General features: G+C 36.0%; 7 protein-coding genes, 2 long non-coding RNA genes and 1 other non-coding gene across 17 annotated transcripts; 5 read left to right on the plus strand and 5 right to left on the minus strand.

The window, feature by feature from the left end:
• The first annotated feature begins 4,634 nt into the window (after window positions 1-4,634).
• On the plus strand, window positions 4,635-7,923 carry LOC126733127 (uncharacterized). Its single transcript, XR_007659634.1, has 2 exons — window positions 4,635-6,690; window positions 7,596-7,923. It is a non-coding gene; the product is annotated as an uncharacterized LOC126733127 (long non-coding RNA).
• A 9,223-nt stretch (window positions 7,924-17,146) lies between these two features.
• LOC126733143 (NEDD8-specific protease 1-like) lies at window positions 17,147-20,553 on the plus strand. Of its 2 annotated transcripts, none has more exons than XM_050436337.1 (2): window positions 17,147-17,667; window positions 19,486-20,553. In XM_050436337.1, the coding sequence occupies exon 2, from the start codon at window positions 19,488-19,490 to the stop codon at window positions 20,232-20,234; it is 747 nt and encodes a 248-aa protein (XP_050292294.1). In that variant the 5' UTR covers window positions 17,147-17,667; window positions 19,486-19,487; the 3' UTR covers window positions 20,235-20,553. The 2 variants fall into 2 exon arrangements, with proteins under 2 accessions (XP_050292294.1, XP_050292302.1); XM_050436345.1 differs by having other exon boundaries at window positions 17,611-17,776.
• Window positions 20,554-20,981: 428 nt separating this feature from the next.
• LOC126733132 (arogenate dehydratase 2-like) lies at window positions 20,982-26,577 on the minus strand. Of its 2 annotated transcripts, XR_007659636.1 has the most exons (13): window positions 26,151-26,577; window positions 26,014-26,072; window positions 25,274-25,366; window positions 24,603-24,803; window positions 24,438-24,518; window positions 23,898-23,993; window positions 23,724-23,801; window positions 23,492-23,581; window positions 23,321-23,388; window positions 23,069-23,150; window positions 22,901-22,976; window positions 22,229-22,354; window positions 20,982-21,478 (listed from the first exon to the last, which is right to left on the minus strand). XR_007659636.1 is itself a non-coding variant. In XM_050436323.1 (12 exons), exons 1-11 carry the CDS (start codon window positions 26,455-26,457, stop codon window positions 22,917-22,919), a joined length of 1,215 nt encoding a protein of 404 aa, XP_050292280.1. In that variant the 5' UTR covers window positions 26,458-26,576; the 3' UTR covers window positions 20,982-21,478; window positions 22,901-22,916. The 2 variants fall into 2 exon arrangements, 1 of the variants encoding a protein (XP_050292280.1); XM_050436323.1 differs by lacking the exon at window positions 22,229-22,354 and having other exon boundaries at window positions 26,151-26,576.
• A 9,966-nt stretch (window positions 26,578-36,543) lies between these two features.
• On the minus strand, window positions 36,544-36,994 carry LOC126705037 (uncharacterized). The gene is made up of 2 exons (XM_050404019.1): window positions 36,854-36,994; window positions 36,544-36,741 (listed from the first exon to the last, which is right to left on the minus strand). The coding sequence occupies exons 1-2, from the start codon at window positions 36,992-36,994 to the stop codon at window positions 36,544-36,546; spliced, it is 339 nt and encodes a 112-aa protein (XP_050259976.1).
• A 10,535-nt stretch (window positions 36,995-47,529) lies between these two features.
• Window positions 47,530-48,621, minus strand: LOC126705115 (uncharacterized). Its single transcript, XM_050404082.1, has one exon. It carries the CDS (start codon window positions 48,619-48,621, stop codon window positions 47,530-47,532), a length of 1,092 nt encoding a protein of 363 aa, XP_050260039.1.
• Window positions 48,622-74,074: 25,453 nt separating this feature from the next.
• Window positions 74,075-76,856, plus strand: LOC126733194 (dof zinc finger protein DOF2.1). The gene is made up of 2 exons (XM_050436408.1): window positions 74,075-74,520; window positions 75,569-76,856. Exons 1-2 carry the CDS (start codon window positions 74,494-74,496, stop codon window positions 76,424-76,426), a joined length of 885 nt encoding a protein of 294 aa, XP_050292365.1. The 5' UTR covers window positions 74,075-74,493; the 3' UTR covers window positions 76,427-76,856.
• Window positions 76,857-84,221: 7,365 nt separating this feature from the next.
• On the minus strand, window positions 84,222-86,999 carry LOC126733204 (40S ribosomal protein S23). Its single transcript, XM_050436419.1, has 4 exons — window positions 86,831-86,999; window positions 84,915-85,070; window positions 84,682-84,808; window positions 84,222-84,589 (listed from the first exon to the last, which is right to left on the minus strand). The coding sequence occupies exons 1-4, from the start codon at window positions 86,833-86,835 to the stop codon at window positions 84,449-84,451; spliced, it is 429 nt and encodes a 142-aa protein (XP_050292376.1). The 5' UTR covers window positions 86,836-86,999; the 3' UTR covers window positions 84,222-84,448.
• Window positions 87,000-88,727: 1,728 nt separating this feature from the next.
• LOC126733214 (uncharacterized) lies at window positions 88,728-91,629 on the plus strand. The gene is made up of 2 exons (XR_007659644.1): window positions 88,728-90,747; window positions 90,843-91,629. It is a non-coding gene; the product is annotated as an uncharacterized LOC126733214 (long non-coding RNA).
• Window positions 91,630-92,470: 841 nt separating this feature from the next.
• Window positions 92,471-98,613, minus strand: LOC126733161 (interactor of constitutive active ROPs 3). 6 transcript variants are annotated; one of them, XM_050436397.1, is made up of 5 exons: window positions 98,313-98,613; window positions 96,787-96,892; window positions 94,984-95,155; window positions 92,918-94,613; window positions 92,471-92,818 (listed from the first exon to the last, which is right to left on the minus strand). In XM_050436397.1, exons 2-4 carry the CDS (start codon window positions 96,804-96,806, stop codon window positions 92,934-92,936), a joined length of 1,872 nt encoding a protein of 623 aa, XP_050292354.1. In that variant the 5' UTR covers window positions 96,807-96,892; window positions 98,313-98,613; the 3' UTR covers window positions 92,471-92,818; window positions 92,918-92,933. The 6 variants fall into 6 exon arrangements, with proteins under 6 accessions (XP_050292354.1, XP_050292312.1, XP_050292338.1 ...); XM_050436355.1 differs by having other exon boundaries at window positions 92,471-92,822; window positions 98,313-98,612; XM_050436381.1 differs by lacking the exon at window positions 98,313-98,613 and adding an exon at window positions 98,123-98,144 and having other exon boundaries at window positions 92,471-92,822.
• A 42,081-nt stretch (window positions 98,614-140,694) lies between these two features.
• Window positions 140,695-140,855, plus strand: LOC126693184 (U1 spliceosomal RNA). Its single transcript, XR_007645228.1, has one exon. It is a non-coding gene; the product is annotated as a U1 spliceosomal RNA (small nuclear RNA).
• The last annotated feature ends 3,324 nt before the right edge of the window (window positions 140,856-144,179 follow it).

Below are 144,179 nucleotides of genomic sequence, written 5' to 3' on the forward strand. Positions count from 1 at the left end.
TAAGCTGCTCTATTTGTAGGAAGTGCCAAGTGTACTAACCTGTCGTCATCGAGAGAAAGGTCTGCTTGAAGGTGGGTTAGATGGGTTAGATCCACGAATTGCCACTTATATCACAGATGCGGTGTTAGATGGGCTACTTCGGGTCCCACATATGGACCTTGACCATGCATTGATCACAGCGTTGGTGGAGAGATGGAGGCCGGAGACACACTCATTCCACTTGCCCCATGATAAGATGACCACCACACTACAAGATATGGAAGTTTTAATGGGGGTACCTGTAGATGGCTTGCTGGTGGTGGGATATACCCAGATGGATGATTGGGGCAAACTCTGCAACGACTTGCTAGGGCATAGGCCGCTGAATAAAGAAGTCGGTGGTAATAAGAACACTGCAGTGATGGAAGGGTCGAGGGTAAAAGCCAAATGGCTTGAGGAGTAGTTTAGCAACCCTCTCCCGGCTGACACCACTAAGGTGCTTGTGTAGCAGTATGCTCGATTTTACATATTGGGGATGTTGGGTGGTATGCTGTTTATGGACAAGTCTGGCGAATAGGTCTCAATTATGTATCTACAATTTTTCAATCCAATTAGCAACGGAAAGAATTATAGTTGGGGTAGTGCAGCACTAAGTTGGATATATAGACACCTCTGTAAGGCATCAGAGAAGACAGCCAAGCAAATTGGTGGTGCACTGCTATTGGTGCAGTTGTGGGCGTGGGCGAGGTTTCCACACATATGTCCTGTGATGAGGCATCCACACTAGGCACTGCTCCCAGGTCTACTTGCTATCAGATATGTAGGATTTAAGATAGTTACCGTTTTACATTTCCGCATTAACTTTTTTTACATGGGAATTATGTAAGTAACTAATATGAAGGTTATGTCTGTGTTGTTTGCTAGATGGAAAAGGGCTAAGATAACAACTAAACATGCAATGCACGTCCTACGCGCCTATCGTGTGTCGCTTGCTTCGCTACGGCCAAATCAGGTATCGTGCCTTACAAGTGGGAACCGCTTTGGCATGTAGTTGTTGTACTTACAATTCGCTTTGGAATGAATAAACATTTTTTATTTCAGAGTTACATGTATTGTTCACATTCATTACACATTTTTTCTAATTATATTGTTAATATGGTTGTTTGCATCTGTTGGATCATTGCAAATTGTCTGGGAGCCATACAGAAATTATTTGGGTTCCCTGCCCGCATATTGTACTACAGGCCAACACATAGAGGTCTATCGTGCCGCTCATACATTTTTGGGTGGTTGAAAGCCATCACCCCGAACGTGTTCTCCGACAGTTTGGGATGAAGCAAGTCATACCAGTCGATGTTGATACTTCAACTGAACTTCACAAGATAACACTCTAGGGTAAGCAGCATAAAAACTGGGTTGGAGAACATGCCCCGCATATTGCTAAATAGGCTGTGCACACCACAATTGCCGATGCACCACCCTTTCATGGGGAGATGAGCTACAATGACAAGTATATGGTGTGGTTTCGTCCCCGCAATGTTCGCCATATTACAAAAGAGACCTCATACTGGGACACTTTGGTAAGTTTTCAAAGACTTTTTTGTTATAAATGTATATTTGTGACAAGTTGAATCACAGTTGAGGATTATGGCGAAGTGCGAACCATGGTCTGAGATCTACAACCGACTGTATTAATGCCTTGCAATCCGTTGAAGAGATCGGTCAGTTGACCTTAGACGATGCACGCAATGTGGGCAATACAAGTGAACCAGTTGTAGGGCGTGGTCGGCAAGCAGGTGGTCGTCAAGGGCATGGAGGCCGTCAATCTAGTTAGCGTCATACATCTAGTCGGCCTCTCGCATCTGGTTAGCATCCCACATCTGGTCAACGTCACACACCCGTGCCCACATCTAGTTGGTGTACCATATCTGGTCAGCGTCTTACATCTGGTCCACATCACACACCCGTGCCCATATCTAGTCGGCGTCACACACCTGTGCCTACATCTAGTCAGCGCCACACACCCATGCATGACCACACCATGGAGGAAGCAAGTCAGACAGCAGATGAGATGTGTTTGGACTCTGGTTATGACATGGGCTCCATGGCACACGATGATGCGAGTCCATCCCATACGTTTGATCATGGGGACACATCTCGGTCCCCATCCATAAGGAGCGATGGTACCTGCCAACCCACATCCCCTACTACATCTCCGTTGCCCACCACTCATACGTCTCCCCTACTAACTACTGGCACTGGCCCTCGCAGATGTACATGGTAGAGATAAGATGAGATTCATGCTCACTCCTGGTGCTGTCCCCCCTGAGTTTGTGTATACCGAGTTCATCCAGACACAGATACCCACCCCCCCCCCCCCCCCACCAGAGGCTTCACACATTGAGGATCGGCTGCGAAGGCCGCAACGAACACGGACACATCCTCCTGACTATGGGACTGGACATGGTACCATAGTTTGATTCAATGCCGATTACATATACATCTCTTTATAGTTAAGTGATTTGCATATTAGTATTTGTTTGTGTTCTTTTCAAGCAAGGTGAGACTAGTGAAGGAACCAGTGAGAAGAAGAAAACGGGGATGATTCAAGAATGGTCAAGAATCAGTGTTGCTTTGGGTTTGTAATGGTATAGGATCTTTTTGTCCTTTGGTGATATATTTTTGGTAGCACATATATTTTGGCAATGAACTTGAAGATTTGGGCTTACAAACTAATATATTTTTTGTTCGTAACTTGCAAAATTCTGGCAATGAACTTCAAAAATGTCCATTTCAGTTGCACAACTGTATTACACTCTCCTTTATTTTTTCAGCAAAACTTTTGTCTACTATATTAATTTGTTTCTAAGCATGGTCAATTTTATCTAGTACAACCGAAACTGCCATGGGGAGGAGACACAGCTGGTAATTAATGATGACCTGAAACTTGTATGAACTATTCATTTATGAAGACACATGAACTTGCTGGGATGCTGATGGCTATTTGCTACAGGTCTTCTTACTGTTACTCTTGCATGGCTCATTGCCCCTCGTGTTGGGAAGGTATGTCAGATTAAGTGTTTTTTTAAGTTTATTAAGATACAGTGCAAACACAATTCAGTTTATAGGGTTATTAGCTCATCTTATGTGTAGAAGTAATTTACTCTATGCTCAGGATTAAAGTACATGCACACTTGTTTACCATTCAAAATAAACATGGCAGGTGATGGAAATGATAAGAAATGGATGAAATCACCTTTAAAAAAATAAAAATAAAAACTAAAAGAAGAATTATTTGTCTATATTATCATGTCAATTCCTAATTGTGCTGGTTGGTGTTGCCACGTACTTTTGGCTCATAGAAAATCTTCTTAGTTTGAAATAAGCTAAAGGTGCCAAATATTGTTGCTTCTTTCATTACCTTATATTTTTACTCATAAATTGAGAAGCTTGATCACTTCTCCTGCTTCCTTCTTGCATCAAGCATGCATTCGTCACCTTCAACACCTGCTTCTTTGCAAATGAAACCCTTGTGAATTTACCATAATAGAAGTTGCCATAATAGAAATGAACCTTTTCCTTTCTTTTGATAACCCTTTTATTAAGGGTATAGGATAAAAAGGCAAAAATAGCTTACTGTTTTAGTCAAGCTGAGCTGAATTGCTCTTTTAGCTTTTGTATTAATTTGTGAACAATTTTGATAAAGCTATCTTGACCAAAAAGGAAAAATGAAAGATTTCTCTTTTGCTCAATAAAAAGGAAAATGAAAGATGTCCATAAGGTGACTTGGCAAAATTTACTGGTCCAGGATCCCTTGGTCCCGAAAAGATTGGTCTAATCAATCTTTGTTGTCCTTGCCAGCTTAGATTATCTCATGCCTAATTATAAAGTTACTTTCTTTTACTGTATATTAACCACCCAAAAAAAAAATGATAAATTTCACAACTTTCTTAATAATTTGTTGACATCGTAAATTATGATTTCTCATCACTTAGTATGGAATCAACTATAAATTTGTTCATTTCTGCTCTCTTTTCATTAGTGAAGATTGGTAATTGTATTCCTTGGGAATATTTTGTATTAGGTCTGTGTGCATAAAGTATCTTCTTCCTTTCAATAAAACTATTGTCACTTATAAAACAAGTAAAATAAAATTGAAAAGAAGAAGAAGAAGAAGAATATTTTCTTCTGGTTTGGGAGTTCTAGTTGCTTTATTTTCCTTAATGGCATATATTGATATCTGCTCGAAAGCTCAGCCTGTTACACGTTTATCCTATTAAGCTGCATATGTGTTTTTTCTTTTTATATACAGAAACCAGCTCGAGCATGTTGACATATCTACAAATGAAATTAGAACCTTAATGGCCTATTTGGAAGTTTAAAAAAGGAGGGGAGTAGAGTAGAGGAAAGGAGAGTAATTCAATTATTTTGTTTGGAAGTTTTTTAAGGAATGAGGAGGAAGGGTTTGGAGGGGTTTCAAATTCCTCTAACCCCTCATTTTTAATTCCCCAAATTGGAGAGATTTGGAAGGAGAGTAGAGTAGATAAATTATTAACCAAATGAATTCCCTAATTTACCCTTTTTAAACTAACAAAATTACAAACTTATTCTATAAATAATCTTTCCTGAGAAAATTTAAGGTAAATGAAAAAAAAAAAAAAAAACGAAACAATTTTCCATTTAGTTTTTTTTTTTTTTTTTTTTAATTTTCCTTGAGCTTTCTCGGCAAACAAACATGATTTAGAAACGAACCTGGTTTGGTTTAAGAGGAGTTTTGTTGCGGCGGAGGATCTCGACGAGTGGGACCACGAAAAACGAAACAATTTTCCATTTTGTTTTTTGTTTTTTTTTTTTTTAAATTTTCCTTGAGCTTTCTCGGCAAACAAACAAGATTTAGAAACGAACCTGGTTTGGTTTAGGAGGAGTTTTATTGTGGCAGAGGATCTTGACGAGTGGGACCACGAAGGCTAGGGTTTTACCAGAGCCGATGGCGACATCGACGACGACGTCTTTGTAGCTACAGAGTAAAGGGATTGTGGCAGCTTGGACCAGATGCAGAACTCGAAGCCGACTTGGGTTAGGGCTTCGAGAACCGGTTCGGAGAGTGAGGTTGAGATCGGAGAAGCGTGTTTTGGTTAGCGTGCTACTCTGGTTGGGGGAGACAGAATCCATGGATTCCGAGAGCTAATGTCGTTTCTGTGAAATTCTTTTTTTTTTTTTTTTTCCCCTCTACTTGTGCCTGTGTTTGGTTGCTCAGAAAATGTGGAAAAGAAATAAGAATTTGGATTTCGATTGGAGTTTGAAAAAACCTACTAAATTAGGCACTGTTTAGTTTTTGTTAATACTGTTATGAACACTTTGTTTTCAAACATTCAGAGAACAGTTGGATTTTGACTGATAATGATTTGATTTTAGGAGATTAGGAAGCTAATTTGTATCAAGCTTTTTTTTTTTTTTTTTTTTTTTTTGGGTATGATATGTAACAATAGAATTTTTAGATACGCGTTTGTATGTATGAACTGTACTAATTGTTGAAAATCGTGGTTTCGTGTTTATATTCTAAGATTTGGATGAATTATAATCAGGTTCAAGATTCTTAGATTTGGATGAATTATTTCGTCTCTCTCTCTCTCTCTCTCTCTCTCTCTCTGAATTCTGTGTTTGTTTCCTGGGAAAAAAGGTAAAAGAGATTTGAATTGACTTCATGTTTATTATTGATTAGTTAATTAGCTTTTTAAGGATTACTTTTCTAATTAATTTGTGGTGATTTTTGCTCTTGTTGGTTAGCGTAGGAGATTTCCCTTGCTGGAGGCAGTTCCAAAGCTGTCTGAAGGAACAATGCAGATGCAGTCGTGCTTGTGATGTTGACGATGAGGAAAAGGGTATCAAATTTGCAAAGAAAGATTGGGAAAGTTTTTTTCTTGTCAGTTATTATTTTCTTGCAGTATGTTAGTAGGTCAGGTTCCATTAATTTGAGCAATCAGCTTGCTTATTCCTGCAATATGAATAATGATTGAGTTGGTTTTCACTTTTTAAAAAATTAGTAACATCAGATGGTTTTGGTGTTGAGCTACTTTATTGTTATATTGATAAAAAAAAAAAAAAAAAAAAGAATCAGAAGGACAATATGGGTTTATTCCTTAAGTCTAGCCTCATTAAAAATTATTATAATTATTATTATTACTTATTTCTTTTTAAAATGAAAGAGTACAGTCTACTTGAATGGAGTCAGAATGTGGTTATGACTTATGACATCACCATTACGTCACTGATTTTTGCACCATAGTTCCCTCGAAAGAAATATGTCAAGTGGAAGTTCAAAACTAGTACCACATTGATGCAGTTTCTTGAATTTTTAATAAATTAGTATTTTTTTTAAAGATGATTTGTGAAAATATCTGTAGCTTTTAGAAACCTTAATATCAACGGCATCAAACTTACTAGTTACTATATTAAACTTTATAGATCACTCTGAAGGATGAGAAGTTGCTAATTAAGAAAATAAAAGGAGGAGATGCTTCTCCCCTCAAAGAAGTAAAGGGAGGGTGGAGAGGAGATGTTGCTTCATCTTTCATTTGCCTTCTTTCACATAGTTATTCGGGCAGTACTATAACTGTTTATGTGGATTTACTCAAGATAACCTGTCACATGAGCTTCGGCAGGTGTAACCCCACCACTATACTATTAATGTTTTGGAGGGAGAGGAAAAAGGTGAGGATGCTGAGCTAGATGGAAACTCACTCAAAACCATTTTCCTAGCCCGTTGTATGATTGGCTGTGTGCACTAGGCAATATTGCATGGATTCTTTCTTGGATTTTATTGAATTTTCAATTATATTCTGTTTAGAGGATCTAGTTTATACATCAAATGTAGATTTTCTCTAATAAATTTCTTACTTATCAAAGAGAGGGAGAAAATTCTTAACATTCCCATTGTTTGCCCAATCAGGCAGACTTGGAAATATGTTTCATTTATCCTGCCATGCTGAAATTATTCATTTAAAGTGAAATTGGTTTGGAATTTTCTGTGCCCTGTTAAGCATACTAAATTATATTTCCATTGGGCCATACTGCCATAGACAGTAACCCAGAGTGAACAATTAAGTATAAGCTATGCTAAATAGAGTTAGTGGGCCACTATGTATGTACCGTGCTAGAACTGACCCTGATTTAGCTTACCTTTCAGTAGGCATATTTTGACATAGGCTGCCAGTGGATGCATTACTTTTTTATGTGCTCCTATGTCCTACTTGCTTTGGAGTGCTTGCTAATGTTTACGGTGACCATGGAAGTGAGATCTAGTTTACATTTTATCAATTCTTGTGGATCTAGTTGTTCACATAGACCTGATTTGTTGCAGAGGGAAATCATATTCTTCTTTATGTAAAAGCAACTTCCTTTGGCCTTCTTATGTTTATCACGTGTTATAAAATTTAGACGGACTAGTTTATATATGGTGTATATGAACAAGATTTTCTATTTTTGTACACACTTTCTGGTTCTGTTCATTAGGACTTCCTCGTGCTGTCCTTTATCAATTTGGCGCTGTTATTGCTTTCTGTTTATTATTTGTTATTATAGGAAATATGTTCATCATCTAATTCTTTGTTTCATAGCTTGAAGGATATTTGATCACTGGGGAACTAAAGCTGTTCAGCAGAACTCTGAGTTGCCTTGGAGATAAGAGGACTTCAAACTTCAAACTTCAAACCAATGTTGTGGATGATAATGTTATGGTTGAAATTGCTGAAGTCTGAAATGTACTCGAGTTCTTGTACAACTTAAATGTATGAATGGTAATGTAATAGGATTTAGTTGTCTAGTTGGTAATGTTCCTTTTCTGATTGTCTAGTTGTATCCTTTCACCCCTATTTATTTATTTATTTTTTTTTTTTTTTTTTTTGTTTCTAGAATACCATGTTAGCCATGCAAATTTTTTGTGAAGATGTAGAAGTAGAATACTAACCATTTCATTTATGCAATTCTTTCAACCCTGGAATTGTATATACTACATTGTATATATCGATATATTGAAGTTCAGCAAATTTTCATAATGTGCATACCTCTCCCCTCATTTTCCTCCATCCAAATATAGGGTTAAATCATCCAATAATAGTGTTAAATTGAGAAGGTCAAATGCACCTTGGGTGGAGTGGCTAAAATTTGTTGTTTTGGAACAATAGCAACAACCCCCCATGGATGTGATGGTGTGCAAGTTAAAGAGCACACCTGTTGAGGAACAATAAGAAACTATCTAATTAGATCTGTACAACCATCACCTGCACAGCCATTCCTACCATCCAAAGTTACTAGTAAAAAAATAATATTCAAAATTCTATTACTTTAATTCCTACCATTCAAAGTTACACAAATATTCAAAACTAACATTGCTGGACATAGCCAAGCCATACTCAAGTTTGCTGGACTCGGATACTGCTCAGTACTCGAGTCCAACAAGCATGAGTATCAATCTGCATGTGTATTGTGGATAGCCCAAGCCATACTCGAGTTTGGTGCACTCGAGTACCTCTACAGTACTCGAGTTCTTAAAACTTGAGTATGAATTTGCATCATTTTCTCTTTTGCATATTATATACTCGAGCCATACTCAAGTTTATTGGACTCGGGTACTTCTAACACAGTACTCGAGTCCTGTAAACTCAAGTACCATGTACCACACTTATTGCACACCTACTTACTAGCACCAACCATCGTAGTAAATGTATAATGAATGGTACTTGAGTTCTTTGAGCTCGAGTACCTTTTAACAAAAAACATAACATCAGCTTTAAGCTATTTTTAGTAGCTCTCTCTTTCCAAGTCCATGTGTGAGTCGAAAACTCTCTCATTCCAAGTCCATGTGTGAGTCAGAAACTAGAAGTAGAAACTTTACTGTTGGGTCACCATGTCAGTGTCTCCATACATCAACGTGCTGTCCATTTAACCTTTAGGCCAACCCTGTTGTGACCAGTACATAGAGGTAATAGTTAAATTCTTAGTTTTTAGATTGTGGTTACAATATGAGATTTTTATGCATGAGTTTCATGTAATGAGATTTGCAATATTAACTATGTACAACTGCTGATATATATATATATATATATATATAACTATTTTGTCAAAACAAATGGAACACAAATATAAAAGAAACAAGCTTGACCATATGATAGCAAATAGAGAGCATGCATAGTAAGATTATTTTGTAAGTTACACACATACACATAGTGGTGTAAACACAATAAAATTAAGCAAATCCTTTGAAAATATTCAATCCAACAATGCCTTCAGAATAAGCAAATTTAAAATTTTGAATTTATGGTAGAAACTCAAATTTTGAAACTATGAAGATGCAAGAGATGAAGGAGAAAAAAGTAATGGACATTTTAATGCTTTAGTACCATACAAGACATTATTATTATGTGTAATTAGAACTCCACGGGCATAACTTCAATGAGAAAAGAAGTAAATTTAGGTAAGTGCAAAAAGAAAAAGATAAAAAGAGTTAATATTGGTCAAAAGTGTAATCAGCTTTAACAATTTCAGTTTGGTGGCATTTATTGTGTCAGATTGTTTAAAGTGGAAGGAGTTGTTTTCGTAACACCACAAAATCTCACAATATTTTTACAATAAATTAAGGTGTTAGTACATCATTGGTCAGAATAAAATAAAATAAATTATTTTAAGATTCATCTCAACAAAAAATAAGAGTATTGTGAAAATATTGTGAGATTTTGTTGTGTCTCTAAACTTTCTCAATTGGAAGATTTGTTATTTTATTATTTATTTCATGTGATGTTTGTACAATTTGTTTAGGAAAACTATTTCCTTGTTTTTCTATTTTATGCCAGAAGGAAACTCACTTTACATAAGCATATATATAATAGACTTTTTAGGAGGAGTTAGGGGGGGCAGGTGCCCCACTCGCCCCCTTCTGGCTCCGCCCCTGCATGTGGCTTAGTTGTATAAAACTCATCGGTTGATAGATAGAGATAATAATATATTTTGTTGACTTTTACAGTAATAAGGGTGTTCATAATAATATGAATTCATTACTCAAGAAAGAAATTAGCTTAATAAAATAAAGTCGAAATGGTTGACCTTTTATTATTTTATATGTGTATAAAATATATATATGGTTAAGTGCACATTATGATCGAGATTCAATTATTTATATGTCTATACACAAAGTCGAGGAGGTTGAGTTTGAATATAAATTGTTTTTATCATACGCCAAATGTATGTAACTATTTATAGATTATGAGAACTTTTAATATTGTTAATAACAGATCGGTGATGGATTTTCACTTTTTCTATGTGTACTACAATGGAGAGACGTATTATCATGAGTTGCATGGGTTGTTATACCAAGGCTCAAACCAAAAGCAAAAATGTGTTAAGGTAAAGCGTGGGATAGGCCTTATGAACTGCAACAAAGAATATTAAAGGCGATGAGGTTAGACCAGTCTAGGCATAACATTTCTATCGTGTATCGAGCACCTCAACTGGTTGTAGGCACCCAGGTTTTCTACAATTCACTACAATTATCGAGTGGCACCGAAGTGAAAATGATGTGGGAAGTTGTTGAACAAATGGTGGTGAAAGGATTCGTTGTTTCAGAGCTCTATGTCCTGTTGAGCCTGCCATAGTAGAGGCTGAAGAGGGTTCACAACATACTGTTTTGGATGGAACTGTAGATGAGCACATCGACTCAATACCATTACAGTCTTATCAAGGGTGTGTAGAGAACACAGGAGATGGGTATGGCAGTGAACCATGGCAGAAATTTCCCCATGTGAACTCAATTGAGGAGGAGGAAAGGCCCCAAGAAATGCATGATGAGCTACATGGGAGCACATCTGAAAATGAAAATGATCACAGACTTAGTGATGATGCAACCCATATTGATGTTACTAGGGATGACTTCGAGGAGTTCCTAGATACCATGGGTGAACATGAGGATGTTGATCATATCGAAGATGTGGTTGTAGAAGAGAATAGAGACATATGCCCCAGTCCCGATCCTATGCCGGAATGGTTCACAAAAAACACTTGGGATAATATGTTTAATCCATCACCGGTTATGCAAGCAGAAGTATCAAGTTGGACGCCTGGGGAGCAACCAATGAAAGTGATGGTATTCGCGAATAAATTGGCAGTGCAAGAGAATTTTAGCTTCAAAACTGAGCATTCAGACTCAGAGAGGCTTATGGTGAGTTGTGAGGATGATTCCTGTCCATGGTCAATCCGTGCAATTTGTTGCAAGGGGGACAATGTCTGGAAGATCGCAAAATGCAAGGGCCCTCACACGTGCAACAAAATTCAGAATGCTTATGATGGTCGGATGATTGATTCGGCATTCCTAGCATATGTACTTGAGCGCTATATACAAGAAGACCCTGCGTATAAGATAAAGAACTTACGCCACGTTGCTTTGGCAAACTTAAAACACGAAGTATCTCACTATAAGGTATAAGCACGATAGTTTTTTCCCAAAAGTCATGAATACTTTATATTATGAAAATTGAAATTGAAAAAGAAAAAGAAAAAGAAAAAAGGGAATAAAGAGAAAGAAATATTATCTTCATCTTATAGCCTTACAAGTCTTGATTTGTTTTCTTCAACTATAATTATTTAACTTGTATTCATTTCTAACGTAATCATTATGGTTCATATACAAGGCATGGGATGCCAAACAAAAGGTCGTTGCAGCTATATACGAGGATTTTAAGGAGTCTTATGCAGAGTTGCCGCATGTTTTGGCAGGACTTAAAGATGCAAGTTCGGGTACAAAGTATAAGTTCCTAGTGGACGATAATTATGAACGGGGAACCTGTACATTCAAGTCCGTATTTTGGGCATTTTGTCCTTGTATTGTTGGGTTCAAGAAGTTTAGGCCCGTGATTAGCATTGATGCAACCCACCTCTATGGAAAATATAAAGGGAAATTGATGATTGCATTGGCGACAGATGATAATAATAAGATTTATCCACTAGCCTTCGCCGTTGTCGAGAGTGAGAACATAGAGACTTGGGGTTGGTTCTTGGCTTGTATAAGAAGGTATGTTACCAATCGGAGACACCTGTGTGTCATATCTGACAGACACCCTGGGATACAAGCTATCTTCAGAGACATTAATCGAGACTTTTCCCTGCGGTCTCCCATGACAAAACATCGTTACTACCTTCGTCATCTATGCAGTAATGTCAACACTAGATGGAACAATAAAACTTTAAAGAATAGCATTGATGCAACCCACCTCTATGGAAAATATAAAGGGAAATTGATGATTGCATTGGCGACAGATGATAATAATAAGATTTATCCACTAGCCTTCGCCGTTGTCGAGAGTGAGAACATAGAGACTTGGGGTTGGTTCTTGGCTTGTATAAGAAGGTATGTTACCAATCGGAGACACATGTGTGTCATATCTAACAGACACCCTGGGATACAAGCTACCTTCAAAGACATTAATCGAGACTTTTCCCTGCAGTCTCCCATGACAAAACATCGTTATTGCCTTCGTCATCTATGCAGTAACGTCAACACTAGATGGAACAATAAAACTTTAAAGAATCTAGTATGGAGGGCAGCAAGTGCTACTCAGGAGCGAAAGTTCATTACCACCTTCGATTTAATTGAGAATGTCAATCGGGATATGCACCAATATCTGAAGGATGTGCCCAAAGAGAAATGGACTCTAACTTTTGACAAGGGCTACCGTTATGGGACGATGACTACAAATGTCTCCAAGTGCTTCAATGGTGCTCTAAAGGGTGCTCGTAGCTTGCCCATTACAGTAATGGTGAAATACACATGGTTCAAACTGAATGCTTACTTCGATAATTGTCGCAATAAGAGCATAGAGCAGTTGAATTCAGGAAAAAAATGGACTAAATATGCCTTGGATATCTTCATGAGAAATAAGGTGAAGGCGGAGCAGCACAGGGTGACGAGATTGAGCACGAAATGGGCTCTAACTTTTGACAAGGGTTACCATTATGGGACGATGACTACAAATGTCACTGAGTGCTTCAATGGTGTTCTAAAGGGTGCTTGTAGCCTGCTCATTACGGCAATGGTGAAATACACATGGTTCAAATTGAATGCTTACTTCGATGATCGTCGCAATAAGAGCATGGAGCAGTTGAATTCAGGAAAATAATGGACTAAATATGCCTTGGATATTTTCATGAGAAATAAGGCGAAGGTGGAGCATCACAGGGTGACTAGATTGAGCACACAACAACAATCATATCAAGTAGATACACCGCATAATCCAGGGACTACTGGACATGGGGATCACACACATGGAGTTAATCTGCTGCAGAGAACTTGCACATGTCAAAAATGGAAATTGTACAAGATACCATGTTCACATATCATTGCAATTTGTATTAGGTATCGACATGATGCAGAGCAGTACATTGACCCATGCTATAGCGTGGACGCACTGTTCCGAAGCTATGCTCCCGTTTTCCCTGCGTTGAAAGATAGATTATCATGGTCGAATCCTAAAGAAACTCGAAAGGTCCTCCCTAACCCCCGATTAATCCTAGAGAAAGGTCGCCTTGTCTCGACATGAATCAGGAATGAGATGGACGAGGGCGGGAAACAGCCGAGAACCACACCATGGAAGGAGGGGGGGAGGAAGGTGCAATGCAGGTTGTGTGACTAAGAGGGGCATAACCAAAGAACATGCCCTAAGCGGAACGAGGTACCGACGAGTGGTGGTCTCGCAGACTAGGTACGCTAAGTTTGAACCATGGCATCCTTTTAAATGCAACTTGAAACAAAATGCATGATATATGCCATTAGATCAAAATGCATGCTATATGCCATTCAATTATGTATTTTTAAAACTTAAGAAAAATTGGATAAAACTGTAAGGACCAAATATGACATTTATACTATAAGCTACTTTTCCTATAGGATACATACAAAAAGTCATTAGCATTGCCATTTGAAGTATTAGAAGGAAAATAAATAAATAAATAATAGTCTTTAAGATCTATTTTTTTCTCAATGAATTATTAAGCATATTCTTTTCTTTAAATTTTGCCAAGAAGCAAAAAGACTTTAACACAAGAAAGCAAGATTTGTTCACGTTTAGTATATTTCATACTTATGTATGCAGAAGCCAAAACGAAAGTCACCTTTGGTACAAACAACTTGAAATTAATTATTTAAACATTGTGTCAATGATTCATGGTTTTTCTGCTTCTGTTTAATGCAAAGAATTATTGCCAGTCTGCTTACTGCTTATGACAAACTCCTGGAAGTGATTTTCCTTTTTGATATTACACATCAGTGATGGATGACAGAATATGGACCTTTGTGGCCTCACAAAGTTAAACACTGTATTTTATACTCTTAGTGGTTGGTAGGTTTGGGATATAAAACTCATAATATTAAAGCTGCTCCTTTCTTTGTCTATTAGGCAATGTTCTTCATTGGTTCACCTAAGATTAAACAATGCATTTTATTACCAACGAGTCTCAGCTCTTCCTTCTTTGGAGTCCCCAAGAGAGGTAATTTGTTCTTAGTAATTTTCTTTCTCATTAAATTTCTTACTAGTGCTTCTATCTGTCACCTATAGTTTGTTGCCTTTTGTTTTACACTTCTCAGTCCTCATTAATGTGCTTAATTAACTTTGGCCTTTTTCTACATTCACCTTCTGAGAATCAACCATCAAAATTTGTACCAAGAGAATTTTCTTTGTCTACTCCTTCAAGCCTGCAAAATCTATCAATTATAGGGTTTTGATGGGATTTCATCAACTGTTTCATTTTTCGTATTCTAAAAGCATTGTTACGAGATGTAATACTTTTCATCAATATACTAGTATGTAAAACTTTTCCATTTTTTTAATGCTGATCATAGAAGTTTTGACTTTTAACTTGTTCAAAACATTGCTATGATATGATTGGTTTTTAAATCTTAATTTACTGTTGTTTGTATGGAAAGAAACTTATGCATTAATTGTTAAAAAAGGTGTTCTAAGCTTTTGAGTGAGGTTGCTTATAAGTGATATTGGTATTTTCTTTATCGACTCTTAACAATCTCCTTTCAATTCTTTATTTTGCTTTCACAATTCATCATTGAAGTTGCGGTAGATATGCTAAATTTGCCACATATTTACTTTTCATTCATACATGCAGTAGGTGTAATGCAAAAATGCATAGGGGTTTCTTTTGCTGTGTATTAGTTGTATAGCAATAATACGTTTCTTGGTAATTCTTGATAGAGCTGTTATGTAGCTGTACAACAAGTAAGCTAGTCTTGATGGCATATGCTACTTTAAGTTAAGTTAAGTATTCAAAATATCAACTGTCCATTATTTTAATATCAACTGTCATCGTGGATTCTTCGAAAGCAGAGGAATTCACTGAACTTTTATCCAAGCCTATTAGATCTCTTCCATATGATACACCTAGATAGACCTTCGTAGCGTTTAAGAAGCCAGAGGGAGTCCCAGTTGTGGACAAATTTTCAAATATGTTAAAATTCATTGTATCAGAGGTATAAGTACTTCCATTACTCATGAAGATGCTTGGCGTCTCTCTCCCTCTCTTGGTGCTTTAAAAAATATTATTGCTGCCTCTAAAATTAAGTCTGATATTTATTATCTAGTAACATCATATTAGTTTTATTTTCTTTCCTTGTAGAATTTATGGGCTTTATGTGCTAATTTCATTTAGGCTTTGTGAAGACGATCTCATAAATTTTGCTTTGTGAAGACTCAAGAAGCTTATTTTCTAGTGGTTGTTGATAGTTGTAGATCTTTAGTCTCAGTATCCTACTTTGTTTGGTTAAAACAACAACTTGTGCAGTATCTGAGGTTGTTTCCATGCATAGATTCTTTAAGTTATCATGATCAAAATGAAGGATGGGATATGGAAAATTTATGTCAATCATGAACATATCATAGTTGTTTTATTAACTTATGCATTTGGCGATACTATTAGGTTGATCCAACCACTGGTGAGACAGAGGATGATGGTGTTGAAGATGAATACCAGCTAGAGGACCTGGAGGTTGTAGCAGTTGATTACATGTTGAAAGTGGGGGTCTCCAATTTCATAAATGCATGGGAAAGCATGGGTGATGACTGCAAATTGATAATGTTGTTCACAAATAATTGTATCATGCCAAATTCAATCGATGGATTAAAGAATTTTGCTACAAATGACTTGTATATCTTTTAGTATTAATTTGAAGTTAGTTGTACCAACTTTGAAATTGTTTGTTACAAATCTGCAATTGTTAAAATGGTGGTTGCCTTGATTGTTTCAATATAAGCCATCTTTAGTTATGGAGGAAACCTTGTGCATTGTTTCATGGGTTTTGGCAGTGTCTTGTGACTCTTGTCCATTTGCATGAAGTTCAGGCTTCATTCACCAAAATCAACTTATCAAACAAAAAAAAAAAATGTTCACTAAAAAATCAAATGGATGTAAAGATTTTAAAAAGTACAGCAATAAGTAAGAACTTCATGCAAATAGACGTAAAAATCAAATGGACGTAAAAATTTGTAAGCGCATGATTTTTACACTCTAGAAATTGGGGCCACATATAGAATAGTACTCGAGTTTAATGGACTCGAGTATCAATGGGCATGATTTTCCACTCCAGGGGCCAATACAAATTGATACCCGAGTTTGATGGACTCGGGTACTGCTAACACAGTACTCAAGTTTTATGTATTCGAGTATCAATGGGCATGATTCCACTCAAGAGTGCCAATACAGATTGATAACCGAGCTCATGAAGCTCGGGTACCACAATATACAGTACTCGAGCCCATGAAGCTCGAGTACCACACTATACAGTACTCGAGCTTCATGGGCTAGAGTACCAACTAGAATTTTTTGATACCAGATATCCATGTCATCATGCCACGGTGGAATAGAAAATAGTGAACTTGAGTTTAGTGAGCTCGAATAATAGAAAAAGTGGTAGATCCCCATTTAGTTCCGAAACTGTGTTTTTTTGCTAAAATTTTTATAAAATAATGATATTTGGCCATTTTGGCCCTCTTCAGCAATAAACCCACTGTTCACACCCCCACTGCACTTGGCAGTGGATGATAAGAACCCGTCAGAAATCATGCCGGAAATATCACTGGATCTGAGAATCCATAAACATAAGCAGAGCCTCAAGAGAGGGAGAGGACCCATAAGCACAAACAAAGAAAAAATTATATTGATTATAAAAATAAAGAAACAAAAGGGAGAAAATCCATTTCATTTCAATTCAAACCAGACCCATGACAAAAACCCACTGTAGAAATGGCAAGAGAGAGCTCAGTATCAAACTACCAAGTCCGAAATCAACCAAATCCCAACAAAAAAGAGGAACAAACCAACAAGTGCAGCTCATTCTTTCCTCCTCTCTTGCAGCTCTGTTTGTGAAAGTTTCTCAGATTCGGTGCAGTGAGTACTGGGTTACTGCCGAAGAGTGGGGTTAAAGAGAAATAAATGATAATTTGTGGCCTTGTTATTACCATTAGATTTTATAGACGCCACGTGTCGTTCATCTGTTCAAAAAAGGAGAAAGCATGAGACAATAAAAACTGTAGAGGAGCCGGACCCATTATAACTATCCCACCAATTTTGATTTCTCTCTCACCGACACTAACATAGCTGAGAAAGATCTTTCTCCACCACTTCTTTAATCGCTCTGAAACTGTAAGTCTCTCCCATTCTCAGCCCTTCATTTTCTTCTTCTTCTTCGTCTTCTTGTTATACAATTTCCCTCTAATTTTTAATGGTCTCCATGTACTGAAGCAAAGATTAGGTTTGTTGTTCTTGTTCCTTGATGACATTTATTTATTTATTGGCTTTTAGGATAAACTTTCTTGATGATTGAATTCAATTATTTGAATGAATTAAAAAAAAAAAAAAAAAAGTGTTGGCATTGGCTTCTTAGCGAATCTTGGATGGGAAAGAAACCCATTTGTTTACTTTTTGAAAAATGTGAAACAATTTAGTTGTTGATAAAATGACAAATTTCTCATGATATACAAGAACTTGAATTTGGAAGGTTTTGGTTGAGGTTCTATGAAGGGTTTTAAAGAGGTTTTTGTCATGTGAGGCAATGGTCATAGTACGTTCTTGTAGGATTTCAGTTTGGTATGAGGGGTCATCAGAGTTGTGTGTGTAAGTATAGCCCTCTTAAAGGGTCAATTGGGAATAAGGAAATAACTAATTGTTTATGGGGTGAGTGGGTCGTTGCTGTAACAAGTTAGATAACTTGTCTAAATAAGTACTCCCCATGTATGTATGATGGTGATATAAACATGCCTCCTTTTTTTGTTTAAAGAGTTGATTGGTAGCTCATTTATGGTATGGACTGGTAGGATGGTGGGGTGAAATATTTTTGAGAATGGACAGAATTCTTGTTTGGAAAATTCTGGTCTGGAGGATAGTTCTTTTGACTTTTTTTAATCACATGATCTATCTAATAGTCATGCGACCTTTTTAGATGAGTTAATGAGTTCTGTGATTGAAATATACATGGATGATCATTTGAATCACTGTGTAATGTATTGAAGGAGATTACTCCAAATTGATTTGAAGGAAAACTTTGTTCTTGAGGAAATACTTAATATATCTTTTCAGTTGTTGCTCAGTCCATGTTAGAAGCTAATGAACTGTGATACTCATCATCAACATTAATGTTCATTGTTCTACTTAGAACTATCAGCTTTATGTTACTTATTAAAAACAAAAGGAGCTTTATTGAAAGTACTCCATGTAGTAGATTGACTATGAGAGCCTTGTTAACATTTTTTCCCCATAAGAAGCATAAGTATGAGATCTAAAACCAAGTCGAAATCAATAATGGCCCATTTTAGATTCTGTATCTAATGAGCATCCAAGTTAGAGTGAGGAAGCTAATCTTGGAAGTCTTTAGCTTGTAGGCTGGGATTCATTCTGGTTATACATATCAGATAAATTATTTGGAAGACCCTGAATGTACTTGAAATATGAGAAATTGTTTAATATAGTTGCTTTGATGTAATCACGGAGTATGATCTCATCAGAGATATTAGGTTTATCTTTTCTTCAATGGTTGCTTTAAATATGCGGTGATTACTTGAAGATCTCATTTTTGTGAGGATGTTTCTTTGTCATGCAACTTATAGAAAAACTAGTGCTGATGAAAATCAAGTGCTCTTCCCCAAGAATCATTTTTCTTGCCAGAAATTAATACGACTTGACTCCCCCACTCCCTTACAATATCCTGGGTCCTGCCTTAAGTTAATAAAGTAAATTGTATGGCAAAGCTTTGCATGGATTGTGAGTCCCCTCCCACCCAGAGTTAGAGATTTAGGAGAATTCTGTTTTGAAAAATCTGGAGCTATTATAAAGGGAAAGATAATAGATTAGGATGATGTAATGCCAACACACAAAGGATTGTATTTCTTCTCTATCTCAATGGTGTACTGTTTAAGTTTAAATAACAGAGCTTGGCTTCATCTAATTTGAAGTTTATTTGACCAGGAATGCATACTGATATCCACTTAATGGGAAATCCTGGAGCCAACGAAAAGATACTTAGCTACAATGATGTTGTACTCAGACAATCTGATATGGACATCCTTAGTGGCCCATATTTTCTCAATGATCAAATCATCGAGTTCTATTTCAGTTACCTTTCTTCATGCTATCCTGCTCAGGAAATCCTACTTGTTCCACCTTCCATTGCTTTTTGGATAATGAATTGCTCAGCTGTGGAGAGTCTCAAAGATTTTGTTGAACCCCTTCATCTTCCTGACAAGAAACTGGTAATCTTTCCTGTAAATGACAATGAAGATGTATGCAAAGCTGAAGCTGGGTCTCATTGGAGCTTACTTGCATTCGAGAGAAATGCTAATGTATTTGTTCATCATGATAGCAATAGAGGAATTAATGATTGGCATGCTAGACGACTATATAAGGCTGTTGTTGGATATATAGGGGCCTCCGATTCAGCATCAACTGCTAGTTATCTAGAATGCACTGATTCACCACAGCAAGTGAATGGTTATGATTGTGGCTTGTATGTTACTGCCATTGCAAAAGCTATTTGCAGCTGGCATAATAGTGGTGAAGACAAAGAGGGAGATGGTATGTGGTTTTCTTCTGTGAAGGAGCAAGTCACCCCATCAAGTGTTGCTGAGATGCGTAGTGAGATCCTAAGCCTCATCAGAAGTTTAATTGGCCATGAGGTGAAGCCTGCCCCACTACAAAACGAGGGTATGAAAGACTAGTGTTATTTGTAAAAGACTTTTAACCAAATTTCTGTTCCGCATTACTCTTAAAGACTCAAAAAGATCTCCAAGAGTGCAAATATTTGATGGCATTTGTTTTTCTTCCCCCTTTTTTTTGTTGGAGGAGGAGGAATGCTATGATTCCTGATTCCTAAGCTTAGGAGATCCATGTAAACTGTAGTCGTTGGCAACTGCCATTAGATACTTTCAGTTACCTTTCTCTTTTTCTTTTTTTGGTTGAAAGATACTTCAGTTACATAGACCATAAAATTGTTGTGCACTTAATGAACACATGAAGAAAAACTATTCTCCTTGTTCACTTTGTTGTGTTCTTAAGATGAGTCTGCTACTCTGCTGTCTTTCGGCAAATGTGGGTTGGCTTCGCATTACATATTCTGAAAGCCTCCGCATGAATTATTCACCCTGGTCTGGTGTTACAATTGCACTTATTCCCAGGCGCTGCTAAGACCATGTCACCAACAAATTTCTGTAGTGGGAGCCTGGGAGGTGACGCTGATCTGTTCTAAATGGGTATGAAAAGAAAATGTGGATCTGTCCTAAATGGGTACTAAAAGAAAATGTAAGGTTAATTTGCGGTCTTTAGGTTGAAGATAAAGTATATAAGCACAATAAAGTCTACATTATTTTCACAACGCTTGTTTCGGGTTATGGTGGGTTAGCATCTCAACTTCTTGTGAAAAATTATATGAAATAAAATTTGGTTATGACCGTAGAAGAACTTCTTAGTTTGAACGTTAAGAAGAGATATCTGGTATATTAAATTTATGCTTCAGTGAAATACATCCAGTGTGAACGATCAAATGAACCAATCCCCCCTCAAAAAAAAAAAAAATTAAAAAAATAAATAAATAAAAAAATCAAATCAAATCAACCAATAGAATATATTGAATAAGCAGGAAAAAAAAAAAAAAAAAAACCCAATAAATATTCCCGAGAAAACCTCAATCACATGAAAAGCTCCCACCTCTCTGAAAAAGGGTATCTTTAAAGTACCAACTAATCTATTAATTACAAGGTCAACATCGAGAGAAGACAACACAGTCGCATTGCTGTAACAACCAAAATTTGGTGGTGCAGTGATTCACAGCATTGGCCACAAACATGTAATGTTCTTTAATAAACCTTCATGTCGATCAATATTCCGGAAATTTGAGGATGGAGACAAACAAAAGCTATGAAGGGAAACAACTACCGATATAACATTATTGATCTCTCCAGAAGCCCTGCTCAGCATTGACAAGAAGAGAGAGAATCAGAAATTAGAGGGTATGGAAACGCTGAATGAGATAAAGTAACATCAAAATATTCGCATAAATCAATATATGCTATTTTCCCAAACATTACCCCACAAGGAGCAAGAATATCTATGCAGAAACATCAACTGTAAAATACAGAATTTTGCATGCCGAACAGATTTCGTTAGTGAAGGAAAATCCTACATCAACATCCATTTAAATAATGATTTCTATAAGAGATCAATAAAATAGAAGCCACCAAATTGACACACCCAAAACGTTCCTCTTGAGTATCTATAGTTTGGGCAAAGGACAATCAGTACCCACCAGGCAGAATCTTGCTCCTCTTGTCCAGTGGGATCAGATGGTTTTAAATGTAATTAATGCTCTCTTGGTCATGGAGAGTTTCTTTTAAAAACCCTCTTACTTAAACACCATGTTCACGAAGAGAGAAGCTTTTCCTTAGGAAGAGAGTAGAATCCCCTACTGCTGCAATTGAAATAAGTCAAATAACTAAAAAGATCCCTTCCAATCGAAATGTTATTAATGCTCTACTGCCATCAACCTCCTAGTTTCACCAATCTACATTCCATATATCCCTAACTCCAATTATTCATGAGCCTTTTATTCTCATAATCTAGTCACACTTCACACCAAGTTCTAATTCCTAATTTATTCTGATACTACAAACTATTTTTTTCTAAATATATTTTTTGTGGGGGAGGGGAGATTTGAAACCTTGATGTCTCAGTTAGAACAATAGCCAATAGGAAATGCCATTTGACCTAAAGGTTATTGGCAATGTTATCTGGCCATGGTTGCAACTACTTCGTCAATAAGCTCTATGCACCATGAGATGTCTCCCTGTACAAGTACAATCACTCAATCAAAACAGATCCAGTCAAATGTCAGCAGTTGTTTAAAATTTTTGTAATTTAAGCATAACTTTGATATAGTGAATACCCTAAAATGATTATTTTCAACATTACCCATTCTGTATTTAATATATGGATTTCTGGGAATTGATCATAATGAGAGTGAGAATTCAACTATTACTATTTGCCAGTACGATCTGAACATGTTGCCAAATCAGAGTAAAAGAAAAGCTTCCTATAACACTATAAACAATTAAGCATTCTTGATGCTTGTAATTTATGTATTTGATTGTTTTGGTCCCCTGCTGTATACTTCCTGTATACTTGGGTGACTCCTTAAGACTATGAATAAACTTTTCTTTACTTATGAAAAAAAAAAAAAAAAGGCATTCTTGTTTACTCAGCCAAAAATAATAATAATTATGCATTCTTCTTCAAATAATCATCTACTACAAACTGAAGCCTTTAAGACATCTACATGACAATTTTTCAGATATTTTATATTAACACTTCTGTTTTGACAAGTGACTCTTACCACATTTAGATTTCATTCATAACATGATAGTATCCACAGGATAACTCCCTAGCACTCGAAGGTATGTAGAAAACTCCTGCAAAGAAAGTGAATAATTTCAAATAATGTATGTTTATGATTTTTCCTAAATTAGGTTGGAGATAAGGGATAAATTTTCAAATAACTCACCCTTAGATGCCCTAGAGCGTTCTGTGCATTCTGGTCAGCCATTGATGCTTCAAAGTCCACATAGAAAAGATAGTCAAAGTATCTGTAAAGAGAATGTATACACATAATCAGGTAAAAAAGCCTACAGCTTAAGTCTCTCAGAGATACAACTCAACTTTGAAACCTTGTTGATGAATTTTAATTATGATCGAAAAAATATGCATCAGCACTCTAAATATATGAGGCAGAGAAGATCTTTCTAAGGATATTTACTTTGGATATCCATTGTTATTATCATCAGATGCTCCTACAAGCTGCTTCCGCAAGGGACGACTTTCAATCTGGTAGAACAAAACAAAGAAGGCAATGAACACTGCCTGAACATATACCTGCAAATGAAACTATGAAAAGGCACCATCCATTTGAAGGATAACAAAAACATACCTTAGTAAGGTTGATTTCCCGCAGAGCAAAAACAGCAAGTGCCTTGAAAAGCACTCCAGGACCTTCCTCTAGTGAGAAAACTATACTTGTCTGTGAAATCAATACCACTGTTAGTCATAAACTCAGTTTAAAATAGTTCATGGGCATAGGATCAATCAAGAGAAGAGCTACAAAAGAACAAAATGAAATAGTAATTCAACGGCCAGTAATTTTGCATCTTGAAAGGGCTGACCTTGAATGGCTTATCTGTGCCTGGAACTATGGGTTCCCTCGCCAGCATTAGAAATCGAGTAACATTATCAGAGTCGTCCTATTAAAAAAGGGAGAAAAAAGGGAAATGAGCAACCCAATGAAAACCTGCCATATCCCAAGAAAATCAACACAAAAAAAATGGCTTGGATGCAACCTGAATATCTTGGGCAAGTATGTTCAACCCATAGATCATTGCAGCTGTAGAGCTAGCTACTGCTCCTGTATCATTTAGTTTGTGGAATGCAACATGCTACATAGTTACAACAAGTTCCAGTCAGCAAAAAATAAATAAATAAATAAAAATTTTTAGTTATGTAACACATGCAACCAGTGGGCCTTGAATCCACAACCTCACCCTCCACCTAGCACTTGCAAGAGGATGAGGTACCAGTTGAGGTAGAGCACATTTGCTCCAATCAACAAAAATAATAAACAATCCATGAATAGTTGCAAACAATTAAAGTGATATCAAATAATGCAAAAAAATTTAATGCTCAAGTATAAAAATTAAAGACAATTAAACAAAATTGGGTTCGCCTTAGAGGCCCCTGACCCCTGAGGCAAGAAGAGCAGCTTCCTCCCACCATGACAACAGCAGCTAAAATGTATCATGAAGTAATACCGGCACCATTTAAAAACAAAAATAATTAAAAGATTAGCAAACCTGCTGCTCCACTATTATATCTAGGCATACCTTTGCAGCTCCAGCAGTGTCATCAACTGCTTCTCTGACCAACCCCAACCTTGTTAGCGTGTGCTCACACTGAGCAAGAGCCTGAGATATGACCCAAATTCAAATAAATCTCAGCAAAACAAACTAGAGAAAAGCAAAAAGTACCATGTACCATATGGTCCATACCTGCGGATGACTAAGAACCCTTTTCAGGTCTTCAAGTTTAACACCATGATTGGCCATTAAGCAATGCCGAACTGCAAATTTAACTTCGCCTACAATATGCAATCTGTGCCGGAGTAAAAGATCATAATTTCTGTGGATGCTCCCACCTAAAGAATTCTCAATTGGTAAAACTGCTCTGTCAACAAGCCACCTTTCAACAGCCTACAGTGGAAAAGAAGGGAAAAGAAGACTAATCAATCCCTAATCATTAAAACCACAACATATTCATTTATTGAAAAGGGTCAACCCTTGCTCTTAAGACAAGGCTACAACTGTGCAGGACTTTGGATTAATCATATTAATGCTACAACAATTATGATCAACACACATTCATGGCAAAGTGACATTGTTTCCCCAATCCTAAATATAAAACAAAAATAATCAAAGAGAAGCAGTTTAGTGCTCTAATTGCTTTCCTATCAGCTCCATTGTCATACAACAAGACGGCAACCATGACGGAAGGCTTTGAATAAATCAAATCTTCCCATAATCATCTACACTTATAAATTAAACAAACGCTTCACATTGCTTCCTTAACAGCTGCCATTAGCGTATAAATAAGGTCAAATTATATAAAGCAAAATTGAATAAACATTTGTAAGAATATGGGCAAAGGGTTTAAAAGTATTCACTTCAAAAGCAGTTTCGAATTGCTCGCAAGGCACTGCTTCACAATACGGGTACGCCTTCTCCGCTGCTGACTCACTGTATGCCCCACGAACTCCCTGAAGAAAAAATAAATGCAACATTCAACTTACATTCAGAGCAATGCTAGAGATACAAACATTTCTTTCACTTGAGTTCGCCACCAACACTACTTTTATAAATTATAATGGACCAATCACATCACCAATTGCAAAAGAGGGTGAATTTTTTTATTTAAAACACATTCAAAGACCAATCCTTTAAATCTTTCTCTCACACAATCACAAACAATTGAACAAACACATTGAAAAACCAAAAATAAACTCACATATAGAGTAATGCCAGGGATTAAAGTAACATTTACTTTCACATGGGTTCACCGCTATCACTACTTTTATAAATTATAATGCACCAATCAGATCACCAATTGTGGAAGCAGTGTTTTTTTTTTCTTTCTTTTTTTTGGTTTAAGGTCCGTTGGGTTGGCGTTATGGGAAATTAAAATAGCATTTTTAAAACCCAAAACTCTATTTTACAACCACATCTCCTTGTAGTTTTTTTAACAAATGCTTATTTTAAACTCAAAACAGAGTTTTTCAACCGTTTATATAAACGCACCCTAAAACACATTCAAAGACCAATCATTTCTCTCTCTATCTCACACACACGAACACAAACAATTGAACAAACACATTGAAAACCCATATATATACATATATATGCTGACCTGGTAAGCAACTCGAAGGTGGGAAACAGAGTTAGAAGACTGAGTTGAAGATAAAGGTCCTGTAAGAATCAAACCCAGAATTAAAAAGATGATCACTAACAAAACAATGAATTGAAAACCCTAGAAATGATTGATACTTGGGAGCATATTAGTGTTGTTATTAGGGTCCTTGGAAACGTCGTCGTAAGGGGAATCGACTGGGATCCTCTGCAACTCGGTCTTGCTCCTCCCTCCTACGACGTTGTGATTGTCGTCGGCGTTGTGTGATTGGAGAGAACATGCAAGAACCGGGACATTACGACGGCGGCGTTGTTTAGGGTAAGGCCGGTGAATCGTGACGGCGGCGGCGGCGGCGGTTCTAGATCTGTGATCGGACGGCGAGGGTTTACAGGTGACGTGGCGGGAAATCGGGTTTAGTGGGGACCGAACTATTGAAGATGCCATTGGGACCCAAAGCCAGAGCTTCTGTGCATCAAAGAAGAGGGCGGTGTTTGAATTATAATATTCGATCCTATCTTGTAAACTTTGAATATCGGGAATATCGGCTACTGGATATGTCAATAAAAAAGATACGTGTGGATATGTCAATAAAAAAGATATGTCAAAACATTTTCTCAATAAATTTAATGACAAATCAGATGCAGTAGCTTTTCTAACTAAAATTATTTTCAAAATATTTAAACAAAATTTAATATTTATTTTAAGGGAAATTTTTTTTTTTGATACAATTTTAAGGGAAAATTTAATGAATGATCTAAAAGTAAAACTATTGGTTTAGAAAATAATTTTTAAAGTTTTTATAGGAATTTTTTTGATTTTAAAATTTTTTTTTTATATTTTTCATAAAAATGATATCAAAATTTTATTAAATAATCTATTAAAAAAGTCTTAACTACACCCGTTAATCAGATCTTTGTTTTATTTCAAAAATAGATATCTTAAATTTCTAACTAATTGTCATGTGTATTACAATTTATCTTCTATCTATCTTTATATATTAAGAAGATTCGGAAAGTTAGTTATAACTCTCAAAATATCAAAAATACTCCTAATCTAATTAGATAATCATTATAAAAATAAAAATAAAAATGGAGTTAAAATTGTAATTCAACAAAATTCAAAAAAAAAAAAAAAAAACTACTAGAAACTTCTTTCCTAAAAATTAGCACATTCTCTACTTGAATATATCTCATGCACATTAGAGAAGGAAAAATTGGACACGACCCATAAACCCGACACGAAATTAGCAAGTTATGGGTTGAAACTTAATGGGTTAGTGTCATATTCGGATTGACATGACTGACCCATTTAATAAGCGGGTTGGATTAGTGTTCAATCCATGGAACCTGTTTGACATGTCTGACCTGTTTAATTAATTGACAATTTACCAATATACCCTTCAAAACTTAGGTATAGAAATTTATTAGTTGTTGTGGTTTATTTTTTTTGACATATTATGATTGAATATTTGTGATATTGAGATATGATTTATGATTGAATATTTTTAAAAGTTTTTATAGGAAAAGAAATTTATTTTTTAAAATAATTTTTTATATTTTTCATAAAAGTGATATCAAAATTTTATTAAATAATCTATTAAAAAATGTCCTAACTGCACTCGTTAACTAGACCTTTATTTTATTTCAAAAATAGATATCCTAAATTTCTAACTAATTGTCATGTGTATTACAATTTATCTTCTATCTATCTTTATATATTAAGAAGATTTAGAAAGTTAGTTATAACTCCAAAAAATATTAAAAATACCCCTAATCTAATTAGATAATCCTTATTCTTAAAAAATAATAAATTAGGTTAAAATTGTAATTCAACAAAATTCAACCAAAAAAAAAAAACTAGAAACTTTTTTCCTAAATATTAGCACACTCTCTATTTGAATATATCTCACGCACGTTTGATACATTTTTTTTTCTAAAATTTAGCAAATACTGTAACATCCCAACCTAATTGCATAATTAATTTTATGGGTTTATATGCTTGTTATTATTTTAATTACTTTAAGTGCATAAAGCTTTGATATTTTGATGCTATAAAAGATTAAAATTTGTTTTTAATGATGTAGAAAGAAGCTATATAAAGGCAAGGATATATGTACATAGTTATTTTATTGTTTGGGCCTTTCTAGAATATAAGCTTATAAGGGAGTGGAAAGTAAATTTTTAAAAGTAGTAAATGTGAGTCATCAACTCACTTTTCCTTTAGCAAACATGTGCCCCACCCAAAACTTTCTCCCTAATCTCTTTGTTGCTGCACTGAAGTCATTCTTTTGTGACGTAAATGCACTTTTGGTCCTTACATTTTACACCTTTTTTTTTTGTTCCTACATTTTATTTTTACCACTTTTAGTTCCTAAACCAATTAACGCATGATATTTAAGTCCTTACCGTTAGCCAACTAACGGGGAAAGCTGATGTGGCTGACGGAGAGAATTAAAAATCATTTGAAAACATTAAAAATCCATCGTGGCCAAGTCTGCCATGCCACGTGGCCTTCCCGCCCAAAAAACAGTCACGTGTCCCTCACGTAAGTCAACCACCCACTAAACGTGGTGCGTATACACTGAAAATCCCCAAATCAGCCATGAATCCCTAGAATCACCATTAGCCTCTCTCTAAAACCACCATCATCAACCAGCTCTATCACTTGAAGCCACCATCACCATCAAAACTCATCTCTGTCACTTGAAGGCAGTATTTTTTTTTTCTCTCTCTATATGTGAAAAGGTATTTGCTCCCTCTGTCTATGTACTTATTTATAACTTTACAATATGCTTGTTGGTTAGTTCTGGTAGTAGGGGCCACAATGTTTTTGTATGCTTTTATATGTTACTATTGATTGTGGTCCAAGTGTTCTCTATGTTCTCTATGCTCCCTATGTGCCCCTGTTGAAGAGAGTTAAGTAAGCCTAACAGTATTGTATGAGAGTTTTTTGTGTAATTTGATCATTATGCATTTCTATTTTAGTACAACAGACACAGTTTGAAGTCAGTGTTGTGTTGTGAAAAATTATTTGATTAGTGTTGTATTGGTAAATACTTTATTGAGTGTTGTGTTGTTTGCATGCAGAATGAAATATTTTATTAGGTGTTGTGTTGGTAAATGAGTGTTGTATTGTTATTGCATTATTTAATTGGTATTGAGGGTATGTTGCATTGAAATATAACTTGCATTATTTAATTGGTATTGAGAGTATATTGCATGCAGAGTGAACTACTTCATTTTGTGCTGTGTTGGTAAATGAGCAGTGTTTTCTTAAATAAGAGTTGTTTTGTTCTTTTTCTTTAACTAGCATTGTTTAATGGTTTTGAGTGTATGACATGCAGAATGGATGACCTATTCAGTAGATCTGTGCATCATGGTGGCTATTTTACTGAGAACCCTAAAAAATATGTTGGAGATGAAGTAGATGTAGTTGATAATTGTGATCCTGATAAGTGGTCCAAGGTTGAGATAGAGGGTATATGTAGGGACTTTGGGTACACATCTATTAGCAGGCTATGGTATACAATGCTTGGTATGGACCAAGAAAGGGCAAAATTCCATTTGGTTGTTGATGATGATGATGTCATGTACATGACAGAATTAGTGAAAGGTCATGAAAAGATTCATGTGTATGTGGAGCACCCAATGGATGATCCTATACTAGATGAAGGAGAGGATGTTAGTAAGGGTGTGCAGCCATTGGCAGTGGAGTAAGACCCTATGGGTTATTATAGTGATTATAGTGATGAAAGTGATGATGATGACCATAATGGGGGTGAATTTTACAGTTTTTATGATAGTGATGACATGTATGCTAATGATCAAACTTTTAACAATGAGGATAAGCTAACTGAGGTGGATGCTGAACAGGTGTATGTTAGGAGAGTAGGTGCATAACCCGTTATTGAGGAGGTTAATGCTGATGTTCCCATTGAGGTTGCTGCTTCTCATATGGGTTCAAGGAGAGTAGGTAAAGAACCTATCATTGAGAACCCACCTGAGGTCTTTATTATAAGTGATGGCAATGATAGTGGGGGAAGTGGTGGTGGGATGTTAGTGTAATACCCCAATTTTGTTTTTATGATTATCACCGTACCTTGTCATTTTTAATATAGAGTTGAGGTACTATATGTGTGTGCACACCAAGATGGGAGTAGACAATTTTGTGGTGCTACAAATAGGTGAGAAAAATTAAAGTTTTAGTGCATACAATTTAGTGCGGCAATTAAACTAATAAATAGATAAATAAAGGATGAAGATGTTTTATGGGCTTCTTGGAGACTAAAAAGATAAGCTCAAGTGGATTTTAAACTCCATTCCACTACCCCACCAAGCCCACATCTGTGATGCGTTAAAATATAAGTTGGAGGAAAAGATAAATTAGGGTTTTCATAGGAAGGGTTTTATCAAGGAGGCTAAGAGGTGTTTTTCCTTTGAGTTAGTGCACATACAATTGAAGAGGCAATCAGATTGTTCAAGGTATGATTTCTCACCATTAGAAACAAAGAATTAAAAGTTTATAAGGTTATCTTGGAATTAGTTGTGATGTTAGATTGTTCAGAAGTTTGATTTTGGTCCTAAAATTCTACTTATATTTTACGGTTAGATTTGCCGCTGGGTATCCATGAACAAAGGCATGACTATTACGTTTTCATTAGGATATATATATATATATATATATATAATTCTAGATTGAGCCACGGAATTTCAAGAAATCTATGATTTTGGCTTAAGCCTTCCTTCGAATTTGTACATATAAAATATATGTATATAATTCTAGTTTTGGGCCACTGTGTGTAATCCATGAACTAAGTCATGGATCAAGATATTATTCATGGAGATGGCCTTCATGTGTTCATCAAAGTTATATAATAAAATTCTAGCTTGCCCAATGTGTGAACAAGCCATGGATTACAAATATCTATACAGGTATATGGCTCTTACATTTTCATTGGGGTTTTATATTAAATCCTAGGTCAATGATATTTTTGGCTACTACCTTCCTCATGGCAATATGAGTTTCGATTAATATAAGGGAATATTATTGGTTAGAGCACCATTGGTTAGAGAAACTTTAATTTAGTGTTAAAAGTGTTATTAGTTCAGCAAAGTATAATCCTAGTGAGTCCATTTGTATAGTTCTATAAGTTTTATATTTTGTAGAAGATATTAAGTATATTTCCATGATTGATTATAGGTCCTATGTAAAAGTATTTTGAGACTATTTGGAGGGTGTTTCAGCTGAACTTTCAGAGTGATCTATTAGTAATTACGCATAATACGCAAAAGTTTTATTCTTTAGGTTCTTAGAAGTTAAAAGGGGTTTCAAAAGTTATGTTTTTAAAGCTTAGGTTTTCTAAAGTTTATCGAAAGCATTATTTTTACATCATTGAAAGAGAAACTTCGACTTTTAGACAATGTTTTAAAGAGAAACTTCGAATTTTAAATAATGTTTTGAATGTCCAAAGCTCATTTAAAAGATGATTTCTAAACTAAACTATTTTCCAAAAATAATTGAGTTTCAAAGTAAGTTTTCTAAAAAGGTTCTTGTTCTTTAAGTTTGTTTAAAACCAAGTGATTTCAAAGTCATATTCTTATTTTTCAAATGGTATTTAAGATGTTTCTTTTAGCAAATTGGGTTTTCAAACTTACTCAAGAATTGTAAAAATATTTATATAAACTCTTCATTTCTTATTCATTCCCTAAGAGAGTCAAGCATCCTTTGATTTATGTTCAATTCGATATTGTGATATTCACTATGCCTTTATATTTGAAAGAGTTGTTAATATTAAGAAAATTATTCTATTTTGTATATATTTCGTTTTGTGATATGTGACTCAAAATGAATGTTTTTAGAATTGATTAGATAAATGTCTAAATCTGCTCACAAGATTGTATGTGAGAATATGTGTTAATCCTTCACCAGTAGGGATTAGATGTTGGTATTCACTCACAAGATTGTATGTGAGAATATGTGATGTGTATATGTGACACTGTGCTCTGATCAATTATATGTATGTGTTTTCTAATGATTTTGAGATGTGATTACATATGTATTAAGTGATTCATTATATATATGTTTTGGAATAATTATTTTTGATACCATTGAATGAGTTTGTGAAAAATCAAAATATTCGTGCTTTGCTTGACTCTATTTCGTTGTGTTTTCTGTATGATTACTTACTAGTTGTGTGGCTCACCGCATCAATTACTGTTTTCAGATTAAAGTGTAGTTGAGAATATAAAACCTTTGGATCACGTTGTAAGGTGCAAGGTAGAGCATGGAATTTGTAGGCGACTTCAGTATTACTTGAAGACTTATAGAATTTTAGTTACCTTTATTTTGTAATTCATGTTTTATATTTTGGAGATTATTTTCCAATTTGTGGAGTTTAGATTTTTGTAAGAGGTTATTTATTAAGAGCATTGTTTCTTTGGAGTATTAATTTATTTTGGATTAATTATGTTTATGGAGTTATATAAGTTTAGCAAGTTAGTCATGCATCTAAATTCATGTTCCATGGATTTGGATCTTGATAGTTAGGAACTTTGTTGAAGACAGTAGTGACAGTTGGGATGGTAAGGATGATAATGATGTTGTTGAACCAAGCCAAATGGGTGCTAGTGTAATGAACTCTGATTATGAGAGTGAGGAATTGCACAGTCTGGTGGAATCATCATCTGATGATGAGCTTGGGTATGACAGTGATGATATTTATAAGGATGATAGAAGTACACATGTGGGAAATGGTAAGGGATGGAAAAATGAGGAAGTGAAGAAGTTTCATGTGTTTAAGCTAGTGGCTAAGGCAACGCATATTTCTTTTGAAAAAGATATGCTATTTACAACACCCAAGCAATTCAATAAAGTTATAACAAAATATGCAATTCATGGTGGATGGGGGATCAGATTTGTAAAAAATGGCCTGCAAAGGGTAAGAGCTATTTGCCAGGAAAACTGCAACTTTGTTGCCTATCTAACAAATGTGCCAGGGGAGAGGAGCTACCAACTAAGGACATTGACTTTGGAACATACATGCTCTGGAAGTTTTAAGAATCCCAAGTGTACTTCGTCATACATGGGGAAGAAGTTGATAAAGAAGGTGAAAAGATAGCCCAACATCAAGCTAAGAGACATCCAAGATACTGTACATGAGAAGTATACCCTAAACATAAGTACAAGAAAAGCAAGTAGGGTTAGGGATAAGACTAGAGAATATGTGGATGGGGCTTATACACAACAGTACAACCAACTGTAGAAGTACTGTGTGGAATTAAGGAGGTCTAGTCCTGGCAGTACAATACTTATGAAGGCACATACCTTCAATAATGATGATTTAGTAGCTGAGATGGACTTGGTGTGTGGAGTGCCTTATTTTGAAAGGCTATACATATGTTTGGAGGGATGCAAGAAGGGGTTTTTGGCTGGATGCGAGCCATTCATTAGTTTGGATGCCTGCCATTTGAAAAACAAGTCAAGGGGGCAATTGATTACTACAGTATCCAGAGATCCTAATGAAGAGTATTTCCCACTTGCATATGCAATGATAGAGGCTGAAACCAAGGACTCTTAGACTTGATTCATCAACTTGTTATTTACAGACATAGGTCAAAATATGAGATGGGTGTTTATGTTAGACTAGTAAAAGGTGTGTAGTTAATTCTCCATTTGGTTGTTTCAATATGTACTTAGTCATTGTACTTAGTCATTGTACTTTTAGTCCACTAACTTCACATACTTGCCTATGATATTGTTTGTGACAGGAGTTGGTGCAAACATTCATTAACAACTGGCCACAGTATGAACACAAGATTTGCTACAGTCTACAGACACCTCTATAACAACTTCAGTAAGAACTATCCTGGTATTTTGATCAGAGATATGTTTTGGAGGGCAGCCAAGCCAACTTACAAACAAGAGTTTGATAGAGTGATGGATGAGCTGAAAGAGATTGATGTTGACGCACACAGTTAGTTGGATGCTCGCTTGACAACAAAATGGGCCAGACACATGTTTAGTGAGGATGGCTTGACTAACATCATACTCAACAATATGTGTGAGAGCTTCAACAATAGGATTCTTAAATTCAGATCTAAGCCCATAATTAGCATGGTATGAGTATTTATGATCACTTACAATTAATCATAGTGATTGTTTGGTATTGTTTTTGGTAGTTGTTGCAATTAATATCTAATATTTCATTGTACTTGTATGTGATTGTAGCCTGAGTATATCAGGCTATATCTGATGATTAGGTTCCAAGAGAACAAAGAGAAGGGTGTGAGGCTAGACTCAAATATTTGTGCCAAGGTGATAAAGAGGTTGCACAAGAAAAAGCTAGCAGCCAATAGGTGGTTAACTTGTTGGGTAGGGAAGACACAGTTTGAAGTGAAAAATGGTCTGCAAAGTTTCACTATTGACTTGGTCATTGCACACTGCAGTTGTAGTAAGTGGAACATAACTAGCATACCATGTGTTCATGCAATCACCTGCATATTTTTCAACAGACAAGATGTTGAGCAGTATGTTCATCCCTATTACCATGTCTCTACATACAAAGCATGCTACAAGTCAATCATAGCACTAATCAATGGGCATAATATATGGAGACCAAGTAGTGTGACCTTAGTTCAGCCTACTATCAAAAGAAGACTACTTGGCAGGCCTAAGAAGAAGAGAGCAAGGGAACCTAATGAGCCAACAAGTAAGAGAGCTGGCATCTCTAAGCAGTTGCAAGGCCTGTGATAAGTTAGGGCACAATAGGAGAAGTTGCAAGGGTGAGATTGGAGGGAACTCTTCACTGCCAAGCACCACAAACAGAATTAGCACATATAATAAGGTAATAAAGTGACATTAGGGTGAAACAGTTGCTGTTCAATACTCACTACTAATATTTGTGAATTTCTTGTTTGTAGACCAGCAGAACCACAAGCCATCACAAGTCAGGACAGCCTTAGCCACACCATTTGCACCACACAAACCAGCATGCATAGTTTCAATCCAAGTGCACCACCACAGTTTAGCATGCATAACCCATCCACTCCAAGTGCACCATACCGGTTCAGACTAGGTGCTCCATCCCAGTCTAGGACAAGGTCAGCCCCACAGTTTGCACCATATCAGACCAGTATGCCCTAATCCAATCCATTTGAAGCAAGTAGAGGCACATTCATCCATTCTTATACATAGCAGCATAGCTCCACCCCGAATGCACCACACCAATCAGGTGCACATCACAGCTCCAACAGCAGCAACCCAACTTCAAGGTAAAAAAAGAAAAGGGTGGTCACGTCAGAGACTCTGAAGGCTTGTAAGAATGCATCAAGATACATGGAAACTATTAGATACGTTGTGAGTTAAATCATCTGTGCAAGGTCTAAGGAAATGAAGAGAGCAAGAAGTTGATTTTTCCTTTTGTTGATGAGGGTCACTTGTATTGTGTATTTATGTTAATTGTTTTGTGTATTTATGGTGATAGGGTTAATTATGCAACAATATCCTATTTTGGCTTAACAATGTAATTATGGTGATTGTTTACCAACTGGTGTTTTGGGTTAACTGTGGCAGTTAGTGTTGTAGCTGAACAATGCCAGTGTGTTTTGTGCAATTCTGGTGATGCTAGCAGGTGTTGTTTTGTTTAAAAATGAACTCTTTGTCCTACTTTAATACTCATACCAATGAGTAGCAGTTAATGATAAGTTGAAGATGTATTTCTATTCAATTTGTGTTGTTTAGTTTAATATTGAATCTTGTGTCCTATTTTGGAATACATTGCAATAGTATAGTTGACCTTTATGTGAACTTTATTGTAAGTGATAGCAGTGAGGCAGTTATTGTAAGTGATGGCAGTGATAGCAGTGAGGCAGTTATTGTAAGTGATGACAGTGATAGCAGGTGTTGAACATATATATCTTGGCTTACTTTTGATACTCACATCAATGAAAGACAGTTAATGTATTTGTATTCCAAACAAATCTTATTCTGGTTAATATTGAGTCTGTTATTTTCAGTAGTTAATGAATTTGTAATGCAGTTATTTTTTGCAATAGGTGTATTCATTTCATTCACATTGTGGAATCCATAGGTAGATGCATTTAAATCAGAATTTACATTTACATGGGCACAAAAAGTGTATTCATTTCATAGGGAAGTGGATTACATTGCTAATAACTGGTAGGAGCACAAAATTACTAGGAGGTAATACATGGCTAAACACATCTCATAAAAAAATTATACACACTGCCAGCTCAGCATAAACTAACACTGCCCCACATACTTTACCACTACCAACCCTAATAATGCCCATAACAATCACTACCCTACATGCATCTAAACTGCCAGCTATGTTAACAATATTGATAACAATAGCAACATCAGCAGCAGCAGCACACACCAACAGCCGCACTTGTTACTTACACACAATAGATGGTGCTTAAACACAGCAACAATTTACTCACCCCTATCTCATTAACACTGCTAATCCTACAAACAATCCTACATACATTAACACTGCCAACACTACATACATTACCTAACCAAACACAGAACTACACACACCACCACTAACAACGCCACAACCACAATTAAAAACTTCTCCCTCTGCTTGTAGCTTGCAACCTCAGCCTCAAGTGTGATGATCCTCTGCCTTTGCTGTGGGATAAGCACCTTACCACAAGCACATATCTCATCATCACGCCATTGGAAGAACTTACACTTACGCTTCACCTGAAATGCAAATAATGCTCAGAAAATGAAAACCCATAAACTATTACAGCAACAAATTGAAAAAAAAATACTGAAATTAATTAATGTAGTAAAGCACACTTAAACAATTTACCCAGTAGTTTGGACAACCGTAGAATCTTCTACCAGGATTGTCTGATGTCCATGACACAACTAGGACATGTTTTTTATTACAGTAGCACCTCATTGGTGCTCTCCTCCCCACGCTGAAACTTGTTGAAGAGCTTGCTTCCATTCTGGACTAGGCTTCGAGGAATAGCTGTGTGGGTGGAGGTGAGAAATGTTTTTTGTTGTTAAGGTTTTTGGTACTGATTTGGGGGATTTTGGGTTTTCTGGTACTGATTTGGGAGATTTACATGGTAGTGGTGGTCATGTGAGGGATACATGACTGTTTTTTGGGCGGGAAGGCAACGTGGCATGGCAGACTTGGTCACAGCGGATTTTTAATGTTCTTAAATGATTTTTAATTCTCTCCATTAGCCACATTAGCTTTCCCCGTTAGTTGGCTGACGATAAGGACTTAAATATCATGCATTAATTGGTTTAGAGACTAAAAATGGTAAAAATAAAATGTAGGCACCAAAATAGAAAAAATGTGCAAAATGTAGGGAACAAAAGTGCATTTACGCCTTCTTTTGTTTCTTTATTCTTCTTTCATCTTTCTTTGTTCTTACACAGCAGCACCATCTCACATACCAACAACCCTCCATCTCTCACCGAAACCATATATCTCTCTCTAAAGAAGAAATTAAAAGATTAACACTAAAGTTTTAGCTTCAAAGTTTGTGGGTAAGTAAATAAAAAACTCATCTCATTTTGGGTATTTTGATAGTATAATTGTTTTCTTTAGTTTCCCTTCTTTATTTTCTAATTTGATTGTAGAAGCTGAAATTTGTGATTCTATGTTAGTAATTTGAAAAATTGAAGATATTATGGTCAATTGGATGATTATTAACGTATTTTAATATGTATAGTATAGGTATAAAGTTACCCAAATGAAATGAAGGCCAATTGCATTTATTTGATGATTTTGTGAGAAAATATGTTAAAGCTGTCACTGTGATAGATTGGTGTTTACAACAAGACAAATCTGGATTAAATCATTTTCTATGAATTAGGATGCTAGGAGTAGTTCTTATAAATTCTAAGACATATATGGTTGTAATGGAAGTGGTCTTACAGATATTAGATCAATATAAAAATAATGGTTTAATTTCTAAGTTGCATAAAATTCCGTCAGGACAAATGAACATGTTGTCTTGTATGATTTTTAATAAATCATGGTTTTATGCTTTGACTCTGAAATTGATATGATATTTACTAGACCTCTAGAGGAGTGAATCTGTAAAATTTCATGAAGTTTGGATGTGATTAAACAACCCATTTGTTTTTTACAAATGCGGCATATGCTGCTGAAATGAGCAATGAACAGTATAGGATATATCTGACTTTCAAGATTTAATTCTAGAGTTAAGGTGAATGTTTTGAGCTACAAATTAGTATGATCATCTTTTGATATGTCTAAATCATAGATAAATTTTGTATGCCTTGATTTCTCTATGGTTTGGTACATAATGTGCTTGATGAATGTATCTTGTATTTGGGGAACCTTGTGTGATGGAAATTAAGATTTTCTTGAGTTTGAGTGTTAGGTTGTGATTGATGTATAAGTTTATATATTTAGAAAGAGTTGTTAGTAATAAGTTTTGGTATTTCATTTAGGTGACGAGAACAAAAACGTGGACACTTGAGCTCCTCTTATATAAATCTCTCGCATCTTCTGTTTTCAGGTAAGGGATGTGTGACGTGTGCGTTTGATAAGTATAAGGACTATTCAGAAAATTATTATGCATTAAAATCTTTAATTAGAGATATTAAATATAAGCATAATTTAAGTAAAGATTTATGTTTGTGACTTATTGAATCCTATATATATGATAATTTTATCATATTGATGCTATTACTTATATCACGAACGTAATATTTAAAGAAAGAAATTGTATGATACTTGTAGGGTGACGAATTCGGGGTTCAGGCCCAACAGGTGGGAGATCCTGGCCCAAAAGTCCCTCAACAATGAATTTGTAGAGAGCGAGTTATAGAACTAGGTCTTTGACAGGAGAAAATGAAGTTACGACCAAGCCATGCAACCTAGTTGGACGTAGGGATATTCCTTCGAGCATTTTTAGTAAAGGTCCCTGAGGCTGTTCTTGTTGCTTCTCTCTCTTTTCTCCTCCTTTATCCTTTCTTCTCTACACCATCCGATCCCTCTTCCATGGGGATCTCCTTTCCTTATATAGCTCCCTTCCTGAGATCATGTCCCTACACTTGTCAGTCATCCCATCCTCCACTCGAGTGCCTGTTCCATAGGTCATTCTCCCTCCTTTCTGTGAGTTGCAGTGGCCAAGGTCACTCTGCGTTCCTGTCCCTTCCACATTAATGCGGCTGGAAAAGTAGTTCCCTGGCATTTAATGCGGCAGTTGTGATTGTCTCTTCCTCCTTCCTGAGTGTCACGCATTGTTTCCGTGTACTGGGCGCCCTTTCGCTAAGTATGGGGTGCAAATTGGATGCTTACTTGGTGAGTCCGAGGAGGTGTTCCTCCTCGGACGCCCCTTAGTAGGCCCGGCCCATCACTATTGGGACGGGGTATCCTACGCCCACGCCTTTTCTTCTTTATCGCGGCTGGGCTTGGTACATGAGTTATTGGCCCAACATCAACTGACAGACTTTACCCACCACAATAGCCCCTCAAAATGTCGGCCTTTTTTGAGTCCGAGGAGAAAAGGCGGGATTTTGATACCCACTAGACGGCTCGTGGCTAACCACTGCTTCACACGTGGAAGGGGGAGTGCACGCCTTTACGTGCTTCATTAATGCTGTGGGCAGTTGGTGGCTAAGGGGGAAGTAACCGCAGCTTTTGAGGTTTTACACTCGCTCAATCCAACGGTTAGAGGCAGGATCTACGGTGGACAGCGCCTCGCATGCCTTAGACGCGAGCGCGTCTGTTCGATTTCCACCAAGTATAACAGGTCTTGAGGGCGCTCGTTTCTTATTTTTGACGAGCTTCCCAATATTCAGAACTTCTCAGAGCCTATTCCTCCAGTCTGTTCTTGCTTCCGCTGCCATTCTCTTGAAGACTTCTTCGAACCTCTTACCCGTAAGTTCGCGCTTCTTCTCCATTATTCTTCATTAATCATACTGCCTTCAAGTTGTTTTTAGGATTAGAGGGGATGGGTAGGCTTGAGAAACTGGTAGATTCTCCGGCCGGTATGGCGGGCTTCAGGGCGAAGTATCGTATCCCACCGGAGGTAGGGTTAGAGTACTGTCATCTGGAGGACATTTTGATGAAACGGAGAACAGAAGAAGTCGCAATTCCAATGATAGCCTTCGTGGAAGGAGGAATGACTATTCCGATGGGGAAAATAACTAGGGACTACCTGCGTGGCCATAGGTTGGCCCCCCATCAATGCACCGCTAATGTATTTCGGATCCTGGGGTGTGTCGAAGCCCTGAACGATCAGATGAACCTCGGCCTCTCATGGCACGACGTGGTTCATCTTTACGAATGCCATAAACTCGGCGACACATACTATCTAAAGTCTAGGGTTGACGCAGTGAGGTTGATATCTTGCCTTTCGAAGTCTAGCAAAGGCTTGAAGGACGACCATTTAATCGTCTCCGGGCCATGGTCTGACGGCCCTCACTGTCCGACTAGGGAGGGAAAACCAGGTGGGGTGTCGTAGAATTAGATGCCGTGGGGAGGATTTTGGTTTCAAGCTCCTCCACCCCTCTTTCTTTTACTTGCTTTAGATTTGTTGGTTTGATTGCATGTTTCCTCGGACTAACATAAATCGTTTGACGGCATTTGCAGACAAGAAGCTAACCACTCCTCGGCTGAGCCTAGTCAATGTCCCAGCTCTAAATTACCTCCTGAGGTCCGAGATTTTTGTTAGCAGGGACGGACAACTACGGTCGGCTCCTTTAATTTTGGATTATACTCCACTCACACGAGCCCAGGTAGAAGCCGGGCAAGCTATAAGGGCCGGTAGTCCGAGATTAGCACGGATTGACGTGTCCATACCAGGGTTCCTCGCTGATACAGACTTGCCTCCAATTCAATTACCCCCCCAACACGTTTTTCCCCCAGTAGTTATCCCAGAGGTGGAGTCCGGCTCCTCGCATTCATCCTTAGAGGATCAGATAGACCGGTTCCAATTTACTGAGGAAGGGGAGGCCTCAGTCAGAGTAGTAGAGATCTCCGACTCTGAAGCTGATTTGGACTGTGCCTCAGCGGCTCCTGGTACTGGTTTGGTCGTAGCACAGCCTGATCTTAGCGAGGACACAGAAGAAGAAGAAGGAATGGACCTCCAGCCGAGGACTGGTCTCAGGGGCCTTTTATCCAACAGGTCCAAAGGGCAGACCTCTAAGGAGGCCTCGAGAGAACAGGTCATTTCCAAAGCCCCCGCTCTTCCTCCCCCTCCCTCGTCGGGTGCGGCGCTGAAGCCCATGCCTAATCTAAAGCGAAAAAGGCCTGTAGAAGAGGCAGAGGAGGGGGAGGTCGCTCGTGAGAAGGCCGGGCCTAAAAAGAAGGGCAAGGAAACAAAAGAGACCCGGGAAAAAAGAACAAGGTCCACTGAGAGCCGAGATGAGGCGGTCACTCAGAGGGTACCTCGGACATGGTCTCCTCGGATCGAGCTAGATGGCGCTCCAATCCTCTGGGATGCGACGCTATGGGAGTCCCAGCGTGAGCCAGCTTCGTTCTTGGCTGAAGCGTTGCAGCAACCTCTTCTCTTGCCTCGTGATATGGAAGGCCTCAGGAAAATTCGTCAACCGGAGCTTTTCATGTCACTGAAGAGGGACATGGCTGTGGTAAGTGGAATCTTCTATCTTATCTTTGTGTTGAGAACCTTCTTATCGTCTTATCTTGGTATCGTCTTCATTTCCGTCTGAGTGCAGGTCACCCAACAAATTTATGTTGCTGAGGAGTGGGCCAAGCAAGCTCGGGAGGAAGCGCATAAGGAGGCTCAGTCCCGTGCCACAGCTGAGAGGGCCGCGAGCGATCTCAAACGAGATCTTGATCGTAAGGATCATGAGCTGAAAGAAACAAAGAAGGCCACGGCGAGTGCAGAGGCTGGCCTGAAGACTGCTGAAAAGCAAACCGAAGAGCTGCGCAAGCAGCTCCGATACTCTGAGGAAAAACTGTCAGCGGAGCAAGAAGCGGTCTCGGAGCTTAGGGCCGAGCTCGCGAGGGCGAAGGAGGAAGCCCTTTTGTCCAGGGAGGTTGCCGAGAAGGCTGTGGCGGCTTCGTATGAACGTGGAGTTCACGATACCGAGGAAAGATTGACCGAGGAAATCGCCACTGTCTGCAGGGATTATGTCACCTCGACCTGGGGATTGGCCATGGATAGGGCAGCCGTTCCCGCAGATTCTGATCTCAGGAAAGCTGAGAACATCTTTTATCCTGCCGAGATACGTGAGACACCTGGGGAGGTTGCTTCCACTGAGCCCCTTCCAGCAGATCCCCCCATTCCGGAGACTGGCAGCATGGAACAAGCTACGCAGGGCCAGTCACCCGAGGATAGTCTTCGTATCAGCGAGATCCTCGCCCAGGCCCAGGGGATCGCCCCGGAGAACCCAGTAGTGGATGATCAGCCTGCCCCAACTCAGGGCCCTTAGGGACGTAGACTAGGAATTCGTCTGTCCCGCTTTTGTACTTTGTTTTGTTTGATCCTTACTTAATATTTTAGAACTGAATTACTTTGAACTTTATATGACAAAAGTTATTTGATTACGTATATCGCTGCCTTACTTCATTTTGTTTTAATCATGGATGAATATTGGTCTTACCCTTTTACTGCTTTAAAATCGAACAATAATAAATAAAGACGTTAGAATTGCGATACTTTGTAGCTGAGCAACACCGTTTTCAATGCTGATTTTTCCCCAGTCCATGATTGAGAAATCCGCGCAGGACTTGGGCTCCCTTCAACGCTCTTCGTGAGTCAGGAGCGATTAACCCTTGATGTAAGAATTGCGTGGTTAATTTCCTCCAAGTCCGTGGTCCGAGGAGCCATGCGGGACTTGGGTTCTGTTTAACACTTAGTGAGAATCGTTGTGTGGTTAATTTCCCCCTAGTCTGTGGTCCGAGGAGCCATGCAGGACTTGGGTTCTGTTTAACGCTTAGTGAGAATCGTTGTGTGGTTAATTTCCCCCAAGTCTGTGGTCCGAGGAGCCATGCAGGACTTGGGTTCTGTTTAACGCTTACTGAGAATCGTTGTGTGGTTAATTTCCCCCAAGTCTGTGGTCCGAGGAGCCATGCAGGACTTGGGTTCTGTTTAACGCTTAGTGAGAATCGTTGTCTGGTTAATTTCCCCCAAGTCTGTGGTCCGAGGAGCCATGCAGGACTTGGGTTCTGTTTAACGCTTAGTGAGAATCGTTGTGTGGTTAATTTCCCCCAAGTCTGTGGTCCGAGGAGCCATGCAGGACTTGGGTTCTGTTTAACACTTACTGAGAATCGTTGTGTGGTTAATTTCCCCCAAGTCCGTGGTCCGAGGAGCCATGCGGGACTTGGGTTCTGTTTAACACTTACTGAGAATCGTTGTGTGGTTAATTTCCCCCAAGTCTGTGGTCCGAGGAGCCATGCAGGACTTGGGTTCTGTTTAACACTTACTGAGAATCGTTGTGTGGTTAATTTCCCCCAAGTCTGTGGTCCGAGGAGCCATGCAGGACTTGGGTTCTGTTTAACACTTACTGAGAATCGTTGTGTGGTTAATTTCCCCCAAGTCTGTGGTCCGAGGAGTCATGCAGGACTTGGGTTCTGTTTAACACTTACTGAGAATCGTTGTGTGGTTAATTTCCCCCAAGTCTGTGGTCCGAGGAGCCATGCAGGACTTGGGTTCTGTTTAACACTTACTGAGAATCGTTGTGTGGTTAATTTCCCCCAAGTCTGTGGTCCGAGGAGCCATGCAGGACTTGGGTTCTGTTTAACACTTACTGAGAATCGTTGTGTGGTTAATTTCCCCCAAGTCCGTGGTCCGAGGAGCCATGCGGGACTTGGGTTCTGTTTAACACTTACTGAGAATCGTTGTGTGGTTAATTTCCCCCAAGTCTGTGGTCCGAGGAGCCATGCAGGACTTGGGTTCTGTTTAACACTTACTGAGAATCGTTGTGTGGTTAATTTCCCCCCAAGTCTGTGGTCCGAGGAGCCATGCAGGACTTGGGTTCTGTTTAACGCTTAGTGAGAATCGTTGTGTGGTTAATTTCCCCCAAGTCTGTGGTCCGAGGAGCCATGCAGGACTTGGGTTCTGTTTAACGCTTAGTGAGAATCGTTGTGTGGTTAATTTCCCCCAAGTCTGTGGTCCGAGGAGCCATGCAGGACTTGGGTTCTGTTTAACGCTTATTGAAGATTGCACAATAGAGCTACATCAAGCAAAATATTCTTCATTAATAAAAGTACCTTTTCAGGTTATTTACATTCCACGGACGTGGCACTACACGTTCATCCAAGTCTTCCAAATAGTACGCTCCAATGCCAGCCACAGAGGTGATACGGTATGGACCCTCCCAATTCGGCCCGAGTTTTCCCCAGGCAGGGTTCCTCGCATTGCCGAGGACTTTCCTTAGCACTAGGTCCCCAGGCGTCAACGGCCTTGACTTCACCTTGGCGTCATAGCCCCGCTTGAGCTTTTGCTGGTACTGAGCTAGATGCACCATCGCGCAATCCCTTCTCTCTTCAAGGAGGTCCAGGCTTTTCTCTAGAAGCCCGTTGTTAACGATAGGGTCGAATGTAGCAGTCCTTTGGGAGGGAAAGTTTATCTCTAATGGGATGACGGCCTCGGCCCCGTAGGTTAATGAAAAGGGGGTTTCTCCCGTGGATCGGCGGGGCGTGGTGCGATACGTCCACAAAACATGGGCGAGCTCTTCAACCCACCTCCCTTTCGCGTCGTCTAACCTCTTCTTCAGCCCATTCACTATGGTTTTGTTAACTGCCTCGGCTTGTCCGTTACCCTGCGGGTAGGCTGGTGTAGAGTACCTGTTGACAATCCCCAATTCACTGCAATATTCTCTGAAGGCCTTGCTATCAAATTGTAGTCCATTGTCCGAGATTAGGGTGTGTGGGGTGCCGAATCGGGTGACAATGTTTTTCCAGATAAACTTCTTGACATCAACATCCCTAATGTTTGCCAGTGCCTCAGCCTCAACCCATTTCGTAAAGTAATCGGTGCCGACGAGAAGAAACTTCTTGTTCCCCGCAGCTTTGGGGAACGGACCTAGTATGTCTAGGCCCCATTGTGCAAATGGCCAAGGGCTGGACAATGGGTTAAGCTCCCCACCGGGCTGATGTATATTCGGAGCGAACCGTTGGCATTGGTCACACTTCTTCACATATTCCAGAGCTTCCTTATGCATGCTTGGCCACCAGTAACCCAGCGTCATAGCCCTGTGGGAGAGGGACCGGCCCCCCGTGTGGCTCCCGCAAATCCCCTCGTGCAACTCCTCCAGAATGAGTTCAGTTGCGCCTGGGTGTACACACACCAAGTATGGCCCCGAGAATGAACGTCTGTAGAGCTTGGAGTCCTCGGACAACCAGAATCGAGAGGCTCTCCTCCGGATTTTGTCGGCCTCGACTTTGTCGTTGGGTAAAGAATCATTCTTCAAGAACTGTACAAGGGGGTCCATCCAGCTTGGTCCGCGGCCGACATTGTGTATCCGAACACCTTTAGCCACCTCCTCCGTGGGGCGGCAGAGGTCCTCGACCAAGATAACCCGCGGAAGGGGCTGGGCCGAGGATGTGGCCAGTGTTGCCAAAGAATCGGCGTGAGTATTCCCGCTTCTGGGTATATGCATCAAACGGAAGCCATCGAAGTGGGTGCGTAAGCGTTTAGCTTGGGCAAGATACCGTTGCATTCTTTCATCTTTCGCCTCCAATTCCCCGCTTACTTGCCCCACTACGAGTCTTGAATCCGAGAATATGCTCGCGCATTTCCCACCCAGCTTCCGGATCATCAACATCCCTTCCAGCAGCGCTTCATACTCAGCTTCGTTGTTCGTTGCCTGGAATCCCAGTCTCAACGACTTCTCCAGGGTTATACCTTCGGGAGAGATCAGAACGAGCCCCACTCCAGATCCCTTTTGGTTCGCTGCACCATCAATGTATGCCCTCCACTCATCGTGCTCTTGCACAGAAATCGCACTGACCAGTCTCCTATCATTATTCGGTGACCCTGACACGTCCACTCCTTCCACGGTTGGTTCCGCGAATTCAGCTACCAGATCAGCGAGGACTTGACCCTTTATGGCGGTGCGCGGCATATATCTGATGTCAAAGGCGCTTAAGATGGTGCCCCACTTAGCGATTCTCCCAGTGTAGTCGGCGCTGCGGAGGACTGATTTCAATGGAAGTTGGGTTAGCACAACAACTGTATGTGCTTGAAAATAGTGGGGAAGCTTCTTTGTAGCTTGCACGACAGCCAATATTGCCTTTTCGAGGGGGAGATACCGGGTCTCAGCCTCCTGTAGCGACTTGCTTACGTAGTACACGGGCCGTTGCGTGCCGTTGTCCTCTCGGATCAGTACTAGGCTGACTGCATGATCGGCTACTGCGATGTACGCATAGAGTACCTCGTCGGTCTCGGGGCTGGACATGATCGGAGGTCGGGCGAGGTATTCCTTGAGCTGTTGGAAAGCCATGTCACACTCCTCAGTCCACTCGAAACCCTTCCACTTGTGCAATAAGAGGAAAAAAGGTCGGCATCGATCCGCCGAGCGGGAGATGAAACGGTTCAAAGCTGCTATCATGCCGGTAAGCTTTTGGACTTCTTTGGGATTCTGAGGCGGTTGCATACTATGAATGGCCCTTATTTGGTCAGGGTTAACTTCGATCCCCCGGTGGGTTACCATGTAGCCAAGGAATTTTCCCGATCCCACTCCAAATGAACACTTGGATGCGTTCAGTCGCAGCCTGTACCTTCTCAGGATGTGAAACACCTCGTCAAGGTCCCTGATGTGGTCGGTCTCTAATTTGCTCTTTACAACCATATCATCTATATACACCTCGACAGTTTTTCCCATCTGCCGTTCAAACATCCTAGTCATCATCCTTTGATAGGTCGAACCGGCATTCTTCAGGCCAAAAGGCATCACCTTGTAATGATAATTGCCAATTGGGGTGACAAAGGCAGTTTTTTCCTGGTCTTCCGTGGCCAAGGATATCTGATGGTAGCCCTGGAAAGCGTCCAAAAAACTCATTCGGGGATGCCCGACGGTTGCGTCGACCAGTCGGTCTATTCGCGGCATTGGGAAAGGATCCTTCGGGCAAGCCTTATTTAAGTCCGTGAAGTCCACACAGACTCGCCATTTCCCGCTCTTCTTCTTCACCACGACTGTGTTCGCCAGCCATTCGGGGTAGAAGACTTCCTTGATAGCCCCAGCTCTTTTCAATTTCGCCACCTCTTCCCTCACAGCGTCTGCATGCTCCCTTGACGGGCGCCGAGGCGGCTGCTTCTTTGGGGTAATAGCTGGGTTAACGTTAAGGTGATGGCGTATTAGGTCTGAGTCGACCCCAGGGGCTTCATAAGGATCCCAAGCGAACACATCCTCATTTCGACGCAGAAAATCAATTAGCGCCGACTTCTCCTGCGCTGGCAGCTCCGAGCCAATCTGGAAAAACCTTTCGGGGTCTGATCCGACGAGCACTTTCTCTAGCTCTTCACAACTCACCTCCAGGTCCGGTCCTTCATTACCTGCAACTCGGACCGGGGCTTTTGATTGCTATAAGGTATTCCCGGCTGAAGTGGAAGGCGCGTCGCTTAATTGTCGAGCAATGGCCGATACCATGCAATGCCTGGCCACTCCTTGATCCCCCACTATCTCTTTGATTCGGCCCTCTGAGGGATACTTCACCTTCTGGTGCAGGGTAGATGACACAGCCCCTAGCGTATGAAGCCATGGCCGTGCCACGATAGCCGTGTAGGGTGAGTATGCATCCACCACAATGAAATCCACTTCCACTATTTCTATGTCTGTTTGCACAGGCAATCTGATCATGCCCTTAGGGATGACGATTTTTCCCTCAAAGCTAAGCAGAGGAGTGTCATATGGCGACAGGTCCTCCTGCTTTAAATTCAGCCCTTTATACAGGTCCGGGTACATCACTTCCACGGCGCTGCCCTGATCAACTAACACCCTCCTCACGTCATAACCTCCTATTCTGAGTGTCACGACTAGGGCGTCGTCATGGGGCTGAATAGTTCCCTCTTTGTCCTCTTCCGTGAATCCAATTAATGGCACTCTCCCTCTAGCCCTCTTGGATTCCTTTTCGCCTGACTCTGTCGGGAACCTACCTACTGACATTACTCTGAATGGGACGGAACCGGTTCTCCCAGGTGCGGCAAGAATGACATTTATCGTGCCGATGGGTGGCCTCAAGGTACTTTGCCTGGTATCGACATTTGACTGCTCAGGACGTTGCAACAGATGCCCTAGCTTTCCTTCTCGGACGAGTCGATCTACATAGTTCTTCAGATTCCTACATTCGTCTGTGACATGGCCGGGCTCTTGGTGGTACGCACAATATAGATTCTGATTGCGTTTTGAGGGGTCACCTGCCATCCTATTTGGCCATTGAAAATAGGGCTCGTGCTTTATTTTTCCCATGATCACGTGTAATGGCTCTCGGAACACAGCGTGGACTACCTGAGCCCCTGTAGATCCCGACTGTTCTGCATAATCTCTTCTCGGCTTATTACTGTTACTGAAGCGGTCCGACCTGAAGTCCCTTCTCTCCTGGGGGGCAAACTTCGCCTTTCCCTTCCCGGTTTGCTGGTCCTCCTCGACCCTCTTATACTTGTCTATCCTGTCCATAAGTTGCCGCACGCTGGTTGCTGGCTTCCCTGTGAGAGACTTTCTCAAACCATGCTCTGTTGGCAAGCCCCTTTTAAAGGCACTGATGGCGACGTCATCGTGACTCCCCTCTACCTCGTTGTGCACCTCCCAGTATCTGTCCGAGTAGGCCTTTAACGTCTCTCCTTCTCGCATGGACAGAGATAAAAGGGAATCGAGGGGCCGAGGGACTCTAGTGCTGGTGATGAAGCGGGAACCAAAGGCCTGCGTCAATTGTTTGAAGGAGTCTATAGAGTTTGGTGGGAGGGCATCAAACCATCTCATGGCCAGGGGCCCCAGGCTGGAGGGGAACACTTTACACATTAACGCCTCGTCCCTGGAGTGAACGGCCATCCTCTGGTTGAACTGGCTCACGTGCTCCACTGGGTCAGTTCGACCATTATACAGGCTAAACGTTGGCTGATTAAATCGCCGAGGGAGCACCGCCCGCTCTATCCTACGGGTAAATGGCGACTGGGAAATTCGATCCAGGGCCTTGCTCATGGCGTCATTGACTAAGCCTTGGTAAGGTGGGCTTTTGCGGCCGCGTTTGTGAGGCCTCTCTTCCTCATAGGAGAACGTCTCGCTCGGGGGGGTCCTCCTCCTTCGTCTGTATTCATCATCCTCACCACTGCTAGTATCCGAAATGGGCAAAGGACGTTTTTGTTGGGCTCGCCGCAGCCTTTTCCTCAAATCCTCAATCTCTTGCTGCAGAGCCTTCTGCTCGTTGTGCTGGCGGGATGCATGGTCTTTCCCTTTCGAGCGACTTTTACTCGTGTGAGCGGTGTTCACACTGCCCTCTCGTTGATCATTTTGGTCTTTTGCTCGTTCGAGGTTTACAAAGTTGTCCTGTCGTTGAGATTCAGTACGTCCAGCTTGGCGCGGACCTGATCCTTCCATCCCTTGCTGTTTCACTTGTCAAGACACAAGTTCTCCCCACGGTGGGCGCCAATTGTAGGGTGACGAATTCGGGGTTCAGGCCCAACAGGTGGGAGATCCTGGCCCAAAAGTCCCTCAACAATGAATTTGTAGAGAGCGAGTTATAGAACTAGGTCTTTGACAGGAGAAAATGAAGTTACGACCAAGCCATGCAACCTAGTTGGACGTAGGGATATTCCTTCGAGCATTTTTAGTAAAGGTCCCTGAGGCTGTTCTTGTTGCTTCTCTCTCTTTTCTCCTCCTTTATCCTTTCTTCTCTACACCATCCGATCCCTCTTCCATGGGGATCTCCTTTCCTTATATAGCTCCCTTCCTGAGATCATGTCCCTACACTTGTCAATCATCCCATCCTCCACTCGAGTGCCTGTTCCATAGGTCATTCTCCCTCCTTTCTGTGAGTTGCAGTGGCCAAGGTCACTCTGCGTTCCTGTCCCTTCCACATTAATGCGGCTGGAAAAGTAGTTCCCTGGCATTTAATGCGGCAGTTGTGATTGTCTCTTCCTCCTTCCTGAGTGTCACGCATTGTTTCCGTGTACTGGGCGCCCTTTCGCTAAGTATGGGGTGCAAATTGGATGCTTACTTGGTGAGTCCGAGGAGGTGTTCCTCCTCGGACGCCCCTTAGTAGGCCCGGCCCATCACTATTGGGACGGGGTATCCTACGCCCACGCCTTTTCTTCTTTATCGCGGCTGGGCTTGGTACATGAGTTATTGGCCCAACATCAACTGACAGACTTTACCCACCACAATACTGTTATGAAATATTTATGTAAAAGCATAGTTATCTGAATAATATAGTTTTCGGTTATTCCATTGTTATGATTTGAACTCAGCCAGTAGGGGTTATAGTACTAGTATTTTCATGGAGATTTTGATTGGCCATTATAAGTGGCGAGGACTTTACTGTACCCACCCTCGTTGAGAACGGCCAACTTGTGGAGGATGTCAACCAACCCTATGGTTGATGATATGATCATACCGAAAGGGGTGATACTTTTTGATATGATCTTGGGATTTCCTAGTATTGTGGAGAATGCTGGATGCCTAGCATAATGTGTTGGAAGCCTCCCAAAATTGTGACAGACTTACAATTGGACTAACTAATATGTATCATAAATAAGCTATTAAGCTATTTGGAATTTATAAGAAAAGTATAATGATAATAAAGATATGTTGAGTGTGTTATAAGTCTGATGGAAAGTTTATGATAAAGTATTTTATAGTCTATTTAAAGACAAGGTTACTGAATTATTTTAAGTTCCTTATTATGTCCTTTTGTTATTATATGAAAGGAAAATGATGTATTTTCATCTGAAAGTTCATAAGTTATTTTAAGAATAATAATATGAAGACTATTTATCAAAGTGGGTGTATTCATAAAATATTTGATTTACATGCATTCTTATTAAATGCTCATGGAGTTTAAAACCTTATTGGGCTTCGCAGCTCACCCTATTATATTTCAGTGCACAGGTTCTTTCCAGGAAGCAATGAGAGTATTAGAGGTGACAAGAAATCTGTGATTCTCGGTATAGTAGTTTAGCTCTTTTGTTGTATAGGAGGAATCAGGATATACTTGATCCTTTTGAGCACTGATGTAATTTAGAACCTTAGTTGGTTCCGAACCCTAGTTTTATGTCTTGAGGTCAGGTTTGTAAATAATAGTTTTGCTACGAATAGCTTAAGTTCAGTCAAGTTGTAATCTTGTAAAGTTCGAAATGAAATGAAGTTTCAAAGTTTTACGAATTTTGTATATTATGACTTTTATGCAAGGAAATAAAAAGGAATATAAGAAACAATTTTTGATAAGCACCTTAAGCTTAAGTTGGTTCGTATTAGTATTGAGATAAACTTGATATTAACATGTCGGTCATGCTCTAAATTCTAAAGTACAGGTTTGGGTCATGACACATACTATCTTATAAATTCCTTCATGTGTAACCTCACTAACAATAGATAAATTCAAATTGAAAAATTATATTAAACTAAAAAAAAAGAGCTCTATCGCACATGCGGAGCGCATGTAATAAGGCTAGTATATATTAAAAGGATTTAAAAAATTAGTTATTACTTCAAAAAAATGTTAAAAATACCCACAATTAGGGGTGTTCACCAAACCGCAAAAACCGCACCAAAACCGTCCGCAAAATGGTATAACTGCACTACAACTAACAATGCACCACATGGTGCAGTGTAATTTGTGGTTTTATAATAAGAAAACCGCACAAACCGTACCCTATCTCTATATTAATATATATTTTTTTAATATTAAATATATTATTAATAATTAAATAATCCTAGTTTTCAACCAAAAAAAAAAAAGGTTTAATTACCCAAGCAAGTGTTGATTAGGAAAGCCAACTCAAAAAAAAAAAAACCTAGCTTAATAGTTTGAGCTAAACTCTAAACCACATTGCACCGCACCACACCGTACATGTGACTGCAAAAATAAGGTGCGATGCGGTTATGGTTTTGACTGAACCACACCGCAAAGTGCGGTGCTAAAAATGGCCCACACTGCACTGTGAATACTCCTACCCATAATCTAATTAGATAATCCTTATTCCTAAAAAATAAAAATAAAAAGGATTAAAATTGTAATTCAACAAAATTCAAAAACAAAAAACTACCCGAGAAACTTTTCCTAAAAATTAGCACACACTCTCTATTTAAATATATCTTATAAATGTTTGATATAGTTTTCCCTAAAAATTAGCACACACTAAACCCATGAGATTACTCATTTTCAAAATCTTAAAATTTATATTTTTAAAATTCCTTCCCGTGTAACCTGACTAACAATAGAGAAATTCAAATTGGAAAATGATGACATTAAACTATAAATTAAAAAAAAAAAAAAAAAAAAAAAACCCTCATCCCATGTGCAGGAGCGCATGTGATGAGGCTAATTTATATTATTATGGTAACCTTGACAATTAAAAGACTTCTAAAAATGAAAATAATTGTTTTAAAAAAAGTTATATATCACTACACCAAAATAACTCTATTACATCAAGTGTTAATACAACAAAATATGTATAGTAGTATTGGACAAAATATTGCATCTACAAGTTAAAATTTTACAATAGTAACATAAAAGTATTAAATTATTGCATTAACAATAATTTAACTTGACTCATGAGTCAAGTATTAGTACTCATGAGTCAAGTATTAGTTCTAACGATACTTGACTCGTGTTTACTTTTTCAATTGCAGTTGATGGTATGCATGATATGACTATCTCCATAACTTTTTAGGTAAAACTGGTGTAGAATTCTCCAGAGCCAAACATTCTTTTAGTTCTACAAATACTTGACTCATGTCTACCCTTTGGATTGTAGTTGATGGTACGCATAACATGACTATCTCCACAGTTTTCCAAGTAGAATTGTGTGGAATTCTCCCTATAATCTTGGATCAACTATGTTTCCAATATCCTCACTTTCAATCATAGGATAAACCCAATCAAGTATGTGAGTGTTTTTTTTTTTTTTTTTTTTTTTTTTTTTTTTTTTTTTTTTTTTTTTTCATGTATTCTCATTATTGTTGGGCTACCTGTGATTAGCTCAAATAGAACAATATCAAAACTATAAACATCATTTTTTTTTTTTAATTAAGTTTCTGAATGCTTGAGATCTACATGTAAAACACAAACGATCTTTGTTGTGGTCACTACACAAAATAAGTCTATTACATCAAGAGTTATTACAAAAAAATATGTATGGTAGTGTTAGACAAAATATCACATCTACAAGTTAAAATTGTTGCAATAGTAACTTAAAAGTGTTAAATTATTACAATAGTAATAGTTAAAATAACTTAGAATTTTCAGTTGCAATAGAAACTTTAATACATTAGGAAAAGTTGTTGCAATAACTTAAAATAAACAAATCGTTGTATAAATTAATACCAATTATTTTTGCAACGAAATTTTCAAACTAATAGCTTATTTCAACAAAATTATCATTGCAATAATTTGATATAAATTCTTTTAGAATCTATAAATTATTATTATTGATACAAATAATAACTTATCATTAAAAACTTATAGAGACAAGTTCGTGCTTTCTCCTTAGAAGGAAGGTCCTCAAAGCCTCTTCATTCCAATGATCATGATGAAGAATCCAATAGCTCCTCTCAAGACCCACAATCATCTATCTTTGAGAAAGATTTGAATCCAGAGCCTCCAAACAAGTCAAACAAATGGCAACACCTGGGTAAGAGTGCGACTACTAGGGCACAATCCAAACTTGGGGCTAAGCCCCACTCCACTCTATTTCCAAAATTTCCACAATTGCAATTGTTTGGAATGCAAGGGGTGTCAGCAATGGCCCCACGCGTAGACGTCTCGACGATCTTGCTCGGATCGGGCTTTGGTCTTTGGTTGTCATCCTAGAACCAATGGTTAGAAAGGCTAGGGCGGCAAACTTAGCTTTCTTGTTGGTGGCATTCATTGGAGTTAGTCTCATAAGTGAAAAGGCTTTCCAAATGGAATGCAGAATGCTAATCTATTAGACTAACTTATAGAAAAAAAAAATAGATTTTAAGGTTATGAGTTAGTAGAGTAGGTGTTCAGAGGGGAATCGTCGGAGATTCATGGGACTAGAAAAACAAAACTACAATTCCATTCTTTTTTTTGTGGTCGCAAACAAAGGGGGAAAACCCAGGCATACAGAGAAATTTTAGCACTAAGGGAGCTGTGGGGGTTACATACTGATGGGTGGAATCCTGTCTCGTATTCTAATTTGGGGTTGTGTTTGCCTATGATCTCGTATCGTATTCGAATTCTCGTTTTTGTTTTCATATTATGGAATTAGTTGTTATTTGTTCTCTTCAATTTTTTTTTCTTCTTCAATGAATTTTCTTTAGTAGCCTTGCAATATTTGTGAAGCATTTGAATTGGCATACTATTATTTTATGATTTTCCATCTTCAGCAATTATGGTGGTAGTTAATGGAGAACATTCAACAGAGGTTCTAGTCATTTTTTAGTTTTCTTACAAATTCCTCTTTTATGTCCTATAACAATTTTCACTTTAATTAAATGGTGCCTCAAAAAATGGAAGAATATATGCGTATTGTCCAAATTTCATATTGTTGTTTAATTATCAAAATACACCAATGGCCAGGCAAACAAACAGTATCAAACATCTAACAAATCCAGGGGCTGTTTGGTAAGGTATTTTGAGCAACAGTTTTCAATGTTCAAACAATATTATACGTATTTCCACACACTTTTTCACCTATACGTATTTCCAAAAAATACAAATAACGTTATTAGAATAACATTACCAAACGAGCTCTAAATTTCATAAAATTTTTCTTATTTTTTTAAGACAACTTATTATATATCAATCAGATGTCTATAAAAAGTAACATGCATAATTAAACAATTAATGAAGATTTAAACAAATATTTAGAAGGATATAGCAAGCAAGGTGAAGTGTATACTTCAATTTCACAAAATAGTATATACAGCGTATTAGATATAACATTAAAAGAACACATAATTTAAAGTTAATATCTACATGCTCAGACATTTTTTGATTAAATATAATAATATAATTTATTAGTTGTAAGGAAATGATTTTCAAAAATACCTCCAGGCAATTCTTTTTAGGAAAAGTTAATGTTCTTTTTAGAGAAAAGGCTAGTTATTCTTGATTGCATAAATCAAATGTTCTAATAATTTTAAATTCATTAATTCTTGCATAATTCTGACTATGAAATACCATTGTTTTAACTTTATATTTGTTTATTGACTATTAATGGGCTGTGCTATCCTAAATGATGAAATCAGTTTGCTTCTATTAATCAATGTAAGGGTTATTGTGATTCTTACGGTAATTAGATGCGATAAATATGCTAGAAATAAACTTAATATAAGAATGATTTAGCTTACTATTATCTTATGTACTTCAACTTTATGTGAGTCAATTTGTTTATGTGGGATCTCTGGCTCCAAAATCCTTAAAACTATGTAATTCTCTCTTCCATATTTCGAACTATACTCACCAAGATGCAATTGGAAGAAATATTCATTTTCAACTGTCTTCAAAATTTCCCTTGATAGGATATTTCTATGCAATTTCAACCTCTATATAAATAAAGAATCATAAATTTAGCAACATATATATACATGCATCATGACCTGTACACTTAGTTTTTTTTTTTTTTTTTTTTTTTTTTTTTTTTTTTTTTGAGCTTGAAATTCTCAAATATCTTGCTTATTCTAATGACAACTTATCATATATTAAGAAAATTTAAAGTCCTCTTCAATAATGGATAGTAATTTGCCAAACCAATCAATTAATAAATATTTAAACAAATATAATAAAAGAAAGTAGCAAGTAAGTAGTGAATATGCACTCTAACAAAGCATATAGGAACATGTGCAAACACTGACGTAAAAGTGTTTGGGTACTACTTTCTTGAGTTTTTTTTTTTAAACCTACTTTTTGGTTTTTTGTGTAGACGAGAATTAAACCCTAAATATTTTATTTAACTATAAGAGACTTTACCTATTAGTCTAGAGTTTCGTGACAACAACAGCATGATCAAAATACGAAGTACTTTCATGTTATGGTGGCTAATATTGTTACTATTTTTTTCAGTCATCTTCCAACTCTACTTTGAGTTGACATATTAGTTTACAACTCTCTTTAGTTTGCAACTCTATTTGGGCAACATATGGAGTAAATTTTGTCAAAACAATTAATCAATAATTTAATAAAATTATGTGTAAAATTGTGGGCTACCAAGGCTTAACTTAAGTTTCTCTCTAAAATATGTGACATTTAAGAGGAAAAATGACTTGTAACTTATAAGGGTATAAAAAATACATTTACCCTTACATGTAATTGAGAATAGACTATTAAGCCATTTGACAAATGAACCTTAACCATATCCTATTTAGATTTTGTAGCTTGTAGTCCTCACCATGTCCATTTTCAGCATCCCCAATAGAGTTTGCAACAAGTTGGACTCGTTACTTAGAAGGTTCTGGTGGAAACCAAGTCAGCAGGAGCGTAGATTTATAACTTGGAAAGCATGGGATAAACTCTGTTGCTTGAGAAGTGTTGGCGGTCTCGGCTTCAAAAAAGCTAAGAATTTCAATAGTGCCTTGTTGGCCAAACTAGCCTAGATGATAACATCCAAAAGGGATAGTCTTTGTATGAGAATTCTCAGATCAAAGTATAAGGTCAAGGAGGATTGGCTTTAGGCTAAAGCATCAAAGTACACATCCCTAATTTGGAAAGCAATTGAGAAAGCAAAGGCCATTGTTTCCAAAGGTGCCTATTATCTTATTCGAGATGGCAAATCTATTGACATTTGGCTTGATCCTTGGGTGCCATGGATCCAGAGATTTATCGTGTCCCCAAAATGTGTCCCCAAACCCTAGACAACTCTCAAGGTATCTTAGCTCATCGACCCAAATCTACACAGCGGGAGAGCACCTCTAATTCTGGCCAAAGCGCTTTGGTTCTCTGTTTATTGGGGATTTAGGTCTAATGAGGTGCCATTGGCAATCTCAGTTGATATCATAAACATGATTCTTAACCCTCTAGAGGCTATCTGCCAAGTTTAAGACCAATGGCTGGTTTCCCTCTACTTGGCATTTACACTTGAAGAGATTTGGCGTACCTGCAATTTCGTGCTCCACCTCAAAGGCTTGGTAGACCTCCCTTCTTCAATCCACAACATCCATTCCAAACTCTAAGAATGTTCAATCATCTTCTCCAATCTGGAGCTCCCCCCTTGGTCCTCATACTCTATCCTGCTCTACCCCTCCTACAGGCACTATCAAGATCAATTTTCACGTGGTTATCTCCTATTCCAACTTGGCCTTAGCTGTCATCGCCAGAAACTTTCAAGGTGCTGTGTTATATGTTTGGGCTAAGATCATATCTAAGCGGTCTCCCCTCCAAGCTGAGATAGAAGCGATGCTGTGGGCGGTTCAACTAGCAAGTCGGGAAAGGTGGAGCCATGTCATTTTTTAAGGATACTCAAAGGTCCACATTTACGCTATCCTGGATTGCTCAGGCAACTCCGGTTAGGCCATTGATCATCTTATTTCTGATATTAGTTTTATTGTTGAGTCTTTTATGTCTTGATCTTTTATTTGGGTCAATAGAAGTTGCAACTATGCTGCCCATGTAGCAGCAAAGTTTGCAACAGAGTCCAAGTTGTCTTGTTTTTTCAATTCAGGTAATCTTCCCCCTAGTTTATTAGCTGCTTGTATGGAAGATGCCCCTTTGTGTTTTGATATTATTTAGTTTATATATTGCAGTTTATCCAAAAAAAAAAAAAATGTAAATGCTCAAAAAAAAAAAAATGTAGTGTATACTCCTCGATGATCATAACCAAACTGACAAGTGGTAAGTACTAACACTTACTTGTAACCTTAGGATTTGCTTGGTATATTGTAATAGATCATGTAATGGAATTGTTACATATAAAATAGTTATTTAGTTGAGTCTTTATAAGGAATAATTATTGGAATAGATATTCCTTAAATTTAGGGAAAATTATTCTTTAGTAGGTGCAATAAACTTTTACAATTAATATATTTTCAAAAATACAAACTCTTTACCTCTCTCTCTCTCTCTCTCTCTCTAATTTCTACATACATAAACCTTTCTATTATAATTCATTACATCTAATTTTAGTTGCATTACTTGCATATATATTTTGTGTGTGTGTGTGGATGTGAAGATGCTTTCAATGTCTTTTTTTTTTTTTTTTTTTTTTAATTTGATATTGATATTGATTTTTTTTTTTTAGAATCGATATCCATATTGATTTGAAATTGAGCAATGATGTCAAATTTTTTTTAAATATTCATTTTTAGGAAATGTAATTATATATGTTAAATATTTCATAAATATATATTTTAAGTTTTATTTAAAATTTACAATAAAACCTATGAATATGAATAATTATTCCATTACAGTATCTTTTATTACTAGTAATAAAAATTATCTTTCGTATCTAATCACTCTTTAACGTACATCATTCTTAAAAAAAAAAAAAAAAAAAAAAAAAAAAAAAAAATACTCTTTAACATACCAAAGGTTTCATTACTCATTAGTATAATGTATCCAGTAATACCATCAGCATAAGGTATTCATTTTAGGACTTAGCAATGTAATATTTAAATCAAAAATTATGTACAAGTTGAATGGGCTGCTCTAGCCCACTAGAGCAAAACTAAAGCAATATGGAAGCCCATGCCAGTCCAGCCCAATCGATGTCAACTTACCTTCAAATAATGTGCACGAGTTTTCTAGATCCCACAGATGTGAAGATTTTTTAAGCTAAAACAATTTTTTTTTTTTTTTTTTTTGGAGAAGAAGCTAAAACAATGTTCATTTAAAGCTTTCGAGTGTTGAAATGGATGTTGCAGTTCTTTTGTAAGATTTTCTTTACAGGAAGATTTAACGTGGTTTTTAAGTGATAGATGGAAAACTCATTTCGAAGATTTTTTTTTTTTTTTTTTTAATTTTTTTATAGCAAAACCCATCTTTATGATTTTATTTGTGAAAGTTAGACGTTATGGTTTTTCGCTCCTGCTCTCTATATATATATATTTTAATTATTTTAATTAAACTGAGATAGTATGTGCACTTGACTTCAGCCAATACATGCTCTAGGGGAGACTGATGTTCCTTTTTTAACTTCTCCTCTTGCTCTGTGTTTTTAATCAATTGTGATATTATCATTAGGTTCCAAAATGAGGATAACTCCAGATCTCTTGGATTTGGATCCTTTTAAAAAATCTTTGAATAACTCCAACGCAGTTTTTTTTTTTTTTTTAAAAAAAACCTTCCATTGTCCAATAAACCATATTGTATTTGTATCTTAGAGACTTAGGAGTTGATTATTATGACCCAATCTTATCACATCGCCAGACACATACTAATCTTATTATTTATTAATAATCCAATGAAGTGGGCTCATTATTTTAATTGATATAGCAGGAGTGTAGGAATAATTAGTTGATTAATTAAAAAAATACATCAATCTGTCAAGATTTAAAGTTGATTAAACTTAATTTAAATGTGTTAGAGGCTCTCAACTTGAGGGAACAAGAATTCCCCCGCCACTTTTATTTTAAGAATTCTATTCAGAAATGTTCTGTTTGACATTCCTGACCTCAAATTGCATAAAAAAATATTAAAGATTACCGGCAAAGTTTTCTTAATGGATAATAGAAACGTGCTTAGCTCACCAAATTTGAACTCTCACAACCACTTCCACAAAAAATATATATATTTATATATATATATATATATATATATTCGTGTAAAAGACTCGGTACTTGGTAGACTAATGTCATCACAATATATATTCGAACTATTTGTCGTTTCTTTCAGTTCCCATTTAAAAGCAATATGGACTATCATTGTCCATAAAAGCAGTTTACCAACATTCATCACGATAAATAAGAATACTTCACCGTGAAGAATAGCATTTTCTTAGCAACTTTGCTCTTGCACATCACATGCAGCATGCACTAAAATTGTACTTGCCGTGGTGCCTTTAGCTTGCTTATATTATTTTACTGTAGTGACTGAAGGTTATTTTGTTGTGGGAACCATTCTCGATCTGGAGGGAAAGCCCTTTAATAACAGTAGATGGGGATGCTTTACTATGACTTATTATAATACTGTTCAGTCCCTGCTCCAATAATTGACTACTCCAATATCTTATATACATGTAGTAGTAGAAGAGTGACATGAATTATTTGCTATCTCAAAAGTATGATGAAAATGGGATCCGGGTCAGTTTTAACCTTTAACTTTATTTTCTTGTTAAAAATTTACATTTTTCTATCTTATTCTACTTTTTCATCTGCTTTACAAAATGATGATGCTGAAGGTTACCGATCACATGCCCGTTTGAACCTAGAGAAACTTGCATCGATGAAGGATATATAGATTGCTTACAATAGGCACTGGCTTGGTGATAGTCAACACTTCTTCGATACTTAATTCAACTTTCTCAGAATAGTTTTTGATATATTTCCTCATCAAAAAGAAAAATAAAATAGAAGAAGAAGTGTTTGATATTTGCACAAAGAGTTTTTGGGGGTATTTTCATTCCCCTCAAGTGTCTCAAACTATAAGTGTAACTTCAGTAGTGTGTCTAAATTAGTATGAATAACTTCTCACCTAAGATTTATAGTGAAAATATTATGGACATAAAACTTCTCTTATGGAATATGCTAATTTAGGCATGTATCATTCTCTTCCACCATAGATTAAGCCCACATGCACCATAAATCGCAGCCCCCCCTTTAACTGGGAGGTTGTTCTTCTTGTCTATTGACTCCTTTTGATGACGTCTATCGTCTATGTTGGCTGTGGACAAAGATACTTGACAAACTTATTCCGATCACAAACCGAACATTAAAATAGAAGAAGAAGAGAATTTCAAAACTTTATCTTCTTTTCTTTCTACTAACGTGAATCAAACATGGCATTATAAAATTGTCAATTAATAGTAACGGTGACCTCAAGTACTATTTTTATTATAAAAAAATTAATTACAATATTTTTTTTGTATCATAGGGGGTGATTTACTTGGAATCCATTAACAAACTCAATCGAGTGGGTGCAAAATCATTTAAGAAAACAACCATTTCATATTTTAAAACCCATTTTAGTTTTCTGTTATAAGACATACCGAAGTTTTAAAAATGCTACTTGAGCATGCCACTCAATTATTTTTAGAACAAATTTAATTAAAATGACTTTACAAATGAAATTAAAATTAAAATTTCTATTGAAATATCATTTTATTTGAAAGTGTCAGTTAAGAATTAATATAAATTTATTAAAATTTGATAATTGAGATCCTTTAAAAGTTTATAACATAACTCTCTTTGGCTCTACCATGAAATTTTTGAAATTTCAACCATTCATATTAAATAAGTAGTCACACCAACAACTACTTGTTTTTTTCTTTTTTATGCTAGATAGTTTGGAGTGAGGGAATTTGAAGATTTTGAACCCTAAGGCCTCGTTTGGGAGGAGGGAATAGAATGAAATGGAAAGGAATGAAAAGAATAATTTTATAATATTCTTCCCTTCCCTTGTTTGGAAGTGTTAATAGAAGGAATGGAAAACTCATTCCCTTATTTGGGAGTTTAAGTGGAAGGGAATGAAAGGGGTAAGAGGGAACACTCATTCCTCTTTATTCCCTTAAAACCTCAAATTTTCATTCCCCCTGAAATTGGGAGAAATGGGAGGGAATGAAATTAAATTAAATTATTTTTTTACTAAAACTTCCAAAATACCCTTATATATTCAACCATTTATTTTAAAATAGGGATTTAATAGTAATATTATCATAAAATGATTCCATTATATTTCTTCCATGTTGCTCCCAAACAAGATTACTTACATTCCATTTATTTTCATTCATTTCCATTCCTTTATTTTAAAACATCCAATCAAGGTTACTTAATTCCATTCCATTCCATTCTTTTTCATTCATTTCTCTTACTTAAATACATTTTATTTCATTCCATTCTATTCCCTTATGAACTTCCAAATAGAGCGTAAGGGTATGTTTAATTGGTAACTGTTTTTTCCCCTTATTTTCTGTTTTCAAAAACAATTTTCTATTTTTGAAACTAAAAAACTTATTTGGTAACACAAAATGGATAGAAAATAAAAACTATTCTCAAAACTCAATTTGTAAAGGAAACTGAAAACATGCAAAATACTGTTTTCAGTTTCTAATTTTCAAAAGTTAATGAAAACACGCATTTAATTTAATGAATCTAACTCAATTAATGAGTTAGCATTAGAGTTCAAATTTTAATAACAACATATTTTAGTATTTTCTATTTTTTTCTACAAAAAACATTCTTTTTAATTTTAACTAACCAAACATGTTTTTTATTTCAAAAATACAAGAACTTTTTTTTTAATATTCCGAAAAACAAGTTTTTGAAAATAAAAAACAAAAACTGTTACCAAACATAACCTAAATGTCTTTATTAAAACATCAAAAAAAAAAATGCTAAATGAGTTACAATACTCTTGGTCACGCCAACAACTACTTGATTAGTATTGTTCTATGAAGAATAATATATTGTTTTAATTTGCTGACATAAAAAAAAATTAAATAATTTATTTCACATAAATTATAAAAATTTTAAGAATTTCAAAGCAAAGTCACAATGAAAACTCTAAAGACCTCTGAATGAAGAAGTTTTATTTGAAATTATATGAGAAAACAAAAGCCACAATTTTAGAATATATATCATTTCCGGAAACATCTATAAAATAGAAAGTGCCCAATAAAGAGAAAAAAGAAAAGAACATACATATACCTATTTCATATATATCTTGTTTTGACACAAGTCATGTTTGTTAGAATGGGAAAACGGAACCCCAATAAAAGAGTGTGAATCTGTGCATTCACTCTCCCTCTCAACTTGCATTCATCACGTTTGATATATCTCATCTGTGTCGGTTACCACAACGTAAGCTTGGAGTGTTGCAATTTAAAACGGATCTCATTGATAGCACCGTTTCCCTATTGCTCTGTCCATATTATTAAACCGGCCGGACAAAGAACAGTCCGTTACCAAATCCTATATGACGTACAGGTGCAGCTCTCTCGTGCCTCGCGTGACCTCCATTAGTTTCCCACATGCTAAATGTACAGCCTCTTTCTAGTTTAGCGGGTTTGAGAAAGTTTACTTCTAAACCAGTTTGAAGCTATCTTTCTCTAATTCACTATGTGGTGATTGAAATTTGAAGTTCCCACATGTCAAATATCCAGCCTTTTTTTGGTTTAGTGCGTTAAAGAAAGCTTACCTCTAAACGAATTTGGAGCTGTCTTTCTATAATCCACTATGTGGCAATGGTCGAAGAAACTTTAATTGAGTAATTAACAAAACATATAAGAACATCACTTGAACAAAATGCTTAAACATGTGAGTTTTGTCCCAATTATAATATAATTAGTGTGGTTGTGGTTCCATTTGGACTATTCCCTCTCTAGGCCTCCCCCTCCCCCCTTTTTTTAATCATTTGTTACAACAACAAGGAGGTGGAATTTGAATTTTGGATATCTTTATTTGAAATACCAAAGGATGTTAGTTGAGTTATAATTCTCTTTGCCTCTGTCAGTTGAATTAACGAGTTATGTTGCTCCATAGTTTCATCTCTTGTCTAGGCCTTCAAACAACAATGTTTCGAAGGATATGTGTTATTATGATCATGTTGAGACAATTTCAATGAATTAGTTGAGTGGTGCATTGTCCCTAACCTTCTTGTTTGAAGGAGATTTGGGGGGGGGGGGGGGGGGGGTGTTATGTTGTGGTTGATTATACCTCAAAGACAAATTTTTTTTTTAATTAAATTATATCAAGGAAACTTGAGCAAAAATAAATAACTTTTTTTTAGAGACAAACACACATATACACACAAAGGGAGAAAGGATGAGGTTTTAACATAATTGCACACCTTAAACTCCATTCAAAAGTTATAATAACTTTTAAGAGAGGGTAAAATAAGTTATACTACTCGCAAAATACTCTATATGAGTATCAGTGGAGCTAAAAATTTTAGTATTTAACACCTCGAAAATCTACTTTATCTATTTTAACATACAATTTCACAACATACGCTAAATCAATGGTCTTATTTTTACTATCAACCAAACACTATTCATTTTTTTATTAATTTCTTTCTCACTTCCTCTCTCTTCCTCTCTACTACGAAACCCAACTAAGTGATAAAATAATTTTTTTATGCCTTCTTACTACAGTGAACTGCCTACAGTAAGCTGTTGGTCTTGGCAATTCAGTATAGCAAGAAGACAAAAAAATTTACCCTTGGCTCCACCAATGTTGGGTACTAATTGGAATTTAAGGTGGTAAAATAGCTAAAAAACTATTTTACCACTGCCAATGGTGATGCTCTAAGTGGATAATTACCCCTCTTTTTAGCAACAAACACACATACAAGCAACAAGAATAAACAACTTAGTACTAAAAGGAGTATTAAATTCAATTAAATTAAAATATCTTATATAAATATGTCATGAGAATATTTCATGTATATTAAAAATTTATATTCCTTTAGGTGTATGCAATCCCTCCGTCTCATATACATCAAGTTATTATAGGGGAAGATTTCTTAAAGGTGGCCCCAAGATGCTGATAAGAAATTTCGAACACAAATCTCATGGATACCATGAGGTCTTAGGAACTACTGAACAACCCCTTGGGACTATAGATAACATTTTTTAAAACTCATATAAATATATTATATAGTACTATATGTATAATTCTTGATTCAATGAACCCTACTAAAACAAATATTTTTAGAACAACTACTACTTCATTTGGATCATAGGTAAGAATTTCTTGAGCAATATCTTTAAGATGCTGGCAAAAGATTTCAAATACAAAATCTCATGAATTTTTTTTTTTTTTAATAAATTGTCACTCATAAAATCTAAACTCAATTGCATCATGCTAGTATTTGCTTGGAAACCGTAAACAAACTCAACTAAAAGTCTAAGACCTAACCCAAAATTAAGACCAAACACTTATTTAAAAAATAATTTAGACTAATAATTATGGTTGAACTTCTTTGCTTTAAAATTCTCGAATCCCAATCTATCCCAATAAAGGATTTTTTATTTTTATTTTTAATATCCCCCTCTATGATGGTTTTTGTTTTGTCTTGTTATGAGGGAAGAAGATTGGATTATCCTTTGCTTCACAAGGGAGGAGATGTAAGGGACCCACCGAAAAAACCCACTAGCCACCCTCCCTCGAGGACTTGACAGTGATGGCTACTTGCTAGCTTAGAGTCTACTAGTCATTGCTAATAATATCCATTGCCAAAAATCTATTGCTATCTCTATTCATTGCTACTTGTTGTTCCTAGCTTGTTCCTTTCCTCGTAAACTGTAATATTCGTCTCGTAGCCGCATTTTCTCTGCCACGTGTCCTGTCAGACATCTGGCATCTACTGTAGACCCCACTCTACACCGACCAAATCACCTATTCCTCTGTCCCATCCTTTTTTTTTGTTTGCTACTTTATTTTGCCTACCCTAAACTATTACGTAACTTCTTTATTACAATTATGACTTGGCAAAATATAAGTAGCGAGGGAGAAAAATAATAATTTTATACTTAAGTAACAAGTAATTACACGTAGTCTATCACATTTATCATGTCAAAATTATAATTAAAAGTTATAAAATAATTTGGAGGGCTCGAATTACTTGCTTTTATTTTTTATTATCCAGGTCCCGTTTAATAAAATTGTTAAACAATTTATTTTTAATTTTAAAAAAACATTATATATATTTTCACATAATTTTTTACTCACATATATTTCAAAAAATTACAAATTACATTACTCAAATTTATCTACCAAGCCCTGATATCTAGTCTATCTCCTAGTCCAGCTTTAGTTCACACTACTTCACACTTAAGACTTCTCATCTGTCCTTGTGTGGTATCTTCTTAGTACATTCGTACCAATTATGGAACGAAATTAAATCCCTTATACCATTATGATCATTTCTGTAAAAAGGTTTCCAACATTTCAGTGATATAATTGAGTCTTCAAATCACTGAACTACGAGTTTTTTGCTATTCTTAGTACGGGACAACAGGATCAGTATTTTAGCTTTGTTATTACTTTTTAATAAAAATTTGATTTTAGCATAAATTTACAGAAGAAATCTTTCTTTTTATCTTATTCATATGACTGTTTAATGACAAGACGACAAGCATATGCTAAATTTTGTTTGTCACAAATATATTACGTCAATATATATATACATATATAATATCCTGAGAACAACATAAAGGTGACTCATGTTGCATGTGATACTTAAAATATTTCCCTAAATGGGATTAGACGTCGGTGGTTTGGTTGATAATGTGCACAGTGCACTACTGCTACCAAGCTATTAGAGTATATGAGTGAAACAATCAAAGTATCTCCATCTAATTTTTAATAATATTTCTCTTGTTTTTAACGAAGAAGGTTTATGTTCAACTTGTTGTAACATTGTCAAATATTAAATATATTAGCTAAGACGTTTTCCCTACCATTTAGCAAAAATAAAATTAAAAAAAAATGAAAACATGGAGTCTAGTAAGAGTTTGGTACACAGCTTTTTTATAGACTAAACTGTAGTAAATAAAGTCATCGTCCTTCACAAAATAGAACACATCATGAACTGAGGAAATATTATTCATTCACAGCAATTTTATTTTTACTGACAGGGTTTCTTTCAAAATGAGGCAAATAATTTTATCTTGCAATTCAAAGTAAAAATTATATTCCACTCCATTTGAGATTAAGTATGCACTTTAATCAGCTAAATTTAAGCAAATAAGTTGGCTTATTAATAATGTATGCCATTTACTATATTCACGTATTCAACTACCACAATGAAGCCTATATAAGAATTACACTTTTTTTTTCCACAATTATAATACTGCTCAAGACATGCCTTTTATTATATCTCAACTGTAACTCTAGAAAAGACAATATAACCATTCCAGCCAAGTTGATTAACTGACTTCACTTTCCCATTAAAACTATCATAATAGGAAAAATTATTGAATACTTCGGAAGTACCATAAATACATACTTTCCCTCTCACATAAATTGTGAATTTTACCATAAATTTAATTAATAAGACCCACAGTTATGTGAGAGAAATGAGTATACATTCATAGTATTCCGAGAGTACTCAATAATTACCCATTATAGTAGACTCAAATAATTATTGTCTCTTTTAACACAAGGTCATGGTTGCTACTTAGTACATGCTACAATATTAGTGCCCAACAACAATAAAGTACCATTATACCTCCAATCCACACTCTAATCCTTCATTTAACTATCACAATCCACACTCTAATCCTACATTGAACACAACATTGAGATATTAGTTTTTATTTTTTATATTTTTATGGGAGAGATATTAGTTGTTAGTACTAAGTAATTTGTTCCAAAAGCTTGCCCCGTAAAATGTAAAAAATGCCCAGTTCGAGGATTTATGTCTAAAATCCAAATTCCTATGTGGCCAAAGAAAGATTAAAAAAAGAGAGAGACAAAATTGAGGGTTGGAACATAGTCCGAGGCTTTGAGGCAAGTCAGTGCTGGTTGATTAACCGGCACAATCTTAGATGTGATGCTAACCTTACCTCTTCTAAGATTCTGCGGAGTGGGAATTGCCAGATTCTTTTCTTCACAGAAGAGAAGATGCGCTATGCGCTATACATGATCACCCTATTCTATGGAATGGTCTTATGGGGGCACAGCTTCCTATTCTACTTTCACTTTTCTTCCCCTATGTGTTTTTTCTATCTTTGACTGATAATTTTTGACCAGTCAACTAACTTGACTGATCCCCATAATGTTCAAATGGCCCCCACTATTCATTCATCTTTGCCTTGGCCCACACCATAATTTTCGCAGCCAAAGTGTGGTGCTGCTCTTGATTATCACAAATTCCTCTCTTTTTACATTAATTAATTCACATTTCACATTGCAAAAACAAAACAAAAAAAAATAAAATGTCGTTGTTTGCTTTTGAAATAGAAGTCGGAAGAGGAGTAGGAGCTAATAAAGCAAAAAATATTCTTAGGATCCAAAGGGATCGATATGATATCAGAGTGGGATCAATCATTGTTTGTTTATTGTTCTCCTACTTCTCAAATATATAGATGATGACAGGTTAGAATTTTGGTTGGCATCATTGAGTTTCCCGCCAGCTAGTCCAAGGATCTTGGCCCATAAATGGTAATTTTCGAAATATGCAAAATGGTTGCATGGGAATATTAGCTACTAGCCGTGTGATTCTAATATTTCTGATTGATTGGATTGATTGGCTGACCACATTGTTGAGTGGGTTGCATGTGGATTACATGTTCTTATTTTATTGAATTTTTTTTTTTTTTTGGGAGACATTTACCTAAAGAACGGCACGCAATGATGCGTTTTATTTTATATGTTATTAAGGTTATCTGCTGTACTAATTTTTATTAAAGTTAGATAGACTTCAAATTATGGAAGAGGAAAGCTGTTTCCAACTGCTAAGTGACAAAGGCACTATGAATGATTAGTCAAGCCCAGAAATGGAGATATGAAAGAGAGAAAAACATAAAGATCATATTCCATTTCTTACTTGACATTCAATTAATCAAACACGGCTTAATAATTATGTTGGTGGTCTTGATTAACAAAGAAGCCACCTGCATGTCCAACTTGAAATTATAATGGTCTCTCCCTAAATTCTCGTCCCAAAGATATAAATTATGATGTTTGCAAACTCTCGTGGTTGGTACTACCGTACAATAGAGATTTAAGTTTGATTCTCATAATTGAAGCGTTTGTCTTGTTGAACATACTTTATATAAAAGAGAGATATTACAACTCAGATTACTTCTAACTTAAAAAAGGGCGTGAAACACTTCATTTATATAATATATTTATCAAACAAAACTTAGATATAATAATTAAGTGTAATGCATTAGGTGAGATCTCAGAGGGAGTTTACAACTCAAATTGCTTCCAACTTACAAATGGACATGAAACAATTATAATATATATATTTGGCAAGTGCTTTTTCTTGTGCGGATCCTATTTCAATGGGAACTTAATGAGTCAATCTACCTACACGCCTTACTTTTATTGTTATGTCAGGAGTTATTCCATATATTGCCTAACGTAAAACAGATTGGAATTTGTTTCTGTCTTTTGTTAAATCTTTAGCATAGCTTGATAGAGAGATATATATATATATATTTGAAAAACCTTAAGTATTGTTTAAATTTTAAGTGCAATACATTATGTTTTTTTAATAAAATTCAAATACATAGTTTGTATTGATAAATAAAACACAAATATTTTTCCTCTTTTTAAGGAAAATTAATTGGATAATAAATAATTTTACCCTTATTCATTAATTTCTTTTGGGATTGAGAATTTAATTAATTTGAATCTATTTATGATTGTGCACTCCTTGGTGGTTGCATTCATCACTAGGATAGGACACGTTGTCATCAACATTATATCAGCTTTTAGTGATGGATTCCTTCCTATGTGAATGCTTTATACATGTAAGTTGACGTGTTATATTTTTGAATCGAAATACATGTAGATGTTTGCCTTGAATATATAAATGCATGAAATTGTGGTCCAACACAATGAAGCGATTTAAAATAATTAGTTTAACGACATTATAAGTCCAATTTCCTGCCTCCAAGCCGTTTCACCATCTTTTTGTTTTGCCGGGGGTGTCACATACAAACCCCCCACATGCATTCGAATTGTTACCCTTTGGCTATATAAGCTTTCGGGTTAGTCTTTACCCAGCATAACCATATGTTCTATGAGATTATACCTCACACCGCACATGAAGAACACTTTAGACATGGATTTTTTTTTTTTTTTTAATAAAAAAGGAAAAAGAAAAAAAAAAGAACACTTTAGACAACAACATGTAGGCTCAAGTCCAAAGTGACTATCGTCGAATGATTATTATTATTTTGGTTAGCAAAAATATTATATATGGGGTGTAGTGACGAGGGGCATAATTAATGCAGCTTTTTTATGAGAGCTTTTATTTTGCTTGTTTGATGTACATCTTAGTGAAAGCGAAGATTTTTTTTCTGCCGTCTTATGCTTTTAGTCATTTCATTTTCTTGGCTAGATATTCAACCCTTATGAAACACATATAAAAAGTTAGTCAATATTTTGGGGTCAAATATTTTCTCCATTCACATAATAAATAGTGAATTTCATTCTAAAGTTCATCTATGCATTCTATTTAGACAAAATTAAAGAAGAGGGGAGGAGAGAAGTCAACACAAAGAATTTACATAGTTTGGCAGTAATGATGCAACAATCGTCAGTGAGTTGATCGTCCATGCACGCCAATGAAGGTACTTGAAGAATAAGAAAATGAAGAATTAATAGAAAGTACCAGTGGGGTGCCATCTTATGCTTGTTTGATGTACATCTTAGTGAAAGCGAAGATTTTTTTTCTGCCGTCTTATGCTTTTAGTCATTTCATTTTCTTGGCTAGATATTCAACCCTTATGAAACACATATAAAAAGTTAGTCAATATTTTGGGGTCAAATATTTTCTCCATTCACATAATAAATAGTGAATTTCATTTTAAAGTTCATCTATGCATTCTATTTAGACAAAATTAAAGAAGAGGGGAGGAGAGAAGTCAACACAAAGAATTTACATAGTTTGGCAGTAATGATGCACAAAATCGTCAGTGAGTTGATCGTCCATGCACGCCAATGAAGGTACTTGAAGAATAAGAAAATGAAGAATTAATAGAAAGTACCAGTGGGGTGCCATCCAAAAACCCTGCGAAGGTTAAATCAGAAATAGGAATATTTCCAAGAAACTCAATAGTGTGAGAGCTAGGAATTTTCACGTACCTTAAAGAAGAGGAGGTTTGATGCTTATATAGTGGCATAGAGCTAACCAAGATCCCTCGAAAGTAGAGACTTTCCTTGTAGGGAAGATTTGGAGTTAAGGCTCCAAAATCTTAGGGCTTCTCTTCCTATATAGGGAGGATATAAACGTGTAGTAAGGTCTTTGTACGCAGTGTGCAAGTTATTTCCATGTAGGGACACATGAATGGATAATACGTAAAGGTTTGTGGGACCCAGCAAATCAACCGTCAGCATGCCTGTCAGGATGATCCTCCATCCATTGGAATACCCACCCGTCCGTCAAGATGATCCTCCATCTGTTGATATCCAAGCAAAGGATGAAGTGCAAATTGCCTATCGAGCACATACACGAGCTACCCAATGGGTCTTCGAGAATAGCGGACTACTAAACTGTCGGGATGTTGAGGCCTTTGAATAGGGAACTTATCCCTATGAGTGACTTCTACCTTGACGGGTCAAAATGTACTGATGAATTTTTTTATGGACTAAAATACCTTTATCAAGCAATGAGCTTAACTATGTTCATGGGAGTGAGCGACTAATAATCCATGATATGAGAAAATAGGGTTGCAATAGTAATTCACTATATTGCTCTTTTACACTCCTCATTGCGCTCCACTCTGCTACACCCATAAGGTCCCCAACTTAGTGACCCAATAACAAAAAGTAAAAAGTTTAACTCCAAATCGATTTGAAGTTATTTTCCCGGTAATTATTATGTGGTGATTGAAGAAATAATCAATGTGTAATTTTAGTCACATGACTTTTTTAATGAGTCATGTCACTTGTTTAAATAATACACATAAATAGTCTTATAACTCGCCACATAATAGGTTGGAAAACATAATTCCGGCTAGACTTTATCCAAACAAATATGAGTTAATACCAATACTAACATATTATGTGTGAATAGAAAATATTTCTTAAAATCAAATTAGTCAAATTCATCCATTATTAAAAAAAAAAAAGTCAATATTTTAGGATGAAATATTTTCTCTTTACATATAAATGATGATGGATGAGTTTCTTTATGAAGACTGAAGTTCACGTATACAACATATCATGTGAGACAAGAAAGTATTGCTCAAGAAGATTGAGTAAATAGGTAGACATGACTAAACTCAATGATAAGAACCAGTGACCAAATGCAACAAAATGATTCGGGCATTTCACAATATGATCGTGCCGGCACACGTATCACAAAGAAACTGGTTCTTATTCCTCCCTGATCAGCTAGCAATGATGCAAATTATAAGATCATGTTGTTGTTGTAATAGGAAGATACAAGGGAATTAAAGGGTATACATCAGCAACAGCTTATTGCATATATAAAACATGGTATAGTAAATATTTATTGGTACACATTTTTCCATGAGTTGGATGACATACATTCAACTGACGTAGGAACGCACTAAATTGCAAAACAAAATGATGATGATGACTATAGACTATAGAGTATAGACTATAATATTGTTTAGAAGCCGGGACTAAATAAAGAGTTAAAGACCATATATACACACAAGTCACAATGTTCTCAGCGGGACCACTGTCAAACCAAACCAAAGCAACCACATTCCTGCCCTGGTGGGCTATCTAGCATGTGTATGCATGTGTAACACAGACTAATGTTTTTTTTTTTTTTTTTCATTTCATTTTTAAGAGAGAGTTTTTGGTTCTATTTGAGGCATTACTTTAAATTTGGATTTATTATAAACACCAACTATTACAAGCAATTCTCACCATATATCAAAGGTTGAAAAAGTGTTTATTACATGAAATTATTACGTTCATTGAGAAGACTGATGGAATGGTCTTCCGACCAATAAAAATATTATCATTTACGCAAGTGTAAATTACCCTAGTGATATTGTTTTGCATTAATTAGGAAGTTGACTTACATACTTACATAAATAACTGTGTTCTATTAGTTTTTTTTTTTTTTTTTGAGAAACGATTGTGTTCTATTAGTTGGAAAAACCACTTCAACAATTCTCCCAATAAATTTAATAATTTCTCATTTATTACAGGGTTATAAAAAATAATACTGTATAAGAACATAAGAGGAAAATTCAAAATTTTGCTAGCGCCAGTCTACACACTAATTGACTTCACAGAATATGTCGAACACCTGCTTCATGTGGAATGCTTTAATGGGTTTTTGCAACCAATGAGCAAAGATTCAAATGATTTGAATAGCTGAACCACAATCAACGCTTCTAGTTCGACAAAAAGATTATCAATCACAACAAAATTTACCATTAAAATGAATTTGACCATTAAAATTAATTTGACTATAAATGAATTAAGATGAATTATGTGAATAGAATTATTGAAAAATATTAAGAATCTAGAACTTGTGGGCGTAATTAAGTAAACCCATGTAAGATGGATGAGGAACGAAGATGTTAAAGAGAGATCAAAGATCCTCTCTGTCACTGTCATAAGTGTCCCCCTGCCTGTCCTAGACATCATTACAAGTCCACATCATCAGAACCTTCAACAACAACAGCGGCAAACAAAAACCTATTGAACCAATCAACAATTTTACTTGTTCTGTGGGCCCCCCAAACAAAAAAAACACAACAAATACAACAATACAAAACAAAAAACAAAACAGTACAGTACTACTTCTACTACTACTACATAGCCTCGAACCCTTTCTTTCTTCTCTACTTATTAGACCAAATCTCCGTTTATCATTCTTTGTCAAAGTCTATATTTATACTTTTTTTGATACAAGTCTATATTTATACTTTAATGTAATACGTTTTTATTTTTAAGTTTTAGGAACACGAGAATTGCGATTGTGGGCGATGTGGTTCGCAGAGGGATTGGCGAGGAATTGGGGGGTGGTGGTGGTGGAGGTGTGGGGACCTAAGGCTAAGGCCTAAGGGGGGAGGTGGGTGTGGGGTCCACAAAATAGTTGCATCCACGCGAGAAAGGGACCCACAAAGACAAAGACTGTTTGTGGGGGCCCTGAAGGGTTTCTGGTCTCACATATGAAACCGTTGCAGAAAACAGATCACTTGGGAGAGAGAGAGAGAGAGAGGACTCGAATTTTCTTAAATGCTTTCTCTGCGTGCAAGGCTAAGCCAACTCTCATCTCGGCCATCCCGTACGGGAACCCCATCATTGCTCTCTCTCTCTCTCTCTCTAAAAGAGCTCTCTCTTTCTCTCTCTCTTGGGGTTGCTTTATATATTCAGAGTAGTCGCTCTATTTCCTCACTTTGCATGACTGCTTAATCCATCTCTCTCTTTCTCTCTCTTTACTCTCTACAGAGTCTACACTCTTTCTTTCTTAAGCTCTCATCTCTCTCTCTCTCTCTCTCTCTCTCTCTCTCTCTCTCTCTCTCAAATACACACTTATAAACGCAACCAAACACACATAGAGATACACAGATCTCTTTGAAATTCAGCAGTGGTGTTTAATTGCATGGGATGGATCCCTCAAGTGGACAACACCAGGTAGGATATTAAGCAAACTAGTTTGTAACAATAACATGGCTGTTCTTTTTCAAGTTTTTTTTTTTTTTTTTTTTAATAATTTTTCTCCCCACTTAGCCTTTGCTCTCTCGTTTCCTTTTATGGTTCTTTTTTCTAATTTGGTAAGTGTTTTGGGGTTCTGGGTCTTACTCTAAAAGATGTGTAGTCTTCAGTTTTGATGTTGTTCTTATCAGTTTTGGGTACAAATAAACTAAAGGGCTAGAAGAAAAGATTTTTTTTTAAAATGGATTTTTTAAGCTTAATTTGTTTTCTTTTCATTGTGTTTGGTCAATTTTATGCGTACAAATGGTTTGCTTTTTTGAGTTACAAACAAGTAAACCATTCTTTTCACACTTGTCTAAACAAGAAAAGGTTTTAGTTTTGATTTTGTTCCTTTTTTTTACCTAAGAAGGGAAACTTGTGTGGTTTTGGGGTTTAGATTTTCAATGAAAATTGTACTAATCAAGAGAATATTTTCTGTTTTCTTATATACGATCCATATGCTATCAAGAAGATCAAATTAAAAGAAAACGCTAAAATTTTAACAAATTTTCCAATCTCAATTTTCATATTATCACTTATTTTCCTCAGTTCCCTAGGCAATCAATAGCATATTCAATGCAATTAGAGTAGTAAGCAAATTTTTTTTTGTTAAATCCTCAAGTGAACTAATATGAGCAGTAAGAGTTAGGGTTTTCAAATATTATAATTGTTTTCTTAAAATTAGATCAAAACAATATATGGAGGAAATAAATTAAAAAATAAAAAAATAAAAACTTTCCTTGACTTAATTAGAGATTGTGTTTTTCAAAATTTTTTGTTTGATTGTGTTTGTTCTATTGAACTGATTACTATACATGAAAAATTGATTAACACATATCCACTATGTATTCCCTCTATGCTTTTTTATCCTAGTATAACATGTAAAGAAAAAGAAGCACTCTTTTAAGAGATTTCTGGTTTCAAGTTTATGATGTCTTTTTAAAAATATATATGTGTGTATTTAAAATCCTTTTGTTGGTCTCTTCAGGAAATGCCTGCTCATTCACTAGAAAACATGTTGGCTTGCTCAAAAGCACAGCCAGAGAGGAAACCAAGGCCTCAGCCAGAGCAAGCTCTAAAATGCCCAAGATGTGACTCCACCAACACCAAGTTCTGTTACTACAACAACTACAGTCTTTCTCAGCCAAGGTACTTCTGCAAGTCATGCAGGAGGTACTGGACAAAAGGAGGAACATTGAGGAATGTTCCAGTTGGTGGAGGGTGCAGGAAGAACAAGAGGTCATCATCTTCATCATCAAAGAGGACCCAAGATCAACCACTCACACCCAACAACAACAACCCACTCACTAGCTTCCCACCCCTAACTTATGACTCTACTAATGATCTCAGTCTTGCATTTGCTAGGCTCCAAAAACAGTCATGTGGGCAGTTGGGATTTGATGACCATGATCTTCCTATTATGGGAAATGCTACCGGTTCCCATTGTGATATCCTTGGAAACCCTGGTCCTGGCTTTCTTGATGCTCTTAGGACTGGCTTTCTAGATAGTCAGAATAACAATTTTCACAACTTGTATTACGGGGGATATGGTAATGGGAACATGGGAGGAGAGGTGGATAATGGTGGTGGCGTTGGGGTTAGTGGAGAAATGGTGCAGATGCCATATGAAGATCATCAAATGAGTAATGCAACAACAACCGCTGTGACAGTGACAACCATGAAGCAAGAATTGTGTAATGGGAGAGAAAATGATAATAGGGTCTTGTGGGGTTTCCCTTGGCAGCTCAATGGTGATGCAAACATGAGTGAGGTTGATTCAGGAAGAGAAAGCTGGAATGGACTTGCTCCATCTTGGCATGGGCTTCTTAATAGCCCTCTAATGTAGATCAGGAAGTTCTTAAGTCTGAAAGGGACAAAGAATGCATAGAATTTCCTTTCTTATTAGACTCAGTTTTAGTTCTTTGGGTTTTGTTAAGAGAGATTTGATTCACCTGAATCATCTCTAATTTTACTTGTATTTTTTTTTTTTTTTTTTTTTTTTGAAGTTCTAATTTTTTTTTTTTTTTTTTTTTTGTTTCCTTTTATTGGTTGATAAACAAATGAAATTTCAGATTTGTTTGCTAACCAACTCAGAAGGATGTTGCCTAGGTTGATAGTAGTTGATAAAATACTATTTCATTATTGGAGGAAGGGGAGAGAGAGAGAGAATGAGAGTGATGTTTCATTGTTTCTGCAGTCTGAACTCTGAACTCTCTGAAGTATTAAAAGGTTCATGTTGCAGGACTCCAGATTTTTAATGAGTGGTTTTTCCAAGATATTCTGCCATGATTGCATCTTATTTTCAAGTAGATTCGAAGAATATAATAATAGAATATTAAATTGGAATAATTATATGATAATGGGGTTGATGGGCTTCTCTCCGTCCTAAGCATTAGAATTTCAGTGCAGCATGTGCACCAAATTCGGGATGGATTTTCTTTTTCTTGGCAGACAATATCCAACTTAGGATTTGAGCGTGAGAGAATAGTCAGTAATCAGTTTGAAAATTATTGTATTGTATATATATTTATTCTTTTCTTGCTGGATCATTATCTGATTATTTTATTTACAGCAAACACTAATCAAATTTAAGAGCAACAATGGTCAATAATTTTCATTTCTTGGTGGACAATGGTCGATAGCCAGTGAACATAGTTTGGATTTTTCATATTCAGTGACCCAGATGGCAGTTCCTCATTGGCTTATTGGCCAACTGCCTTGTTCGTTTACTGCTAAAATATGACTTTTTTTCCCAAACCCAGTATTTATTTATTCCGATTTGCCAATTCCACAAATTATTTTTAATTTTCTTAACTGTTCCCTGAGAATAGTTGTATGCATTATAATTTAGTTGGATGAAATGACAAATTAGGAACAATTTTGAGTGTTGTTTGCTTATTTGTGAAATGTCATGTCATTATCCATTATACTAAAGCTCGAAACGCATGGGACTTCAGTGTATTGTTAGTCAATGTTTCAAAATATTACATTTTGTTTGTATATGGAGTATGGACATTAATGGGTATCTGAGCTAGTCTCTTAGAAATTTGTCAATGTTTTTTCCTTAAAAGAAGACCTGAAATACGCCAAGTCTTCACTCTTCCAATTCCATCTTTGGATTTGATTTGGCATGCGTCTTTCACCGACTGAATTGTTAAATTCTTACTAATAGTGACATTTCACCTTGTTTTGAAGGAATGGTAGCAACTTCATGCTATATATGTTCACACTGAAAGTCTTAATTTAGAACTGTGTTTAGGTCAAGTGGTCATGCCCCCTAAAAAGTTTATTCATTTTATAAATGGTTATATGGATGTATAAATTTTCAAATTTTGGCCAATATATATATATATATATCATTTGGCCCTCCAAAATTGAAACTGATCACTTCATGATTCCTGTGGGCAGTGGTCCTTCCCAAACTCATAAGTAATCCCTAAATGTTATTGGTATCAATTTTTTGGTTTTTTTTTTTTAAAAAAAAAAGCAAATCATATCACTTTGTATTTTTCCTTTTGTCTTTTTACTATGACTGTGTTTGAAATTTTGGTTATTTGCTATTTGAAACCCCAAACTTAGTTTGGAACTTTGAAATTTAGGTCTTGTCTATTTAACAATTTATTTGAGTGTTTTTTTAATACTTCAAACTGAAAAATTAATTGATGTAAAGAATAATCATCAAAAGCAAACGTTATAGCAAATCATATCACTTTGTATTTTTCCTTTTGTCTTTTTACTATGACTGTGTTTGAAATTTTGGTTATTTGCTATTTGAAACCCCAAACTTAGTTTGGAACTTTGAAATTTAGGTCTTGTCTATTTAACAATTTATTTGAGTGTTTTTTTAATACTTCAAACTGAAAAATTAATTGATGTAAAGAATAATCATCAAAAGCAAACGTTATAGATTGAAACCATCTCTAAATAAAAAAACATATATAACATTTATTTGGTTTTTTAGATAATGGGAAAGTCAATTATACTATATTTCAAAACTAAGTTTTATAATAAAACGAAAAATGAATTTTTAATGGACTTTGAAATTATGTACATTAAAATAAAAATCATTTTCAAAGGCATAATCAATTATAGATGATTGTTAGGATTTTTAAATAATTCTATTTTAACAAATGAATAAAAATGAAGTAAAAAACAATTATTTTCTATTTTATATATATATATATATATATATATTGTTCATACTTCATACTGAATATATGTTGCTTCAGATTTTTATGTATTAATTTAGTTTTGATTTTTTAGTACTTTTTTTAAAAATTATTCTTAGACAGTAAAAAATTTTAGTTCATTCTTTGGCATTCCAAAAGAACGAATTATGGTACCTTAATCACACATTTGCCTATCAAGATTCAAGCGCAAAATTACAGCTTCCATTTTTTGTTTTTCATACTTTTAATTTGTCAAATAAGAAAAAAAATTCAATCAATAACTACCTATAATATACATAAAGAATTATGATATTTTATCCATTAAAACGGCATGTTAATTACGATCATGTTAAAATTAGGTTTACCAGTTTAAGACTCCAGTGGCCTTCACACACCTAATACCTAAGAACATTTGAAATTCTTAACCTCAAAAACTCGTTGTGCCTAATGAGATTTGACAAGAGACAACTTAACCACAATGCAATCACTATTCCTCCTCCCTCCTATTTGTCACTTGATGATGAGCTTTTAAGCTACACAAAAAATTGTTCACCGTAACACGTGATTGACTTTCTACATTGCTACTCACTCAATGATTCCAACCTGCAGAGACATCTGAGTCTCACCATAATGAAAATGCTACTCTCAATTGACCAGTGAGAAGGTTTTAAATTGGTAGCTGACAGGTCCCAACTGATGGTGTAACTCAGAAAGTCAATTCCAACTGATGTTGCCAACATTTGATCAAATTGCATCCCACAAAAGCCAGGACACCCTCCATTATGTACATAGGGGGAAAAATACAGTCGGTAAAATGGTATGTAATTCAGAAATTCAATTCCCACGTTATTTACAGTTACAGCAATACCATGAAAGGTTCAGCTAAAACATAGTCCAAATTAAGTTATAACACTAAAGATAAACAATCAACATGATAGCATCAACTTTCCGGATCATTGCCTGCTATATGACAATAGATCTGTCAAACGGGTTGGGTCTATCGGATTTGGGTTCGATCTATAGCCTGGTTCGAGTTAGAAACGAGTCATCCTGTATAGGTTGTGAAACCTATTATTTTTACTTAGGTTTTTCAGGTTCAGGTTAATCCTGCATATTTCTTCTTCTTCTTCTTCTTTTTCACATGCTAAAAAAAAATAATGATAAATAAAATGAAACTTGATAATAATAGCACGACAAATAAAAAAAAAAATACTCGAAAAAAAAAGTTAAATAATATATAAATTTTTAAATTTACACTGTCTAAGGTTTTGTAAACTGAAGTCTTCAAGCTTTGATTTCATTAAGAAGCAATTCATGAGTGTCTGTGAATAAAAAGGAACTTTGAAAAATAAAAATAAAGAAAAGACAAGAAGTGAAACCATGAAATACCTTTACACAGGGTTTTAGAAACTAAAAAAAAAAAAACCCCTTTGTGAAAAACAAGTCAACCCATGTGAGTTGCAAGTCGACCCAACCCGCTCTATCATTTGAATGGATTGGGTTCATATTAACCCCCTTTTTGACAGGTCCAAAAAATTATAACCCATACCCATATTTCTCCATTGGGTTCGAATGGTCCAAATCCAATTTTACCAAGTCTACTTTTTGCATGATTGAAGGAACGTGCACCACGGACTACAGTGAAGGAGTTGACTTAAACTGAGTGAGATGAACAAAGCTATAAATAACTCTCTCTTTTTTTTTCTGATTATCAAAAAAAAAAAATTCTTTTTTCCTGCCTTTTTTTTTTTTTTTTTCTCTCTCTCTCTCTCTCTAGCTTACAACCAATAGCAAATGGAATTTAAACTTAAATTCTCCTCATGGAAGAAGTAAGCAATGTCACCAACCTATAATAATGCTCTTGCTTAGATGAACAAATTTAATTGAGTTTAATTAACTTAATTAGTTAGAGCATTTACATCAGCCTCCTTAGATTTTTAGTTAAATTAATACAAAAATTTATACTTTTTCTAGTTTAACTATCTATGTGTTTTATGCACACACATCAAACTCAATACTTTCTTTCTTACTTTTTTGCCTATAAATAGGCCTCTAGTGTCTTTGTAAAGGGCAAAGTGAAGAGAGAAAAGCTAGCCCTTGTAGTAAGAAGTTCTTTTATGTCTCTTATGTCTAATGTAAAAAAGCTGTTAAATCTAATAATATCTTTTAACTTGTTGTATCTTGTGCTGTGTTCTATCCCACATTTTCATGTTATCTTTTATATGTTCCTAGTAATATATGTTATTAACCAGTTTCCATAATCTTCTTACACCCTCTATAAACAGGCTATGAGTTGAGGCTAAATGGGTTCAAGTCATATTCGAGTTGACATGGTTAACCCGTTTAATAAACGGGTCGTATTTATGTTCAACATGCGAACTCGTCTGACCCGTTTAACTCGTTTAGCTTATAAAATTATTAGTTATTTTTATATTATTGCTTAATTAATGGTTTTTTTTAGATGTTTATTACTATATTTATAGTTGTAATTGTATTTTAATTTTAGATATATGGAAATTGATAAAAATTATATAGGTTTGGTATGACCTAGTAATCAAATAGGTTATTAAATGGGTCATTTGTATTGACCTTTACATGACTTGTTAATTAAATAAGTTAAACATGTCGGGTCGGGTCGACCTGTTTAATAAACAGGTCGTGTTCGGGTCAACCCATATAACCAAATACTAATGACTCGACACAACACAAATCCGACCCGCAAACACGAATTGCCACCTCTATAGTAGAGTAGAGTAGAGTAAAGTAAATTTAGCCTAAAATTAACCTATTTATAACTAACTCTACTTTACTCTTCTTCACTCTTCTTCACTCACCCTCCTTTTCCCCCCAATCCAAACAGTCCCTAAGGGTATGTTTGGTAGAGTGGATTTTAGAGAGGATGGAAAAAAAATGAGGAGGAAAAACTTTTTGGAGGGTGTTTGATTAGGAAGGGGAGAGTAAAAAAATGTGGTGAGACCCAACTATTTTCTCTCCAAAATGGAGAGAAAACTGAGGGAGAGTGTGTGACTTGTTAGATGGACAAAAATGCCCCCAGTTGTTTTCCTGGGTAACGTTGGCTCTTTTTCTTTTTTCTTATTTTTTGGGTGAACGTTGGCTCTTTTTTTTTCTTTTGCTTTCTTAGGACACTTTGCCTCTTTTTTTCTTTTTTGTTTTCCCTTGGGCATGGAGTGACAGTGATTTGTTTTGTTTTTGTTTTTTTTTTTTTTTTTTTTACTTGTTTGTCACTTTTTTGTTTTAATTAGGCATCATTTTTCAACAAGAGTATGTGAGTAAATTTATACAAACTCATTTTTTCCATCCCTACACTTTTCTACTTCCAACCAAACAAAAATGAGAGAAATTAAAATATTTTCTATCCTGTCACTTTCCATCCTCCCACCATTTTCTATCCTCCCACTTTTCCACCTCTCCAACCAAACAGACTCTAAGAGATTGTTTTGCTAGGGATTTATGATTTGTAATTGTCTTGTTGGTATGTTTCTTTTTAGACTGGATTTGTGATTTGTGATTTGTCTAAAGGTTTTTCATGTTATCCAGGTTTGTAAATTATTTGGTTGGTTTGTCACTTTGTCTAGAGGATTTTCTTCATATTCTTGGGGCAATTGAGCAAAAGGATGGTTGATAAAACTTTTTAAGGGTTTTTTTATGGGTCAATTTGTAAATCCTTTGTGTAACTATGTATACTATTCAGTAATTTTTCATAATCTTTCCCCCCACCCCATCGTAGTTCCATCTCTAAACGTACTTGTTCCCTTCAGATCCCCGAAATAATGATGACCCCATCTTGAGAGCTCCAAAATTATAGTGAGCTGAGAGAGAGAGGTGGAGAGTGAGTGAAGAGAGAAAAATAAATGTTTATTATTATTGTCTAGCGAAGGAAAAAGCATTGCCAGTTGTGGCGAGGTTACAACTCCATGTTAAAATTGTGGGTTAAAATATTGATATTAATGCGTGTTTTTTTTTTTTTTTTTTTTTTGAGCCTTTAACTATATATTTGCTAAAATATTAAAAGACCTACATTAATGTGAATGTTTTACCTCTCTCCCCGGCCTATGCCCAAGTTAGAGCTATTCTATGTCAGTTGTTAACACTCAATGCCCATGATCCGCGAATGATTCGTCCATCCCATAGTCCCACCTTAACGACTGACTTCATCTCATTTGCCTTTCGGAATTAGAATTCCGCAAAAGATTAATCCAGCAGGCCCATTATTTTGAAAATGGGGCTGGATCATCGGATCAAACTCCAACCACGAGCTGTCTTTATGATTCTTCGATTAGTGCTTCAAAGTCAAACCCTTCTTATAAAAAAAGTCATAAAGTTCTCAACTCTCAATCATGGTTTTTGAAAAACGACCCATTATACAACTAAAAAACAAATATACAAAATTTAATATTTTAAAGGTTAAACGGTTAAATTGTGACAATATCACAATTAATTAGAATATAAACAGATAGGTTAAATTTATAAAGCATACATAAGAAAAGGATAAAAAAGGAAATCCAACATAATAAAGCATTCCTAATAATACCTCATTTATTTAGAAAAAGAGAACTTAGAGAAGAAGAAAAAAATTCATAAACAAACATTTATAAATAAAAAACAATAACAGAGTACCATCCAATTCCCATATAATGTCACAATTCCTTGTATCTAAACAATACCAAAGGATAAACTGAAAAATCAGCATCTAGAATTCTAGAAATTGATGGCATGAACCGTTTGAACCTACGAACAGTTTGTTGGACCGTTCAATTCGACTGTTGTTCGAACAGCTTGAATGTGTGCACATCATCTTATTCAGTTATTTGGGGCAACACCTTTTTCTTGTATGCTTTTTTTCTCTCTTTTGGAAGTACATCTAATCATCTAAATGCTATTAAAAAAAATTGACAAAAAATCAAGTGTGCACCACATTCTATATGACATCAAATCAGTGGCAACTTTTTTCTTGTATAACTATTTTTCCCTTTTTTTCTTTTCCTGAAATTATGGCTGGGTTTGGATAGCGTTGCGTTTCTGCGTTTTCCTTTTTTTTTTTTTTTTTTTTTCACGCGTCGCAACTTTTGACTGGTCAGTTATGAACAGTGCACGGATGCACTGTTCATAGACCCACAAATTTCATTTTTTATCAATTTTTTCATTAAAAATGGGTCCCACAGCACTATTCATACATTTAAAAATTATTTTGTTACAGTGTTTTCAGTTTTCAGTTTTCAGTTTCAGCAAAATAAGTTCTATCCAAACACACCCTATATCTAAAATGAAACGATTGTTGTGACTTGTGAGTATGGATAATTTTAATAAGATATATTCTATTTATTTATAAAGTCATGGTCTACTGACCTCAAAATTAAGAACCACTTCTTTTTTGGTTCCCTCAACAATTCTGTCTTTAAACCATAGATTTGAATTATTTCAGTTAATATTTACAAACAAGCTTCAAACGCGTTAAAAAAAATCAGAACCATTGTGGCATTGCAAAGAAAAAGATAAGAAATAACCACAATATCCTTCAGTTTATGATGACAAAAAAAACAAATATCTAATTAATATCAAGGGAAGCTAGATTCCATTTAGAACATAAACAAACATCTAATTTGTCTCAAGGGGGTGACACTGCTCTCTTAACTCAAAATTGGAAAACAACAGATTATATAGGTTATAGAGGAGGTGGTTCAAGACCTTGGCTTCTCCTTCTTCTCCTTGAAGAGGGCCAAAAGAGACACCCCTGATACCTTCACAACCTTAAACCTGACTCCGGGAATATCACCAACAGCATGCCCCTTTCGTCCAAATCCTGCAATCAGCACCTCATCCTGCATACAGCAAATAGTATATAGTGAGGCCAAAATAAAAACTGTGCAATTAATTGATTGCTACAAAGCCTAGAGCTGGAAAATAATCTCACATTCTCCTCAATATAGTTCAAGCAACCATCATTTGGTACGAAAGCTGCAATCTTCTTCCCGTTCTTAATCAGCTGAACTCGAGCACATTTTCTAATAGCGGAGTTTGGCTGCTTAGCCTCAATACCACTATACAAGTCAAACAGAACAACATGTTAGAAGCTATTTGAGATATTTAGACAGGATTAAGGGTAAAGCAAATCAAAAGAATAAGCATCTAAAGATTTTTCCCAACATTTTTTCAAGAACAATGCCCTTAGCATGTGAGGATCCAGCAAAAGGTTTCTTCCATTCATTGCCAAGGTGGGACTTCTTGTATGACTTGTCAGCCCACCTTTGCCTTCTGCGGTGGGACTTAAGCTTACGACCAGCTCCCATTCCACGTGTCTTCCTGTAACCCAATCACTTATAGATTATAAATTCATTCACTAACTTATTGTTGCAAGAGAAAAGAAAATAATAAATGTATATGAAACAAGTGAAACAGTTAATTAAGAGATAAGCATGACTATAAAGAACAACTGAATAGCAATGACATTAGGTGCCATGATACAAAATGTGTCATTACCATATTCCAAATGGAGCTTAAAAGTTTCTATTTATCAAATCAATTTCATGGTGTAGAAAAGCATTCAACAAATGGAAATCAGAACAACTAGACAAAACTAAAATCCTCATGCCTTCCCCCGAAGGAAAACAAACACATCTTATGGAGAAAAGAGCATAAGCCAAACTAGGAGTCTCCAAAATTTCTTACTGCCAGTTTTATTTCCTTCTTCGCATCAGACTAAAATTATGGTAATGAACATTGATTGACAAGCGAACATACAATAGGGACTTTTCCAACCACGACAAGTCAACCACAAACCATTACAATGTGGAAGAACTTCACATTGGCAACACTATAGTCTAATTGTGCTCAAGTTACACAAAATAGTTTACTGGATTTATCAACAGGACACTTTATATAGCTTAGATTTTTATCTGTAAGTTCCTTTGCAGGAAATTAACGCACATCTACTATACATATTTTTAATCCGAAACTTTCAAATGCACTGAAAGTTTAAGAGCAATATTCCTTATTCTGCTCCTCAGTCTCGCATAACAAGACATAAGGTCGAAAGCAGAACATTTATTAAAGGCCCAATGCTAAATTTAGGATGCAAACTTATAAGTGAATGCTCAATTGACAATATGAATTTGGAAGGATTTACTAACCCACTACATTACAAATCTATAGATTTATATTTTGGGGTTAATTACACTCCCCCTGACCCCCTTTTTTTTTTATTATAAGTAAGTAAGTATTTTATTGAACAGGATTACTTCATGTACATGATTGAACGCAAAGAAGTCTAAAGAATTACAAATGTTATGTACAGAAAGATAATAACTCTAAAAACTGAGGAATCGAGTCACAATCAGTAAAGCCCCATGCTCCAAACCAATCAAACAATGATCTAGCAAACAGTTCAATCAATTGGACTACACTTTTCCCCCCTTAGAAACTAAGCAGTGTTCCCCCTAACTGTTGTTAATAAATATTTTCTAGTTCTACCCTATCATTAGAGTTTCTGTCAAAATTCATGGACAAGTCAATTTTTTGAAAAAAAAAAAAATTTGCCTAATAGAACTTTGAATTTCCCATTAAATTTGATGAAAATCTTATTGCCAGAGAGGGCAAGGTATTTATTACCAATAGTTAAAGAGGGCCAGTGCTTACTGTTGTAGTTTAGGAGGACATTGCAAGTAGCAGTAGTTAAGGAGAAGTGCATATTTTTTGCCCTAGATTTTGGCAATGCTAATGGTTCTAAATTCTAACAAAACTTTTCTTTCTCTATATTCACAAACCAAACAGATCCTACAAGTCGTGAAATTGTAAAAATATAAATAAAAAAATTACTGATTTTAAGACAGAGTTAGACAATCACATTTTCCCAACCAGGCATCAAATTTTTACACAAATTAAGCTTGAAGAAATAAATGTATAGAAATATATTCTTCTCCAAATAACTGATGAATGTTCGAATCTAGACTATCGATCAGAACTAAAATGTAGCATAAGATAGACTAAAATTTTTGTCTAAACAAACAGAGAGAGAGAGAGATAAAGGAAGAATTTTGAATAGAAATGGGAAGTGGAGCTCTGACCCCATAGTGACAGAACGAGGAGGCGCTTCGAATGTGAGAAAGGGCTTCGGAGCTTAGAGTGAGAGCTGCTATGGAGCTTAGGCCGCCACTACACGAGACGTAAAAACCCTAACCTTCATGGCCTTATAAACTTCACTTTAACATCCTAAGATAAAGACGCCAAAACAAATTGCGTTTTTTATTTTTATTATTATTTTATAATATGAAAACGCTAGGAGTTCTAGCTTTTTTGAGCTTATTATTATTCTTCTCTTTCTTTCTTTCTTTCTTTCTTTCTTTCTTTTTTTTTTTTTTTTTTTTTTTTTTTTTTTTTTCTTATTTCATTTTATTTTTTACCTGTCTAAGTCTTTCTCTTTTAAAGAGTGTGTGGATGAACTTATTTTTATTGGTTTTTTTTTTATAAAAAAAATTAATTATGTAAAAGTAAAGTTGTATACAAACTTTGCACTCCGCTTAAGTTGTGCAAGAAAGGCCCAAAGCCAATCCTAAAGAACAGTGAAGATTCATAGGTTTTTTATGTTCTTTAAATTATTTTTAGGCTAAAATGTATACTACGTCATCTAAATTTGACTAAAATTTATTTTAGTTTTTTAATTTTACTTTTTTTCAATTGAGTTTTTTAAGTTCAAATTTATTCAATTCAAACATTCCATCTAATTTCGTTAAAAATTTTCTAGCTCATAATTTAGCTCAGTACGCTAAATTATGAGCTAGAAAATTTTTAGCTCATAATTTAGCTCAGTACGCTAGACATATTGATGCTTTTACAGTGTGGATGGAGGATGTTCCACCATAACTTCACCATGCTCTTGTAACAGACTTTGGTTGATTTAATAAAGTTTCTTCGTCTTGATTCTCAAAAAAAAAAAAAAAAATACTAATGCAACTTCTTAAAATAAAAAATAAAATGAAACTATCATGAGTAATACGTGTCAACCCAAAAAATAAAAAATAAAAAGTTTTATCGCACACGTGAAGCGTGTGTGATAAGGCAGTGATTATTAATTATGATGATCTAACCGAAGAATTTGCCCTTATATTACAAATAATTTATGATGTACACCTAGGCCGAGCTAAGTGGGCCTCATCCCAAAAGAAAAATAGAATCATCTCAGCCTCACGCAAGCCTATCCTTACTCAAAATTGTTAGCCCAAAGTTACATTTTTAGTCAAACTTGGTTCGGCTTTTTGAAACTTGGCTTTTTGAAAAAGTGTAGTTTTCAAAAAGTGCAGTATGAAAAAGTGTTTTTTCAAAAAACTGAATGTTTGGTAAAAACTGTTAAAAAGTGTTTTTTGAAAAAGCTGAGTGTTTGGCTAGCACTTATAAAAATGGCAGTTTGAAGGGTAAATTACCAAAAAAGACAATGTATATATAAGAGAGTTTATTTCATACTTAAATCAATATTGTGAAATTATTTTTTTCTCACCAGTATTAACTAATAATAACCTACCACTTAAGATTTATTGTGAAAGTATTGTAAAAATGTTGTGACAATTTATATTGATTTTAATTTGAATGTACTATTACAATTATTTTTTTTCTCTTTCTAAACAAATTATTTTTTTCTCACCAATATTAACTAATAATAACCTACCACTTAAGATTTATTGTAAAAATATTATGACAGGATTTCTCAATTTTAATTTCTTATTCTTTATTTTATGTTTCCCTTATTTTATTTTATTTTTTTATCCATATTTGCTTCTTCTTTTTTCCCCTCTTTTTTTTCTCCTCCACACACGTACCCTTACTTTTTTTCTTTTTTCTTTTTCCTTCTTTCCTCTTTTTCCCTTCCACTTCCTCCACACACGTGCCCTTACTTTTTATTTTTTCTTTACTTCTTTCGTCTTTTTCCCTAATTTTCACACTCCAGAACGTTCCAGTGTTCCACAAAGTCTCCGCCCCTCTCTCATCCCTCAAAGTCTCTGCATCTCTCTTTTTTCTTTTTTTTTTTTTTTTTTTTTTTTGACAATTCGAAAGCTACAAGGAAGAGAGAAGATGATGATGATGATGAAGAAGATGAAGATGATTGAGTTATGGGTTTGTATTTGATTTTGATTTTGGGTTTGGGTTATGGGTTTTCAGTTAATGGTTTAATTTTGAGTTAATTTTCTGTGGATTTTGGGTTTGATTTTGAGTTGATTTTGTTTTAGGTTGATTTTGAGTTGGGTTTGGGATGGGTTTTCCAATGGGGTTTGAGTTGATTTTAAGTTGTTTTTTGTTGATTTTGAGTTATTTTTTGTTTGATTTTGTTGATTTTGTTTTTGAATTATCAAATGTTGAAATGAGTTTTGTTGATTTTGTTGATTGTGGTGGTAGACCGGTGATAGTTGGGTGGTGTTGTGTTTGTAGCAACACGGAGAGGGTAGAGCAGAGAGAGGAGATGAGAGGAATTGAAGTGTAATTTGGTAATTGCCTGAAGAGTCCAACGGATAGCTAAGAATGCGCATAGACTTTTTCTAAAATGGACCTCTAGAACTCCATAATGGCTTGCACGTTCTTAGCGTTGGCCCAAAACGCAACTTTTTCCAAAAAGTTGCGTTTTATGCTTAACCAAATGGGTTTTCCACTCCAGCTTTCTTCAAAACGGGCTTTTTGGGTCCAAAACGTTAAAACAAACGGGCACAAAGAGAATCTACATTTCTCCTTAAACTCTCTTTTGTCTCCAGCTCTATTTCTCAATTCCTTTATTCTTTTTTGTGCTTCTATTGCTTCCGTAATTTCTTTTCATAGTATAGTCTATTAGTCTTAGCAATGGATTCAGCTTCGAGTACAATTTCGAAGTTCAAATGCTACTTCAAGTCTGAACGCAGCAGAACCACTTTTGTAACTTCTTCTTGTCCAATATGTCAAATCTGATGACAGTCAAGTTTGATCCCAGCAATTATATTAAGGGTCCGGTTAATATATGCCTTAATAAATCTGTTTTTGGAAAAAATTTATCGAAAATTGAAAAAATTGTCAAAACTTTTTCAATTCCCAATAAAACTTTTTCTAAAAATGGTATACTATTGTTTGCCCTTAGGACACACGTTAGTAAAATCCTTATATTAATTGGAAGCATCATAGTAACTTCCATGCTTAGCAGTTAGCACCTACTCACTGCTTGAGCATGTGGCTAGAACAGTGGTTCCACCTCCTCAATATCTCAAGGATTTAGATGGTAATCAATTGAGGGTCTTGAATCCAGAATTTCATATTTGGAAAGTCAAATATCAAGAATTAATAACCCTTATAAAAACTCAACCTTGTCACCTACTAGGCTACTACATTAGCTTTGATGGTAGGACAGAAAACTGCAATATCAGTTCGGCTTACTCTGAAGAATAGGTACACTTTTATTCTATAATTCGTACCAGTATTCTCAAATCTTAGATTTGAGATTCACACTGTAAGAAAGGAAAATGATTCAGTTGCAAGTTACTTCTAAAAAATCAGGGAAATTAAAGATAAGCTTGGAGCTGTGGGAATTGAGATAGAAAATGAGGAAATGCTCTACATTGTGTCGAAGGGTCTGCCTAAGGAATGTAATCTTTTTTCCCCAACCATTCGAACTAGAAACAAAGTTCTCGCGTTTGGGCAACTTCAGGTTCTTTTAGAAGCAGAAGAAACTTCTTTGAGAGGTGACAAGTGCAAGGACTGATACACCATGGCCATGCTTGCTACAGCAGGTCATAAGCCATAAGTCTATTCTCTATTCCTCCTCCCAATCCACACTCAAATAGAGGCAGGGGCGGAGGCTATAATAATAGTCAGAGATTGAAGAGACATTCCACAGCAAGGCTCTCCACAGAATCATCAATTCAGTCCAGGTAATAACAGTAGCTTTCAGGCTAAGAATCAGTTTGTCAAATCCGTGGCAAAACGGGATACTTGGCTATTGATTATTTCCATATAATGGACCACTCATATCAAGGTAAACATCCTTCTGCTAAGCTTGCAGCCATGGCAACTTCCTCTAATGTAAATCAAGCAAATGATCCTTGGCTGATACTAATCACCTTACTGCAGATTTGAGCAACTTGACTATGCAACAACCTTAAGGTGTAACTGATCAGGTCATAGTAGGTAATGGTTCTTCTCTACTTATAACACATGTAGGTACTGGTCAATTACACACACACAAATTTAAGCCTACACTCATCCTTGGAGAGTTAAGTCCTATACATTTCTTCAAAATTTCACTCATAAGTTATGTAAAGATAATCAAATTTTCTCTCACTCAATCCAAATATGCATAAGACATCCTACAAAGATACAATATACAAACTTGTAAACCTTGCTAATCACTCTGCTTACCAGGCCAAGACTCAATCCTCATGAGAGCATTCCTCTCAATGATCCTGGTCCTTTTTGAGGCATGGTTGGAGCACTCCAGTGTCTAACCTTTATTAGATCTTACCTTGCTTTTGCAATTCATAAAGTCTTTTTAAGTTTATGAGTGCCCCTACTAATTTTCATCTTCAAGCTTTGAAACAAAATTTTCGTTACCTTCAAGGAACTCTGCACCATGGTTTTTGTTATACTCGTGTCCCATTGGTTATTTTTGCATTTACTTATGCAAATTGGGCAGGTGATCCATTTGATAGGATCTCAGCCTCTGGGTTTATTATCTTTCTTGGCCAAAATCCCATTGTCTGGTCTGCAAAGCAGTAAGCCACAATGTCCCAATCCTTCACTAATGCAGAGTATTCAAATTAAGTTTGGTTTCAACTCTAATCAATTAGCTGACATCTTCACCAAGGCTTTGCCCTCCTCGTTTCCTTGATCTTCAATCCAAACTCATAGTGCCTCTCTCCATTCATTTGAGGGGGACACTAAAACAGAGGATGGTTCCCAGGTAGAAGATGAGTGACATGCCGTTACAAGTTTCAACTAAAGAGCCAAAGCCTAGTCAACAACATGTGGGTCATCAATGGTTACAAAGCTTGATGTTATGTGACATACCATTTTACAGAAAATTCTCTCTACTACGTGTCATTTCCAATTGAAGATATAGCACTGCTCTTCATAGTCAGCGACTTAGTTTCAATTTGTTAGATCTTAATCTAAAATTAGTTTGAGGAAATTTTCTTCAGATTGAACTCTCATTTCCTAGAAAAGGAACACTTTATACAGATCATTTTTAATGAATGAGAATCTAATACATTTTCTCTGTAATTTCTTTTCAGTAACAAACCAAAAAGTTTTAGCATTTCCTTTGTTTCTGACACAGTATATTATAGACAGATCAACTGAGTTACGACCTGAGGTAGCAGACCACCAAGGCATGATACCACAAGGAAAACCTGCCATAAAATTAAGCTTGTTGCTTTGTTACCCAATTATTGGCCTAATTCTTCCTCTGATCGGTTCAATTCAACCTCTTGATCAAAATGATATGCTTGATTATATTTCATCTCATTTTATGCTAAGATCCTCCCAAGTTTCATTTCATAAATTCCTACCTCTCTAAGATGTTTGGATTTTTCAAAATTCCATGGATATGTAGAAGAGAAATGCTATACACCCCTGGGATGCATGATATGTTTACCAAACAAGAAAGATAGACGGAGAAGAAAACCAAATAATTCAAGGGGTTAGTAGGGTAAAAAAGAAAGAAGCTTCCAAATTTTTGAATATATACAGTCCCAACCATGAATTTACAAAGCAAGAGCCATACTATAATAATCAAATACTCCAATGTATCCATAAAACGACTCCGAGTATATAGAACAGTAAATATGTTCTTACGGAGACAATCATATCAGGTGAAACCCATGTTTGTCATTAACTCCGACATTGTCCTGGAGTTTGATAATATTTCCTTACAAAATTAAGAGCAGCAATTGTCACATAAACAGGATATAGGATACTACAATATATATTCATGGGTTAACACAAAATGCCTGAAAATAACTGAGTAATTACTTCCATTTCGCCACCACTGAGAGCTTTGGAAGAATGCTAACACTCAATGAAATAACTGGGTTGAACATACCACCAAACTATCTGTCACAAGAAAGATACATGCAGTTATGGAAAAAAGAACGAATATGTATAATTGGGAAAAAAAAAATGGCACGACCATAGCAAATACAATCAACCTGTCCCATGGTGTTCCTATTTCTGTGGCTTCTTCCACAGCACTCCAATCTTCTTCAGCATGTTACCATTTTTTTTCTTCAGTAAATCATCTTCCATGTCTTCGGAGTAAGGTGAGCCCATCTTCCCTGCAATGGAATTATAGTTGCTGTCCAATGATGCAGTTCTCTCCATGAACTTCCCATTATTCCCAGCTGAAATCATGGCCGCAGCTGCCTCAGCAGCCTTCCTCCACTGGTCAGACTGCACCTTTAGCCTTCTCAACTCAGCCTCCATTTCTGAATTTGCTGCTTGTGTTGCCTCTAGCTGCTCAGTCACCCTCGCTGCCCTCCTGTTTGACTTATCTGCTTCCTCCATCACTATTCCAAGTTTCATAAGAGCCTCTCGCTCTGCAGCCTTTGCTGCCTCTACTTCTGCAACCACATGATCATTCGCTTTACCCCTGTCCATTTCCCTTTTCTTGATTTCCAGTTTCAGCATTTCATTTTCCTCTGATATACTCTGCAATTCTGTCTCCTTATCCATCAGATTGGCCCTCAACTCTGAAACACGTTCATTTAATTTCTTCAGCTCCTTTTCCAGTTCGTATTCCCTCTGGCATGACAAGCTCTTCTCAAGCTTCAAATTCAACCCCTCATTCTCCTCCGAAATACCCTGTAATTCAGTTTCTTTATCCATCAGGTTTGCTTTTAACTCCTCAACATCAGCTTTCTTTTTCTTTAGTTCTGCCTCCAGTGCAGCCTCTCTTAGACTTGATCCAGATTTTATCTGCTCCACAAGTTCATAAGCACTTCTTATCTGCACTGTGCTCCGAATTTGTTCTTCATGGTATTTGCTCTCAGCAATTTCTAAAGCAGATCTTAGTCGAGCTACCTCAGACTTCAAAGAGTGAAGTTCTGCTTTAATCTTGATTGATTCCCCTGTCTCTTGATCTTTTCCAAGTTCCAGCTCAATGTTATGATCACCTGCAGGATTTTGAGAAACATCGCCACTAATATTTTTTAGGCCTGCTTCAAGCTTGCTAACAAGTTCTTCTAGGAAATTCACACGTGCCCTTGACTGGTCTAACTCTGAGGCAACAGAGTTGTAAGCTTCCATGGATTTCATGCTATCTGATTTGAGCACCTCTACAGTTTGTCTAGCAGTTTCCAGTTGCAGCAGAGTTTCACCAACCAGTGCTTGTGCCTGAGCTTCTGATTCTTTGCAGTCCTGTAGTTGGTTTTTCATGTTAGCCACAAGAGAAAGAGTTTCAGCAAGGTTTGCTTTCAAGCTCTCAAGCTCTTCATTTGCTGATTCTTTGTTCTTGGTTTGTGCAGAACCAGATTCAGCTACCATTCCAAGCTGGACCCTAAGTTGCTGAATCTCATTCATGGCAGAGGCCAATGTGGCTGAGTCGACTGAGTTCTGCCTCTGGACAGCCTCGAGCTCGGACTGCCATGCTTGATCCCTTTCTTTTGAGATCTTTTGTAGCTCAACAACACGGGCTTCCTCAGAAGCAGACAGCTCCTGAAGCTGCAGCTGGGACTCTTCAAGCTCTGAAGACACAGCCAATAGTTTGTTTTTGGACTCCTCAGCATCTTGCTGGGATTGCTGCTTCCATAATTCAGAAGAACTCAGCTGGTCCTTTGTCTTCTTCAGTTCCTCCTGAAGATGAGAAACCTGGGTTTCCAATTCAGATATTCTGCTTGGGCGCTTCTTCTAGAGTAAGAAGGAAGAAATATGCAAACTTAGAAATACTCAAAAACATGCAACTCCTGTAAGTTTGTATAGAAACACATATAGGAACTATTACGCAACATGTGCACTTCCATTCCTATCATAGTAATATGTGGTGCTAAATCTATAGAAAAAGAAAAGGCAATGGAATTTTATGTGCATTCTAATTTCTAACCAAGCATTTATCAAAGAGAGAGAGGTCCGAGCCAGGGCTTGCACAAAACATCCAAACACCAAAATCCTAAATGTCTGGGCTCTTACACTTTGCTTACAATTGATTTCAAAGGTATTGCAATCACTAGATTGTGTAAGTATAACTGCACAAGGTTGGTGGATCCATTTATTCAAGTACCTCAGTCACTGGGCTTCTGGGTGACCTACGCTCAACAACTTTTGGGCTTCTATCTTTAGGTGCTCTACTAGCCTGAGCTGAAGCAGTTGCAACATCAGTCTCTACTGCAGTTGGCTTGAGTTGGCGTACAGCTCGAGGAGAAACCTTCTGAGGCACCTCTGAGGAGCCACTTCTGAGATAAAGTGACATAACAATCAGGTATATGTTATAGCAGAATCAACAATCACAACCTCATATTTAAAAAACACTTCTCAGTTTCAGCAACTATGCACTGATTGTTTAAGATGACATACACAAGTGACACTCTCCTTAGACTTGCATAGTGTCTGAGAGTTTATGAATAAATTTATACCATACTCTAAGTCAGCCAGCTGATTGATGGACTAGCCAACCGTCATATCCTCAGTGTGATAAAACTTGAATGAAAGCATTATACTTTACCAGGAATTATATGGAAATGTAACTCGTAAGAAATATTTCAAAAAGATAGGAAAATTATAATAAAAAATATTAATCTAATAACAGCACTGATTAGAATATAGAATTGAAATATTAGTTTTGGCATATATTCCTACTCCCATGAAAATGAGTTCTTAAATCGGATTAATTGGGGAATTCAAATTCAAACATACATATTACATCTATATCTAAACTCTAATGATTAGAGTTTTTTTTGTTCTTTTCAGAGAGAGAAAGAGGGAACTCTAGGACAATCAGGTGGCTAATCAATGTTCATGGCAACTTTGGTTGTCTCTCTAAATTAAATATCAGTTACAACATGGGTTAAGTGACTAGCACTGTCCAAAGCTTATGGATATGCATGTTGGTTAGCACTTAAACTAAAAGCTTAAGCCTCTTAAGTTTTGGTCCAATCAATTTCTCACATTTGTCAGTATTTTTCAATTTAAGAGTCAAAACTTAGTCACTAAAACATGCACTCACAACACACATGAAAACTGAACCAAAAAACCTATAAAAGCATAACAAATAATAATTTTTTACATATGACTTCTTAAAACTGAATGAAGATTATGGTCCATTCTAAGAAACCTGCCATTTGCACCTTTTATATGAATTCTAGAGTCAAATGTATTCCAGACACCACCATACCCATCATGAAAATGAAAATGATAATCAAGACTTCACTGACAGTAAATACTAATAATTCAACTTAGTGACATCTTTAGTCACATAAAAACTAAGCGACAAAAACTCTAGTGTCCAAAGAGTTAGCAATTAGAAACAATAATTTAGATCAACGGGTCCATAAGAGGCCCCATAATAGCCACATTTCAGGGCAGCAGACAAGGACAAATAGCATATATTTGTTTGATGTTGAAATTGCAACTTGAAAGTTGAGATTCTTACCACCATAAAAGAGGGTCCTCAGTAGTAATTTAGTTGGTGAAAGTTGCATGAACTCATAGCAAACTCGGATACGTGGTGCATATGTAGATATTTTAAATGAAAAAAGACAAACCCAAGAAAAAAAAAATGAAAGTGAAAAATGCTAAAATATCAAGGATCTGGCAATCACAATGTTCAAACCCCAACTAAAAATCCATCAATAACCAACAAAGTTAGATGGCACTTATGCACCTCTGAGGTACTCTTTTAGTCCTTTAGTGCAGTTTTTTTCCTATTGACCATAAATGGCAAATGGGACAACAACAATATACGATTTAGATTTGTAGAGCTTTGTCTTGCCTCAAATACCAAAACAACCCCTTTAACAAGTCACATGCCAAGGAAGGAGCCTAGCTCCAAAAGAATGAGAGAAAACAAAAAAGAATTTGAGGTTACCTTGCTTTTGGGGTCTGCATGATTTTAACTGCCTTTCTAGGAACAAAGTGAAGATGGGGCTGATGTATGAGCAAACTTACTTCAATGCTGCCTGTCCCACAAGACCCTGCAACAGTTCAGGAAAAAAAATCACAACTGAGAAAAGAGGTATCCAATGTGAATTATGTACATGATGAAATTAATGGGTTCACGAAGAAGAGCATGTGCCCTTTACCACCGCATATGAAGCCATAATTGCAAGATATGCAAAGTTACAAACCATAAATTTGATTGAACAGAAAAAGAATAAAAAATTCAAAGGAGAAACCCAAAAGGAAAATTTTAAAATTTAAAGGTAAAAAAAAAAAGCCCTTATTAGAAGGAGCGGATCTTATTCAGCTTTTCCCAACTCCAACTCAAAACCAATTTATTCAAGTCAGAGGGGACCTACAGGCTACGGCAACAGGACAGAGTGGACAAAATCACAGAAATATCCCTTATCTATCTTTCTATCTACATAAACTACAAACATGAAAATGAAATAGTGAATTCAGTGGCATTTCTGTAAATTTAAAAAGATGAAGTAGTATCCTTCCAACTCCATTTTTGCCGTGAAGAATGGAGAAACACAGTGCAGTGTGGGGTTTAGAATTTGAAGGACCCCAAAAAAAAGAGGGGACTTTTAAGAAACTGCTATTACACTCTGATTGTGTCTGCTAAAAGCCTTACCATTAATCCGTTTGTTTCTACAGAAAATACTTTCTCAGAAACTTTTTCCCGTGAAAAAAACTATCAGTCAATTTTGCTGAACCCCCCAAAAAAGAATCTTTGTTTTAACTCTCAGAAACTTTTTCCCATGAAATAAGGAAAAGTAAAAGGAGAGAGGATATAGTACATGAAGTTACATTTTCCCGCACTATTTTCCCAGGAAACAAACAAAAGCAAACAGATCTAAAGCATAAGGAAATCACCACCGAAAGAGTCAGTAAAGGCAAGCAATGCAGCAGTAGATATCAACGAGAGGACGACCTTTGGGGCAAAATATTTTATAAAGAAAATTTTAGTTTTTTCTATTTTTAAGAAAGTTGGAAAAATACAAACAACCTTTTTGAGATTCGATTTTCTTTACAAAGTGTACAAAAGAACAAAAAGCCTGGAATTCTTCCAGCTCTGGAGCTCGATGAAAAAGCAAAGGCTGTAATAAGTTTTCTGCATAATATGACTTTTCTATAAACTAAGATTTCATCCAAAAAGCACCTCAAAAAGAAACATCATTGCAGCTAGTGAAAGTGAAGAAGAAAAAGGTGATGGAATTAAAAAACCCAACAACAAAAAAGAACAAAAGGCATGTAATAACCTCGTTTGGTTGCCGAGAAAATGTGAGAAACCAGACTACAGAACACAGTAAAATAAAGTTTTGCTTTTGTTTTACTAGGATATTCTCTTAATCTAAGCTTGCCCAATGAAGAGTGTGTTGAGTAAAAAAGGGAAAAAAAAAAAAAAAACAAAAGTAAAGCAACATTATATATGTAGGTTTTGATTTGTACCTGGTGTATGTTTGAGTTTGAGACGAGGTAGGTGGGGTGATTTTGGGAGAGACAGTTAGCTATTGTTTGAGAAGCACGGAAACAGCCATAAATATTAAGCTTAATCTTCTTCTTTCTTATTCTTCTTCTTCTTCTTCTTCTTCTCGTTGGAGTTGTCGTTAGCGCAGTTTCCAAGGAACTCACTCTTTTGGTTTTTGGAACAGTGGGATGTGAAGAGTGAGTAGAGGAGTAAGATGTCGTGAGTGAATACAAAACGGAGACAGGCAAGAGACAACAGAGGTGTACTGTGTACACAGCTTTGTCTTGTTCTTTGTTACACAAAAATACTACAAATTAGTTTTAACCCCGGTTTTACGTCCGTATTTTTTCTTTATATTATCCTTTGTCCAAGACTTTAGGTAGACTACTGACTTTTGTGTATTGAGCATTGACCAGTGCAATGGTGTTATGTTTTTCAAACGCACTAATCAAATTCAACACTGTCAGTCGTCTGTCAGACTGTCACTATGGTTTAGCTAAAAAAATTTACTATGGTTTAATTATTTGATTTATTGATCAAAGTAATAATATAGTTGAATTTTATTAAATAACTTAACACATAACATAACATAAAATGTACCTAAATATTATTATGAGTATCGCTATAACCTATGAGAAAGGTTAAGGGATGTCTAACGATGTTAGTTTAGAAACTTTTTTATGAGAAAATAAAAAAATAAATTAGTTGTTTTAACCGTTTTTTTTATTATATATATTTTTTGAAAGGAGTCATTAGTATCAAAATTTTCCTAAAATAGTTTATTAATAATTGTCTTAAGGACACTCATTAACAAGATTATAAACACATATTTCTTCACAAAAAAGATCATAAATTCTACGAACACATTATTTTTACAACAAATCTTACGTGACAAATTGTTAATGATAGATAAAAAAGAAATACCAATGGTAAGCCCTAATGAAAACCAATAACAGATTGTCACTTAAAATTTGTTATGAAATTATTGTAAAAATATTATGAACACTTCTCCAAAAAGATTCACATACTATCTTACAAACTCATTTCTTTGTAACCCACCACAATACAAAAAATGCACAGCTCCACAGACAGAGTTCCAAAGAAAAAGTCAATGACAAATTTTGTGTTTGTTTGTGAATAGTTTATTTAGGGTTTGTTTGAGAATTGTTTATTTTGTTGAATCTGAAAACTTTTTGCTGAATCTGAAAACTTTTTGCTGAAAGTACTGTAGATAAAGGTAAAAATTAGCTGAAATAGTACTGCGGGTAAGGCTGTCCACCGGAAACCGAAAATCGACCCACCCGCCTAAACCTCCCAAGCCGACCCGAAAACCGGCCGACCCAACACTAGTGATGGTCGATAGCGAGTCTTCGCCACCAAAAATTGACTTAGGCCAGTCGGATGGCGAGTTTTCTTCTCCAAACCCGATGAACCCGATCCGACCGACGAAACCCATGAAAGAAGGCTGGATCTACCTAGATCCACTCAGATCCGGTGAAGATTTGGTAGTTTTTGGTTAGATTTGACGAAGTTCTACATTTTTTTTTTTTTTTTCACTTAGATCCAGCGATGAGATGGAAGTTTTCACTCAAATCTGGGCTTGAGGTGGTGGTTTTTGCTTCGATCCTGTGGTTGTAACACAGATTCAAAGAAAAATCAACAGATCTGGCGAAGATCCAACGAAGATTCGACGAAGATCCAGTGGTTGAAACTCACTCTGACTTCAACTGACCCGACCGTTATCCACCGGAGATCGATCTGACTCGACCCGAGGTTGTCTGCAGTTGGCGGCGAGTTGTTCAACCTTCCACCCAATGTGAGCGGGTCGGTTTCGGGTTGGGCACAAACCCGATCCATGGACACCCCTAACAGCGGGACCCATAAATAGTACAAAAAAGTGCAATGGAGCTCATGAATAGTATCAAAAATAAGCTGAATAGTAAAATAAGCTGGTAAAAAAAGTTATCCAAATGCACACTTAGCTTTTGGCTGAAAGTATGATAAAATATACTTGTACTTTGAAAATGTGAGAAAAAGTAAAATTTTAAAAAGTTGTACATAAAAGTTAAAAATTGAGCTTATAAGCTTTAGCCAAACAAACAAAACTTGAATTTTTTTTCCAAATTTTCCAAATTTTATCCTTATACACATTGACAAAGCCAAAAAAAATTTCAAAAGGCAAAGCTATGTCACTTTGATATGCCTTAACATATACAATGTAATATAAGATAAATATTATAATAACAAAAATTACATGGAAAATATTTTTTTAATGAATGACAAAGGTAGAGCATGTCACAAATTTTTTTTATTATAAAAATTATAGCATTTTATTTCTTAACGAAAAGAAAAATATGCATTTATATTCCCTACTCTACATAAAAAAATTAAAAGAGTTCTAAGGAAAAAAGAAAAAAAAGTTTGTTTTTAGAAAATAAAAATATTTTTTACTAAATAAATTTACTTAGTTATATACTTATATCTTTCATGAACATATAATCTAAGTAATTCTCGTTTCAAAAAAAAAAAAAAAATCTAAGTAATCCTAAAATAAATGAGTTATACATGGAAAAAAAAATGAATATTATAAGACAAAAATGAGACAATAATACCTTCTTCTTCTTTTTTTTTGAATTTGAGACAATAATACTTTAAATAAGAAATAGTAAATTTTTTTTTTAATATAAAGAAGATCATTAATACTTATATGTATTTATGAACATATGCTTTAAATACTCATCAAATTAATGAATTACATATGGGGGGAAAACATTAGATATTAATACTTATGAGTTTTTGTACAATTTTCTTAAACATGAGGAGGGCCAATTCACTAAAATTTAAGATTTATTAAAAAAAATAGGGTTTGGCTTACCTTCAGTATTTTTTTTAACTGGAATCTCTTTTTATTTTAATGAGAAACTGTCACATTACCCACTAACTAAATAAAATGTAGAGATTAAAACTCACAACTACTTGTTAATGTATATTTAAAACAACAAAAAATGTCTAATTAAAAAAGTACTGAATATAAGCCAAATCCATAAAAAATATTGGAGGGGGAATTTTTGAAAGAGTCAAGTGGTCATAGCTCTCCCCCACCCCTCCATTTAAACTTTCTTATTATACGTTTAGTAACCTTTTCTTTTTTTTTTTTTTCTTTTTTTTTTTTTTTTCCTTTTATAACCACTAAGGTGATGATGATGATATATTATGATTACAATAAAAACAAAATTATCAGTGAGCAGTGAGCTTACGTGAAAATGTGTTCAAACTTTTTATTATTTTATTATATTTGTTATTCACAGCCCATAAAATTTCGTGTTATGTTTTTAGTTTTAATTTGGTATGTTGTAATGTTTTTAGTTTTAAGTTTTTATTTTTATTTTTTATTTATGAAGTAATGTTTTTAGTTTTAATCTGGTATGTTGTAATTGATTTTGTAATGGAATACTTATTCATGTGTAATAACTATTCAATTATATGGTTGCATCTTTATTACATTGAATAGTTATTCGTTAGGACATGTTTGATATGTTGTAATAAATTATATAATGAAATAATTATTCATAAGAAATAATTATTCGGTTATTTGATTGTATCTTCGTTGTATGGAATAGTTATTTCCTAGTAACGACAATTCCTTAAATCAATGAATAATTATTATTCTCTAAAAGGTCTATAATAGTTATTGTAAGGACATGAAATGAACTCAAGCCCACTAAGAACAATGGACAATGGCCCACTAAGCCCAAAACAATGTATTTGTAAGAGAATTTGGTCGATCCAAGGAACGATTCAACAAGAAAAGTGGACCACAATTGATAGGACTCAAGACAGTAGGATTAAAGACACAGATTAACGGGAATAACGCTCCTTGGTCAAGTCTGAGGATGAGATGTTCTTATATTCAATTAAAGTTTATATGAATACACTATCTTCCCCTTTTGTTTTTCCTTTCTTAGATCCCCCCCCCCCCCCCTCTCCTCTCCCTTTTTCATGGTGATCACTTCCTTCCTTTCTTAGATCCCCCCCCCCCCCCCCTCCTCTCCCTTTTTCATGGTGATCACTTCCTTATATAGTCTTTCAACCCTTTATCCAAGCCTTCAACCTGTTAATTTAGTATAAAATTCTTTCTTGGATGCTTGTCCCATCAAGACCTCGTGGAAACTTTGTTGGTAGCTGTGAGCTGAGTTGCCACTATTCAAGTGTCATTTCTTCATAAATGTGGTCAGATCATTAGGTGCAGTGCATTTAATGTGGTGGTGGCAGCCTTCTTCCAAGATATTTCGTCTTTCATGGTTTACTGAGTTTTATGCAACTTTCCCTGGAGCTTTCCCGAGTGGCCCAAATCCTCGAAAATTAAAGCTAACCCATCATTCTTTTCCTCTGTCCTCGGCCCATTGAACCAAGCCCAGCAATCCCATTGACCATCCTCGGGCATGGCCCATAGCCTAACACACTTGCTCAGAATTCCTATCCCCAGAGTTATTCTTTAGTGGATATAATAATTTTTAAATTTAATATATTTTTAAAAGTACAAACTTTCCATTTGCACATCAACTATTATAAACATAAAGACGTCATAAAAAAACTAATCTCTCTATTTTCAAATGCACAAACTTCTCATATTCACGTAACAATTAATTTTATTATAATTTTACAACCAAGCGTATGAATGGTAATTGTTATTACATTGTATCATTTTTATTACCTGTAATAAAGATTATCATTCATTTTGTAATATTTATTCAATGAACTAAACATACCTTTAGTAATAATTATTCCTTATATTGAGGAATAGTTATTCTTTTCTAAAATTGTTATAATAGTTATTCCTTAACATATTTTATTTTCAATAATAAATATTACCATACTTTACATAATCTTTATTAAGCATACCAAATGTAGTGTCCGTTTGAAACAACTTATCTAACTCTTTACTGAAAGTATGGTAAATAAAAGGTAAAAGTTAAATAAAATAAGTAGGTGACTCATGTAGGATCTACAAATAGTAGGAAAAATAAGCAATAAGCTAGCTTATAAGTGCATCCAAAACGAGCATGTAAGGTTTCAAACCATTACAAGGTAGATAGCATGTGTGAGAATGTCTAGTTTACTCAAATTGGGTCCTATTAGGCCATATGAATGGCAGTTTAGGTATGCATTTGTTGGCACACCCTAAGAGCATTCTCATTGATTTATGCAAAAACAAATACATTTTGCACCACTAAAACCCCCTTTATATGTATTTTACATTATCACTTTTATAACACACTTGATATTCCATTCTTTATTTTGCATTTTATCACATTAAAATAATATATTTTCTGCCCACAATTTTACACCACAAGGAGGAGACTAGAAGAGAGAAGAGATAATATAAAAACAATTAATTTGGTAAAGAATACAACAATATTGTGCAACATATAGATAATACTATGTCAAGTGTGCAAATTCAAATGTAAAATGCATCATCCAATAGAGTTGGTTTTTTGTGCATTTTAGTCAGTATTATGCATTTTGTATTCTAAAAGGTTTTGCATCACTCAATGTGAATGCTCTAAACATGGAATACAAGCTTTGTGGTATAGAGTGAGGAATTTGGAGTCACCACTTAATTTTACTATCAAAGAATCCACTATTGACCCCTAAGAGCATTAGCATCGGGTGTGCCAAATGCCAACAATTTGGCATTTGGCACACCAAACACACCAAAAAAAAAAAAAAAAAAAAAAATCCTCATGAGATGTGTCAAATGCCAAATAATTTTGGCATTCGCTACAATACAATTCTACTAACTATTTATTATTATTTTATTAAACTTTTTCTCTCTCTCTCTCTCTCTCTCCCCATCTATTACTTCTCACAATCTCATACTTCTCTTTCACTATCTTCCTCGCTCACCCTCTTCCTCACCTTATGCCGTCGATCTGCTACGCCATTCCGCCAATCTCACTCTCTTCCCCAGCCACAAGCTGCTAATCTCGCCCTCCTCCTTAGCCACGCCACTGATATTGCCCTCCTCTTCAAACCTCGCCTCTGATTGCCCTCCTTCTCGGTCACGCCGCCCATCTCACTTGCTTCCTATTGTTTTTAGGTTGTTATTGTGGGTTGTGGTAGCTAATTTTGGTGGGTTGCGGTGGTTATGGGCTAATTTTAGTGGTTGTGGTTATTATGACGTGTGGTGGTTGAGATGATTTTGGGTTTTGGTTACAGTGGGTGGTAATTGATTTTGGGTGATGTTGGGTTCATAGTAGTGGTGGGTTGTGGGTGGTGGTGGGGTACTGATTCAGTGGGTGGGCTGTGGGTAGTGGTGGGGTTTCGATTTGGTGGTGGTGGGGGTGGGAGTGGTGGTGGCTGTAGGTTCTAAATTTATTTATTTATTTATATTGTATGAGATTTTTTAAGTTATTTTAATGTGTTGTGTGTGTGTGTGTATTTTAATATGTTGTATGAAAAAAATAGATTTTATGGTGTAGGTGAATTGTAAAATAGTGTTTTAAAATAAATAAAGTAACTTTTTGAAGAGTGAAAATATAACTCTTTTTTAGCATAATGCTATGCTCTAACGCAAAGTCATAACTAGAATTTCTAAGTTTTGAAGTTAAGCGAAATTCGAGAATGTGAAACTGTTAAGAATATAGGTAAAAGAGTGAATAGAGCATCAATATCTGGGCTGGTTTAACTCATAATATGTTGTATTTTAGCATCAAAGTACAAAAATCATGCATTACCTGGCCTTCTAATTGTAATATACTCTTGCTACAATATCGTCTTACTTGTATGACGTTACTGTAGCATATTATATAATATTAAAAAAAAAAAAAAAAAAAATTCTCTCTCTGTCTCCCACTTAGCTCTGTCTTTTTTATTTTTTGCTCTCTCTCTCTCTCTCTCTCTCTCTCTCTCTCTCTCTCTCTCTCTCTCTCTCTCTCTCTCTCTCTCTCTCTCTCTCTCTCTCTCTCTCAAAGCTTGTTGCCACCAGAGTTGGGTTGGATTTAGAGTGGTCACGATGTGGCAGAGATCGGCATGGCGAATGGGTTTCGATGGAGTTTACATTGGATTCGAATTTCAATGAGGTGGTTTGATTTTTTGCTATGGAATTTTGTCTTTTGGATTCAAATGGGTTGGAATTTGGATTCCGATGGGTTGGATTTTGGATTTTGATGGGGTTTGGGTTGGATTTGGATTGGTTGGTTGGGTTGGTGTGGTGGGCAGTAGGTTGTTTGGTTGTTTTTGCTATGGGTTTGCTGGGTTTTTTTGTGGGGGGGGGGGGGAGGTGGGATTTTGGTGGGCACTGGGCAGTGGTGGTGATTGGGTTGTTGAAAGAGTGATAGAGAGGCAATGACAGAAATTAGAAAGTGAAGAGAGATAGATAATTTGTTTATTATTTTATTATATAATTTATATTATTTTAAAATAAAAGTTGAAATGTTGATAGTGTATTGTAAAATAATATGATATAATAGATAAAATAATTTTTGAGATGGTAAAATAAGATACATTTTAAAATTTGGATGCTAATGTTAACACAAGAGAAATACACTAGCGGAAAGAAACCTAAAATATCGTCTTTTGAGATGGTAAAATAAGATATATTTTAAAAACCAGACGCTAATGCTAACACAAGAGAAATACACCAGCGGAAAGAAACCCAAAACATCGTACGCCCTTCACATCATAGCGTACACTATTCTTTCAGACCCAAACATTGTTGTCTCGTGAATTCTCAAAAAACCCAAGAAAGACAACACTTCATCATAAAAGAATGGCTAGAAATCCAGTGGTGTACTCTATTCATTCCTAATGAAACGTCGTTTCAAATTTCAAACCCAAAATTATGGTAAACTTGATTCGATGCTGTATTTTTCAGTCCAAAGTTACCAAGTCAAATATAATGACCGTAGAGGCTTGGAAAACAACATAAATACATAAAGTCTACTTTGCTCAAATATATAAAAATAAATAAATAAAAACCTTAGAGCATTCACATTCGGTTTCTACAAAAATTCTATTTTACCATCTCAAAAGCTATTTTATCATTTATACCATATCATTTTACAACACACCTAACATCTCAACTTTTATTTTACCATACTACTCATTAAAATAATATAAAGTAAAATAAAAATAATATAAAAATATTCTCACTTCTCTCTCTAATCTCTTCTCTCTCTAATCTTTGTTTCTCTCTCTCTCTCTCTCTCTCTCTCTCTCTCAACCACCCACCACAATCACCACCATGCCATCACCACACCATCACCACACCACTACCAAACCAACCCAAACCAACCAATCCGAATCCAAAATCCAAAGTCTAACCATGCGGAATCCAAAATCCAACCAAAGTCCAACCAATCAAAATCCACCCCATCAAAAATCCATAGCAAAACCCCATCGGAACCCACACACAATCAAAAACCACTCACCTTTGCCACAACCTACCCGATCTCGCCACGCCGTGACCATGCCCATCTCTACCACGCATGACCTCGCCATGACCCACGCCGATCTCCACTGCTACACGAACCACTCAATCAAAACCCACGCCGATCTCGACCCACTCGACAAAACCCACGCCAATCTTGACCCACTCAATCAACCACCATGCTGATCTCAACCCACTCCGCTAGGACCACGCCGACGAACCACCAAACAACATTGGACCTATGACCACGCCAGAAAAAATGAACCATCGTGAGAGAGATGTGAGACCAAGAAGCCATGTTTTGTCAAGAGAGAGAAGATGAGACAATGAAGAGAGAGAAAGAGGCAAATATTTGTAGGTGAGAATTAAAAAAATATTTTTTGGTTTTACAATGCTACTACAATATCATCGTAAATTTACAATAGTACTGTAGCAGTATTGCAAATTTTTTTAGGAATAGAAGACTAGGTAATGGCGTTTTTTGTGCTTGAATGGTAAAATAAGGCAACGTATGGCATATAGCATGCCGGGTACTAAGGGCCCGTTTGGTTATAGAGTTCAAAAATTATTGTTTAAAAAGATGTGAAAATTGTAGTTTAAAAAGTGTTATTGAAATATATGTTTTTAGTGTTTATAAAACAAAAAAATGTGTTTGGTATCATGGTTTAAATAACATGTTTCAGTGTTCAAAAACATAAAATATGTGTTTGGTATGTGTGTGTTAGATGGTAAAAAAAAGCTGAATAAAGTACAAAATAAATATTTTTTAAATCAGCAAAGTACAAAAAAAATATAAAATATTGTTTAAATGCTGCCGGTACTGTTCAGTGTGGGTGAAAAAGCTGACCGATACTGTTCAACTTAATTACAAAAATGCCACTCAGCAATGGTTTTTGTTGTTCAAAATCACTCCCAAGCTGATTTCAAAAACTATTGTTTGAAACATATGTTTTGAGCAATATTTTTTAAACAATACTTTTTGAAATCAATGACCAAACATATTTTTTTTGTTTTTGAACAATATTGTTTAGTGTTTAAACACTAAACAATATGTTTTGAAATCAATGACCAAACACCCTCTACATGCTCTTAAGTCTACATGTTCATTAGATTTTTTTTTTTTTGGGATACATGCTCATTAGAAATTAAGGACAGTTAAAAATCAAACAAAAACAAAGAAGAATTAGCTTTACCACAAGGGAAATTGAGGCTCTGGTCTATAGGTTAGGAAGAACACAACTGCCTAGCAACTATTTGATTTTGAGCTGTTCCCTCCAAGATTCGAGGAAATTTCTTCTTTGGGCCTTTTTCCCTCTCAAACTAGACCTTTCAAACACTCAAAATAGAATGATCAATAAACCCATAAAAAAAATAAATAAATAAAAGGAATTCGGCAAACCAATTGAGCAACTTTAATTGGATTTTTTTTTTTTTAACAGATTTTAGTACATAGAAAGTGAGGTTTGCGAGTTACTCAAAGGTACTTTTGACAGGCTTTGATCCCCTTTTTATAAAGAATTGTTGGGGTTTGGTGGACACCCAAGTTCATCCCCACATAGGGAGTGTTTTTCTGCAGTGTCCATCAACCCCTCCTTTGTGTCTAAACTTGAACTTTTCATGATTGATGCAAAAACAAGGTACGTTGTATCTATAACAAAGTACACTGTTTACCATTACATAGGCAAAAATATTATATAGAAACAAGGACAATGATAAGTTGTTTTTAAGGCACTTGGGTACCCCCACGTTTTTGCAAATTGTGGCTCTATGGTTGTCATTGGGAACCAAGGGTTCAAATTGTATAGCTAGAGACACGTCTACAATAAACTTTTGGTTATTGAGATCCATTTGAAAATAGTTTATTTAGTTGAAATTGAAAACTTTTTATTGAAAATGTAAAAAAAAAAAAAAAAAAGGTTAAAAGTTTGCTAAATAGTACAATGAGATCCATGAATAGTATCAAAAAGTGCAATGAGATCCATGAATAGTATCAAAAAAAAGTTAAAAGCTAAAAACTAAGTGTCCATTTGGCATGATTAATTTTGCCAAATTATTTTACTATTCATAGGTCCCATTACACTTTTTGGTACTATTCATGAGTCTCACTGTACTATTTCAGCTAACTTTTACTTTTATCTACGATATTTTCAACAAAAAGTTTTCAATTTCTACAAAATAAGTGAATCTCAAACATGCTTGTACAAATTATCAATTTATCTTCGTAAAACAAAAAAATTATCAATTTAAGGCCAAACCTTCCATCAAAAAAAGAAAAAGAAAAGCCCAAACCTCTTTTTTTTTTTTTTTTTTCTTTCTTTTTTTGTTCATTTGGTCAACTTAGCCTCCCTGGTACAAAGTTAATATTGATGGGGCTGTCTTTGCACAGCAGCAAGCCTCAAGTGTGGGAGCTGTAATCCAAGACAATGAAGTTAGAGTTGTAGCGGCATTAAGCAAGAAGCAGCATTACCCTTTAGGTCCAACTGGAAGCTGAAGCAAAAGCTCTTGAGGAAGCTGTCAACTTTACTTGGGATGTTGGCCATCTCTAATATTGTCAACTTCACTTCTACTATTCTATTCGGGGTTTGAGTTGTCCACCTGTGGCCGTCTCTAATATTGTTTTTGGGATTTGCCATAGGTTGCAAGTCTTTTGTTCTGTGTAAGTTTCCCATGTTAGGCGGGAAGGCAATAAACCTGCGCATATTTTAGCTCAATATGCCAAAAGGTTAGATAGTTTTGTAGTTTGGGTAGAGAAGGATCCAGTTATCATTGAGTTGGCTTTAACTCAAGATGTATTCAATTTATCTTTATCTTAATAGAATTACTAGTCTTTTCATTAAAAAAAAAAAAAAAAAAACTTAGCCCATAATTTTTACAAATGTGAGCAATTTAATTCGTACGTCATCTGTCATTAAATTAAATAGAATTAAAAAGTGCCATTTAAACTAGATTTTAATTATAAACGCTTCGTTTGTTTTAAAGTAAAATATTTTTTGGAAAATGTTTTTTCATTTTTAGGTGTTTGTTTGCAAATAAAATATAGTCAAACTTGTAAAATATTTTTCATTGACCGTAAAATCATTTATAAAAAATTGTAAAATGTTTTACCTTTGAAAACTTGGTAAAACATTTTCCGAAAACACATAGTGGCTTCCTCTCCCTTATTTGGCCACTAGGTCATTGGTCTAGTGGCTGGAAATACCACTCCAACAATTCGATGTCCAAAGACTCTACTTTGGTGACCGATGCCAGCATTCTGGTGCTTCGACGGCTGGTGTCAGCAATTCAATTGCCAAAGACACCGCAACTGGTGCCAGACGTTTGGTAATCGAAGACATTGTTTTGTTGATCAGTGTTGGCGATCTGGTCACCAAAGATATTGCTCCAACGATGATTGTTGGCAGTTTAGTCACTGGAGCCATCGCTCTGACTCTTGGTTCCAATGGTCTAGTCGGACATACCATCGCGACCGTTAGAATCTCGAGATCATTTTTATGATATGCAATGAACAAATTAATGCATGTAATGCAATGATGAAATTTTGGGTACATGAATGGTCATTTCATTCATCTTCCTTAATTAAATCTTGGGTGCAAAATCGAGTGTCTATAGCCACCAACAAATTTGCTTGGAAATTTCTATTTGTCATACCAAACACCTGAAAATATTTTACTTCAAAACAAATGGAGTATAAAAGAATTATGGTTAATTAAGAAGAAAATATTACTTAGTGCAACTCTCTTCTCTTCAATTAGATTATTTCTCTTCCCCCCCCCCCCTTTTTAATTTCGTAAGACTTCTTAAATATTGAAGTTAATTTTAAAATCATTGCAGATATTATTTTGTGTTGGTGTATCAGTAGAATAAGAGCAACCACATCAATATATGTAAAAGATTCCGTCTATTTTGCAAAAAGAACATACTTTTTTCTATTTTACACCATCACTTTTACAAGACAGCCACATCAGTCTATCTATTATACATGCTATTTCATATAAATAATTTTTTTTTATTCTTCTTTTAATATTATTTTATTTAAATAATAAAATTTCTCTTTTATCTCTTTATCTAAATTCTCACATGTCTCCTCCTCAAACTCTCCAGCCTCTCTCTATCTCTATCCCTAACCCACAAACTCATCCTTAAACTCTTCGCCTCTCTTATCTCTCAGATCCATTAGCTCTCTCCCTCTCAGATACATCATCTCTCCCTCATATTTCTCTTCTTAGTTTTCTCTCATCCATCATCTCTCTCTCATCTTCCTCTGAGCTTGCTTTCATAAGCAAAGCCTAGCCCAACCCAACTTGTCAGAGGTGGTGGCAGCAGCAACATCAACAGTGATATTGGCAGTAGCAACATCGAGTTTGGGATGAGTTTTTCAGTGGGTTTGAGTTGATTTAAGTTGGGTTTGGTATGATTTTGGTTTTCCGTGGGGTGGTAGTGGTTGGGTGGTGTTAGGTTGGTGGCTGCATCTTCTTCTTCTTCTGTTAAGAGCTATGGCGATCGGCGGTGGCACGGTTGTGGGGAGAGTGAGGTGAGAGTGAGAGGGTCCAGAGAGAAAAAGAAAGTAAGGTGAAAGAGAGAGAAAAAATAGTAAAATATTAAATGCAAAAGCTACAGTTAACGTGCATGTAAGGACACAATTCGTAACGACCCGTAATAGTGTTGGGTTCGCACGTAAAAAGACCCAAACAATATCATTTATAGAGCGTGGGTTTGAAAGGCTAAGCCTTGGTCACAAGACAGTGGGTTTTTGGTGGTGTTCATACATAATTAAATCGTGTTCGCCCTAGGAATCTTTCTCTTGGAAGCGGGCTGGGAGGCTCTGGTTTTTGGCTATTTTTCCCAGCCACTTCCTTTGAATCCTTACTTTTCCTTTTATACTGGCCTGTATCCTTTATCCAACGTCCACGTGTAGGATCGACCTTTCCAAGATTGATACTTGTCCCATCAACCCATACCTAGAGTGGTTGGGGGTGGTTGTAAAAGTTGAAGGGTATGGTTCTGTCAGGTGCAGAGTATTGAATGGCAGTAAAGGCAGCTTTCCCTTTGTCCTTGGTCGTTAAACTATCCAGCGTATCCTTCCCTATTGACATAGATATTTTTAGATTTTTTCCAAACTGTTCCTATATTGTTTTTGTCCTTCCTTCCAAAGGGACCTCGGACATGCCGAGGACTGAATCGTCCTCGGCTGTGTCCCAAGACTATTTTGTACTTGTATCACCTATCCTGGGCTATAACCTTCCTCGGCTCGGGCCTTAGGCCCCAATGAATAAATGGGCCAGGGCCACAAATTATTGGGCCCCACAATAGCCCCTCAAAATCCTACTGTCCGACCTCTTGGTCGGAGAGGAGGGTTTTGGTGATGCCAAGCCTTTATTACGGCTCGTTTAACTCTGTCCTTCATTAATGTTGGTGTCTCTTCATCTACCCAGGAAAACATACCGGGCTACGAGACATTCCTCTGAATTCATTCACAATGCGTTCCTGCCTTTTGATTATCCAAAACGCGCCTTTAATGATTTCCCTTTACAAGACCATTTAAATTCGACGGTTATTGACAGTGTGGGGAAGTGGAACGGATATATTCTCGTTTATAGATTTTTTTGGAAATCTGGACAGATTAAATACCTCCCGTTTTGCCCTTCATATAAGAAGAAAGGCAAGAGGTTATTTCTCTTGTACAAAGACCCTTTTAATCCTTTTGAAATTTGAAACCCTTAGCCTCCTCTAGAGTTTACTTTATCCGCTAGTTACACCTTAAATTGTGATACGTTCGAGATAGTAGTAAGTAATGAAGGAACCATACCCTTCCCAGAAATACCATGTTCTTATGAAGCTCAAAATGGCTCGGTCAGGGCAGGGATGGCAGAGACTTAAGATACTTCTTACCCTCCTTTCAGCCAAAATCCGAAGCAGGGGCTCGTCGCGTCAAACTTTTGGCGCGCCTGAGCTGGGGTCACCCATTATCAGTACTAGCCGCTCTCTTATGAGCATAGCTAACATGGCACCAGCGTGTTAGGAGTCAGGACTGATGCAGGGACAAAGTATCCCTGCTTCTTCCTCTCTTCCTTCACTAGTGCCTCCTTTTGCCTCTCTTTCTTCTTCTTTCCACCACCAAATCTATCCTGGTGCTTTTCCTTCTTCCTCTTCTTCTCCTCTCCCATTAAGGAAGGTCCTCCTCTCAATATGGATGCTAATGGAGCAGAATTTGGAAAGACTTGGGAGCAGAGCTTAAAAAGATTTCTAGCTGTTCGTTTGTTGTTTTTGTTTTTTTTTTTTTTTTTTTTTTTTTTTTTTTTTTTTTTTTTTTTTTTTTATTGCTTTAGTAACTCATTTTCTATATAGGCTTGTTTAAGCCCTTCTTTGTACACTGTAATACCCCTTTATATTAATAAAAATCATCATTGTTTTATTTCGTATGTTCTATCTCTTCTTTTTGAAATGGTTATGTCGTAAATAGACGCACTACTTTGCGATTTCTTTTTTATTTCTATACTCTGAACAATGCTTGGGGCCAAAATCTCAGTTAATAAAAAGATCTTGCTCTGTGCTTATTGAAACTATCCGACTTAATAATACTGAATCGAACAAATGATACTTAGGGCTGAAATCCTTATTAAGAAGAAAAGGAAAAGATATTATGATGAGCTTATTAGGGCTGTCTGGCATAATAACGCCGACCTGAGAAAACAATACTTAGGGCCGAAATCCCTTACCAAGAAAAAAGACGTTATCATGAACTTACGAGAGCTGTTCGGCACAATAATGCCAACTTGAACAAATGACACTTAGGGTCGAAACCCTTGCTAAGGAAAAGATATTATTATGAACTTAATAGAGTTGTTTGGCACAATAATGCCGACCTGAGAAAACAATACTTACCCCAAAATAGCCGAGATGACAGCTGAATGCTTGGTGCGGTGTAGGAGGTAATCATCCGAGGACATATAACCCAAAAATGAACAGCCCCTACAGGTTGCTGAGTAATAAGGCGTTTCACCATCTTCCTAATAACTTTCATAACTTTAACCTCTTCTGGTATTTGATCCGAGGATTGAGCAACTTAGAATTCTTATTAAGTAGCTGACCTTTCCATAGGTTTGAGTCCGAGGACCATGCAATACCTTGGTTCTGTCCAAAACTTGATTTTGATAAGTAGTTGGTTTCCCCATAGGTTTGAGTCCGAGGACCATGCAATACCTTGGTTCTGTCCAAAACTTGATTTTGATAAGTAGTTGGTTTCCCTATAGGTTTGAGTCCGAGGACCATGCAATACCTTGATTTTGTCAAAAACTTGATTTTGATAAGTAGTTGGGGGAATTAACTCCTCGGCTATGGCATGAGACCTTGGTTTAAGGGGAATTAGCTCCTCGACCAAGCCCCTTGAACCACCCGTGCGGCTGACGCTACGAAGCGCAGCCCCTAGTAAAGAAACATAGCCCCTAGTGGAGCTTTACGCTAGAACACTACAACCGGCTGTTAAAAATGATAAGGGGACTGTCTCGACCTACCGTCTATGCCAACACACAAGCCTTTCCCACAGACGACGCCAATTGTAAGGACACAATTCGTAACGACCCGTAATAGTGTTGGGTTCGCACGTAAAAAGGCCCAAACAATATCATTTATAGAGTGTGGGTTTGAAAGGTTAGGTCTTGGTCACAAGACAGTGGGTTTTTGGTGGTGTTCATACATAATTAAATCGTGTTCGCCCTAGGAATCTTTCTCCTGGAGGCGGGCTGGGAGGCTTTGGTTTTTGGCTATTTTTCCCAGCCACTTCCTTTGGATCCTTACTTTTCCTTTTATACTGACCTGTATCCTTTATCTAACGTCCACGTGTAGGATCGACCTTTCCAAGACTGATACTTGTCCCATCAACCCATACCTAGAGTGGTTGGGGGTGGTTGTAAAAGTTGAAGGGTATGGTTCTGTTAGGTGCAGAGTATTGAATGGCAGTAAGGGCAGCTTTCCCTTTGTCCTTGGTCGTTAAACTATCCAGCGTATCCTTCCCTATTAACATAGATAGTTTTAGATTTTTTCCAAACTGTTCCTATATTGTTTTTGTCCTTCCTTCCAGGGGGACCTCGGACATGCCGAGGACTGAATCGTCCTCGGCTGTGTCCCAAGACTATTTTGTACTTGTATCACCTATCCTGGGCTATAACCTTCCTCGGCTTGGGCCTTGGGCCCCAATGAATAAATGGGCCAGGGCCACAAATTATTGGGCCCCACAGTGCATATATGCACGGTTACTATAGCACTTTTGCATATATGCACACTTTTACAAGGACTGATGTGGGTTTTTTTATATTATTAAAATGTGCAAAATTAAGCATTTTTGTATTTTGTAAATTTTTGCAACTACGAATGCAATTGCTCTAAGTATCAGATTATTTCTGTTTCAGGGGCGTATCGAAGGTGTAACTTCTTGTATGTTTCGTACTGTTGACAGTCTTATTTATGGATTTCATGAAGGAAAATACCTTGTTAAAGCATTAGCATTGAAGAATGCTAATGCCATATCTAAGGTCTTTTTGGCATTTCATAGCTAAAAAACATTTGCATCAAAAAATGCTATACCTCACTATTGCAAAATTTTTTGCAATAGTGCTACAGTACAATTCTAAACTTAGAATTGTACTGTAGCACTATGCTAAAATATATATATATATATATATATATATTTTATTCCACCCCTTAGTTGAAAAAAAGTGATGATGTGAAAGAAATAATAAAGAAAGATTAAAAAAATAATATTTTAATGAAAAAGTAAAATAATAGAGTTTTTGGATGTAGGGTGTATTGTAAAATGGTATGGTATAATTGATAAAGTAGCTTTTTGGGATGGTAAAATAGGATATAGTAGCATTCTTCAATGCTGATGCTTTTAGGCTACAACATCAGTGAATGCATTAAAGACAGTCTAAGAAGAAATTAAATCCCAATAATTTTTTAGATTTTTTTTTGTCTCGGAGCACGAAATTGATAATAGTAATACGATCAATTAATTGTGAAGCAGCCACAAACCACCAACTTCCATAAACACAACCAAAATTCCACGCCCAAAAATCTCTCATTCCTCTTTTTTGGATAATGTTATTCTGCTCACCAATAGTAAAAAAATAATTTGTGTGACTTACTTAAAATAATTATATAGAATCACATAAGAGCATTCCCATCAAAACTTCTAAAAAATTTAGCATTTACCATCTCAAAATCCCACTTTATCTATTTTAACATACCACTTTATAATACACCCAACATCAAAAGTTTTATATTTTTTACCACTTCATTAAAATATTATTTCTTTATTCTTTTTTATTGTCATTCTATTTCTTCCTCTCTCTTCCTCTATCCTCCGTATATGTCTTCTCTCGCCTCTGTATATGTCTTCTCTCAAACCCATTGCCCACACCCACTACCACAGTCACCACCGCCCACAACCTCAACCCCCAACCACCAAAATCACAAACAAAAACAAACCCAAAATCAAATCACAAACTCAAACCCAAAACCAAACCATAAAACTCATACCCACCCACCATCAACCACCACCGGTCCACTGCAAAAAACCATCAAGCAAATACCCATCACCACTGGCCCACCACAAACCATACCCATCTGAAACCAAATCACAAACCCACCACCCAAAACCAAATCACAAACCCACCAAAATATGCCCAGATCGGAACCCAAGGTGTGAGAGAGTGATAATCATAGATCGGCATGAGAGAGTGATAATCATAGATCGGTGAATCAGAGACAAATCGACAACGAAGAGGTATAGTGGGTGATGTTTGCGATGGAGGCAAATTGGAGACAGATCAGCGACAAAGAGGCAGAGATCGACAACGACGAGGATAGATCGACGACGAAGAGGTAGAGATCGATGACGAGGAGCAAAGATCGGCGACGAGCAAAGATGATGAACCACAGAAGAGAGAAAAGAGAAGAGAGAAGTGAGAGAGAGGAAAGAGAGACAAATTTTTTAAAAAGAGCTGTTGGTTAATATAAAATGGTTTTTTTTTTTTTTTTTTTTACAATCTAGTTACAATGAGCTTGTATTGATACAGCCCACAGCAGCTGTGTGTCAAAAATTTTGCCATTTGAAATCTTTGATGGAGTGGTTTTTCTTTTTGTGTGTTGATGGTAAAATTTAGCATATACCACTTTTAACATCTTTAATGGGAATGCTCTAAGTGTAGTTTAGAAAATCTAATTTTCATATTGTAGTTATAACCAAAATTTGTAACTAATTTTTTCCCCCTTTCTTTGTGTCTATGAGCCGCGCACACCCTCTTAAAGGCTACACATTGGCCACCACGTACGCAATCAAGCAGCTGAAAGTGTCAGTTTTAAATTGATTATTATAAATAAATTTTGCATTTTCTCAACAACCAAAAAAGAGTAGTTTACTTTTATCAAAAAAGAAAAAGAAAAAGAAAAAGACAAGAGAAGAGAGTAGTTTACTTTACTTTACTCTGTTACTATGTGCTATGGGAATCCCTTTTCATAAATTCTTTAGGATTTCATTGAATGCTATTCTGAAGTAGTTGGTTGCCACCCAAAAAAAAAAAAAAAAAAGTATCTCTGTCTGACTGTCTCAATGAAATAATTCACAAGGAGAAATATGGAGTTTACTAAAAATAACCTCTCTATATTTTTTTAATAAATAATTCAAATACTCATATCTAAAATACTAATTTAGCCCTCGTTTGGGAGGAGGGAATGAAATAGAATGGAATAAAAAAAATAATTTTAGAATATTTTTCACTTCCCTTATTTGTGAGATTTAATAGAGAGAATAAAAAATCCATTCTCTTATTTAGAATTTTAAATGGGAGGGTATGAAATTGGTAGGAGAGAACATTCTTCTCTTAAAATCTCAAAATTTCATTCCCTCCAAAATTGGGAGGAGGGAGGGAATAAAATTAGGTTTATAGAATTTTTTACTAAAACTCTCAGAATACCCCTATATATTCAACCATTTATTTTAAAATAGGAATTTAATAGTAATATTGTCATAAAATTATTCAATTCCATTCAATATATGTTACTCCCAAATAAGATTACTTATATTCCATTCATTTTTATTCCTTTATTTTAAAACATCCAATTAAGGTTACTTAATTCCATTTCATTCCATTCCTTTCCCTTACTTAAATACATTTCATTCCATTCTCTTATGAAGTCATAGTAGAATAGTTAAGAAATCTTAGATAACCCTAATTCATGTTAAGCATGAGATTTTAGTAAAAAAAAAAAAAAAAATTAAGGTTTTAAGGCCTGAATTAAACAAATAAAATGCCGCAAAATTATAGAATAATAACTAATATTTTTAAAAGAAAAAAATATTTATGGGTTTACATTTTTTCCTTGTTTTCAAGAATGCCCTCAAAATATTGAGTCAAAAGAATCCAACACCAACACTATTGAAACTCTAAACTGTTTCACAAAAAAAAAAAAAAAAAAAAATGTTATGAATGTACTAAATAATTATTGCAAAAAAAAAAAAAAAAAACCAACTTGTAAAAGTTATACTAATAAAACCTAAATATAAAAAAGTATTAGCAATTTTGTCTTTCAAAAAGGAAAGAAGAACAATTTTTAAAATATATGTATATAAAAAATTTGAATAAAAAATATTTAATATTTAATAGTCCACAAAAATTTATCACGTTCGGCCTCAAAATGTATTGAGCCAACTCTGAACGATTATGCCACCAAATTTCACGTGATTATGTCTTTGGCCCCATTGATTTTTAATGGTGCCTTTTACTTTTCGAACTTCTTGTAGATTGACTTGACTTTTGATTTTTAATTTCTGCTTCGTAAATGCAAACTTGAAAAATGCATTCTAGGCTAAATGATTTTTACAAATTCTCAATTGTCCAATTAAACACCTCAAATTTGTTTCAAAATGCAATGCTTAGAAATACGTGGGAATTCAATTTTTTTGATAAATCCAAACTCTGCCTAATGGTCTCTATGTTCAGTGAAAAATTGTGGTATCTCTTCTAAATCATATTGCCTTATCTTTGACAATGCAGGTTGATTTGAGACATATTGCATGGAACCCATTTCGTTATCCTTAGATAGTTAGATGTTGAGCTTGAGGTTAGTAACCACTTTCCTTCACAAATTACTACAAGTTTTGTCAAACAGTTTCAAAGAGAGAACTCAATTAGTCATAGGCTAATTTCTAAGAGCATTAGCATTGGGGTGCAAAAAATTTAGCAATTTAGCATCACAAAAGTTATTTTATTTATTTTACTACTTTACTTTACAAAATATCAAACATCAGTGGTTTTATTTTAGCAGCATTCAACACAATAAAATAATATAAGCAATACAATAAAATAATATATTTACTACAATAAACAACAACCACAACGTATTAGTTTTGGTAAGAGAATAAGAATGGAAGAGAAAAAAAAATTTAAATAGTTCTGGAGGCTTGCAACGGGAAAATAAGAAAGGAAGAGAAAAAAATTAAAAAAAAAAAAAGGATAGAGGCTTGCAACAGGAAAATAAGAAAGGAAGAGAAAAAAAAAATCATTTAAATAATATGTGAGTTACCGTGGAACTTAGGCTCCGTTTGAATACCATTTATTTTGTTGAAAATTGAAAATACTGTAACAAAATAATTTTTAAATGTGTGAATAATTTCGTGAGACTCATTTTTAATTTTTTTTCTGAATAAAATATTTGTGGGTCTCGGGAACAGTGCACAGAGTCTTAAACAGTGTATATTGTCTCTGGAAAGGTTGGAATGAGTGCATAAAAAAAAAAAAAAGGAAAATGCAAACGTAAACGCAGTAGACGCAATCCAAATGAACAATTAATAAAATGTTTTTTTTAAGCATTTGAGCTACAGTGCACAGCCAGCTGGCTGTGCACTGTAGCTCAACAGCAAAAAAATCTGCCTTTCTGGTTGTGCACTGTAGCTCAACAGCAAAAAAATCTGCCTTTTGCTCAACTGATGCTAAGAGCATTCTTATCAAGACTTGTAAAAAATTTAGCATTTAGCCATTCAAAACTTATTTTTTTAACATATAACACACCACTTTACAATACAACCTATATCAAAACTTCTATTTTTTTTTTTTCCATTTCATTTAAATAATGTTTCTTTATTATTTTTCAATAATTTTTTATTATCCTCTCTCTCCTCTGTCTCTCTCTTTCTCACAGCACTGCCAGCGCCGCACTATCAACCACCCACCAAAAACCCACCACCCATACCACAACCACCACTAACAAAAAAAGAAAAAAAAAATCACAACAAAAAGAAACCTCCATGAAAGTTCTAAAACGTGTACAAAACACCTTTGAACGTTTAGACCCCCAAATTACAACTTAACCAATTCAAGCTTTATGTCAAATAACTAGTGTGCGGAAAATGAACATAAGCTATAATATGGAATTGGTAAAAACTATCTAAGCCAATTATAAATCACATCCACAGCAGAAAATAAGAGGCAAAGATAAAGGGAAGAGAGATTCAAACACAAGGACAACACACGATGTGTTATCGAAGAGGAAACCGAAGCCCTCGGCGTAAAACCTCTTCGCCGCCCTCCAAGCAGTCAATAATCCACTAGAAAATGTAGTTGGGATACATGAACAGCAATAGACCCTCCAAGCCTAATCTACCCGATGTACCTAAGCCCTCCAAGCTTCTTGCTCCAACGAGGTTGCGCCAAACCTTTTTCTTTTCTAGCTTACCGGATTCCGCTACTAGACCGTAGCATCCGCCATCCTTGGCATCTTCCAATGCTTCCCAAAGCTCCAAAGACACTCAACACTCTGAATGGGTGTGGGTAGTGTTTGGATAGAAATCTCCTCTCAATAGGTATGACAATGAGAGAGGGAATGAGAAGAGACTACAAAGATTTCTCTCTAAGAATGAGTAGCTCTCTCTAATTGGGTGGGTGTTTTGAAGAAACCTCTCTTAGGGTTTTTCTTTCTGAATAGCCACACATATCTTGTGGGAATGAGGGGTATTTATACTGGTGTGAGAATGGAATACGAAGAGTCAGTTTTTCCAAAAACAGGGCTGGCTGGCGACTTGACCTCGCGACTTGACTGAGTCGCGAGTTCAAGTCGCGAGCTAACTTAATGGCCAGTTTGGATTTTTTTGTCGTGTAGTGCTCCAGGTGGCGTGACTGTTCAGCTCCCCTGCATGCTCTGCACGTGAGCAACTTTTGGCGGCTTGGAAGCCGCGAGCCACCCGCGAGTCCTAGCCGCGAGTCTCTGCTTCACTGCACTGTCTTGAGCATTTCTTCACACTCTCTCACACACTACCCTTACATGATTCCCACCTAAATACAAGGTTTCTAAGTGCTATATTACAAGCAAATTTGTCATGGAATAAAGCCAACACATGGTTGATTAAATTCAACCTTACAATCTCCCCCTTTGGCTATTCCATGACAAAACACCCTAAAACATACTCTAGACTTAAATGTGAGTTTGGGAACAATGGCAAAACTCACTCACACCTAAATCTAGAAGCTGTGCAGCTCTTGAATCATATGAACATGAATCTCCTGAAACACAACAATACACCATGATCATTGTAAGCAGAAAATCATAAAATGCATATGAAACAGGCAATATGTGATCAAGCAAAGATGGAGTTAAGAAACAAATCATGGCTTGATCAACCAAGTGAACACCACAAGGTAGTGATCACAGTGCTCATTCACACTTGGAATGAACACAAGGACATACAAGTTAACAAGCATAAGGCAAGACACTTGTATGCTCAACACTCAACCAATGCATAACACACAAGGCATATGCATCTAGGAACAATCCTACAAGGGCACAAGAGTGACAGTACTTAAAAAAAATGCAATACATTTATATAGAAGTACTGATTTAAACAAAGCATAAAAGGCTGCATAAAGCATGGTACAAACCATAAAGCCTACAAATATGCATAAAAACATAACCCTAAAAGCTTACAAAAGCACATGGGTACAAACACATTATATTGAATAAAAACTTAAACAATATAAACTAAAAGTGCATAAATTTTCTCCCCTTCAAAGTGATGAGAAGCTGTGATACACTTGGAACATATATACTTGTAACCTGAAACACTTGCACAAAACACATTAGACCCTCAAGGTAAAGCAAGTAATAAAAGGACAAGTATAATGTAACAAGCAAATTACGATCAAGTAAACATGATGTGAAACATGTGAGCAACTTGATCATACACCAAAACAGTCATATAGAAATGACTACAATGATCACATAGCAAAACAAATGATCATTCGAACATGCATTCAATGAAGCACAATAGCATAGGGATATATGCATGTCCAAAACACAAACACGATGCAATACAAGAAAACAAACACAATAAAGTTTTATTGTTAACACAATGTCTTCTCCCCCTTGGTATATGCATCTCCCCTATGGAATATCTCTCCCCCTACAAATGTGCATGAGAAATAGAATTTCTCCCCCTAAGGATGTGCACAAGAGTCATATAAAAATGACAAAATACTCCGGTATATTCTCTAGAGTATACTCTCCCCCTTTTTGTCAGGAATAGACAAATGGTCAAAAAAAAACGAGGGCAAGAGATGAAGGTACGAACAATGCTAATGATGCATGAGGGGTGCGAGATGATTGAGAAAATGAAGCTCAAACCTAAGACAAAGTAACATGCTACAGAGCATAAAGTAGACATGACAAGCTAGGATGAAGAAGCAAGGTCAAGACCAATGCATGACAATGGTAGCAAAGGTGTGTGCAAGAGGTGGTTAAGTGCAATGCATGACCAATGCATGAAAAATGCACATGTGGGGTAAGGTGTGTTAAATACACAACCAATGAACCAAACATGTTCCTAATGAGGAAACATGAGAAACCCCAAAGTTTAGTACTCATCGGAGTCCATACAAGCAAGAAAATGTCTAAGAGGCATTTTATTAAACACCTAGCATGCACACTATGAACAATAATGTGAAACAATGCATGAACATCATGAAATCCACCCTTAATACATGTTCTATCTACCACAAGGGGCCAACATCCAATGCAAATCAGCAAAAGAAACCAATCCCATGAAGAAAATTGACAAAAAAATAAGTTTTCCCAACTCCTATGATAAAAATCCCAACCAAGAGCACAAAACTCTCCAAAACATAATCTAAGGATCAAAATAAATGAAAATAGTTTATAAATATCTTAGACATGTTAATGGAATGAAAAATCATTCAAATTAGTTGGGTTTTGATGTAAAAATATTGAAAGAGGGGTTTTAGAGAGGATGGGAGAGGTTTAAAATAAGTTTCCCACAAAAAGCCCTTTAAAAAGCTGTTTCTGGGCGTTTCGCAACTGGGCGAGTCGCGAGGTTCAGTCGCGAAAATTTTTGTGAGTTGCGAGTGAGTCGCGAGCAAGCCACGAGTGAGCCGCTAAAAGCTTCTGGATGAACTCGTGACTGGGGTTTCGCGACTGGCGAGTCGCCAGCTGAGCCGCGAAAAACTCTGACACCTGTTTTTCAATTCAGAACATATTTAAACATTGAAAAACAAAGTAAGCACTAAACATGAACTCAAAGAGTGATAAAAATCACTTCCAAAAACATATAAAATGATCAAAAATCTTTTTGGATTGAACCATATATGATTGAGCACACACACATCACATTTAGACAAGTACAATCTAACAAATGAATAAGACATTCGTTGAACATTAGGCATGTGTGTATCAAATGTGGAAAAGTCCTTAGTCTAGAGTAAAGTTTCAATGATCAATTCAATCAAGTCATACACAACTAGTGCTAAGTCAAGTGGTCTATCTCAATTATAGAAATGAACATATATGACCTCCCACAAGAAAATGATTACATATGATGAAGCTTTTCATTTAGCTTCTTTACAATTCATAACATTTGATCATTTTGAATCAAAATATCTCATTTTGAGATCGATGCCTGAAATTTGTGATATTTCAATTTGACGAACAAGCCTTTGGCTTTTTGGGCATCATACAATTTCATTTAAGTCGCTTTCCCTTTTTCCTAGTCGAATACTAGTATTTGCGACGGCTTTTGCAGCTCATTATCTCTTTTCATTTTGAGATTTACATTTATTGAGCTCTTTAAGCAATAAAAATAAAAGAGTGGGAAGAGATATAAGCACAAGTCTACGCAAGTATCAAAACCAACATGACTATTGACTAATCATTCATGACAAGCTTGAAGATCGATTTACAACAATCACACAAAGATGTCAAGATTTTTCCCACAAAGACATAAGTGCAAAAATAACAAGCTAAGCTCGAAAATGCACAAAGCCATTTGTACAAAGGTACAAGGCTAAACTCACATGTGATATGTGCTCAAACAAATACGATCAAACTTTTTGAATTTTTCACTTTTTATGTGGTTTTGGATTTTTACTCATACAAAATAGAAACATAAAAGTAAGATAAAAAACGAAACAATGCATACAAATAAATGCAAGATGCACAAAATGCATGAAGATATGACATTTAATGCATGAAGGGTCTTACAAAGATCGAAAGAATTAGATTAAGGACCAAAAGAGCAAAAACTCAACCATAGGAACCCTTCCTCATCCAAACGGAACGATTGTTTGGAATGAGTGTCTCAAGAGAAGCGAGACGAGGGTTGGAAGAATGAGAACCAGAGATGCACATAGTCAAGGAGTTAAGAGCATTAAACATTTTCTTTAACAACATGCTATTTTCACTCAAATCCAGTTTACTCTTTTTAGCACAACTTCCAAAAAACTCAAGTTTCTCTTTTCTTTTGATTCTCTTAAGAGCTTGAAACTTAGAGCAATGAGGTCTTAGATGACCAAAGGCACCACAATGGTGACAAACAATGTGTTTAGGTCCACTAGGCTTTTTGGGAATGGATCTAGCAACATGGTTTTGTTCCCTCTTCAACTTATGACATTGAGGTCTTATATGACCAATCACACTACAATGGTGGCAAGTTGGAACAAACTTAGATCCATCCAAAACCTTAGGTTGAAACCTAAACGAAGGTTTTGACTTAACAACCTTTCTCTCCACTTTTTGATTTCTTTTATGTGGAGGAATGTACGCCGATTTGTCCTTTAAGGTAGAACACACACTAGGCACAAAATCGGGTACCACAACATGATTGCAACAAATATTATCATCCATTTTATCAATGGGTTCAGCAATCAAACACTTGACATGCATCTTAAGAGATTCATTTTCACATTTAAGATCATCAACAAGTTTGTTAGACAAAACAAGTTTAGCATCCAAGTCCATATTCAAACATTCAAACTCTTTCAGCTTTTCAAGAGAAATTTCAGCAAGTTTTTTATATTTCTCAACCAATTTGTTGGATTCATTGAGCTTAGCAATCAAATCATCATTTTCACAAAATAACTTGCTCAAATTCTTTTGAAACTTCTTAGCATTTTTCTTCAAGAGTTTGTCAACAACACCCATAGATTCAAATGACATGTCATCACACTTATGAGAATTAACACTCATAGAGGCATTTTCACAAACATGTGGCATGTTACATTCATCACCAACCAAATCATACAAAGAGGCATACAAAGCACAATCCATGGCAAATAAATACAAGGGGTCAAGGATCATACTTAGGTATTTAAACCACAACAAGTGTACCCGCTCTGATACCAAATGAAAGTTCTAAAACGTGTACAAAACACCTTTGAATGTTTAGACCCCCAAATTACAACTTAACCAATTCAAGCTTTATGTCAAACAACTAGTGTGCGGAAAATGAACATAAGCTATAATATGGAATTGGTAAAAACTATCTAAGCCAATTATAAATCACATCCACAGCAGAAAATAAAAGGCAAAGATAAAGGGAAGAGAGATTCAAACACAAGGACAACACACGATGTGTTATCGAAGAGGAAACCGAAGCCCTCGGCGTAAAACCTCTCCGCCGCCCTCCAAGCGGTCAATAATCCACTAGAAAATGTAGTTGGGATACATGAACAGCAATAGACCCTCCAAGCCTAATCTACCCGATGTCCCTAAATCCTCCAAACTTCTTGCTCCAACGAGGTTGCGCCGAACCTTTTTCTTTTCTAGCTTACCGGATTCCGCTACTAGACCGTAGCATCCGCCATCCTTGGCATCTTCCAATGCTTCCCAAAACTCCAAAGACACTCAACACTCTGAATGGGTGTGGGTAGTGTTTGGATAGAAATCTCCTCTCAATAGGTATGACAATGAGAGAGGGAATGAGAAGAGACTACAAAGATTTCTCTCTAAGAATGAGTAGCTCTCTCTAATTGGGTGGGTGTTTTGAAGAAACCTCTCTTAGGGTTTTTCTTTCTGAATAGCCACACATATCTTGTGGGAATGAGGGGTATTTATACTGGTGTGAGAATGGAATACGAAGAGTCAGTTTTTCCAAAAACAGGGCTGGCTGGCGACTTGAACTCGCGACTCAGTCAAGTCGCGAGTTCAAGTCGCGAGCTAACTTAATGGCCAGTCTGGATTTTTTTTGTCATGTAGTGCTCCAGGTGGCGTGACTGTTCAGCTCCCCTGCATGCTCTGCACGTGAGCAACTTTTGGCGGCTTGCAAGCCGCGAGCCACCCGCGAGTCCTAGCCGCGAGTCTCTGCTTCACTGCACTGTCTTGAGCATTTCTTCACACTCTCTCACACACTACCCTTACATGATTCCCACCTAAATACAAGGTTTCTAAGTACTATATTACAAGCAAATTTGTCATGGAATAAAGCCAACACATGGTTGATTAAATTCAACCTTACACTCCACATCCACATCCACCGACAACCACCACCAACCACAGCAGGAAGAAAAAAAAAAAAAAACTTCCACCATTGTCGCCACCAGCAAACCCACCACCATCGGCCCACCACAAACCATACCCATCCAAAACCAAATCACAAACCCACCACCCAAAACCAAATCACAAACCCACCAAAATATGCCCAAATCGGAACCCCTGTACAAACCCACAACCTGCAAATCGAAACCCAAGGCTTGAGAGAGAGATAATCATAGATCTGAACCGGTGAAGGCGAGTGGGAGAGCGAATCGGAGGCAGCGGCCAAAGAGTAGAGAGATCGGTGACGAGCTAGCGACGTTGCAGACGGAATAGAGAGATCGAGTGACTGACAGCAGAGAGATCTGCGACGAGCAAAGACCGGCGACGAGCAGAATCGGCGACGAGCCAAGACTGGGGACGAGCAAAACAGCCCATGAACCACAGAGAGAGAAGAGAGAACAGAGATGAGAATGAGAGAGGAAAGAAAATGAGAAATGAGAGAGCCATTGGTGAATAAAAAAATATTTTTTATTTTACAATACAGCTACAGTGCGCTCTCAAAAATGAGAGTGCACTGTAGCAAGATTGTAAATTTTATACAATATAGCAGTTTTGATGGAGGATTTGTTTTGTGGTTCAGCTGCTAAAAAATAAGATTTTTAGCATATAGGAGCCTTAATGAGAATGCTCTAATGCAGCCCACTTTTATTTTATTGGTTAGTAAATTTAGCATTTTTGGCTGTGCACGGTAGCTAAACAACAAAAAATTTTGATTTTTGCTCCACTGATGTAGTCCACTTTTATTTTAATTGGTTAGTAAATTTAGCATTTTTTGCTGTGCACTGTAGATCAAAGCCAAAAATTTTGGCTCTTTCTCTACTGATGCAGCTCACTTTTATTTTATTTGGTTAGCAATTGTAAATTTAGCATTTTCGCATTTTGCCTCCACCGGTACTACTGCTCTAGTCTTATTGCAAAGAAATGGAAAACTGAAGAGTCAAGGAGATATTATATATAGAGAAATTGTTAAATAAAAAAAGTATAGATCGGTGTATAGTAAAATGTAACAGCAATTTAGGAAAGGATCACACTGTTCACATTTTTAAAAATAAGTATTTAAATTGAACAAAATCTAAAAGCTTGGACCAAATTGACGATCACTACAAATTTTAGAGGCCAAATCGTAGTGTAGCGTTGATTTTTTATTTTTATCCTTATATTGAAACATAATAATGTATAAAAGCAAATTACAACTTATCTACTTGTAGTTTGATCGAAATTTAAGTTGCCTACATATGGTTTGGAATGTGACATTTTACTCATTTAAGGTTAGTTCAGTTAGAGTTTCGTAACCCACATTTCTTAAAAATATGGCTAAATATGTAATTTTTCTCAACTTTTATGTCTCTCTCTTTCCAAAACAAAAAACACATTAAAAAATAAGACAAAACAAGATCAACAGAAGTCAAGAACAATCAAGAACGGTGAACAGCACATAATTAGAAATGCAACCTAGCAATTGTTGTTCATCACTCATTCAGCTAGGGGCAGTTAGAATAGATTCTGCTTTTTAGAATAGATTCTGCTTTTCCTTAGTACAGAATTCTTTACTGCCACATAATTAGAAATGAACTTGATGACTTGTTTGCACGCTTTATAGCCGAAGTATCTGATTTATTTTGATTATTCAGCTCTAGGGCCGAATTTGATCCTCTTGTTCTTGGATTTGTCCTCGAAGAAGAAACACTTCATTTCTTTTTTTGGTTTAATCTTTTGATATCAAACTCCAAAATTCAATTTCTTGTTGTGATTCTCAATCTAACCTTCCTCTTAGTTTATCTCAAAATGAACGGTGTCAGCATCAAAATTCAACCATTAGAGATCTATTTCAGAGAGAAAAAGAGAGACATAAAATGCTACAAATAAAGACTGAAATTGATGGAAGGAAGAGAAGAAAAAGGAAACCCAAGAGAAAGAAAAAAAAGAAAAAAGAAAAAGAAGAAAACAAGGAAATCTTGAAGAAAGTACAAGTCTTTTGGCTGAATATTGCAAAAAATTGAGTTTATTTGTGATATGAGCACTGTTCAAAGTTATTTGATAAATTGAGGAAAGAAAGTGAATTTCAGCAACGGTGTTGCCAAAATTCTAACAAAAGTATGAAAGAGAAAAGATAAGTGATGTGATGGGAGGAGGGAGAAAAAATTTGAATTTCGGTAATCTCATTACCGAAATTCTTGCTGCTCGAAACTCCTACCCAGGTGAAGTGCTAGGTGGAGTGCTCGAAAGGGAAACCAATTGTGGCAACCAAGTTGTCGAAATTGTTGGGGAGTGAGGAGAGAGAAAATAGGAATTGTGGCAACCAAGTTGCCGAAAATTGGAGAAAAAAGAAGAAGAATTGTGTCAATCAAGTTGCCGAAATCTTGGGGAGGAATAATAGTAATTTTGGCAATGGATTGGAGGAAAAATATATATATATATATATATATATATGTGGCAATTGATTTGTGGCAATGGAATTGCCGAAATCTTGGGGAGGAATTTAATAGTAATTTTGGCAATGAAGTTGCCGAAGATGAGGGGAAAATTTTTATTGTGGCAGCCAAGTTTGGAGAAAAGAAGATTTAGGCAAAAAATTGGAGAAAAAAAAAAAAGGAATTGGGGCAATTGATTTGTGGCAATGGAATTGCCGAAATGGAAGGAAAAAAAAATGTGGCAATTGATTTGTGGCAATGTTGTTGCCAAAATGGAAAAAAAAAAAAAAAAAAAACAAAAAAAAATTGTGGCAATGGAGTTGCCGAAAATTGGAGAAAGAGAGAGAGAGAGAATTGTCTGGATAAAAAATATATTTTGGATTCTTATTCTAAAAAGTACACATTCTTATTCTTTCCGTGTGTCAATAGTTTTTTTGACCGAAGCAGTTTGGTTTGTGTGCATGTTATGTTCTTTCATTTCGTATTGTAAAAGTATTCTTTGCATGATTTGCCCTATGAAACAAATAATGAATCTAGATTCAAGTACATTGATTCTTATTCTCAAAAAAAAAAAAAGTACATAGATTCTTACAGTACGAAATAAAAGAAAAAAAAAATGATTAATGTGCACACTATAAATAGAAAAAAAACAAAGAAACTGAGATTTTTGCAGAGATTCTTTGTAGTGAATATATGTTTATAGTTAAGTAATTTATTTGTATCAGAGTGTCTCATCTTGGTCTGTGTTATGTTGTATTTGGTCAAGCGTATCTAGTTATACAATTTAAAATCTAAGAATTTAACTTATATGAAACTTGCATCCTATTTAAACAACACTAATGTTACTGAAGTTTCCATGGTTCTTATTTTCTACTCTTTTCCCCCCAAAAATTCTATTAACCTTCTTCTCCACTCTTATTTCCCTCATAATTCTATCAACCATTTTCAATTCATGCGTGCCATACATTCTTCAAACAACTATAAGGAACAACACTTGCAAATATCTATCTGTTCTTTATCTCTTACAAGGTGAGTTACATCTCTTAAGTAGTTTCTTTTCTTTTTATAATATTCATGTTGATATGTTTTAGGGGCATAGCTAAGCATGAAAATCTTGTTTTTGTATTATGTGTTTTGCAACATGAACTGATTTGTATGATATGTTTTAAATTATTTGTCCATGAATTCTCGCCTAAAATTTTACATAGCAAAAATATATTTCAAAATTGACATAAATTTTCCTTAAATAGATACTTATTTTGTTAGCCTATAATATATACGTATGCTATAAGAAAGCCCCCCAAAAAAAAGGTTAGTATATGCTCATAAACCTTAAAATCTAAGTTTTAGGTATAATAATAATAAAGAAAATTGTACGATATTAGAAATTTCTATTATCGTATGGATGCATAAGAACATTATATAGTCTGTCTTATTTTAGAAGAAGTAAAATGAAGAACTACATAAAATAATTAACGTAACCATAATAGATTATTCTAAATGTTAATGTTATGCTAAGTTACTTAAGAAAAGGGAAACAAAAAATAATTTTAACTACTATGATGGGCAGTAATAAATTATCAGTGAACCAATCCTCTTTAATAGAATTCTCTCAGCTCTATCCATAAAAAATTCATTAATCTAAAATTTGAATAACAACAACAACAACAATAATCATAATTGTGGGGGCAGAGAATTCGCGGGCCAAGCCCACTCTGCATTAGGGCCCAGGGCCCAAGCCGAGGAGAGCCATTGCCGAGGACGACCTCATGCTCGGCACCTCACGAAATACCTGGAGAAAGGGGCAAACTGAATGTAGGGGCAGGGCAAGAGAAAAAGCTGCCAACATCATAATACAAAACCCTGTATCTGACAAGTCCATACTCTAAACCATACCTTTTAACTTTCCCAACGACCCCAAACCACTCTAGGTATGGGTTGACAGGACAGGTCTGCACCCCAGAAAAGTGAAACTTACACGTGGACTCTAAAGGGGGGAAAGAAACACTAGTATAAAAGGAAAAACCCCCAGTAGAAGAAGGGGACTCCCTCCCCCGAAAAAAGGGAGAAAGGGAAGGATATAAGGCTTCTCGGACAGCGTCCAAGGACTTAAGTCATACAACCCGTACTAATGGAGGGCTTAGCCAATCAAGCCAAGCCCGCCCATATAAGAATTTCCATAGACGCCACGATTAAACCGTCCACTTGTGCCCAAGGTCATGCCTTTCAAGCCCACTCTCTACAAATCATATTGTTGGGGCCCTTTGCATACGAGCCCAACGTCATTCTTGGGCCGTTAAATAAATCGTGTCCCTACAATAATCATAATCATAGTCATACAAACAATATTAACTACGACAATACATAATATTTTACAATGTATTAGCTTCTAATATTTACAAAGCATATATTTATACAATAATAATAAATCTATTAATTTTTAAAACTGTAAGTTAATAAGCAAAGCAAAAAAACTCATATTAACCCAAAACTTACAATCCTTAGTTGTGCACACTGAAACAAAGCAGAAGAGTAATTTAGTACTGAACAATCGGAGGTAAGTGAAGCAATATGAAAAATGTAGGAGATGCAGTGCTTTAGTGATGGTCCCTGCCTTTTATATCGAGGGGAGAAATGAAAAGAGAAAAAAGAATCCATGACATAGATTCATATCAGTAGGTTAGGTTTTATTGGGAATGATCAAAAAATATATTCCAAAGTACTTGGAGAATAAGAATCAGGAGGAAGAGGTGAGGTGATTGACTCCTCCAAATATTTTTTTTTTTATCCAAACAATTCTCTCTCTCTCTCTCTCTCTCTCTCTCTCTCTCTCTCTCTCTCTCTCTCTCTCTCTCTCTCTCTCTCTCTCTCTCTCCAATTTTTGACAACTCCATTGCCATAATTCTTTTTTTTTTTCCTCCCATTTTGGCAATTTCATTGCCACAAATCAATTGCAACAATTTCTTTTTCCTTCCATTTCGGCAACAACATTGCCACAAATCAATTGCTACTATTTTTTTTCCTCCCATTTCAGCAATTTCATTGCCACAAATCAATTGTCATAACTCTTTTTTTTTTTTCTTTAATTTTCGGCCTAAATCTTTTTTTTTCCCTCATTTTCGGCAACTTCATTGCCTAAATTACTATTAAATTTCTCCTCAAATTTTTGGCAACTTAGTTGCCACAATTCTCTTTTTCTCTCTCCTCACTCCCCAACAATTTCGGCAACTTGGTTGCCACAATTGGTTTCCTTTTAGCCACTCCTCCTTTGGACACTTCACCTGGCAACTAGGCAGTAATTTCGAGTAGCAAGAATTTCGGTAATGAGATTACCGAAATTCAAACTTTTCTCTCTCATACTTTTTGTTAGAATTTCGGCAACGGTGTTACTAAAATTCACTCTCTTTCCTCAATTTCCCAAATAACTTTCGACATTACCCATATCACAAATAAACTCGATTTTCTGCAATATTCAGCCAAAAGACTCAAGAAAGTACAATACAGTAATGGACCCTAGGAGGGGAAACAATAGGTTTGTAGGGAGAAATAATGAAAACCTAGATGCCAAATGAATAAGAAGAAGCTAATCATAAAGACAAGTAAGCAAAAGAAGGAAATTCCACATGATAATTGGAAATTTGGAACACAAGGTGTGAAAAGCTAGACACAAAGCTAGTTACGGATTGAATGGGATGCAAGGGGAAGAGAAAATGATGGTTCTTAATTTTTACAAAACCCTCAATTTTTTATCTTGTTTTGTCTTGTTTTTGTGTGTGTTTTTTTGTTTTAGGAAGAAAGACATAAAAGTAGAGCAAAATTACGTATTTAGGTGGGTAAGTTGTAATTTGCCCAATGTTTAATGGTAAGGCTATTGTTATGTTTTCTTTTCCTTATATTTAAACATCTAATTTTTCCTATAAATATACATTGCTGTTTTTTTTTTTAATATATATTTAAAAAGATAGAAAAGAATGGAATGAATTAAGATTATGAAACACATGTTCCATTTATTTTGAACCTATATACCTCTTATTTATTAAGAGAAAATTACAATTTTACCTAATTTAAAGAAAATAAACGAAAAGGTGTATGGTAATAAATTTTTTTTTTCATATATTGAAATATTTGCAAAACTTTAGAGACTAGTTTAATTAGTTTTTATTTATTTATTTTAAAGTTTAGCTATTTAGGGACGAAAACTATATTTTAACCTAAAATTTTAGGCACACCACACATCATTCATTTTTATTCAGTATCATTCTATCTTAATTTACTCTTTACTTTATTTATATTAATTTTCTTTTCTATACTTTCAAAACGCAATCTTAGGGCATGTGACTTCTTGTAATGTTTCTCAAAAGAGAAAAAAAAAAAACTGTTTTCTGTCTAATTATTACAGAGATGGGAGATTTGTACCGACTAACGACACAAATCCTTATATCTATTTGTTTTGGGAATGATTTTGAGGATATTGTACCCCAATATGAACGACGTATTAAGAACCGAGCTCATTAAGCTTATTACTTTGAAGCAATTTATTGACTGGACATGAAAGATCTAGATTATTTATGATCAGCGCCATTAATTAGATCTTAGCCCTGTTCGTTGCAATCATATTGTTGGTTGATAAATTGATAATTACATGTGATTCTTCAATAGGATCAAGCAGAAATGGATGGTTACTGTTACCAATTGATAATTTGGATCATTACGAATTTACAAAGTTTTTTGACCAGCCAAACGTTGACAACCACCATTTGCCACTAAATCATTAATTAACTACAATCGCCATCACTATGATAGTCTGAATTAGATTAACCTTCCATTAACCATCATTGACATTAATACTGATGGATGACAAACTTTGCCCGCAAGTTTTCTATTTTTTACTTATTATAATAATTCGTTAGTTGGAGAGAAGGCATTTGATCTTGATGTTTTTGTTAAAAATATGAGTAAGTGCCAGTTGAGTTTTGAGTTATAAAACGTGAAAGTTGTTGCTAATTTTATTTTGAATTTGTTTGCTTCCCAAACAATTTTATTTGTAGACAATTAGTCATTAGTAACAGTTTGGTCCAGGTCTTCTTTGGCATTTGTTGTGTCCCAGAATCAACAGTGATTCATATTTGGGCTTGTCCATCTTTTGCAACATTGCAAGACTGCGCCTGTACTTACCTTAGACTTTGCAAGATTCTAGATGGGCCTTATAACCCTTAGCTCTAATTTCAGAATAGAGCCAACACAGTCCGATAAAAAGCAAAGAAATGAAAAGAGATAAAAGTGCATTGTTCATTCACTAATTTTCTGATTTTTTTCATGACACCCCAAATTCAAAATTCGGGAGTGCAGTAGACTGCAAAAGTATTATGTTATGGATGGTTCAGAGTCATGAGTGGTTATATTGTAAGCCAAATTCAATGAAGTTGATAAAGAATATAAGAGGAAAGGCAAATGGGTGAATTGGAGTTGGGATGTATCAAATAATATTAGATTCAACTCAGTTTACTTCTTGCTGGAGTTGGCAATCAATATTATTAGGTTAGTGCTTAGTAGGAACATGTCCATGTCAATGCATTCAGCCCAAAAAAAAAAAAAGTCCACGTCAATGCAACAAAACGTGACCATTGTGTGAGATTCTGTCAATTCATCTTGTGTCTACCATTACGTGCAAAAGCAACAAGTCTGATCTCTCTCTTCTTTTAAGGCCCATTTAGGTTCCGGTATAGATTATTTTTATCAACTTATTTTACTATTCAGTTTATTTTTGCTATTATTTATGGGTTCCACTGCATTTTTTGGTATTATTCATCGGTCCCACTATATTATTTTAACTAACTTTTACCTTAATTTATAGTATTTTTAGCAAAAAATTTTCAGTTTCAACAAAATAAGCGGATTCCAAATGTACACTTAGCCTATTATTATATATCATTCTTCTCCCACCCATCCGTAAAATTGGGCTCAATTCACAGACTTATGTGCCCTTACCAGCTGAGCCAACCACAAACTGAAGTAAAGCTAGATGTATACCATATTTGATTATTATCACACCCTACAAGCTAAGGCACCTTTCAATGTATTACGCTCGCATCTCACTCTAGGAAGACATTTACAAAATTAGGACCGAGGGAAGACTGAAGACTAATCATATTATAATATGGCTACTCAATATCAATATGATACTCTAGATTTAGCCAACGGTGATTAATTGGCTTCTGCTTTGAGAGAATAGCAATCATTTTTCGGAAAAAGGGGGTGATTCATTTGATTGAGCAGGAATTGGAAGGGGGTAAGAGCACATGCAATAGTGGTGCTAAAAAGCTAAAAAACTAAATAGCTATTTTTAGCACCACCACATATAAAATTTATAAAAAAGAGGGTTGTAATAGTGGAGCTAAAGGTAAAATTTTTACATTCATTAGAGCATCCACAGCAGTGGAGCTAAATTTTTAGCAATTTAGCTCCACCAAAAGTTACTTTATCTATTTTACCTACACACATGCTGCAGCAGTGGATCTATTTTAACTTTCAGCATAATAAAATAATATAAACATCACAATAAAATAATATAAACATCACAATAAAATATTATAACCACTACAATAAAATAATATATTCTACTACCAAAAAAAATATTACACCACCAACCTCAACCACCTCTACCATCAACCACAGGCACAACCACCACCAACACCACCACCACCACCACCACTACCGGCAGTCCACAGCAAAAAAAAAAAAAAAAAAAACCCACAACGAGCACAAGCTCACTGCCACAAACACAAACACAAGCCCACTTGCCCACAACAGATCGAAAAACATAAACACAAACCCACATCGGCGCTGGGCCTCGCAGAGAGAGGGTGGAGCTCGGAGGTTGGGCCTTTGAGGTGGAGAACGCAAAGAGTGGTCGGCACTGGGCTAGACTTTGGTCGGCGCTGGGCAGTGAGGAGTGGTCGGCGCTGGGCTGGGCTTCGATCGGCGATCGGCGCTGGGCAGCGAGGAGTGGTCGGCGCTGGGCTGGGCTTCGATCATTGATCGGCGCTGAGGAGTGGTCGACGTTGGGCTGGACTTCGATCGGCGATCGGCTCTGGGACGGACTTCGATCGGTGATCGACGTTGGGCAGCGAGGAGTGGTCGGCGCTGGGCTTCGGAGCAACGGACTGAGCAGAGAGGCCGGTTTGATTAAAATGGAGGACTGGAAGAGGAAGAAAGAGGAAGAAAGAAGAAACACTGGAGAGAGAGAAAGAAAAAGAAAAAAGAAAAATATTTTTTTAATAGGAGATGAGAGAGGAATTTAATAAAATAATATTTTTTTTAGATGTTATGAACAGTGCACATCTATTTATAGATGTGCACTATAGCAATGGAGCTAAATTTTTTAGATTTAGCTCCACTGCTGCAGCAAGGTTTTTATATTTGTGGAGCTAAATTTTAGCATTATAGCATTATAGCTCCACTACTGCTAATGCTCCTTTGTTATTAGTGCATAGCTATAAAAAGAATAAATCATTTTTTATTATTCAACCAATTAAAATAATATTTGTTCCTTTGTTTTTTTCTATTCTTTTATTCTCCAACAGGCAATCCCTCAGACTAAACACTCTCAACTCTCTCAACTCCCTTAACCTCACTGTCATAACTCCCTCAAACTCTCTCTCTCAAACTCTCACCTCTCTGTCTCACCGCCACTGGCCCGACTCGATCCTCAATGTCACCGGCCCACCAAAGCTCGACGTCATCAACCCATTTCGTCGAACTCCTAAGTCGACCCAAGCCCCAAGCTGCCGATCCACGCCTCAGACCCACGCCTCCGATTCGCCACCAATCCATGCCTCCAACCCATCTTGGCCTTCTTTGATGCTCTCAATTCTCTTAAACTCTTTCAAACTCTCACCTCTGAACTCTCCTCTCTGTCCTACCACCGCCGCCACCGATCCACACCTCTGACCCAACTCGCCTTCAGGTGAGTTGTCTTTGTCTTCTCCATTTACATGCTTGGGATTTTTGATTTGGGTTGTAGAGTCTCAATTTGTAGCCTAAGCTCAAAACGTATGGGATCTTGGCCCAATGAGCTTAATACAATAAACTTGTAGAGAGTGGGTCAAAGAACTAGACCCTAATGAGTTGAACAACAGCTAGTACTGAATTGAATGACAATCAAACACAAATAAGAGGTTCTGATATCAATGGACTTTTAGTCCGAGGAGGTTACACTTATATATATTGATCACAATTGGATACAAAGATAATTTAGATTACTACAGTGTTCTCTCTCTATTTTTTCGATCCTTTTCTCATGGTGGGTCTCTCACATTATATAGCTCCCTTTGGAACATCTTAATTCTACACTTGTTGATCATCTGAGCCTTCACTTGAGTACCTATCTCATCAGACACCCTCTCTGGCTTTCTGTGAGTTGTGTGGTAGCCAAGGTAACACTGTTCAAAGGTCTTTTCCACATAAATGCAGCCAGAAAAGTAGCTGCAATGTATTTAATGCGGTGGCAGCAGCTTTCTCCTAGATATTTTTGGGTTTCCTTCCTTCTTGTATGTTCATGAGGCATGTTCCCATCATTGGAGCTTCTTGGAGGGTCATTCTAATTGCTGGAATACATATTTGAGCTGCATACACCACATCCGAGGATGAATTCCTCCTTGGATCACCTTCCATTCGTTCCTTACTCATGAGACTTTAAATTGGGACCCTAAATAACTATTTGTCCCTCCTCGGAACATTCAGCGTCCTTGAATAAAAGCCCAAAGCCCAACATATTATTCTGGGTCTTTATCCCTACATGGGTAATTAGAATGATAAATTTATAATATTTGTGTGAATCTAATGATAAATCGTTGAGGATTGGAATGTATTGGGAATTTTCTAGTTTGTAGGAATTATGTTTTTATTTTCAAATGTTAGTTTGAGAATTTTCAGTGTGCAAAGAAGGCTACAATTTTTTTTGTTTCTGTTTTTGCTTCTTGCTGATTTTTCTGTTTGTTGATTCTAATTTATTTGCATAGTTCACGAATTTTGGCTCAATGGTAAGTAATTGCAAGCAAATAATATTGTGGGTTGAAATTTATTGTTAACAAATGTTGTCGGTTCTTAATTTAAATAGTCTCAACAAGGCATGGAATTTGATTTCAAATCTCCTATTGATTCTGTGTAAAATAAAGAACCATTCAATCAAATTGATTGCTAGTGTTAATTATTAGATTTTATAAATTTTGAGTGATTTTTTTTTTCATAGTTCATACATGTATTGAAATCTTAAAAAAGGATTTCTCCATTGGTGAATAGGAATATAAACATGATATCAAACCTCATCTAATATTTATATCTAATCATATGAAGTATCCATTTCTAAAACCAGAGATGGATAAGGTTTTAATTAAGTGGAAAAAAAAAATCCTTGAAGAGTACTCTATTGGGGATGGTTCATTTGTTGAATTGGCCGTAAAGTGATAAATATTTAGTGTTGAAATATCTTAATAAGAAATTGGTAAAGGTGTAAAGATCTTAATATTATCGTAAAGTGTTTTCTGAACAGCATGTAATCTATTGCTTATTCTCAGAATTTGAAAATGAGAGACATTCACATGTCGTGGATATCTGTTGTCTTCTGCCTACTCAAAGTTATTAACAGTTTATTCTCCACCAACTTATTCTTGACAATTTTTTTTTCTAATCATTAAAGACATGTAATTTATTTTCTTACTCTCACCCTAATATATTCGGATGGAGTTGATCAACTAAGACTCTTTGAAGTATTCACACTTTTATTCTTGGTTGCTTTAACAGAGAGGACCATGAGGATCTTTCAGTAAAGGTGAAGTCAAGGCTCAAGGTGTCCCTCCGAAGCCTGCTAAAACCCTGGTCGCTTGGAGATAGCTATGACGTGGGATTTTTGTGTTAGAGCAGTTATCTCTGAGCATGCCCAGCAGAATGGTGGAGGGAACTTTAGCTTGAAATTTGGAACTTGGGAGAACTTTCTCAGTGCTGCTTGAATCATTTGCATATAATTTATTTGTACAATTACTCTCGATAGGCACTGAGGCAGGTTCAGCCAGAGTTGAAGAAATTAAGTATTGTCTGCTAATTGTATCAATTGGGATGCTTGTAAAGATTTGTTTATATGTTGATTTATTATTGTTTTTGTAATATAGTTAGCATCTTGGTGTATACTTGTATAGAATGCTTTGTTTTGAGCTTAAAATAGAAAGCAAAGTATTGAAGGTATGCTGACCAAAGCTGTGTAATTTTGGAATATTGATCTGAAACTTAAGAAAGCCAACCTGGTCTCACTTGTAGTTACTCCTACAAGGCTTTTGTAGAATAGTTTCAGGGTTGAAACTTGAAATTACAGTGGTATTTTGATGGTGGAGCTATGCATCTCCAAGAATTGAATCAATAATCGAGCAAAATTGTGAAACTTGAGTCGAATCGTAGGAAGGTGAGTCGAGTCATATGAACTTTTTTTTTTTACATGTTGAGAAGTATAAGTCATAGGAACTTGTGCGAGTGTGTGAGTTTTATTGTAATTTGGTTTGAGTTATGTGTGTGAATAATCTATGGACTACATTGTTCCAGCTATAATATGTGTTCTATTTTATATATTTATTTATAAAGTTCCTCAATTTCATAGTTCACATTGTTCCAAGATTGTTTCTGGATAATTGAGACGATTGTTTTAGTCAAAGATAAATTTGTATATATATAATTTGGTTTTTAAAAAAATAATGTTGTTTTACTAGACGATAATAGGCTATTGTGATGATTGTGAAATTTTTTTTAGTCAAAAGATAAATTTGTATATATATAATTTAGGGTAAACAAAGTATTATTGTTACACTAGATGATTATTTGTTATTACGATGTTTGAGAAATTCTTTTAGTAAAAAAAAAAATGTATAAAGTATAATATGGGGTTAAAAAAATCACTTGTTGACACTAGACGATTATTTGCTATCATGTGGCAATGGCAGTGGCGGCGACGGTGGGGGAGGCAGTGGAAGAGTAGGTGGTGGCGGCGGTGGTGGCGGCAGTAGTGGCAGTGGTAGTGGTTGTGGTGGTTGTGATTGTTGTTTATCGTAGTAGATATATTATTTTATGGATTGTGTTAATGGGCACCGTGCGGTGCCTGTTAACCACAAAATTTTTTTACTTTTTCCTTACACAATTTTTGTCTTTTTTTACAATTCATTTCATTTTTTTTTAGTTTTTTAGTACTATTCAAATTTTTTTTTGACTTTTTCTGACAAATTTTTTTTGTCTTTTCTACACTTAACCAACACCAGGTGGTTCTGGTTAACATTTTCCTTATTTTATTATAATGGATATATTATTTTATTGTATTGAAAACTAAAATAGATGTTTTGTAAAGTGAGTAGATAAAATAGATAAAATAATTTTTTGTTACGTCAAATAACTAAATTTATGTTTTGTAAAGTGAAGAACTAAAATAAATAAATTAATTTTTTGTGATACTAAATAACTAAATTTTTAACTTTTTAACTGTGGAGGTTCTAAATCCGTAAGTGCATTTTAAAGTTAGGCTGTTTGTCTTTGTGGGGCTAATCCCACATCGGAAAGAAGTAAGAAAAATAACGTGTGGGTGCTACTATATAAGGAAAAACACTAGCACAAAGCAACATACTTACCTGGACGGGGTCAATGGGTGATCAAAAAGGCCCATGGCCTAGGTCAGTGACCTCCATTGCACTTGAGGAGGGGTGCTGACTTAAGGTCTGCCCAAGTGGCAGAGCCTACGTCATAATTTGTGGTAGTGGGGGCCTGCGTTCGCGCGGCCCTCGTTCCAATTCAATACTAAACATTCTTTGTAGTTATTGGCCCAAATCATCTGGCAACTAATATGGGTAAGAAAATTTGCATCCACTGGGCTTTACAAGCAGCCTAATATTGTTTGAAGTATTCTCGGCTGGAGGTCTTGTTTAGCTTAATGGTTAAGAGATTCCCTATGTTTCATTTTCTTTGGTGGACCACACTGCTTTACACATGTAATTCTTTGTTAATGTTTATATGGCCATATTATATTAACTAAAAGTTGATTGGCACTGTGCATCGAACCTGATCCCTTTAATCCAAAGGCAATGGGAGGGTTCCACACCTCATGTGCTTTGTGAGCTTTGGCAATGTTTTTGATCAAGAGAATTGAAATTATTTTTTGAAACTTATTTACATTGCAAAAGAATTAAAATTTTTTCAAAAATTTATTTCTATTATAAAATACTGTATTTCTATATATATGGTTTCCATCTAAAGAGAATTGGATTTGGTTATGGTTAGACAATGTGTGGTAGTTATTTCTACGTATACCGTTTATGTCTAGAGAGAATTGGATTTGGTTAAGACAATGTGTAGTTGGTAAATAAGGATATCTAATGTGGGGTTGTATTTTCTCATCTTAATAAACCCAAATAAAATTTATATAATTCTTATATATTTTATATATAATATTTTTATAACATGTGTTCAGTTCTAATTGGCTCTCTCATTTTTCTATTTTTTATCTCAAAAAAATTGGCTCTCTCATTTTATTCCATATACCATGGCCACAGGTCACAGGCATGATCACGCCTACACTCAATAATTTTCTCACTCAACCGTATTATATCTCATATTCTCACCCAAAACTTGGGCTTTGAATGTTTTATTCTAAATATTAATCCAAAGTATAAATATTTTTGGAGATAAGAGGCCCAATAGACATGAGAAAATAAGTACAAACTGATCCAAAAATATACTAATTCAATGCACTCTCCTAATTGATACTTTTGAATTTTAGAAAAAACGGATAAATATATAACCCTTATAGAACCTGTCAGATGATTTGGGTCGGTATGGGTCAAAGTGGGTACAGGTAAACACTAAAACGGGTTGTTATTTTACAACTGTGATCTCTCATGGGGTTGGATTAACCCAGTATGACCCGTACTTTTTTCACTTTATAAATAAAGAGATAAATAAATTATAATTTTGAACATATTCCGTTTATATTTCTATCAATATAAATAAGAGAGTAAATAAATGGAATCACTAAAAAATAAAGGTTATAAAAGAAATACATAATTTTCAAGTTAATTTACAATCCAATAATTAATTTTAACTATTCACCACAACAGAAGAAAAACTAGATGTCATTGTCTAAAAATCAACCTTTGGTATATTATCGTATGTAAAACATTAAAAAAAAAAAAAATTTATAGCACTTATAAAAATAATAAATACGTAGAGTTCCAAGTAAAAAAAAAAAATATATATATATATATATATATAAGTAAGGAAAATTAAGTACATAATTTAGTTAGAAAATCTATTAGAAACTTATTAAAAATTTAGGGTCAGAGATATTCATATTTAAGAATTTCTCCTCAAGTTAGTAGGTAAATTCATCAATATACTCATGTACAATATAAAAAATTGTTGATGCTCATTTCTGACAAAAGGCCCAACAGCAGAAGAAGCCCAACAATAAGGGAGATGAGAAGAAAATGAGGGGCAAAACGGTAAAAAATGAGGTAACAAGCCCAGTGGGCTGATGTGTCAGGATTAATAGCCAGCAGGCCCATGAAAGTAACAAGAGGTAAAAAAAAGGTAAATGGGCTGAGGAAGCCCAATGAATGAAGTGGTAAGCCCATGGGAGCAATGAGAGGTAAAGAAGAAGTAAATGAGCCGAGAAAGCCTGAGGAATGAAGTGGTAAACTTAATTGGGCTAACGTGGCAAGAATGAGGGCCAATAAGCCCATAAGAGTAATAAGAGGTAAAGATGTAGTAAATGGGCTGAGGAAACCCAAGGAATCAGGCAATAAACCCATGGGAGCAATAAGAGGTAAAGAAGAAGTAAATGGGTCGAGGAAACTCAAGGAATAAAGTAGTAAACTCAAATAGGCTGACATGACAGGAATTATGGCCAACAAGCCCATAAGAGTAATAAGAGGTAAAGATGTAGTAAATGGGCTGAGGAAACCCAAGGAATCAGGCAATAAACCCATGGGAGCAATAAGAGGTAAAGAAGAAGTAAATGGGTCGAGGAAACTCAAGGAATAAAGTAGTAAACTCAAATAGGCTGACATGACAGGAATTATGGCCAACAAGCCCATAAGAGTAATAAGAGGTAAAGATGTAGTAAATGGGCTGAGGAAACCCAAGGAATCAGGCAATAAACCCATGGGAGCAATAAGAGGTAAAGAAGAAGTAAATGGGTCGAGGAAACTTAAGGAATAAAGTAGTAAACTCAAATAGGCTGACATGACAGGAATTATGGCCAACAAGCCCACAAGAATGATAAGAGGTAAAGATGTAGTAAATGGGCCAAGGAAGCCCAAAGGAGAGAATTAATGGGTCAATGGGCTGATATAGCGGGAACACCAGCTAGCAAGCCCACGGGGGTAATGAAAAGTAAAGGCAAGACAAAGGCCATAGCAAACACAATGAAGTAGTATGATAGGATTAATGGCTAAAAGGTCTACGACCATGAAGAAGAGTGACAAAAGCATGGGCCCAGCAAGCTATGGAGACAAAGGCTTTAGCCTGGACAATACCCAGCCTAGGAAGGGATAAAAGGAAGAGAATATAAGCCTAAAGGCCCACGCATCCTTCACGCCACAAAAGATAAGCATAAACCAGTGCACGCAGTAGAACCAGACAATGCAAGAGTAGCAGAAATGGCGTGAAGGCTAGAAAGAAACAAACATAGACGGAGTGGAGCTTGTACAAAGGACTAGGGCATTACCTATTTGTACCCAAACAATACATGGGAGGTGGGCTATAGGTTAATGTATTCAGAGGGTGTGGTTTGGCGGTGGGGAGAAAGGGAGGTCTATTCTGGGGTTCCCGCCCAAGTTTCTTGCTGGGATGACATTTCACCCAAAAGAGGTAAGTGTGGACTAGGACCACTTGATGCATGCCATAGAGGTCGGTGGTGAGGTAGCTTAATTCTTATCCATTGAGGTGAAACAAAAATAGAGAGAGGTAAGAAACAAGACAAGTAATTTTGTCTGGAAATGGAGAGTGGTGCAACCAACACACTTTGCGTAGAGGTAATGCCTAAACAATCGGCAGGTTAGTGGGCAGTCCTGGAGAGTTGCCCACAAGAAGCCAAAAAACAATTGAGGGAC

The sequence above is a fragment of the Quercus robur genome, chromosome 1 (genome assembly GCF_932294415.1).
Source record: "Quercus robur chromosome 1, dhQueRobu3.1, whole genome shotgun sequence".
Taxonomy (NCBI): domain Eukaryota; kingdom Viridiplantae; phylum Streptophyta; class Magnoliopsida; order Fagales; family Fagaceae; genus Quercus; species Quercus robur.

What these genes read in the sequence shown, in the direction of transcription:
- LOC126733132 (XM_050436323.1), bottom strand. Translation starts at nt 26,457, where the DNA reads ATGGCATCTTCAATAGTTCGGTCCCCACTAAACCCGATTTCCCGCCAC. An exon ending in AATTCGAAACTGCTTTTGAA is followed by an intron (nt 24,804 to 25,273) that starts GTGAATACTTTT and finishes TTTCCACTGTAG; the next exon opens with GCTGTTGAAAGGTGGCTTGT. An exon ending in GGGAAATCAACCTTACTAAG is followed by an intron (nt 23,389 to 23,491) that starts GTATGTTTTTGT and finishes TTGTTCTACCAG; the next exon opens with ATTGAAAGTCGTCCCTTGCG.
- LOC126733143 (XM_050436337.1), top strand. Translation starts at nt 19,488, where the DNA reads ATGCATACTGATATCCACTTAATGGGAAATCCTGGAGCCAACGAAAAG.
- LOC126733204 (XM_050436419.1), bottom strand. An exon ending in GGCATTGTTCTTGAAAAAAT is followed by an intron (nt 84,809 to 84,914) that starts GTTGGGAAAAAT and finishes TGACTTGTATAG; the next exon opens with TGGTATTGAGGCTAAGCAGC. An exon ending in TGAACTATATTGAGGAGAAT is followed by an intron (nt 84,590 to 84,681) that starts GTGAGATTATTT and finishes TGCTGTATGCAG; the next exon opens with GATGAGGTGCTGATTGCAGG.
- LOC126733194 (XM_050436408.1), top strand. Translation starts at nt 74,494, where the DNA reads ATGGATCCCTCAAGTGGACAACACCAG. An exon ending in CCTCAAGTGGACAACACCAG is followed by an intron (nt 74,521 to 75,568) that starts GTAGGATATTAA and finishes TGGTCTCTTCAG; the next exon opens with GAAATGCCTGCTCATTCACT.
- LOC126705115 (XM_050404082.1), bottom strand. Translation starts at nt 48,621, where the DNA reads ATGGACAGGATAGACAAGTATAAGAGGGTCGAGGAGGACCAGCAAACC.
- LOC126733161 (XM_050436397.1), bottom strand. Translation starts at nt 96,806, where the DNA reads ATGCAGACCCCAAAAGCAAG. An exon ending in ATGCAGACCCCAAAAGCAAG is followed by an intron (nt 95,156 to 96,786) that starts GTAACCTCAAAT and finishes ACTTTATCTCAG; the next exon opens with AAGTGGCTCCTCAGAGGTGC. An exon ending in CCAGAAGCCCAGTGACTGAG is followed by an intron (nt 94,614 to 94,983) that starts GTACTTGAATAA and finishes TTCTTACTCTAG; the next exon opens with AAGAAGCGCCCAAGCAGAAT.
- LOC126705037 (XM_050404019.1), bottom strand. Translation starts at nt 36,994, where the DNA reads ATGGAAGCAAGCTCTTCAACAAGTTTCAGCGTGGGGAGGAGAGCACCA. An exon ending in ACGGTTGTCCAAACTACTGG is followed by an intron (nt 36,742 to 36,853) that starts GTAAATTGTTTA and finishes TTTGCATTTCAG; the next exon opens with GTGAAGCGTAAGTGTAAGTT.